The 121,896-nt window shown below is 40.8% G+C and overlaps 1 protein-coding gene across 2 annotated transcripts; it reads left to right on the forward strand.

Moving 5' to 3' along the window:
- The first annotated feature begins 36,244 nt into the window (after positions 1-36,244).
- LOC124711129 (spermine synthase-like) lies at positions 36,245-105,077 on the forward strand. Of its 2 annotated transcripts, none has more exons than XM_047241024.1 (8): positions 36,245-36,432; positions 36,524-36,744; positions 37,446-37,557; positions 49,521-49,643; positions 49,797-49,951; positions 73,548-73,637; positions 85,996-86,187; positions 99,847-105,077. In XM_047241024.1, exons 1-8 carry the CDS (start codon positions 36,372-36,374, stop codon positions 99,997-99,999), a joined length of 1,107 nt encoding a protein of 368 aa, XP_047096980.1. In that variant the 5' UTR covers positions 36,245-36,371; the 3' UTR covers positions 100,000-105,077. The 2 variants fall into 2 exon arrangements, with proteins under 2 accessions (XP_047096980.1, XP_047096979.1); XM_047241023.1 differs by lacking the exon at positions 37,446-37,557 and adding an exon at positions 47,477-47,588 and having other exon boundaries at positions 36,246-36,432.
- The last annotated feature ends 16,819 nt before the right edge of the window (positions 105,078-121,896 follow it).

Raw genomic sequence — 121,896 nt, forward strand, 5'->3', positions numbered from 1 at the left:
GCGTAACTCAGTGAAAGTTATGTTTTCAGTATATATTCTGATAAGTGCACTTTGTAGACTTTTGCAATCTCACACAAAAAGAAAGGACGTAATAAAATGCAGACTATGGAGAAACAAAAGCACAGAATCCACAGTTAGAAAAAGGGGTGATCACAGAGAAAATACGTTAACTTCCGATGTTGGCAGATGATACCACTATCTCCCCACCAATGTCGATGTCAAAACTTTCTTACCGAGAGTAATTGACATTGACGTGCCTCTCCATTCCATTCTGTTCCCAGCCTGTGTGAAATAAACTGTGAAGCGTTTTGACATTCTATTCTGTCAAGTGTGAATCGGCCTTTAAATGGCCTTTAATTTTCTTGACTGGATGCCAGGTTACATGTCACTGAGTTAGTATGGTGTTTCCTGAGGCCAGTTGGCTGGTGTGTGGTGAGAAGTTTTATTGAGAAAAAAAGCGGCTTTTCAAAACTTTTTCGAATTTTCCAGTTTAACAGTCTTTCATGTGCGATGCGGTACTGCTTCTTTGGTAAGATAGTGGCTGAGCCTGGGCTGGCGTAGTACAGGGTATTTTGCATAATATCCACGCTTAGTCCAAGTGAACATCATTTGACTGTCGTCCCGCTGACTAGGGGCAAATGTTGAGTACTGCTGACAAAGGGATGCCCACTGAAGCATCCTCTACCCACCAATGGGACGACTGGAGGATGGGGATTGGTAACAAGAAAGGAGGAGCTAAAGCAGTGGATATTCTATATGTGCATCAACTAAGCACAAAATACCTACTCTCTTAGTAAAATAGCTGAAAAAGGCCATTAGATTTTATTTGATAGGTCGTATATACGACTTACGGTAAAATGTGGTTTCCAGCGCGTCATTACAGAGCGGAATGTACCGACTATACCACCAAAATGATCTAAATTCTGATGGAAAATCAGCATAGACTTGTGGTATAAAAGTCTATCTCATATGCATTTTGAAGCTATGCATGCACTTCACAGAGGGTCCCATTAATGCTACGTATACAATTTGCTTAGAGTGCAGCACAACAATACTTTTCTTTTTCATGGTGTAGATCAAGAGCCACGGTAATTCTCGAGCTAGTTCACTTAGATTTGTGAGGGCCGATGCACACTAGGTCAGCTGGAGGAGTCAAATATTTCCTCACTTTAATTGGCGAGTATTGCAGGAAAGTATATGTATGTACTCTCAGAAACAAAATTCAAATAGCCTAGTTGATTTTAGACTTTAGAAACGTAGTTGAAAGGCAAACTGAATCTCCACTCTATGCACAAATAATGGCACAGGATATGTGAAAGATACTCTGGTAATTTTTTAAGACACTAAGGGATCTGACATCAGACTACAGCCCATATACCAGAACACAAAGAAGTGGCTAAGAATTATAACCATTCAATAGTAGGAAATGCAAGATACCAGCTTTTCCAAGGAAATTTGGCAAATAAGTTCTAGGCAGAAGCAGTCTCTGCTGTAGTCTACTTAATTTACAGATCTCTGACTAATGCACTAAAAAGTAAGAAACCAGAAGAAGCTTTGACAAACAAGAGGCCAGATCTTTGACATTTCAAAATATCTGAAATAAAAGCCTATGTTCACATTCAGAGAGCCAACTGATGAAAATGGAACAAAAACTATTGGGTGTATCTTGGTGGAACTTAACTGCCAGAGAATCATAAAAACGAGGGATGTTATTTCTTATGAAAATATAGCAAAAGAAGATACTGGGTCACAGGAAACAAGTCAATTGTTTCTCTCACTGACAGGAGAGAAGCAACATGAAATAACAACTTAACTAGAATAAATTGAATCCGAACCTGAGAATGTAGTAGTTTGATGAACACTAGCGGCAGTGAGGAATAAATTCCAGACAATACAAACAATGATCATGAGCAACTGCAGCAGCTTGAGCCAATACGAAAGTCATACAGAATTCCAAACCCAAAGAAACTGCATGACTTCGAAATTCACCAGTCTAAACAGTTAACTGTCTCTCATATTTTGTCAGTGGAAGAAGTAACGATGTCAGACAATGTTGAAGACTGGGAGAAGGCTGCTAAACATGATTCGACATTGATCACCTTGATGAATGGAAAAACTGAAAAACTGGTAGAAGCCAACATCAGGAAGATCAGTTTGAATACTGAAGAAATGTAGAACACAAGGCAATACTAACCCTACAACTTATCTTAGAAGATAAGTTAAGGAAAGGCAAACATACGTTTACAGCATTTCTAGACATAGAGAGAGCGTTTGACAATGTTGACTGGAATACTCTCTTTCAAATTCTGAAGGTGGCAGGAGTAAAATACAGGGAGTGAAAGGCTATTTACAATTTGTACAGAAACCAGATGGCAGTTATAAGAGTCGAGGGGCATGAAAGGGAAGCAGTGGTTGGGAAGGGAGTGAGACAGGGCTGTAGCCTATCCTCAATGCTATTGAATCTGTAACTTTAGCAAGCAATAAAGAAAACCAAAGAAAAATTTAGGGTAGGAATTAAAATTCAAGAAGAAGAAATGAAAACTCTGAGGTTCGCTGATGACACTGTAATTCTGTCAGAGACAGATAGGACTTCGAAGAGCAGCTGCACAGAGTGGACAATGTCTTGAAATGAACATCAACAAAATCAAAACAAGAATAATGGAAGGTAGCCGAATTAAACCAGGTTATGCTGAGGGAATTAGATCAGAAAACGAGATACTAAAAGTAGTAAATGAGTTTTGTTAATTGGTAATCAAAGTAACTGATGGTGGCTGAAGTAGAGAGGGTATGAAGTATAGCAATGGCAAGAAAAGCGTTCCTGAAAAAGAGAAATCTGTTAACATTGAATGTAGATGTAAGTGTCAGGAAGTCTAAAAAAAAAGGCTCTGAGCACTATGGGACTTAACATCTATGGTAATCAGTCCCCTAGAACTTAGAACTACTTAAACCTAACTAACCTAAGGACAGGAAGTCTAAAAAAAGGCTCTGAGCACTATGGGACTTAACATCTATGGTAATCAGTCCCCTAGAACTTAGAACTACTTAAACCTATCTAACCTAAGGACAGCACTCAATACCCAGTCATCACGAGGCAGAGAAAATCCCTGACCCCGCCGGGAATCGAACCCTGGAACTGTCAGGAAGTATTTTGTGAAAGTATTTGTTTGGAGTGTAGTCATGTGTTGAAGTGAAACATGGATGACAAACAGTTTAGGCAAAAAGAGATGATCAGTATTTGAAATATGGTGCTACAGAGAATGCTGAAGATTAGATGGACAGATCATGTTACTAATGAGGAGGTACTGAATAGAACTGAGGAGAAAAGAAATTTGTGGTAGATGAAGGCATCAGTTGGTAGAACATATTCTGAGACATCATGGGCTTAGTACTGGAGGGAAGTGTGGGGGAGGACAAGAGGTGAATACAATAGGCAGATTCAGAAATCCGTAGTTTGTAGTAGATATTCGTAGATGAAGAGATTTTCACAAGATAAAGTAGCATAGAGAGCTGCATCAAATCAGTCTTCAGAATGAAGACCACAACAACAAGATCTTAATGTTTTTCCTGCTTTCTTACAAGTTGATTTAGAAGAAAAAACTTATGTCAAAGTTCGACAAGTAGATCTAGTTACAAAGACAGTGGAAGCTGAGAGACTAAAAAAGGTTGTAGATGGATTGTAGCAATGTGGACACTACTGGGTTGAAATTAAGACAGTACATTGTGGAATCTAAACTTCAAGAGGTCAACAGCTGAACCTTCCATCTGTTACAGAACTCAAGGTTTTAATAGTTGCTGTTTGTGTGGATTGTAAGCTAACTTTCAGTACCAGTTGACAAGAGAAAGATATTTTCAAAAGCAGACTATGAGAAAAATTTAAAATAAAGCTACAGAATATTTAGGAACACAAATTTCTAGGAACAATAAAGAAGGTTATTTGTGGATAGACCATACATACTTCGTTTAGCAAATTCTCAACAGATTTATTTTTAAAAAAAGTGTAACCTGATATATATATGCCACAGAGCAATAACCAAGTTCTCACTCATCACATTAGGCCAAAGATAGAACAAGAGCAATAAGCTATGAAGAATATTCCCTATCGTGAAGCAATAGGAAGTTTAATGTATGGTCAGTTAGGAACAAGGCCAAACCTAGCTCATTCAGTAAAAACTGTCAGCCTGTTTCGTAATAATTGAAGTATATCACAATGGCAAGCAATAAAAATGATCTTTTGATGTCTAAAAGGCACCAAGCTATTGAAGGTATTGTTTTCTCGAGCAGAGAACTGTCACGCAATAAGTTACTGTGATGCAGACTGGGCCAGAGATTTTGGAGTCGGGAAGTCAACAACTGGATATCTGTTCAAAACTCAAGGAGCAGCGATATCCTTGCAGAGTAAGCAACAGCCCACAGTAGCCTTACCAGCAACTGAGACATAATATATGGCCTTGATCTCAGCATGTCAGGAGGCTCTATAGCTTCAATGGTTAAAGACTAAAATATCTGCAAACTCCAAGAAGGATCCTATCAAACTGCTATGTTACAACAAAGCAACAATTGAATTTTCTAAGACTAGTGGCTACAAGAGTCAAACCAAACATATAGACACAAGACACAACTGTATAAGCGAAAAAATAGAGTCAATCCAAGTCACTCATATCTTTAGACCAAATGCTGCAGACATTATAACAAAACCTTTGGCAAAGGCACACCATCATCTGCTGCTACAAGATCTTGGACTGAAAATCAAGTTTTTCTCTTTTTTTTGTAGGTATGGTTCTAGTGAGGAGTGTGAGAATTTATTTTCACGTAAAGCAGCCGCTTGTGCAATACTATTGAAATTCCCTGGGATTGCACAAAAATGTTGCACAGTAATATTGTGCAAAATTACGACTTGCAGAGTTCAGAACGTTAGGCGATAAAGATGCTGCTGCTGTGATAATTGTTCTACTTTGCTGCAATCGGAAAATAAAAAGAAAAGATAGAGGAAAAATTGGTACAAGTCATGTAAATACAACTCTGTGTAAATACAAACAACACCCCTCATACCAGTTAACTTGTTCACCAAAACAATCATTAACCTTAGCAACGTTGCTCTATCCACTGATGAACAGAATTTACTAAGTAAAGTCTTAGGATTTTGTCTACCTGCTAAAATTGACAACACTATTATTAAAAGGAATTTAGCAATGTCAGATGTGCTTGCGAGCAAACAAGAATTTCCATGCTTTTGTAATCAGACATTACTGTAAAAACTTTTAAAGTTATAAGAAAGAGCACAATGTTCCATATTCTAAGAGTTCCCTTGAAATAACTGCCAAAAATATTATCATAAATTTTTATGAAAATAACATTCTTGTAACAAAAGCAGATAAAGGAAATTCAGTTGTAACTGTTCCTCATCAGCATTACATTTTTTTAGGCAAATGAGATTATTGAGACAGAAAGGACACTCAACAATTTCACTTAGACCTGGAATATTGGTTCAATACATCCACCTTTCCTTTTCAATCCACATTTAGTAAAAAATGGCTCCTAGTTACAAACCCACAGTTATCTAAGCACTGCCCCCAAATCAAATTTCGTAAGAGTAATTTTCCTGTCAGACTAATTGTTAGTAGTCACCAAGCTCCAGATGTTGAGACAAGTCATCATCATCATCTTTGACAGTTTCCAGCCTCTGGCCAGGACCGTATGGAACATAGGCCTCTCCATTACGTTATGCCTAGCCACCATCTCTCCGTCTTCACCTTAGTCCAGTCTTCTCTTTTCTTCTGGATGCATTCCTCTACTCCTTGTAAAAAAAAATCTTAAAAAAGCTTTCACGTTTGTTCAAACCCATACTTTAAAAAGAACAGTTATGACCACTAGGGACAATGTTTGTCTGAAATATGCACTTCCTTCTTCTCTTGACATCACTAATTTATACAAGAACATCTCCATTAATGAGACGTTTGAAATTATAGGACAAAACTCTGTCAGGCATAATAAAGCTAATATTGGCGAAGCTATTAAGAATATCTTTATCCGTTAAATATTTTACTTTCATTGGAAAGATTTTCCACCAAAAGGACATGCTGCTGTGAGTAGCTTCCTTTCAGGTATCGTAGCAAATATTCTTACTAATGATTTGGAAAACAAATTTTTTAGCCTTCACCCTGACGTCAGGAATGTAATATTTTATAATAGACACAAATAATGAGATTTTCGTGCTCTACTAAGGTAGTGAAGGTGACATTAGGAAATTTGCACTTGGCTTCAGTCAGATGCATGCCAAAATCAAGTTTTCTGTTGAGCTGGAAGACCAATATTTTTGGATTTGGGAAGAGAGAACCCTAAACCGCAAACCGCTATTTATCATAAGCCAACTATCACTGGTTTAATTATGAACATGGACTCCAAACGTCCTTTCATCCATAAACAGGCATATTTTCTTTCTGTGTTCAATAGGCTTGGCAACTTAAGGACGATGCTGTTAGGAAAGAGATGCATTTCGTGCTGCCCATGCTATCTCGCACCCAACAGGCTTGCTGTCACAAAGGCTGTGTCTGAGGCAGTGTTGCAGTGAGGCATCATCTGACCATCAAGCAGCCCATGGTCTTCCGCCTTACAGAAGGACAACTTGTGGCGCCCATATGGGTGACTATCACATGCTAAATTCAATGACAATGCCACATCTGCTGGACTTTAGCCATGCCTTGGCAGGAGCGACTGCGTTTAGTAAAATCAACTGCCCAAAGACATACATGCAGATCCCCATGGCACCTGAGGACATACAAAAAACCACAATTACTGCTCCCTTCGAGCTCATTGAGAGCACGCTCAGGACATTTTAGCTTAGGAATGCTGCTCAGACTTGGCAGCGTTTCCTGGATAGCGTCTTGTCAGGGTTACCATGCTGCTTCGCCTACCTGGACGACGTCCTTGTCTTCTCAAAGTTGTCTGAACTCCATCGCAGCCACCTGACAACCATTTTCCGGCGCCTCAGCGAGGCTGGCATAGTGATCATTACATTGAAATGTGTATCTGGGGTCAGTGAAATTGAGTTTCTCACTCACCTAACCACCTCAACCAGATCTACACCACTGCCGGACAAAGTGCAGGCAATCCTGAACATGCCATGCACAAAAATTCATGAAGACCTACATCGTTCTCTCAGGATGGTCAACTTCTACCAGAATCATCTACTGTGGTGCTCAAACCCCTGACTACAGCGCAATGTGGCCCCGTGGCAAAAGGATGGGCTCCTGTTACCTGAACTCATGAAGTGGGATAAAGTTTTATTGAGTCTAAATGATGCCTCACCAAAGAGGCGCTGCTTCCTCGTCGACTACACAATGTGGAGTAAGCCATTGTTGTGGACACCAGCTAGACCGCTATCAGCACAGTGCTACAACAACGTGTCGAAGGCAGCTGGCAGTCACTCGGATTCTTCTCGCAAAAGTTGTCGACAGTGCAGCGTTCTTGGAGTATGTGCAACCATGAACTGCCTGCTGTGTATCAGGTAGTGAAACACTTCTGTTCACTGGCAGAAGCGCACCCCTTCATTATCTTCAGTGACTATAAACCTATAACACATAATTTCTGGACCAACAACACCAATTGTTCACCATGACAACTACAGCAATTCGAGTATGTGTCCCAGTTCACAATGGACATCCAACACATTTGTAGGATGAACAATGCCTTCACCTGCTGCTTGTCTCACGATGGTACAGTCATCTCCCCTCTCCCCCCCCCCCCATGTGAACTTCGAAGATGTTGCACAAGAATGGGAGGCGATAGAGAGCTGGACAGCTTCCAACACGATTTCTCCAGCGGCCTATATCTAAAACTGGTGCCCATTGCTGGCTCCTCTGGAATATTTGGTGCTATGTTACAACAGGCATGCATTACCTGTTTCTCCCAAAAATTTATGGCACAGTGCTTTCTACTCCATCCTTGGGTTATCATATCCTGGTGCAAACACCAAGGTGTCACTCATGGTAGTTATCATACCCTAGTACAAACACCAAGGTGTCACTCATTGTAGCATGTTTCCTATGGCCCAGATTCCAGAAGGACTGTCATGAGTCGGCACGCACCTGTGCAGCATGTCAGTGCGCCAAAGTCAGGAGACACACCCACATGCCCTTTGGTGCCTTTCCTGAAGCAACACAGTGCTTCACACAAGTTCACACAGATACTGTAGTACCACTTCCTCCATTCCAAGGCAAGCGCTACCTCCTTACAATGACAGACCGCTTCAGCTGCTAGTTGAAGACAACACCTGTAGTGGACATCACCGCCGAGGCAGTCGCTACTACCTTTTTTGACACCTGGGTGGCGCACTTCAGCTGCCCCAGTCATGTAACTACAGACGGCAGCCACCAGTTTGACTGTACACTGTTCAAACACGTCACCCAACAATGTGGCTCGCAGCTAGACCAAATGACAAACTACTATCAGGCATCTAACGGCATGATCAAGCAGCTTCTTCGGACACTGAAGGCATACCTGATGTATCAAGACACTGTCAGGATGGAAGGTGACAGAGAACTGCAAGAGGAACCTAAGGAAGAGATTGGTGTCTCACATATAGACTTCGTATATGGAGAGTCTCTTGCCATCCCTGGAGAATTCATGGAGGAAGTACTGCAGCCACATGATGCCTCAGCCCTGCCATTAGCAGAATGCCTGTGCAGACACATGGCCAGTCTCTGACCACACCTAAAGACACAGCACAGCGCCAACAAAGCCTATGTCCATGCAGACCTACAGCACTACATTCATGTGATGCTGCACACAGACGTGGTACACCCACCACCTCAGTTGCCCTACTTGGGACCACACCACATGATAACCAATGGTGGGAAGACCTTAGAGATCGAATATAATGGTAGGCAGGCTAAAGTCTCAATTGACAGGGGCAAACTGCCATATCTCTTCACAAATCCCTTTTCCGCGCATCGACCCAGTGGACTACGTCATGCATGCAGGCCGCCCTGTTCACTTCAAATGCCCTTGCTGTGCCAAAATGATGTCATATCGCATGCAGCCACTGCTGACTAAAAATACTGGCCTGGGCACTGGAACCCATCTTGTTTGTGTCGTAGACAGAGTAGATCTGTTGTTCGTGAGCCGTGCACCTCATGATGTGTTGCTTAGCAAGTTGAACTTTGTACTGACCTGTGATAAAGTACTAGCTGCTACAATCTTCTGTTACCAAAGTAAAGTTTACAATTGCTGTTCTTTAAACAGTAAGAACTTCATGAATGCTAATATAATTACCTTATGTGACTACTTAACAAGCAGAGAACACTTGTATTTGATTGAGAGGTTATGCTAAAAGCTGCATTGCAAACTAATTAAATGTGTACAAGTACACTTTGAAATATGTGTATCTACATTGCAAAAGCTACACTGAATTTCTGTTTTCAGATACCAGTACCAGAAATACCAAGGTGCTGTAAAAGTAATTATAGATTTCAAAACGAAGATGTCAGCACATTTTCTGTACTAACCGATGAGGAACTAAAGAAAAAGTGACAAAGGGAAGTTCCCACCGATTTCTCACACCTAAAGGCACCAGTAATATGCATATAAACATTTTACTAGAAAGTGCATAATCAAGACAAGAAAGTTTTTAGTTACTGGATAAATAAAGAAATTTGAAAGAAGATATCCCAAGCTGAAACCAAATGCAGTGCCTTCATTATTTCCAAACTTACTAGAATACTTGACAACAGCTGGACCCTCATGTAGAAGATTATGTGATATAGAATGTGAAAATCTTGAGAAAGCAGTGGCAATAAGTTGGAAGATTACAGGCAATAAGAAGAACAAATCGCTATTAAAAATTTGGGGGAAATATACAATTGCTTTTCAGGTACCACCCCTATCAACAGGAAACAGTGGTTCTGTCTCAAGTGTGGACAGAAGATAGTGCTGTGTTTTATTGATGCCGGTAATGAATTACCAGCTACTTTAGGTTCTGCAACTATTAATACTGATTTAAGTGTCGTACTTTCTGTCAACAGATATGAAATTCCCCAGAAAAAAGTGCCCATTGAATATAAGTCAGTATAAACCACACACATATTAGATAGAATAGTGAAACACATTGAGTCAATTGTGTCTAAAGGATATAATTTAAAGAAGTGTTTGGTGGCTGAAAATATAGTGAAAGTGCTAGAAGATAAATTTTCAGGCGATAAATGTTCACAGTTTCAGGTGCTAATTGAGCAAATTCAATTCCTGACAAGAAACGACAACAGTCATGGAAATTTTGGGAGAACATTAATTACTGGCAACTTCTCTGCATGTTCATTTACTGTCAGCATACACAGCTGTGCACAATAGTGGTTACCTGTATTTGCCACATCCATGCACTATCAGAAAGCTGATAGGTAAGTTCAGTTTAAATAGTATATATATAAATGACAATGTAAAGTATTTAAAAGTTACAAAAACATTTTTGAAAGATCACGAACTTGCGGTAAATAAGCTCCGTTATGAAATTTACATCAAGTCTCATTTGATCTTTAAAGGAGGTACAATTTATGGTGCCAGTAATACTGATAGCAATGACCCTGGCAAAAAAGCTCAGGTTTTTATGATATCCATTGTATTTTCAAAATTTAAAGATGTTGTAACTACCATACCAGTTAATAATTTAACTTCTTAACATCTAAGAAATATGTTATTACATATAATAAAAAAGTTGGGTTTACTGTGTTAGCTTCAGTTTCAGATAATAATGCAGTAAATCGAGAAACTTATGAGTTACTTACCCCTAGTGGTATTTTGCAGCCTTGTATTCAACATCCTAATGACAGTACTAGAAAATTATTTATAATTTTTGACAGAGTACAAATACTGAAATGTATCTGTAATAACTGGATTACTAAATCTGACAGTTTTGAAGTTTCCAGATTTTGATTGTTTTGAAGTTGTAGTTATTGCAGAATTTCATATTTGGAATTAATGTAGAAGACGGTAAAAAGTTCGTTTGTAAAATACATTTGTTGTCATTTAAGAACTTATTTCCTTCCAATATTCAGAAGCAAAATGTTAACCTTGCACTCAAGATTTTTCATGATAGAAATGCTGCTGTCTTAAAGGTCTTAAACTTCAAGAGAGATAGATTTTGTAGGCTCTGAACATACTTCAAATTTCATAAAAATAATTTGTAGCTGGTGGCATATTGTTAATGTGAAAGGTGCACACGAAGGTTAAAGGTTTAATGACCAATATAGGCAGCTTGTTAGGGTAAACAGTTCATTACAGTTAGGTTTTTTTAAAGAAAAACGTCTTTGTGGTTAAAAAATTGGAGGCAGAGCGATCATAACTTCCCTACTTCAAGCTCTCAAACTTTTCAGGCACTAATCACTACTCTTGATGGATTTTTAGTTCTGATTTCATATGTTCTTGAACATTATAAGCCAGATTATATATGTTTTTAAGTTTCATACTGACAATCAGGAAGATAGAGTTAGTAGTTACCATCAAATGAGTGGGAAAACTTATTATGTAAGTTACATTCAGAGTGAAAAGAAATTAAAATTCAAAGATATGGCACTACTAAATTTTTTGAATAGAAATATTACTCTGCCTACATTGCTTCCTTGCTCTGGAATATTTGACAAATTTGTGAATGTTAAAAAATATTCTGCAGTATTACGGGAGAATTTTGAAGTGTCACAGATACCAGGAAATTTCCTGCCAGTGCGGATGTACATTTCTGGTTCTGCTGTAAAGAAGGAGCTTTTCCTAAAAACTTGTGAGATTTGCACCTCTTGGATGCTATCTGATAAAGAACTTGAAATATCCATCTCAAGTAATATGACCATGGAAAGTTGACAATTCCCACTCAAACTGCTGTTACAGTGCTTGGCCTTGTTTGGTTCATGCTGAAAGCAATATTAGATTTGTAGTCAAGTAATTTCATTGCTGATTCACATCAACTTTCTTCCTTGCATAAAATATGTTACTTAAAGCTGGAGAACAGTGATCTTACTGAGGCTGACGTAACTGATATTTGGAAATGTCAGAGAACTTTGAAAGACATCCTGCAAAATATTAATCTCTGATTCGATAAAGTAATGATAAACAATCTCAGTGATTCTATAAGCAGTAATAAATGAGGCAGACAGTTAAACAAACTGAGGACAACATACAATATTTTTGTTACAAATTTTTTAATTTGTTAACTCACCAAAATAAATGTAATTTTCTAACACACTCACTACACTTTCCACTACAAATTGAATTTTATAGCTAGCAAGGTAATGCTGAAAACACAAAGTGGAAAAATGTCGATGACAAGTGTAAATAAAGTATTATACTACTTTAAAAATCATGGAATGTGTAGTTTTTCAATAAATTACTATGTAAATGCGAAATACATTTATTTAAAAACATAATTTAGTCCCCCTTGTGCTTTACAATAAGTTCTTGTTCAAATTTTGTTGACGCGTCCGTTAAGGAAAGACAGAAGGTTTCGCTTTAAGGGTTGTATGTTTGACTTGTACAGTTTTTTGGGATAGTTCATTTAATATTTGGAGCTCAGCACTGTCGCTTCTCAGTGTATGAGTGAAATTCAATTGTGAAACAGAATGTGAAGTACAATGTTTCACATTATATATGCTACTTTAAGTCTATGTGTAGGTTTGACTTGTACACTTTTGGGAGTTGTGCAGTTAATGTTTTTGAGACGAATACTCTGTGTATGTTGTGTTATTTAATGGTGATGCACAACCTGAAGTACAATACATCACATAAATTTTGAAGTAGTGAGGTATAAAACAAATATTTATGAACACAGGTGTATGTGTGTTTGGGGGGAGGGAGGGCAGTTAGGTGGGCGGGTCGGTGGGTGGGTGAGTATGTGTGTGTGTGTGTCTCCTGAATTTCGGTGGCTAAACAGAATTCAAGGTAAAAGCGCAGTTTACGTGATGGCAGTATTTACAAGATATGTTGATGTTGGTGAGACCACGATAAATGATGGGCAATGAAGACAGCCAGTCAGAAACAAGATGTATATAGGGAATGAGATTCTACTCTCTTAATAAATATGATTGTTCTTCATTTCCCTCACAGTAGTTTAAGCTGTGCTGTTAGGTTCCTTCCAAACTGCAACCTCAAAAACCGTCATACATCCTCAGAAAACAGTAAATCATTTGTGACAAGGAAGACAGCAAATATGATTGTCTTTGTTTGCCATCATTTTGCTGCTACATATCGACATGTAATGTCTTGTAAAAACTTCCAACACGTAAACTGCACTTTAACTGAATTTGAAGTGCATTATACACTACAGTTCTCTTGTACTGAATTCTCTGTACTTTTGTGTGTGTGTGTGTGTGTGTGTGTGTGTGTGTGTGTGTGTGTGCGTGTGAGAGAGAGAGAAAGAAAGAGAGAGAGAGAGAGAGAGAGAGGAGAGGAGACTTACTGAAAACGAATAGGGCCTATCGTATGTAAATAATTATGTATGAACATATATTCAAAGTCTCTCTCTCTCTCTCACTGTGTGTGTGTGTGTGTGTGTGTGTGTGTGTGTGTGTGTGTGTGTCTGTGTCTGTGTGAGCACCCGTGTGTGTGTGTGTGTGTGTGTGTGTGTGTGTGTGTGTGTGTGAGAGAGAGAGAGAGAGAGAGAGAGAGAGAGAGAGAGAGAGAGGAGAGGAGACTTACCGAAAACGAATAAGGCCTACCGTATGTAAATCCTAGATACATTTTTTCCCAATTTTTAACCTCTCACCCCCTCCCATTTTCTACAACTATTTTACTGTAGATTTTGATTCTCTGCTAAGAAAAGAATAGAGGTTTCACTTTAAGGTTTGTGCATGTATGTGTCTTTGATCTGCAGAGTTTTTGTGTGTTCTTCATTTAATATTTGAGGACGACTCTTCAATATCTCTGTGAATGTGATTTAGTGATGAAACAGAAAAGAGTATTCTGTAGTGAACGCGTGAATTTGAAATACAACGATTGACATAAAACATGCTTCAGTGCAGTAAAAAACGTTGTTTGCGAATATCTACTTGAGTTAAGAAATTTAATGACAATACTGAACGACACTATTTGATAAACAAAATGTAGTAGTGAAGTATAAAAAATTATTTATGAGTATCATTGTGATTGAGTGTCACGCCTTTTCTTTTGATAAGAAGTCGAAACTGTACAGTGTTTTGTTAAACTGTGTTAATCACACTCTTTTGAGGCCAAAGATTTGAAGTAATTTAGAGATGATAGTATTACTGAAAGTAGTATTCTTTTAGTATCAAGAGTAATCAACGAATAGTAACATCATTTGTAATTTTGCGAAGCAGAAACGGCAAATATGCGAGAGTCGGTGATGCGGAGCTGACTCACTAGACGGCTGTGTTTCGACCGTAGCACTACAAAGCTGAGATCATCAAAGCATGTAACTCCCGCCGCCTGCCATTAAGACCCTACCCCTCCAGCTGACAACTGACTCACCACCGGGTATGTAAGCCACAGCTCCAGAAGCCGCGTTAGAGCCCCGACAACACCCCATTCGCACACGTTAACTCTCCGTAATCTTCGCTGCTGTGAGCGACAGGACAGCATAGAGCGCCACGTCGTGATTCTGCGCCAGTTTTGCCAAACAAAAACAAAAAAGAATTGTCTTTTATGAGCAATGCATCGCCGAGAATGTTTTGTTTAGTTTTTTCCCACAGTTAAATAGACCTTGTTTATTTTCATGTGAATTCAATGTTACGAACAGTGCGTCTTGACCAACGTTTCATTTCGCATTCTTCATAGCAGTTAACCAAAGTTTTTTTGCAAGCCAGTGTTCTCTGAGCCGACATTTGCACACTAGATCTGCAGCCACTCATCGCTACAGACTGTTCCCGCACAGCGTCGCCGGGCACTGCTGTTCTAGCGGGCACACACTCCCGCGCGCCGTACCAGCCGCGAGGCTAACGAGGTATAGGCCAACGAGATATTTCTCGTTGGCCTCGTACCAGCCGCTCGTGACGTCACACACAGCCGCCTTCGCGCTCGCGCTGACGTCACGTACCGCCGCCACCACGGTCTCGCTGACCTCACCACAAGCGCGCGAAGCACAAACATATGCTGGCCGCAGACGGAACATTTTCACCTCTCACGCCTACCGCGCTCTGCTCCTCAAGGAGGGCAGCACAGAAATTGCAGACGACATAATGAACGGGCCGACATTCATCCGCGGGCGCCCCATGCGCAAAAGTACCATTAGACCACAGCATGCCAACGATGCGCCGCCGACGGGCGCGCAGGACACACAAAGGGACGCCAGTGCGAGCTAGCCGGACATCTGCATCGTTCTGCAATCTCTCCGGGGACGGTACACGGGGGTCGAGCACAATGCGCGCTCCCCATCGTCGCATACGCAAAACGAATAGCCGCCCCTCATTCGCTACGTTTCTCGCGCCTGCTAATTAAACGGCATCCGCAAGACGAGACAATATTCGCACGCTCAGCCAAACACGCGACCATTGTCTTCCACGTCCCGAGTCTGTACTATGCTCTCCATGACTGAGGAGTCTATACCCTCTGGGATCAGCGGTCGAGCCGTTCACCGCGGTCTTGCGATCGACCACGCGGGCATTTTTAAACTCCCATCTCAAGTGCAGTTCGTCATGATCACCAACGACCGGGAAACATCAGACTAGACTTAAACTAGTGGATGTAATTTTCACCGTAGCTCAAAAGTGACAATGTATTAATGTAATTAACAACAGTGCCACCATACACAACCAGCAGCATCAGTCTCGTCAGCCGCTGCTTCCTGTGACAGCTGAATCAGCCTGACCACACCAAACCACTGCAGACTGTGAGGCTGCAGCCTTTGCCTCAGACAATGACATTCATGCAGAGCAGTCAACAAAAGAACTACTGGCAAGCGCGCCCCACCCCCTCCCCCCCTCCCACCCCCTGCTGCAACCTTGTGCCTCTGCTGATACCACACACAGTTCAGCAAAGCCAAGCACAACTGCTGTTTGCCCTGCGACCACCCAAGAGAGCGATAGGTGCAGTGGGTCACGATTATCATTCAAGCGACCTGCTCTCATGTAGCGAAGGGTCACTGCATGTTTCACCGACGTGGGACAATGGCAGGCTCTATATTGTGAATCATCTTAGAAGGCAATACCATTTAGTCAATTCTGGCACTGACATAGTGCAGCACCTCTGACCTCCTGCCACAGCACATGACAACGCTGTTACACAACTCCGATCAGTGAACAATTCAGCAGTCACTGTTTATAACTCCAAACTTGGCACATTGGACCTGGAGTTTGGAATCACAGTCACATGAAACTTTCAAACCATGGACGTCAGAGAACCAGTACTTGATGCTAATTTTCTCTGCCATTTCCAGCCCATATTGGATTTGTGCAACGGCACATTAAGTAAACACAACACCAATCCTGAAGTTACAAGTGTCACTGGCAAGGCCTCCCGGAGTTGCAACACATACTTACATCTTCTCCAACCAACAAGCAGCAGCACACCACAATCCCAACAGATAGCCATTATCATGCATCAACTCAACAAAACCAGTTTCTTTACTCTGAGACTCACCTAGAGTCTCTATGCCTCCCAAAAGAAAATGACACAACTGGCAATCCAAAAAACGTCTGATGAGCTCGCTGCAGCACATCACCTACGAATCCTTCAACTGACGTCACCTGTTAACAACAATTCTGTCGTGCAGGACAACATAATTCCGATGCAAGTACAACAGACTCAGAGGAAGAGCTGTCACCTGCACGGCCTTCACATTCTAACAAGGTTAGTAATGCATTGCCACTCAAGTGCTGCCTGCTCTTACCCCACGCCCCCAACCACCTACAAATTTCCCTTGAATGTTATTCACCCACTGCACCACCCGAATGGAACAATACACAACACCCAGTATGCCAGGTCCCTCAGTCAACCACCAACCATGCCAGCTGCTACCAGACAAGCTTGGTATGACAACAGTGGCAGTTGACGAACTTTTATAAGTTGTAACAGTTAGACATTTGGACAGTTCATAGACTTCACCATAAAATTAGTTCCAATGAACGATGCTTCTTTATGTTTATATGGTGACTATAGAAATCTTAACTCATATATCACAACTAAGAGTTACCCAGTACCAGATATCCAGAACTTTACTCACTGTCTAGGAGGTGTTGCTGTCTTCAGTGACCTGGAGTGTAAACAAGCATTACACCAGATAATGAGGAGTACAGATGATGTGCAGGAGACTGCAGTCATCACACCTTTAAGCCTATTTGAATACCTTTTTATGCCGTATGGCCACAAAAGTGAGCCTAAACTTGACAACGATTTTTGGGCAGTATCCTGTTTAAGCTATCCTATGCTATACTTGTATGGTGACATCCTTATTTTATCCCATGATGGTGAAACGACTTTCAAACCAGTTTTCAATGTACTTTCTGCAAATGGCGTCATAATTAAAGATGAGAAAAGCCAACTCTGACAACCCGATGTTACTTTTCTTGGTCATGTTGTCAACGGAATGGGCAGCCATGGACCACAACAAATGGAACTCACCTTCTAACTACCATCCCCACAAGACTGCCACGAATTACGTCAATTTGTAGGGATTATCAACTTCTAGTGGCAATCTCCCACAGGTAGCCACCATTCTGGCCCCACTCACAGAGGCTGTCAAAGGAAAAAAGCACTAGTGTTAAACAGAAACTGGCATGGACCATCAACATGCAGATAGCCTTCAGTCAGCCCAAATACTGTATCAGTCATGCAAATATCCTAGCGTACCCTCTTCCTCATGTGCAGTTAACCATACCATTATATGTGTGTGATTTTGCGATTGGTGTCGTTCTTAAATAGGTAGTGGCAGACATACAGCAACTACTCAGTATTATTTGCAAAAATTAACTCCTTCTCCAAGCAAATGGTCCACTTACAACTGTGAATTCCTCACAGTCTAAAAGGCAGTCCATCAGTTGACAGACAAAGTAGAAGGTAGGGCGTTAGTTATCTACACAGAGCAACAAGCACCAGTGGACTCAATCTGTAACTCTTTGAAAGACTTGTACTCCAAACATTTCCACCACCACGATTACATCACACAATTTACAATGAACGTACATCACCAGAAAGACACGGACAATGTCGTCGTTGATTATGTCACACAATTTACAATGAACATACATCACCAGAAAGATATGGACAATGTCGTCGTTGATTATGTCCTACAAATCAATATCATCTCTGCACAAATCGAATAGGATAAATATGCAGAGGCTCAACAACAGGGCAAACAGCTCCAAAGATCTCCTCAGTAATACTGCCCCTAATCTTAAACTGCAACATAGTCTGATGCCAGGTATAAGACTGATCTTGTGTGACATGTCACAGAACTGAACCTGTCCCTTCATACCTCACTATTTTGGAAGATCATCTTCGACCATCTACAAAATTTGTTCAATCCCTGTGTTTTACTAATGATACACCTCGTTACAAATCGTTTCGTATGGCCCAATGTCACGAAAATAGAAGGAAGTGGACAAACATGTGCATACTTTCTCAAAAAAGCAAAGTGGAATGCCCTGCACAAGTATTTCTCAGACACTTTACAACACCGGAAGGGTGGTTGCAACATGTGCAGCTTCACCTGGTGGGATTCCTCCCTCAATCTAAGGGTTACCAATACATTCTTTCAATAATCAACTGCGTAATGTAGTGGGTAGAAGCCCCTTTTTCATACATGTCAGCAAGATCCTTCAATGACGCTTGGATTTCCTGGTACCATTGACCTGTGTCAATAACCACCGACCAAGCCTGATAATTTGGTTCTGCCCTTTTCAATGAACTATGTAACTTCTGTGGTATTCGTCGTTACTGAACTACTGCTAATCACCCTCAAAGCAATGATCTTGTGTAAAGATGGCACTGCAGACTAAAGGCCACACTTACATACCAAGGCGTTTGCTGGACAGAAATTTTAGCGTGGCTGCTAATAACAGCCACAGTAAAATTACATTGGCTGTAAATTGTGTGATGTAATCATGGTGGTGGAAATGTCTGGGGCACAAGTGTTTCAAAGGGTTACAGATTGAGTCCACAGGTGCTCAGTGGTCTGTGTAGATGATTAATGACCTGTCTTCTACTTTGTCTGTCAGTTGATAGACTTCCTTGTAGACTTTGAAGAGTTCGCAGTCATAAGTGTACCATTTGCTTCGAGGAGTCAGTTTTCACGAAAAATACTGAGTAGTTGGTGTATGCCTGCCACTTCCTATTGCAGAACGGCACCAATCGCAAAATCACACTCATCTAATGGAATGGTTAACTACGCATGTGGAAGAAGATGTGCCAGGATCATTGCATGAGTTAGGCAAATGCACCATCCATAAAAACGACTTATGTGACTCCCTCCCTGAAGCTGGGTAAGGCAAACCACTACAGTTGCCACCAACAGAAACCAACGAACTTGCCCCCCCCCCCCATCACTAGCGTAAAAGGACACTGCATGACTCAAAATATCACTTCCACAACCTCAAAGCACCCTAAAGTCTTTATCCATTAGGCACTCATGGACTGCATCCATGTCATTTTTTGTTATAACAGGACCCATCCTTCCCTTTATAGGGCTGCACCAGGTTTCAAAACATGGCACACACAACTGTGAAATACTACGGAATGGAAAACCCAGCACAGCATCTATCAGCTGACATAAATCCGTGTGGAAGCTTCAGGACAATCCATCGATTGACAACACATCAGCCTCCACCACCCAACACAGTGACCCAACCAGACACACCATGGCTATCAACAACTTCATAGTACAAATCAGTATCAAAGACTTTCAGCCTGATAACCTTAGTGTCAAACTCCTCGATAAGTTCTTGATCATCGAAGGACAACATCCCAAAACCAACGCTGGAAATTATCTCGTTAGTCAGCATTTTACATGTTTCTGCAAACTGCCCAGCAACATGAACACGACAGCAATCACATTGCAGCTCTGCCCTGACTGTTTCCTAACAGTCAGCGCCCCCAGAACATCACACCTATCTATCACTATAATCGAGGACCATGAGACAACTCCCCACAACCTGACCTCATCGTAACATCCCCAACAACTGACATTCGACGACAGTCTCACTACAGCCAGATGTGGCAACCACTGTCATACCTGCAACCAACTTGATCTGCAACAAAGCCAGATAGCCGCTCCTCCAACACATCTAGCTCGGACAGCAGCCCACCACTGCACCATCACATGGATGCCACATTGTTGCACCATCCTCAGATCACAGTGATCACCTCTCACCAATGCTCGCACTGTGGGGAGGATGGTCGCTGTAGGGACACAATGTCGTGTCACCATGTTAACAATTAATCTTGCTCCACAATAGACTATCTTTAGTGTTGAATGTGTGTGGTCTTGTGGTCTTGAATCATGCAGATGCACTTTGCTATTGTGTACCTTTTGAGCAATGAAGTGATATTATTTCTATTGTATAATGTTGTATGTTAACTGCACCACACCCCACAATATGAACCTATAAACCAAAACATCCCATCAGATGAAGGCCTACCAATGACATCTCTGCTCCTTTTGTATTCATCTATGACAATGCATTTTCAATGACTTTGTTGAAAATGTGCAGTCACACAGGACAGACTAGGGAACAAAGAACTTTAAACTACCATATCAGTCATGTGCACAGGATTGTGGGAAGTGTTTACAGGATTTTAAATTCCAAATTTGTTGTGTTTCAAAGGAAACTCTATGGAAACCAATAGTAATAGTCCTGGCATGTTGCTATTTATACAGTTACTTGAGAACATGGAAATATCTATCTTACTGGCATATAGGTCAAATAGAGAGTGAAAATGGGGAGGAATATAAGACACCAGGCTCATGGAGAGAATGAGATGATTTAGTTTGTTTTCAATCTACATACACTAGAAATCCAGCTGAAACTAACAAAATAATCAGAGACTTTTCCGTGATTGCTTGAATAATGAGAGTATAGTATCCTTGCAAGATAAAGTTCGTTATTTGCGTTTGAAAGAATTATGGCAACCTGGCATGAATTATCAAGGTATCACGTGCACCTTAATATTCTCCTTTTAAATGTTTCTTCATTAGCTGATGATAATAAATCAAGTACAAAAAAATTTATACAACTCTTATTGTTATACTCTGCACTCACATCCCACAATTGTGGCAATGATCTAATTTGTAATGAAAAGGTGTCTCTCTTTGTTTACTGCTTATACCAAATTTTGCACACACTGTATATAATAACAACTAAAACAGAGTATTGCAGAGTATGGACACAAGCAGTATATGTGTCAGGAACACAAAGCAGTTAACAAATATGCTGCTTAAACAAAGGTTTATTCAGTGAATAAAATGAACAACACATTAATCTTAGCAACATGCTTACAACATCAACAAGAGAGAACATCAAAGAAAGAGAAACTACACACCAACAGATTCTGTTACATATACATAATAAAGTGCTAAACTGCTAATTTACATCATCTTCAACACTCTCCCACAATGTTCACATTTCATTATTGCATCAAAGATTTAATTTAAAGTAATTCCAACCAATATTTTCATTTATAATAACATCTTCACTGGTAAAAGCTTAGTAAAAATGTCTGCTGCTTGATCTTTTGCTGATACTTATTCTGTATTTATCTTCTTCTCACTTAGTAACTTTCATATATACTTATAATATGTATCAATATGTTTAGAGTGTTTATAGAATCCAGTACCTTTCATAAATTTAATAGTTCTTTGATTATCAATACATAATATTAGGACTGAACTTTCTTCAATAATTTTAATTTCCTTCAAGAAATGATCCAGCCACACTAACAATTTGCTTGCTTCAATTGCAGCAACAATTTCAGCTTCCATTGATGACTGTGCAACACAGTTTTGAAGTATACTTTTCCATATTACTGGTCGACCACAATACTTCATTAAACTCCCCCATTTCCTGAATGTCTGGTCAATTTTTCACCTACATGATCAGCATCACTGTAAGTTTCTACAGCAGAACTCATCGTTTTACTAAACTTAGTTCCATCATCTATTGCACCTCTCAGTAGCGAAGAATTCGGTTAAACAATTTAAGGGGGAGGGAGACTTCAGCAGGTGAATCTTGTGCTCTTGAAGCAACACTGACAACATAATTTAGATCTGTAAGTGTTCCCAATGTTAAATACATGAGGCCACCAATAATCTCTCAGTAAGTGTCAGTGTCAGCAGCTGGCATTGAATCGCCAGGTATCCATCCACGTTCAGTTGGTAAAGATATTGAATTTGCATCAGCCATACCATGTCTTGCCAACATTCTCTTTGCATATGCAGTTTGATTAATCTTCATATAATTTTCAACTGTCTGGATTTGAAGGTCAAAATAGCAAACCACTTCACTTATCACAATATCAAATGCTTCTTGTAATTTTTTGTCCAACTATGAACTGTCCTGCGAGGCCTTATTACGAATCTATTGTCCATATGAAATAAAAGGATTAGATTTTCATTAAAATACTCGAATACTCGTACTTACAGAGATCAGCAATGCTCTCCTGTAAAATGGACTACTTAAAATATTCTTTTAAACACTCATATCAACATTTTGCCACTTCCATACAAGATTCGAAGCAATCTGCACACATTACCTGTACCATCATCATAACACTGTGGTTGTTGCATGTAAATTTCTTCCCCCAACGTACCATGCAAGAGTACTGTTTTAACATCAAATTATTTAATGTTCCAATTTCGTTGAACAGCAACACAAGAAAGAGCTCCCATTGTTTCGATCAAACCACAGGGCTAAATTTTTCAGAAAAATAAGCTCCATACCTCTGACTAAACACTTTTGCAACTAAAAAGATGGTATCATTGTTGCTATTCAATTTTGTTGCAAATACACATCGATTACCAACAGATTTCTTATGGGTGGTATTTCAACTAACTTCTAGGAACAAAACTGTTGATGTGAATGCATTTCTTCATCCATTGAAGCTTTCCATATTTCTGCAACTGAAGACTTCACTTTTGATCATAGTCTTTTGGAGGTTCCCTCAGCATTATCACCTTTGATTGCTCAGGTTCATCTTGATAACGCACTGACCTCCTAATCATTTCTCTATTTCTGAAAACTCGATGTCCATCTGTACTTCCAACTCCAACTAAAGAGATGTCCTTTGCAACTTCGTTTACTTCAGCATGATCATGATGATCTGATCCTGTAATTTTTTGTTCTGTAGTTTCCCTATCATTTATTGGTGTTACATGTGTAAAAGTTTCCATAATAGATACGTCAACTAACTTAGTTACATTACTCTTCAGTGGTTGTTGTAATGTTTCATTCTTGAATTTTGCACCTCAGCTGACAATGAATGTCTGTCTGGAAGGTATACATGATAGTGACAGTCATAACAGCCAAACATTTGGCATCAAACTTCTTCCGTTTCTGTGCTGCAATCCAGACAAAACATTCTGTCTGAAATACTTTCAGATGATCAAACTGACTCTTCTTTCTGAACAATAATTCAATTGGTGTTTTACCTTTAACCCTTGCTAGCACAGTTTGGTTAAGAGTACGAGTTGCAGCAGGTACAGCTTCACCCCACAATGCTTTTGGAATACACATTGGTGATTGAAATCACAAACGTACCTCACAGATACTCTTGTTCTCAGGTTCAGTAGCTCCGTTTTGCTGTTGTGTATATGGCACAGACAGAGAATGTTTCAACCCAGTTGAATTAGTATGTCTTTTTACATCTCAGTTATCAAAGTCTTTGCCACCATCAGTTTGCAGTCAACTATTAAGTTGAGCTTGTGTTTTCACCATCTCAATAAATCTTGGTATCTTCTGTCTGACTTCATCTTTTCGTCACCCTGAAATGAGAGAAATCATCGTTATAAACAAGAAAATATTGATAGCCAGCTAAATTCATTTCTTCCATTGGACTAAAGACATCTGCGAGGAGGATGCTAAGTTCACCGGACTTGGATACGATGTGACGTCATTATGACGTATACACGCTACATCGAAAACGATAGAAACCGTATATCGACTATTCGACTTTTGTGAACTTTCGAGAGGTTGTGACAGGGTAGCGCTGTGCTCTGCGCCATTCGTTTAGATGTGTTTTGCGTTCCTTGCGTTTAAATCGTGTATTGTACTGTGTTTGTGTCCTGTGCGTTGTTTTTCGTTTGCTTGTCGCTAATTATGTGTTCAGCAATCGAGAGACTAATGAGAGAAAAGCTTACCACCATGGAATGTTTTGACACTGCATTCAATCATTTCATACGTCAATCAGTACTAGACACTAACCTTTGGTTAAGATTACATTGAGAAATCCACTTCCCCTCGTATTTCATCCCCGGTCGACGATTTTTCTTCAACAATGCCTCATATTTTTCTTTTTAAGTTCGAAATTCAATCATTCTACACATCAGTCATTACTGGACACTAAGGTACCTGTCTCTGCGGTCCGAGTGTAAAATTACGTGGAATTATGGTTGATAAAATACTATCTTGGGATGGACATATAAATTACTTAGCCAACAAACTTGCACGAGTTCTCTTTCAGCTATATAAATTAAGAAAAAAATGTCAGCAAGAGTATGCTGCTACAATCTAGTATGTACTGACAAGACCAATTGTATGAAACCAGACTAAAATGTTGATAATAAACAAATATTATTTTCGGCGTAAGCATTCAATACAACAATCACACAATCTAATCTGGTCGGGACATAAGAAGACATCACTTTTTTACGTGGTGTTTTCAAGGCCACGGTCAGGAATATTTCTATTAATATCCAGCTCTTTTATTTTGGCGAAATACATATACGCTGCCACACTGAGCTGTTTTCAGACTCGCGCGTGTCAAAACAAACCACTAGCTGACGACAGTTCAGAATCTCGAACGTTCGTAAGAGTCGATAGGTGCGTTAATCGGCTAAAGCGTGTATACGTCATAATGACGTCACATCATATCCAGGTTGGGTGAACTTAGCATCCTCCCATCTGCGAAGACTAATTCTCCAGGGATAGTCGATTTATCGACTCAGTTACCAAAAACTATCCAATATATCCTAGCATACAACCTTTCTAAAATTTGCCATCGACCTTTACTTCAGTACCGTGTGCTGTCAAGAATGATTGTACACAGCATTTACTCTGATGCCCAAATCTTTCATGCCACATTTGCAACGTATCAGCAGCTCTTTTTACAACAAAAGGCTTTTCTTGCTGAAGCACTTTCATTGGTAAGCGATAAAGTTCATTCTTCCTTCCAGAGAGAGTATGTTGTATCTGTAAAATAACAATATTTTACCATTGTTTTTGTTACTTTGATCAATACGTTTTTCACCAACCTTTCAAACAGAGAATAAATTACAAGCACCATCTGGACAGTATCACAAATCTTCGAAATATCGTCTAGCCCACTTTTTTCCATCAAAAGTTTCAACCTCAGTACGACCACTCCATAGTGCTTTGATGTGCACATTGTTCTTGGCGCTGTCCATGCATCAAACAGATTGTATGAAACAAACCAGTCTCAGCGGTTAGTTATATGATGTGTAGCACCACTGCCAATGCAAAATTCGTCACAGACTGATTTATCTACATCTGGAAATAAATCATATCTCAGACTTTTGTCTTGGATTTACTTCTGATATTTTCACAGCTGATTACATCGCAGAATCACCACAGTTAGGACAGTTCCTGGATAGATAACCTTCACCTTTGCATTTAAAATGCACTAATCCTGTTCTGCAGTCTTTCGAAATTTGTCCACTTTTAGCACAGGAAAAACACTTCTTCATGTCTGGTTTGCTTCAATTTTGTCCTTCTTGTGCACTAACCATTTTATTTTTGCCTCTTAGCTGTCATGACTTATTTGCTTTTGATTTTGAAATCATTGCAGTTGCTACATTTGTTTCATCTCTTTCTTGCATCTGCAACACATAATTCAGATGTCTTTTCTGCAATTTATACCAGGTTTTATCTTCTTGTGGAAGATGATGCCAAGTCACATAAATGTGAGCAAATTCTTTTGACAGTGTCTGAAGTAAACATGTCACAAAACAGCTTCATCAGCTGGTTTATTTAGTATAGACATCTGTGCTTCAATTACATCAAGTTTTTCTAAATGGCATTGCATACCACCTGACCATTCCCATTCAGTGTTATGAAATTTATGTCATAAGAAGTCGATATTTTTTGCAGACTGACTTTCATAGATCTGGTGCAACTTTTCCCATACATCATTAGCAGTTTCACATGTGGCAACTCTAAGTAATGGCTTTGTGTCTAATGATAACATGAGACTTTTTTGCTTTGGATTATTTTGTTCAAGTGGCTAATTTTGCAAGGTAGCCTTCAACATTTGCTTCTGGTTTAATTAAAATACCACTTATTTCGTCATAAACTGCATCATATTCCAAAATAACCTTCATGAGAGTAAGTCACGTTGTCCAGCTCTCTTCATCAATTAATTTTTCAAATTGTTGTTTTTCTCCCATCATAATTTTCTTCTTATCCACACACACACAACTGCAGTCGTTCTCCTCTTCTCTGTCTCCTTTTAAACTAACACAGATGCTCTAGGACTTCATAAGCTGTCCATAATAATTTAGTATAACATCACAAGCTCTCTACTTCAATTCCTGCTTTCTTAGAATGCCGTCGACTAGGGTTACTTTGGGCCAGTTTTTCATGTTTTCACTTGCATATTAATTACTAAAAAATACAGTATATGGATTTTCAACATCATATGTGAGTTTTAACCAATTAACAAAGTATAAAAAGTAATCTGTATCAACTATTTTTAAAGAAATTATCTTTTTTTATTTTTTCACTATTTTTAAATGTTGGAACAAAGTAATCCCTGCTCGGAGCTACTTTGGACCACTCACCCATGAACCATGGACCTTGCCGTTGGTGTGGAGCCTTGCGAGCGTTAACGATACAGATAGCCATACCGTAGGTGCAACCACAACTGAGGGGTATCTGTTGAGAGGCCAGACAAATGTGTGGTTTCTGAAGAGGGGCAGCAGCCTTTTCAGTAGTTGCAGGGGCAACAGTCTGGATGATTGGCTCATCTGGCATTGTAACACTAACCAAAATGGCCTTGCTGTTCTGGTACTGTGAACGGCTGAAAGCAAGGGGAAACTACAGCTGTAATGTTTCCCGAGGGCATGCACCTTTACTGTATAATTAAATAATGATGGCGTCCTCTTGGATAAAATATTCTGGAGGTAAAATAGTCCCCCATTCGCATCTCCAGGTGGGGACTACTCAAGAGGACGTTGTTATCAAGAGAAAGACAACTGGCGTTCTACAGATCGGAATGTCAGATCCCTTAATCGGGCAGGTAGGTTAGGAAACTTAAAAAGGGAAATGGATAGGGTAAAGTTAGATATAGTGGGAATTAGTGAAGTTCGGTGGCAGGAGGTACAAGGTTTTTGGTCAGGTGAACACAGGGTTATAAATACAAAATCAAATAGCGGTAATGCAGGAGTAGGTTTAATGATGAATTAAAAAAAAATAGGAGTACAGGTAAGCTACTACAAACAGCATAGTGAACACATTATTGTGACCAAGATAGACACGAAGCCCATGCCTACTACAGTAGTACAAGTTTATATGCTAACTAGCTCTGCAGATGATGAAGAGATTGATGAAATGCATGATGAGATAAAAGAAATTATTCAGATTGTGAAGGGAGACGAAAATTTAATAGTCATGGGTGACTGGAATTCGAGAGTAGGAAAAGGGAGAGAAGGAAACATAGTAGGTGAATATGGATTGGGGCTAAGAAATGAAAGAGGAAGCTGCCTGGTAGAATTTTGCGCAGAGCATAACTTAATCGTAGCTAACACTTGGTTCAAGAATCATGAAAGAAGGTTGTATACATGGAAGAACCCTGGAGATACTAGATGATATCAGATAGATTATATAATGGTAAGACAGAGATTTAGGAACCAGGTTTTAAATTGTAAGACATTTCCAGGGACAGATATGGACTCTGACCACAATCCATTGGTTATGAACTGTAGATTAAAACTGAAGAAACTGCAAAAAGGTGGGAATTTAAGGAGATGGGACCTGGATAAACTGAAAGAACCAGAGGGTGAACAGGGTTTCAGGGAGAGCATAAGGGAACAATTGACAACAATGGGGGAAAGAAATACAGTAGAAGAAGAATGGGTAGCTTTAAGGGATCAAATAGCGAAGACAGCAGAGGATCACACGGGTAAAAAGGCGAGGGCTAGCAGAAACCCTTGGGTAACAGAAGAAATATTATATTTAATTGATGAAAGGAGAAAATATAAAAATTCAGTAAGTGAAGCAGGCAAAAAGGAATACAAACGTCTCAAAAATGAGATCGACAGGAAGTGCAAACTGGCTAAGCAGGGATGGCTCGAGGACAAATGTAAGGATGTAGAGGCTTATCTCACTAGGGGTAAGATAGATACAGCCTACAGGAAAATTAAATAGACCTTTGGAGCAAGGAGAACCACTTGCATGAATTTCAAGAGCTTTGATGGAAAACCAGTTCTAAGCAAAGAAGGGAAAGCAGAAATGTGGAAGGAGTATATAGAGGGTCTATCCAAGGGCGATGTACTTGAGGACAATATTATGGAAATGGAAGAGGATGTAGATGAAGATGAAACGGGAGATACGATACTGCGTGAAGAGTTTGACAGAGCACTGAAAGACCTGAGTCGAAACAAGGCCCCCGGAGTAGACAACATTCCATTAGAACTACTGATGGCCTTGGGAGAGCCAGTCATGACAAAACTCTACCATCTGGTGAGCAAGATGTATGAGACAGGCGAAATACCCACAGACTTCAAGAAAAATATTTTAATTTCAATCCCAAAGAAAGCAGGTGCTGACAGATATGAAAATTACCGAACTATCAGTTTAATAAGTCACGGATGCAAAACACTAATGCGAATTCTTTACAGACGAATGGAAAAACTGATAGAAACCGACCTCAGGGAAGATCAGTTTGGATTCCATAGAAATGTTGGAACACGTGAGGCAATACTGACCTTACGACTTATCTTAGAAGAAAGATTAAGGAAAGGCAAACCTACATTTCTAGCATCTGTAGACATAGAGAAAGCCTTTGACTGGAATACTCTCTTTCAAATTCTGAAGGTGGCAGGGGTAAGATACAGGGAGTGAAAGGCTATTTACAATTTGTACAGAAAGCATATGGCAGTTATAAGAGTCGAGGGGTATGAAAGGGAAGCAGTGGTTGAAAAGGGAGTGAGACAGGGTTGTAGCCTATTCCCGATGTTATTCAATCTGTATATTGAACAAGCAGTATAGGAAACAAAAGAAAAGTTCGGAGTAGGTATTAAAATACATGGAGAAAAAAAAAACTTTGAGGTTCGCCGATGACATTGTAATTCTGTCAGAGACAGCAAAGGACTTGGAAGAGCAGTTGAACGGAATGGACAGTGTCTTGAAAGGAGAGTATAAGATGAACATCAACAAAAGCAAAACGAGGATAATGGAATGCAGTCGAATTAAGTCGGGTGATGCTGACGGAATTAGATTAGAAAACGAAACACTTAAAGTATTAAAGGAATTTTGCTATTTAGGGAGCAAAATAACTGATAATGGTCGAAGTAGAGAGGATATAAAATGTAGACTGGCAATGACAAGGAAAGCGTTTCTGAAGAAGAAAAATTTGTTAACATCGAGTATAGATTTAAGTATCAGGAAGTCGTTTCTGAAAGTATTTGTATGGAGTGTAGCCATGTATGGAAGTGAAACATGGGCGATAAATAGTTTGGACAAGAAGAGAATAGAAGCTTTCGAAATGTGGTGCTACAGAAGAATGCTGAAGATTAGATGGGTAGATCACATAACTAATGAGGAGGTATTGAATAGAATTGGGGAGAAGAGGAGCTTGAGGGACAACTTCACTAGAAGAAGGGATCGGTTGGTAGGACATGTTCTGAGACATCTTGGGATCACCGATTTAGTATTGGAGGGCAGTGTGAAGTGTAAAAATCAAAGAGGGAGACCAAGAGATGAATACACTTAGCTGATTCAGAAGGATGTAGTCTGCAGTAGGTACTGAGAGATGAAGAAGCTTGCCCAGGATAGAGTAGCATGGAGAGCTACATCAAACCAGTCTCAGGACTGAAGACCACAGCAACAACAACAACCCCTGCTTGGAGCTACTTTATACCACTCACTTACTTTAACACAAATTGAATACAAATCACATGTTAGTCTATTGTAACTTGTTGCACAACAATCAGGTAATGAAATGATCGTATGGCATTGTTGGCCGGGAGGCCCCATGTGGGGAAGTTCGGCCGCCGTATTGCAAGTCCTTTTTAGTTGACGCCACTTCGGCGACTTGCGAGTCAATGACGATGAAATGATGGTGAAAGACACACAACACCCAGTCATCACGAGGCAGAGAAATCCCTGACCCCGCCGGGAATCGAACCCGGGACCCCGTGCGCGGGAAGCGAGAACGCTACCGCAAGACCACGAGCTGCGGACAATCGGGTCCATTTCATGAGCTTGGGAGAGTTGATTTTTTTCTTCATCTCAGTCCACTCATAAACAAGAATATCCTTTTTGTCAGATCACTTTTTGGTCTTGCTCATACAGTATACTGAATTGCTTAACTCTCCCCCATTAGGCAGTTTTGTTATCAGACATGGATAATGCTTTCCTTCTTACATGACAACAATGAAGTCACCTTCTTTCAACTTATATTTCAATGATTCTAGGTCTGGTGCCGGTGGTGTTTCCTCAATAAGCTCAACGGTACCAACTTCTTCATTGGAATCTCCAGATTCACTTTCAGTTAAAGAAAGCTGTGAGCCACCATCGGAAGCGCTACCATCACCAAGAGTGTAAGAACTAGAGTTATCTGATTCGCTTGCCAGTTCCAGCTTTCTACGCTGGGCCCCTTTCTTCGGATTAGGTGTAGAAGTTGATATGCCTCCAAAGTTTATTTCATTTTCACTCGACTCGTCAAACAACTTTGAACAAAAACTTTTTCCAGCTGGAGCATCCAACTTCTGAGTTGACCTAGTACTTTTTGTTACATCCTTCCTTTTTTTTGCAAGGTGTTGCATGACTTTCTCCAATTAGACTTTTCATGGGGCTGTTGAGGTTACCATGTTGAAGCGAGCACTCCAGTACTTTGGTACTGTCAAAAGGTATGATGCCTCTTTTTTTATTTCAGATATCATATTTTCCTTCCTCTCCACACACAAACAATCAACTAGCTGTTTTAGCAGTTTAGGAAACTGATCATTGGGCAAGCCTTCCACAAAGTCAATATCTTATGCCACTCCCTTTTCGTAGGGCTACAGTAGGCGACGTCCAACAGTCGGGTGATATGTGTCGAGTTTGGTGGCAGACACCAAACTTTAAATCGTTAGCATCATGAGCTTTTACAGTTTCTGAGTTGATATAACTAAAGTTGTCCCCAATCACAACCTTGACACCAGGCAGCTTTTTCAGCCGAGGATGTAAAGTGGTCATAAACTGATCTTCGAATGTCCGCAAATCAAACCACCCACTTTTCGTTCTGTTGTACCTGCATCCAGCAGGACCATCTTCAGTCTGTGTAGACCGTAAATGCTCAGACCTATATACCACATAGAGCGGTAACATCTCTACAAAGCCACTTCCGCAAAACATTAAAGAAATACAAGACTTTGTTAACTCCATTATGTGTTCAACGTACTTCTGCTCTCTTTTACAAATGATCTCGCTCTCTCTGGGGTCATCTCGCAGGTTCATCTCGTCGGAATTCCGTATGTTCTCATCTGAACGTTACTGAGAAAAGTTTGTATGTTGTCAAAATAATCACTGACTACCGTTTCATTGATAGCAGCCCTTACTCATTTAATGTTGCTCGCTGTATGCAGCGTTAGCTTAGGGTGACGTTTTCTAAATGATGCTGCCCGATCAGGACCTGAAAATTCGTTTTTAAAACTCTTCACTGTACGCCCCTGTTTGTCAAGACGGCATTTTGTGGACTATCGTAAATCGAGATCAGTGATACTAAATCCAAATGTAGCTAAGTTGTCAATATGAGCCTCAAAGGCTTGTTCTTCTTCTCGACTGAAGACTGTAGGATGGCCACGTGTTTTTGAAAGTAGCCCTTCCGGTACCAGTAACCCATAGGTATTAAGCTTATTTATTACTGTGCTTCTATGTGCATTGTAATACTGACTCCATGTCGTATGTCCTTCAAACAAGCTTCCAAGGTTTCAGCATTATAACCAGTGTACTTTCTTGGACCTGGCTTTATCTTGCAGGTTTTCGTCATTCTGCAACCAGCAAATGGAACAAAAACAACCAAAATAATTTTGCACAACAGTAACGTATACAACAATGTATATTTTTGTTTTCATTTGGAAGTAAAAAAGTATATGTAAACTGATAGGGCTACTTCAGTCTAAATAGGCCTGGTACACAGTAGCCCTGAAAAACTAGTTTTTAGGTGAAGTTTACAAAAAGTTAAACATGTACTGTTTAAAAAAAATAATAAGAAACAAACAATTATCACAGACTTATAACAGATTATGGAAGATGATATTTTGACACCTTATTTTTATCTTGTTACTGAATTCGTCCACAATGAAAAGTTTTGAGCACACATTAGAACAAAGGTTTACAAAAACTCCAGTGTTGTCAATGGCAAAAATTTTAAATTACTCAAAGCTATTAAAATACCCTCAAGTAGGGTATAAGATTATTTTAAACCCAAAAATATCAATATATCTTGTTTTGTTTGTTCAGCACAAAAATTTAAAACTTTTTTTGGTGTTGCACCAAAGTAACCCTGCAAGCACCAAAGTAACCCCAGTCAGCGTCACTTTATTTAATTATAAAAAATGGTTCAAATGGCTCTAAGCACTATGGGACTTAACATCTGAGGTCATCAGTCTCGTAGACTTAGAACTACTTAAACCTGACTGAGCTAAGGACTCACACACATCCACGTCTGAGGCAGGATTCGAACCAGCGACCATAGCAGCAGTGCGGTTCCGAACTGAAGTTTCTAAAATGGCTCGGCCACAGTGACTGGCTATTTAATTATACATCTCAGTTGTTCATGAGATCAACGTTTAGCAGAACCACACGCATCTACTAACAAGTCAGGAATATAAAAGACCTAACAAATATGCTGCTTAAACAAAGATTTATTCAGTGTTCTAAAATAAACAACACATTACTCTTAGCAACGCACACATCAACACCTGAAAACTTCAAAGAAAGAGAATCTACACAGCAACATGGATACTGACACAAATATATAATAAAATATTGAATTGTAATATCTACAATCTTTGACATAATTATTTGCATATTTTTGTATGCAAAAAAATATTACTATAAGATTTTGTTAACAAAATACAGAGAACAGTATCACACAGCCACAAAGGTAATGTGTTAAAAACTCTTACTACAAAGTGGATTCTAATATTTCATCTGAGCCAGCACAACTTTCCCTGGAATCCTTTATTCTTTTCACCTCTTTCCTTAAAGAATCAATTTTTTACCAAATCTTTCATCTGGCTGTGTGATAATAATAATAATAATAACAATAATAACAGCTTTATTCAACATCGAATGGTACACTGAACATGTACAAAGAAACAGTAGTGATTAAAGTTATTTGTACAATGCACAAGACACATTCTTCTGAATACGTCATTAATTTACAACAAAATTACAATAAGATGTTTACTGACTTCTATTCACATAATTTCACACAGCATTTGTTGCTCTTCATATAAGTATGGTACTCTTCTAATGTGTAGAAAGGGTTTTTACTAAAAGTTTCTTAAGCTGATGTTTCAGTTTAATTGTAGGAAGAGCCATGACTGCACTAGGCAGTGCATTAGCTAATTTTATACCTGCGTACTGAGGCCCCTTTTCGTAAAGTGCTGTTCTGTGGCTGCCAATGTAAAAATGTTTCTTTATTTCTAGTATTGTACTGGTGGAAATCTGAATAAGTGTTTGGGTGCAGTCTTTTCACAAGCAATATGGCTTTTAGAATGTATGTGTTTGTAACAGTTAACACCTCTATTTTTGGAAACAAGTTGCGACAAGATTCCCTATATTTTGCTCCACAGATTATTCTCACACTCCTTTTTTGAAGAATGAGTAGCTTATCAAGATTAGCTTTGGTTGTTGCCCCCCAAATTTCAATACTGTAGTTCAAGTGAAAGGAGAAAAGAGCGTAGTATACAGTCTTTAGGACTACAGTGTCTCTACAGAACTTGCTAATAGTACTGATTGCAAATCTATTTTTTGACAACTTAGTTGCTAGGGAATCAATATGTATGTCCCATTTCAGGTTGCTTTGGATTGTTACGCCAAGGAATTTTTCACTAGACACTTTCTTTACCAGTTCGTTGCCAATGTATAATTTAATTTCATTATTCAAACTACTTTTGTTAAACTCCATCAAACATGATTTACTGGTGCTTACATTTAAGTGGCTTTCATTAAAAAACTGAACAATTTCTTTTGTCACATTATTACACTCGGCCTCTAGTTCATTACATGATTCCTTTTTTAAACACAATGAATGCGTCATCAGCATACAGAACAATACTGGAATTTATAGTACAGTATTTAATATCATTTACATAGATCAAGAAGAGAAGGGGGCCCAACACCGAGCCCTGGGGCACACCATATTTTATGCAAGTGATCTTTGATTTGTAGACACCACTTTCCGTTTTAAGTAGAACAAACTGTTTTCTATTGCTCATATAACACTTTATTAGGTCATAAGCAGCTCCTCTAATGCCCATGTTCCCTAGCTTGTCTAATAGGATGTCAACATTCACACAATCAAAGGCTTTTTCCAGGTCTAGGTATACACCTGCCACATGTTCCTTGCTTTCGATACACCCTAACACCTCTTCAATTAGTTGAGCAGCTGCGGTGCTAGTTGATTTTCCTTTTAGGAATCCATTTTGATTTTCGAACATCAGTTTGTGTTTGTTAAGAAAGTTTATAATCTTGTTGTGTATAACTTTCTCAACTATTTTGGAAAAGACAGGAAGGATTCAGACTGGTCTGTAGTTTTCTATTTTGTTGTTGTCACCTTTCTTAAAAATGGGTGTAACCAGTGCTGTTTTTAGTCTGTTTGGAAAGGTGCCTGATTCTATTATATTCTCTGCATTTTGTTAGTAAAAATTCATGGCACTCATTGGTTATGTTTCTGTTCTTGTAACTTTCTGCTTTTACAGCCTGTAGTGCAGGCATCGATTTATAGAACTCTATGTACATTAATAAAAATGTTCTTGTTTTGCTAATGTGCATATAATAAATCTGATCTTCCCAATTAGATACCGACAGCAAGTTACTCTGCTAACATAAGTTAGCCTATTGTCACTGTGCTCATTCATGTTACAGAAATGGATCTTCTGCTTTTATGCATTTTTAGTCTTTATTATATGATATGCTTTTGGCTTCGTAACAGATTGCATATCTTTCATGTGATGGTTTTCTTCCACAAAAGAGGTCTAATATGTAAAACCGAAAATGATTAAAGTACCATAGCATTTGGATAAAGAAGAATCCTACACTTTGCATAAGTAAGAACATAAATTGATGCTATAGTTTCCGTTAAACAACCTCCCCAACGTGAAAAAGTTTGCTCTGTTGAGAAACGGTTATTTGACACTTGCAAAGAATTATGGGCCAGGTAAAACAGCTCTAATATTCGCGCAAACTATGTAGACACTCCCATCAGGTAACGCGCCGATTGCAAACTTAGTTTCCGTATTGCCTTATAAACGTTTTGAAGCGTTTGTATGCATATATTTTCTATGAGAAGTATCTTTCTATGTTTTGTAACATATGGACGACACTTTCCGTACTGCATCATATCTCAACAGTGTTGTATACAAACAGGCGATTTCAGATATATTTTGTGTATAAACGTCTTCTTCTTTAGTAAATGCTACCTGTCCTAACCTCATAAAATGTGTTAAGTACGCTGTGTGCTGTATATTTTGGCCTATTGATTTGCAGTGTATTACCTTGACAAGTGTGAGATGATTCTTGGATGAATAAAGAGAAGTAAATAAAACAAAAGTCAAAATCTGTTCAAGTTCCCGCCAGTGCTATACGCAGGCATGGGAAAACAGTCCCAAATTCAGTTCAAGATAGAATCTTTGACGTCAGAATTACATAACAATTTTTTTTTTGGTTGGCCAAACATCGTAGGTTATCGGCGGGCTAACCTTGAATCGGCGGAATAAGAACTACCTTGCGCATAGCAGTTTAGAGGGACGCAAGATTTGATTCCGTACACCAACCACTCTTTCAAATATGGCTATTAACACGATTCTTTTAGACTTCTCTGTCAACCCTTCAGCTATCACAAATAAAGGTAATCCGAGGGACGAAAATTCGTTCGAGCTATGAAGTTTTTCATGTGGTATAAGCAGGCTATTCATTATAATTGTTTTACTTTTGTACAGACGAAAGAAAGCTACTACAAGAAAATGTGGAAAGCGTCTTATTGGATTACCTACCTTCTTTAAAATTCAAACATTCTCTTGAAATTGGTGATACGTTTGTGTCCCTGTACGAAGCAGACAGAAACAGTTTAATTACGGTGAGAACCTTTGATAAAGGTCTTGTTGCGTGCAACATAGAATACTACAAGGACGACAACGAAAAACCGTTGTTGACATTCGAGGTAAGCCAATGACGTGAACTTGTTTTAGTATTTCAGGACCTCAGGCTGACACATCTTAAATAAATGAAATTATTATTTTACGATAAATTCTCGCAGCATGTGTTCAAAGTTGCAGTAGTATGTGGTACCCAGTATTGACGAAACTTCAGACTGTCTTTTACGGATAACTACTTACCGGTGTAACGTCATGAGGGGGGGGGGGGGGAAATACATAGATATGGAAGGGTCCATCTCAAGCCTCAAACATTGTTAACCTTAACCCCCCTTTTTCCTAATGCCATTACAGGTCCTTCAGTCATTGAGTGCAGCACCAAGAGCTGTGAAGACAATGAAGTATTTTGTTCATTATCCTGCCCAGTCTGGCAGCAGCAATTCTTATGTGCCATTTAACCTCTTTGTTTAGTCCTTTGTAGTTTAAAGAAATCATCAAAGAAGCTGCCTATACCTTTTATTTCTGCATCATGTAAAAGAAAAATAAGGTGTTACTGTAATGTATTTGTTTCTCACATGAAATTTTCTACCTGTTTTTAATACTTTTGAAAGAATAATCTTTAACAGTGGGCATTTTGTCAAAGTTACTTGATTCTTGAATGTAATACAACTAGCCATTTGTCATAAATCTAATGACAGTATTGTCCACTCACCAGGGTGTATTGGATCTGCACGTAGGGTTATGTTGTTAATGCCCCTGCACTTTGCAGCACGTGCGGGGCTTGGAGACGAGATTGCGGGCCAAGCTAGGTAGCTCCCGTAGCAAGGCATTTCCGGCCGTGAAGCGTGGAGCTGCCCTCGACGTTTACCTAACTACCTCAGGTAAGAGGCACTTGGGTGCCTCACCGATCTTGCATCTGGATGCTTGTTTATGCCCACTTTTCAGTAGAAATTACGCACTTCTGGGATCATGATTTACGTAAGTGGGGAAATTTGTGACTTCCTCACCATAAATGGGCAACACCAATTGTAATACAGCATACATATTAATTTCCCAATGCATATGCAATGAAATATGGTAATCAGCTAAAGGATTACTGAAACAGATTATTTCAGCAGATGCTAATTCATAGTTACTATCAGACTGCTTGGAATCAAATACTTAAATTTTCTTTCAGTGCCTTGGTATATGTCTCATATAACCTCTTAATATGGTGCCAAATAAATGCTCTTACACATACAGAATTGCAGACAATCTCGCAGATGTCTCAGCAGACTTGAAGGGATTGTGAAGTTGTCTATCTGCACCTTTAATGCAAAGTGTGTGAAATGTGCACTGTTATCAACTGGGTAACAACTTATGCAGGATGAATTATTTGCATGCGGAATAAACACAGATTTGAACATATAACCTAAGAGTGTGTGATTGGGAAGTTTTGCTACATTTTTCATATGGCCAAATCGGATTCTTAAATCTTCAGTGATTTTTATGCAAGGCATTTTTTATTTTAATTTTTTTCGCCCTTCTGCTCTCCCCCCACCCTCCTTAACCTTGATGCACTCTTGATTGCTGTGCAATTCTTATCTACTGTCACTGTAAATGTTTCACTATTTTTTAACTCATCAAATCATTTAAGTTAAAGAAATGATGGTTGTACTACTGAAAAAGATGTTGTCTATGAGATAGTGAGAGATCTAGGTTAGTCTGGAAGGTGATAATTAGAGGCAGAAGTTTTGTTGTGGACCCTGCTAGGTATTTTTCATAGATTATGTACAGTGTACGTACATAATAGGCATCACAATACTCATCAGAGACTTGTTCATTAGTTGTACCTAGTTTGTTTTCGGAATTTGCCTTCCAGTTTGTTTTGTGACAGAGTATGTTAAATATAGTATGAACATAAACATTAGGCTATTATACAGGTCATTCTATTACCACAACCTTGGGGCACTGACATTCATTGACTTTGTCAACTCTTACACATACTACCTTTCAACCTAACCTACACCTTGGGCTACACTACAGATCTGTCTGACACACCATTAAGATTCACTCTCTAGCTCATTTATCCTGTTGTTCAGTTTCTTATAAAGATATGTTTTGCTATCCAAATACTCCTCATTAAAAAAGGTTGCAGATTTCTCCTGGAATGCACTAATGAACAGCTATGTTAAACTAAGGTGTATAGTGAACACTGTGACAACATTTTTAATTTGCATTATCAATGCTGAATAGAAGTGGACCTGTTGACTACCTCTAAGCAGAAATTCAGCAGCTTTTGAAACTGGCATAGATTTACATGGACTGACAAACTGTTAAGTCTCAAATAGACATAACACTTTCTGGAAATTCTCAGTTAACACTTTTGTGTGCCATGGAAGATAAGTTTCGCACTGCATGTATTTCTTTACAGCATTAAGAGGATACCTGTGTTACCACTTCTGTACGCTACTGGCATTTGGAGGCAGTCCACTGCACCAACTGTAGTTTGTTTGTTGTGAAATATAGCCTTCTGGATTGTGGGAACTGTATATCTCACAAAACAATAGTGGGTTTATGGTTATTGGGAAGTAACCACCAAAATAGTTTCTAGAAGGTGCTTGGGAGGTTTACTTATCAAAATTAATCTGTCATTCGTGGTCCTTGGAAAGCATTCTTACCACCAACTTAAGTGTGTCCCAAACTTTTGGGAATATGCCTTACCAGCTCTGTCTATGCCTGACATCTTGTAGTATTACGCCGCACCAAGTGTATGAAAACTGCTACAACAATCTGTGTGTCATCGGATCACTATTATTGTTGGAACACGTTGATTGGCTTCTGCTATATACATTATTGTGACCTGTATCACCTTTATTATTGCATGCTAAAGTTTCAAGGATTGTGTTCACATTGTGGTAAGTAAACTTTAATATGAGTAACAAATATTTTTTTAAATAAAGTAAAAGAAAACATAAAATAAAAACTGTTCATTATAACAGAATACCTGTCAAAGGTCCAATGGTAATATATGTACCACCATAGTTTTTGGTCTTAAATGATAAAAACAATTATCAAAAAATATAGTCGGTTGATAACAATTATAATAAGAGCAAAAGCATCATCTTCGCTGAGTTGCTACAAAAAATAAGTTGAAGCTACCAACACTGGACTTTGACCCACTATTATGTTGTGGCATAACAAAAGGTAAAACCCAACACTGACATTTATTTTGCTTCTCTACATTTTTTTGGAAATGTGGGTTATGGTGACAGACTAATCAGTAGCAATCCCACATGTAGGTTAGGTTGAAAGGCGGCTGCTTTTGAGTTGGTGAAGCCAATGAATTTTATATGAGAAAAAGTATAATTCTTGTTATGATGTGCATATTGAATTTTGATGGGTGTTTTAAGTTTGCCACTTTGTCATGTGAAACAGCAGTTGGAATTGGTAGGTATTTCTTTGTTTTTATAATTCGTCTGTACTGCACTATCAGTTTCTAACCCACCCCTCGCTCCCCCTCCCCCCACCCACACACACAATAGAATGTGTTTGAAAGTGTTGTATCTTCAAAAAATCTGTAACTGTTGTGTTGACTATCGTGTCAGACCGCACTGACTTCAAATGAGGGAATATTATTGTGGTGTAACTGTGAAAAGCCATTAATCTAATAGCAGCCTTTAGTTTTTTTATTTGGTGTCATGATAGTAAACATAATTTTTGAAGGGACTTCAACTGTTACACAAAACTGAGGTGAAAATTAGAGGATTGATACTCTAATCGGGCTACTGCCATAAAAGTGGTTACTGGGTTTTACACACTGCTGAGCAAAACATTATGACCACCTGCTCAATAGCTTGTGTCTGCCTTCAGACCGAAATACATCACTGATTCTGTGTATCAGGGATCCGACAGTTTGTTGGTAGATTAGTGGAGGTAAGTGGCACTAAGCGTCTACACACAGGTCATGTAATTCACACAAATAATGTGTCCACAGTGGTGCCTCCCAGTAGAGAGCCAGTGGGTTCCATGGGATTTACATCAGGCGAATTTGGTCATCAAGCCATCAACATGAGTTCACTATAATGCTCCTTGAATCATTGTAGTTCATTCTGGCTCTGAGGCACAGACAGTTATACTGCTGAAAGAGGATGCCTTCAGGGAAGACATCAAGCATGAAGCGAGGCAGGTGGTTCGCAGCTGTCAGCTTGTCTTCGATTACTACCACAGGTCCCATGCAAGTGCAGGAGAACGTTTCCCATAGTGTAATATTGCTCGCCCCCCCCCCCCCGCCCCCCCCCCGCCCCAAACTTGCATCCATGACACACTGCACGTTCATCTCAATGACAATGCTTGTGGAGACAACCACTGACATAGTGTAGCAAAAATGTGATTTACCCGAATAGCGGACATGTTTCCTGATGATCCTGTGCCCACAGCAATCATAAATGTCCATTGGGTCGCCATGTGAACATGTAAGGGTGGTCTGCTGTGAAGCTCCATGTTCAACAGTGTATGATGAATGGTGTGCTCAGAAACACTTGGTGCAGGCACCATCATTGTGCTCTTCTGGCAGAGATGCCACAGATCACCGTCTGTCCACCTTTACAGAGCAGACTAGCTTTCGAAACCCACTTTTGTTTAGAAATGTGGACATTCAATCATTTAGCACCTGGTGGTAGTTTCACTGTCCTCCAACCTCTTTCTATCAATTCTATAACAGTGGCACGTGACTATTCGACTAGCTTCACCGTTTTTTAGATACTTGTTCACAGGCTCTGCATAATAGCAACCTACCCATTCTCAGAGTTGCTTATCTCAATGGATTTCACCATTTGCTGCCCATTTCTTCACATCACCATCTGTGTCTGCTCCAGTTACATACTTCTGTTACGCAGTAACATGCCACACTGCACCACCAGGTGTCATCCAAAGTTGTGGTCATACTGTTTTGGCTTATCAGTGTGTGTGTGTGTGTGTGTGTGTATGTGTGAGAGAGAGAGAGAGAGAGAGAGAGAGAGAGAGAGAGAGAGAGAGAGAGAGAGAGAGATATATATATATATATCTTGCAGTATTGCCAATGACTGGAACACCACAAACAAAACCTTCACAGTTGAACTACTGACAAATTAGTTGCAAAATAGAGGCATCAGTGGTACAAGGAGCGGTGTAGACTACAAAGTTTACTGTCACTATTTTCCCTTTTGCATGACATGGAGGACAGCAGGTGGTAAAATCCAATACACACTTTTATTGGCCTTCTAAGAGTGCTGTAGGTACAACTTTGGCCTAGATGCTTCCATTATCAGTGGTTCCTTGGGTCACATTCACAGAAAAGGTACCTGATGATTGGTGAAATTATTTTAGGTGACCATGTTCCTCAAGTGAAACAGGATTGCATGTTCCAAGATTATGAGGGCCTCATGTTCACAACTGAAACTGTCAGATTTTCTTGATTGACACGAGCATGAAATGTCTACAGTGGCTACTTGAATCACCAGATATAAATCTTGTTTGTGGTGTGTATTGGGAAAAGCATTAAGGGCACATTATTGTCCATCCCCTTGCCATTGATAGAGCTCGTTTGTAATGAGCGGTAAAAAGTTTCATTGAGAACAACTAAGTCATTTATCTGTGTGCACATTAGAATGATTCACACAGTTGTGAATGCAGTTGTGGCTCCAAATCGTTGGACACAGTTGTGCTAGACTTCAAGCTCTTAATGGGCAGAGAATTAGCCAAAAGTAGGCTTTTCAATATGAGAGTTGGGAGGGATAGACATAGTGTTGAGAGTGGCTTGACACCAGAATGCACTAGCTAATCGAAGGGGTGCAGCGGTAGTTATTTATGGAGACAGTGTTACCATAGAGGGGTGAATGTTACTCACAGGTGTTGACAACTGTTTCACTCATCTCGGCATCCTTGGTTTGGCAACCATAAACTACTTCAGAAATGTTGCGCAGCTACCCATCACTATGTTTATCGCCAAACATCTGATTATTCTTTTTCCTGGTGGCCTCTCGTGTATGGGCAGGCAGCAACGGAGCATAGGTTGGAAATCTGATGATACAGGAACATTCAATGCTGCAGTGTAGTCAGTATGGAAGAAACCACTGGGAATAGCTAAATGTGAGTCAAGTGGAATTTGTGGTACTGGTCGTTAGCTTTGACCAGTGCTTTAATTGTAATGGCATCTGTGAAATCACTTCTTGAGCTTCGATAATGGAGCTATAAAACTTTGAAACTGGTCTGCCAATAAATTTCATGAAATTGTAGGTGCTTCATAGATCTATTTCCCTTAAGAATGGACTCTATAGTCAGTCATTATATGGTAAACACATATTTTTGTATGCTATTAACTGACTGTTCTCTGCTAAATCCTGGTGTGGACTAAGGCAGTATAATATTTTTTCCAACTCATTTCATACTGTACCTCTGCAACTCTTAGCTTTAAGTAGGAGTAAATTCTTTCCAAATACTGTGTTGGTCTTGTTTTAGCGTTTCTTACAACATAGAGCCAGTGTTGCAGTGCGATACTGGTATTAGTCTTGTTATATGGCAGTCCGAACTGCATGCAGTGTGCTGTGGTGATAGAGGTGCAGATTTGTCAAATGATTTTGTGCACCAATCCAGAAAGTCCAAAAAAGAGGCAACTAGTGAAGTGGGGTAAGTTAGGAACACTCTAAAGGTAGTGGAGTTCTACAAAAGCTGTTCAAACATGATGTGCAGTGGATAAATGCATTTCATTTTGAAAGATTACAGGGTTGCTCAAAGATTCCAGGAGAAGTTATTTTCCTGTAGACCCATGATGAAAAATTTTTGATACATAATTGTCATTTTTACTGTTACTACACACACAACTCTTCAGGCTTAAGTAGTTGACGCTAGACAAACATAATGTGCACCCAGGGAATTAAGACATGAATTGTCAGAGCGAAGCCTTTTTACATCAGGTACACAGTGATACACTTGGAACATGCTGGAGTTGAGATGTGGGTAGTTGTACTGAATGTTCAACGTGTTGTCACCTTGATCACTTTTGTGCTCAGTACAGCAAACTTCAACCAAAGCAACACCTATCATTACCCTTCTACATACTGTTGTGACCATCAGAAAACAGGCAGCTTGCTTTGCTTACCCCAGATTATCAAGATAAAGTAAAAGCACGGTAACTGTAACACAGATTTCTGTAACAAGTGTGCAAAATGGCTCTAGATACATTACCTCAGCTCTCTGTTAAATCCGCATCAAAATTTACTGAATACTTTCCATGGAATCCAATTATACCTACGTGTTTTAATTTCATAACCATAAGTAACTCTGTAGCTTCTTGTAATAAGCCTCGAATTAATATGAAAGTAGTACTGGTAGTTAACATTCATGTTAACAGTTGCTGTAATTGATGTCCTTTCATGGAAGACATATTGGCGGAGTTCATGTGGTGCTGAGACTATGCCTGATTTTCCATTTTTTCAGAACTTCTCCAAAACATTCTCTGTGAAATAAAGTTAGTAGATATCCCATTACAGTCAAAATTCTAATTTATCACCACCAGCCCAATTAAGCAAAAACATAATTTCATAATTCACAGCTTATATTTCACCCTCTGCAAGACATTGGTTGAAAGGATCATGCAAAAGTAATTTAAGAACTGTCTTGAGGATCATGCTGTGACATAATTTATAATTTCTGCAAGCAATATGCAGCCCTTAAATTTCAAAAGGCCTCATCTATTTCACATTTAGCAGCTTTCTGTTGTGGCTAACATCTTTCAGATCCACTGTTGGGCTACATCAGACATAACAGTTTTCCGCTACAGCTCCAATGTCGGGCAATGCCTGACACATTTCCATTAGTGTAAAATAAATAAGAGTTGGGGAAAATGCAGCAGGTATAATAATTGGATTGAGAAGAGTTAATAGAAGCTTTGCACCAAAGTGCTGTATAGTTTCAGCTGCATGGATGACAAATGTCTTGTAGTTGCTGACTTCGACACTAATGGGGCTTGTGTGTTTCATCTATGCAGAGCACAGTGGAAGTAACTCAACCAGTTATAAAGATTATTCATTTGTTGAAAATTGTAATAACAGATTAAACCGTACAAGTACAAAACTAAATGCTCCGTATACTTAGGATTCTTGGCATTTCTGTTTGTACTCTGTAGTCAGTGAAAAAACTAACACAGCCTAATTATTGGCAGACACACAGTCTCTCTCTCTCTCTCTCTCTCTCTCTCTCTCTCTCTCTCTCTCTCTCTCTCTCTCGTTACCTGCTCTCATTATATAAAACATACGCATCTATGAAAGTGATAAAATACCATTCATTCTTTTTTAGTAAAATCTTCCCCGAGTCTTTCATGTGATTCAGTCTTCATGGGCTTTTAAGCAACCGTGCACCTGTTAGTCATGAAAGCGTATGCTGACAACTGAATGTGATGAATGTAATGCAGCTGGAAGCCTAAAAAGATTTAATTAATTATATTGTTGCAGAATAGATCATCATGTAGTTTTCTTCTGCCTCAGACTTTGGCTTACTGTGCACAAATGATTGATTTACAAGTGTTGTTTTCAGTCGATGAGGATTTATTTTATTTTATTTATTTATTTTTCCCTTCAGTATGATAGTATCTGCCCTAATACTGTGACTTGTTGAATTTCCTGAGGCCTCTTGAGTTCCATTGTTAAAAATACCAATACTGTTGTACATCTTCTCTACCCAAACATGTTTCAGTTTTGTCTTTTTTAATCTTTCGGTAGCTTTGTTTTATCTGTGACTTTTTTGTCTTTGTAAAATTTCAATTAATCCTTTTGAGCTCAAAGTGCCTCTGTGGGGCCCCCCTCCCCCAGAGAAGGGGGTATACGTAAGTATGGCTTGCTTGACCATAGTCTTGCAGTCTTTGTGCAGTGTCTGAATTTCTTTCAGTTTTCTTGGATATATCCAGTGGCCAGACCCTTTCTTTTAATGTTTTGTAAGACAGTGTCAAAAGAATTAAGGAAAATACCATTTTTCCACGAAAATTACATCCACAGACCTGTTCCATTTTTATTTGACTTGTAATATTCGTTATCACGTCAGTTCAAAACTTTAGAACACTTGTTTTATCACAAATTATTTACTTGACCATAACTTGATAAGCATTTGTAATGTTACCCATAGTTATGTCTCTCTTCTGCTGTAACTGCTGTAGGATAATTCTTAAGTATGTGACAGGGGCAGCTCATATATAGCTCTTGTCAATTAACTTGTCACTTGAAACTTGAAAATTCTGGAACTCCGGAAACATCCCCCAGGCTGTGGCTAAGCCGTGTCTCCACAATATCCTTTCTTCCAGGAGTGCTGATCTTTTAAGTATCGCAGGAGAGCTTCTGTGAAGTATGGACAGTAAGAGAAAAGGTACTGGCAGAAGTAGAGCTGTGAGGATGGGTTGTGAGTTGTTCTTGGGTGGCTCAGAGTAGGTCACTTGATTGCAAAAGGCAGAGGTCCCAAGTTGGAGTCTCAGTCTGCCACACAGTTTTAATCTGACAGGATCATCGTATGTACTTTGTTCTGACTCACTCAGTGCTCTTCAGAGCCTTGGAGCTCCCTATCCGGTCCATCCCTTGATTCAACGGATACAGCAGTCCCTCCATTCTTTCGCTGTTAATGGTGGTTCTGTCAGCTTTCTGTGGGTTCCCGGACATGTAGGAGTGCCTGGGAATGAGGCTGCGGATGCTGCAGCCAAGGCTGCAGTCCTCCTGCCTCGGCCAGCCTCCCATTGTGTCCCGTCATCTGACGTTCGTGGGGATGTATGTAAGAGGCTTGTGTCGTTGTGGTGGGATGCTTGGTCGTCCCTCCACGGAAACAAGCTCCGGGCAGTAAAACCGCTCCCAACTGCTTGGACAACCTCCTCCCGACCATCTCGGCGAGAGGAGGTCCTTCTGACCAGGTTGCGGATTGGGCATTGCCGGTTTAGCCACCGCTACCTGCTCTCCGGTGACCCAGCCCCGCAGTGCCCTTGTGGTCAGGGATTAACAGTGCGCCATGTTTTATTGTCGTGTCCCCGTTTTAGTCGATTTCGTGTTGTCCTGTCCCTGCCATCTACTTTACCAGATGTTTTAGCTGATGACGCTCGAGCAGCTGCTCGTATTCTGCGTTTTATAACTTTAACTGGTTTGTCCAAAGACATCTAACCTTTTTACTTATTTTATCTGCATCTTTGTCAGGTCCTTCTGGTGTCCCCCCCATCCCCTTGAGTTTTACTAGATTCCGTGTGCTCTAACAACAGTGACTGGGCGCTAATGACCTCAGCAGTTGAGCGCCCTTAAACCCCATCAAAAAAAAAAAAAAAAATCTGACAGGATGTTTCATATCACCACACGCTCCGCTGCAGAATGAAAATTTAATTCTGAGAACTTGTCATTCTTTCAACTTCATGTCCACAAGTTGTCATAAAGTGAGCAGCATGCATGCATAAGTGATTTGAATGATTTACTTTGTGGAAATGTAATTATAGTTTCATATGTAAAATTATCATGAAATGAGGAATGTGATTTAGTTTGACAAGTTGTTTTTGTTTGAAATGAAAAATCCAGTGTTAAGTACTATTTGCATGTCAGCACTTAGTTCACTACACAATGTAGTAGTGCTTCGGGAAGTTGCTCTTGTACTTTATACTGAAGTGAGAAGAAAGCTGCTCACAATTTAAAAGAACATAGAGCATCCTTATCCAGAACAAATGCCAATTTTATGCATGTTGTATTTGCATGTTGCATTGTTAACTTTATTGAATGTAAAATAGTTGAATGTTTTGGTTTGTTTTCCCTACGCTTGCTTTTGTTACAGCTGACTCACAAGCTCGAGAAATCTTTAAGAGAAAAATGCCAAGGCAAGAGAAGTCATGCTTTTCCAGCTATAAAACGTGGAGGTATCGTTGATAGATATTTCCCAACAGCAGGTAAGATAGTGGGTGCTTGCAGATAAGGAAGCCAGTTGTAGGATAGAATGACTATTTTATTCAGAGGTATCAGAATTGCCATACTTGAAAAACCTGTCATGTCGCTTGTAAACTACTTGTATTAAGAACTGAGTGTAACTGTCAATTAGAGTAATGAGGATCAGTGAACCAGGTACGTTCTTACATTAAACTGCTGCCACAGCTCTCTCTCTCTCTCTCTCTCTCTCTCTCTCTCTCTCTCTCTCTTTCTCTCTCTTTCTCTTTCTTCCCCCCCCCCCCCTTCCTCCCCACTCCCTCTCTCTCCCTCCCCTCTCCCTTGTTCCCTGTCTTCCCCACATCTCACCCTTTCTCCCCTTCCCCCAAATCTTCCTGCTCCATCTTTTCTCCATTGTTCATATTTATTTTGTACAAATTAACCAGCAACAACAATTTTAATCCCTTTTTCAGCATGTTCTCAGTCATTTAATTAAAGCATGCTGCATAACACACTGGTATATTATAAATATATATATTTGTAACTATGAATTATGCCCATAGCACACACTTTTAAGTAGTTTAAAAGCTCTTTGTTATAGAGTTGAATTGTTCCTTGTAAATAAAATTAAATCTGTGCACTAAAGGAACTGCTTTTGTTTGTTAATTTATAGTAAACTCTTTTGGTAAGTTTTAGTTCATTTTGTTTGTTCTAAATCTTATTGCAGCCTGCATGAATAGCTGATATGTTTAATTTTTTGATGAGTAGCTGATATGTTTAATTTTTTGATGAGTAGCTGATATGTTTAATTTTTTGATGAGTAGCTGATAATTTTTTGCTCTGCAGTGCTTATTATTTGCACAACAATATGAAAAAATGGTTTTATAATAATTGGAGTTGCATGAGGCTGTTATCTTTCATCAGTGCCTGAATAATTGCTCTTAAAGACATCTTAATGGGAATGTTCAACACTGGAGGTTGAACATCAAGCTTTGGTGATTAAAATGTGAGGTGACGAAAGAGCAGAAGGGAAGGAGATAATTTGGTAAATGGAAGGGAAATATTGGCAAGTGCCATATGATGTTGCTATACTCTGTGGTATTTTGATGAAACATCTTCTAGCTGTCTAAGATGACTCTTGGTGGAAGAAAACCAGAGCCATTCAGTGTAATGCTCGAGTGTCAGTGAACTGTCATTGTTATATCTCCAACGTGACAAAAATCGGGAAATCCAGTGTATGTTGTCGAGATTGTTAGCTGAACTGAAACATTAGCATTCTGCAATTTTTATGCTTAAAAATCGAATGCTTGCTTCAGCGTAGTTGACATGTCTTAAAATTATATACTAGATCCCCCCCCCCCCCCCTCTATGAGTGACAGATGACAATGAAACTTTGCTGACACTTAAGCAATGCAATGAATGACATTGCACCAACAAATTATATATGAATATAATAGGGAAACATTCCACGCGGGAAAAATATATTTAAAAACAGAGATGATGCGACTTACCATACGAAAGTGCTGGCAGGTCGATAGAAACACAGACAGACACTTACATACACACAAAATTCTAGCTTTCGAAACCAATGGTTGCTTCGTCAGGAAAGAGGGAAGGAGAGGGAAAGACGAAAGGATGTGGGTTTGTCTGTGTATGTGCGGATGGATATGTGTGTGTGTGTGCGAGTGTATACCTGTCCTTTTTTCCCCTTAAGATAAGTCTTTCTGCTCCCGGGATTGGAACGACTCCTTACCCTCTCCCTTAAAACCCACATCCTTTCGTCTTTACCTCTCCTTCCCTCTTTCCTGACGAAGCAACCATTGGTTGCGAAAACTAGAATTTTGTGTGTATGTATGTGTCTGTTTGTGTTTCTATCGACCTGTCAACAAATTATATACTTATTTAGAAAGACAGAAGTGGTCCACTTTTTATTTCTGATCACTAATTTCATTTTGCAGATGAACGTATTTTGGAGTATGACATAGATGAGGTTCTGTATGAAGAGAGATCACCATACCAGAAAATACAGATCGTTCATTCTCGTAGCCTGGGAAATCTCTTGGTTCTGGATGATCTTCAGAGTATGTAAAAAACAATTAATACAAGTTGGTGTCAGAAATAATTTACTTTTAGATGTGTAAATTAAATTAATGCTTTACTATTTTATTTTGTTGTAGTGGTAATTTTATTTTACACTGAACATAAACTAATAACATTGTTTCTGTCATATCAAGATATGTCAGAGAGTGACCTGGTGTACACTGAGACATTAATGCAGAGAGGCAAGGAGAGCTATGCAGGAAAAGAAATAATTATTTTAGGTGGTGGAGATGGAGCTCTTTTATGGGAACTTCTTAAAGAGAATCCAAAATTTGTTACAATGGTGGAGGTAAGTTATGAGATTTTACTATTATTGTACAGTTTTGCTTTCATTGAAAATAATAGCATCCTGCACTTGTAGAACATCTTATTTTTATACTAAGAGTTTGATCACTAAATTTAATAACTTGATCTTAGTTATTTAATTAGCACATAAGTGTATGGTTATCCCTAATCTATAGAATTAAAATAAGTGGTAGTTGATCCTGTGTTAAGTATTTTGAGATAAACAACCAGGGGTCAGAAATGAATATTTCAAGAAGGAAAATATTTTCATTGCACAGTGTGACTGATGAAACTGATAGTTTCATAACAGAGTGCATACAGTGTCAGCATTAGTGACGCTACCTTCAGAAAAATTTCCCCCATTCTCTGTGATGATGTTTCAGTGGTTGATTGTTACCTGTGCAGTTACATGATTTTATTGGTATTGGTGAATGGAACTCAAATTGAAATTGACAATTAACAAGTTGATTAGTGCCTAGGTGCATATCTTGCAGTATGACAGACAAGGATATTTGTCAAGGGAATGGTCCAGTTTGACATTTCAAAATCTACCCTGAAATTTCTTACACAGGAAGAACACACTGAAAGAAACACAGTGTCAAAATTTTAGTTGCTAAGAAGCTACGCAAGGTGTTTTTTTTTAGGTTACAGTTAATTTTTGTCACACAAAGGACTACTTGTAACAGCAGTTTGTATAGCTCTTCTTTCCTAATGCACAAATTGGTGAATGAGAATAAGGAGAAGAAAAAGAAGCTGTGACAAGTGTAGAGAAAAAAATCCAGAGTGCACATACACAAATTTTAAGGACCTAAATCATGTTGTTGTGTGGTCTTCAGTCCTGAGACTGGTTTGATGCAGCTCTCCATGCTACTCTATCCTGTGCAAGCTTCATCTCCCAGTACCTACTGCAACCTACATCCTTCTGAATCTGCTTAGTGTATTCATCTCTTGGTCTCCCTTTACAATTTTTACCCTCCACGCTGCCCTCCAATACTAAATTGGTGATCCCTTGATGCCTCAGAACATGTCCTACCAACCGATCCCTTCTTCTGGTCAAGTTGTGCCACAAACTCCTCTTCTCCCCAATCCTATTCAATGCCTCCTCATTAGTTACGTGATCTACCCATCTAATCTTCAGCATTCTTCTGTAGCACCACATTTCGAAAGCTTCTATTCTCTTCTTGTCCAAACTGGTTATCGTCCATGTTTCACTTCCATACATGGCTACACTCCATACAAATACTTTCAGAAACGACTTCCTGACACTTAAATCTATACTCGATGTTAACAAATTTCTCTTCTTCAGAAAAGATTTTCTTGCCATTGCCAGTCTACATTTTATATCCTCTCTACTTCGACCATCATCAGTTATTTTACTCCCTAAATAGCAAAACTCCTTTACCACTTTAAGTGTCTCATTTCCTAATCTAATCCCCTCAGCATCACCCGATTTAATTTGATTACATTCCATTATCCTCGTTTTGCTTTTGTTGATGTTCATCTTATATCCTCCTTTCAAGACACTGTCCATTCCGTTCAACTGCTCTTCCAAGTCCTTTGCTGTCTCTGACAGAATTACAATGTCATCGGCGAACCTCAAAGTTTTTACTTCTTCTCCATGAATTTTAATACCTACTCTGAACTTTTCTTTTGTTTCCTTTACTGCTTGCTCAATATACAGATTGAATAACATCGGGGAGAGGTTACAACCCTGTCTCACTCCTTTCCCAACCACTGCTTCCCTTTCATGCCCCTCGACTCTTATAACTGCCATCTGGTTTCTGTACAAATTGTAAATAGCCTTCCGCTCCCTGTATTTTACCCCTGCCACCTTCAGAATTTGGAAGAGAGTATTCCAGTCAACATTGTCAAAAGCTTTCTCTAAGTCTACAAATGCTAGAAACGTAGGTTTGCCTTTTCTTAATCTTTCTTCTAAGATAAGTCATAAGGTTAGTATTGCCTCACGTGTTCCAACATTTCTACGGAATCCAAACTGATCTTCCCCAAGGTCCACTTCTACCAGTTTTTCCATTCGTCTGTAAAGAATTCGCGTTAGTATTTTGCAGCTGTGACTTATTAAACTGATAGTTCGGTAATTTTCACATCTGTCAACACCTGCTTTCTTTGGGATTGGAATTATTATATTCTTCTTTAAGTCTGTGGGTATTTCGCCTGTCTCATACATCTTGCTCACCAAATGGTAGATTTTTGTCATGACTGGCTCTCCCAAGGCCATCAGTAGTTCTAATGGAATGTTGTCTACTCCCGGGGCCTTGTTTCGACTCAGGTCTTTCAGTGCTCTGTCAAACTCTTCATGCAGTATCTTATCTCCCATTTCATCTTCATCTACATCCTCTTCCACTTCCATAATATTGTCCTCAAGTACATCGCCCTTGTATAAACCTTCTATATACTCCTTCCACCTTTCTGCCTTCGCTTCTTTGCTTAGAACTGGGTTGCCATCTGAGCTCTTGATATTCATACAAGTGGTTCTCTTCTCTCCAAAGGTCCAAAATCATACCAGAAATAATATTGCACTCTTAATTTTTTAAATAACTTCCAATTCATTGCAGATGTAATTCTTACAATGGTGACTAGCAGAGTAAATAAAACCAAGGTAATGACTGTACACAACTTGTCTTAGTTGGGATTTCAATTTGTGGAAATGAAATATTTCTTGCATATGTGTCATTTATAATTCCTTTAGCACAGTTCTTATGACAATTTTTGAATATTGTACATTTTACTAATGAAATTCCTTGTTTATTCCCTATGGTTGTTACAAAAATGCAAAGTGTCTTTTGAATGACAAAAACTTTTGCTTGCACCAGACACACTTGACAAAATAAAAACTAATGCATTCAAACAGTTGACATAAATTTTAAGTTTCATTTAGACAGAATTGGGACAGAGTAAGAAATGATCCCAGCCATTGCTTGCACTGTGTACCATGCGTACTCAATCAGATTTGTAAAACATAGCAAAGCAAACTGACAATGGACAAATTATTGTAGTTTAAGAACACTGTTCCGTTAATAAACCTGAAATGATTAAGTTATCAGAAATTATATTGTGCAACAATTTTGTAAAAAATGCTTTCCATTCTTGAAAAACTTCTTTATCAAGTAGTTGAATAACATTCATTGTTTCAAGTGGAATCTATGCTATATCAACAACCTTTTCTTTGTCGCCCTCGAAAATAGTGGTGCCATTATATCTTGGCCAAGGGTCCAATAAAAACAATTATTTTCTGCAGCTGTTAAGGGGTTTTGAATGAAATGTTGACAGTTAATCTTTCCCTTTTTCCTTGATTTTGATACATGGATTAAAAGTCCTTTTTTACTTTTGGGCCAAATTTGCTGTGAGGTTCCTGAAGACAGATACAAAGCCATGGAAACAGTAATCTACTCATACTTGTCAATGGCATTATTGCATATGCATTCAGATATCTCACAACCAACTGCCTTCTTTCTTCTTCTTCTTCTTCTCCCCCCCCCCCCCCTCCCCCCACTCCATGAAACAAGACCAGCTCTGCACATTGCTTAAATATTTTCTTCCCCCTTCCTTAAACCAAAAATTCGACAGTCTTTTCTTTATCACTGAAAGCTACTATAGTACACATTTTCTGTGGGCTTGTTCCAGACTCTTAGTGGCACAACTATTGCATTTGAACCACAATTCACAGGATTGTCAGGTTTTTTCTATTTATTCTAATGTTTCCATTTGTTTCTGACAGAATGTCGCCATCATTTGAATGAAAGTCCAAGAAATTAGCTGGCAAATAACATGCACACGTCTTCAGCAGAAGTAGGCAATTTCAGTTGCTGTATACTAAATTCATTTTTCATCTTTCCAAGATTGAGAATGTAAACTGGATTCCACATTAATGTGAAACACAGGAACCTGCACAAAAATAGCACCTGTCAGTTAGGCAGTCAGTTAGGGGGATGCTTCTATTTCTGCAACAGCACAGGCGAGTACAGCATTCGTTGGTGAATTATTTTTACAAGTTCCGAACAGGAGTGACTCATTTTTGGCTACCTGTGTGGTTACTATTTTAATTTTTAAGTTTCTTGCATGTTTGTGTGCTTACTGGGCAGTGTCTCGCATTTTAATAACTGTTTAGTGTAAATTTCCACTGTCTTCAGTACGAATAGGAACTGTTCACTGTGTTCGGATGCCCCTTCACAGCTCTACGTGGTGGTGGCTTGGGTTATGTAGCTTGAGGCTGTTGCCCGGTGGACATCATTGTGGGCATCCTATGGATGTACAGCAAGTCCCACATGCCTTCTGATTGGTCCACTACTGTCAATGCCTGCTTGCACTGAGGTTGACCCCTCACCCATTGTCCAGTGGGAGGTCCCAAGATGTAGCAGACAATGAAAGACTTTCCAAAGAACCAATCTAAAGACCTCAGCAATGCACTGACAGACATGTGCCCTGACAGACATGTTTAAGGCGCTATCTGTGGCCAACAAAGATCCTGAGCCAGATGCACTCATTTGCTCCGTTTTAGAGGAAGCCTCTCAGCCCACAAGATCCAGGTAGTCACAAAGGAGGGATTATTGGTAATTGGGAGCTCCAATGTTAGACATGTAATGGGGCCCTTCGGAACATGGCTACCAAGGAACGGAAGTAGTACAGTGTTCACTCTGTGTATAAAAGGGGGAGTTATCCTATATGCAGAGCAGGTCCTTCTGGATGCCATGAAGAGCACAGGGTGGGTGGCTCATGTTGGTACTAATGATATATACCCTTTGAATTGGAAGAGATTCTAATTTCAGGCAGCTATATGAATTGGTAAAGACCACCAGTCTTTCTTGCAAAATAAGGGCAGAGCTCACCATGTAACATCATAGACAGGACTGATTGCAGATCTTTGGTACAGAGCCCAGTGGAGGTTCCAAATCAGAAGATTAGACAGTTCTGTGGCTGTGTAGGCTGCAGATTCGACTTGTGCCATAGGGTGGTGGGGTACTAGTTCTTTCTTAGTAGGTCAGTGTTTTGCTATACACAGGCGGTGGCAGGTAGCAGTGGCTGTGTGGAGTATACTGGACAGTTTTCTTTGGATAGGAGGATCAAATACAGTTTTAAAGTGTGCAGGATGAACAAGGGAGGATAGCAGCAGTAAGTATTATAGTTGTAGCTGTGTTGAGAAAGAACCAGAACTCCAAGTATTGATAGAAGGCACTGAGTCTCAAATCGTTGCGGGTACAGAAAGCTGGCTAAAGCTGAAAATAAGTTCAGCCAAAATTGTTGCAGAGGACCTCACTGTGTTCTGAAAGGTTGGATCAAATACAGTTAGTGGTGGAGTGTTTATTGCTATCAGAAGTTTACCTTTTAGTGAAATTGAGATAAGAAGTTCCTGTGTGCTAGTACACAGTTATATGTGGCAACTGGAAAACATTAATCCCTATTCAGATAGTACTGTTCCTGAATAGTTCAAAGAAGACTTCAGTCTCATTTCAAATAGGTACCCGCCGTACTCATACAGTTGTGACATCAATCTACCCTCAATGCATTGGCAAAAATAGTTGTTGTAAGTTGAAGTTAGCTTTTAGAACAGATGCTGTTTCATGCCTTTCTCCAAAAATTATTTTGAATGATTAGTTCAGGAACCCACTTGAAGTGTAAATGGTTGCATAAACAAATAATCCCAAGGAGAAAGAGAGCAACATGGTAGATGCCTCAAGGTCATTGTAGCAAGACTGAATACTGTAACATTCAAACCCACCAAAAATAAATGCAAAATACATCTATTTAAAATCCAGATAAAAATTCGGTTTATGTCTTCTTAATAGACACCCTAAAGTCCTTTCCAAACTAAATATAAAAGTGCAGACAAGATGTGGCTCAAGTTCAAAGAAATAGTATCAACAGCAAAGAAGGATTTATACCAAGTAAATCAGAGACAGAACTGACCCCCCAAGCTACACGGAACAGGCAGAACACTGTTGCAGAAGCAACAAAAAAGCATGCCAAATTTAAAAGAACATAAAATTTCCAAGATTGGTGAAGTTTTACAGAAGCTCGAAATTTAGCTTGAACTTCATTGTGAGATGCTTGTAATAGTTCCCACAATGAAGCCAAAATCTGGCAGAAAATCCAGAGCAATTCTGTCTCATATGTAAAGTACATTAGCAGCAAGGCACAGTCAATTGCTTCACAGCAAGATAGTTATGGTAGTGTTGCTAATGGCAGTGCCACTAAAGTGGTGTTACTAAATACAGTTTTCTAAATTTTTCACCATAGAATATGAAGTAAATATTCCAGAATTTGAATAAGTAACTTAGAAGTAAATATCCTCATTCTAGCAAAGCAGCTTAAATTGCTTGATAAATGCACGTTTCTCCGGTCAGTGTTGATTTCTTTCAGAGTATGCTGATATAATAGCTCTGTACTGAATAATCATATACAACTGCTCGCTTGACAAAATTTACATGCCTAAAGACGGGGAAGTTGCACAGGTGGCACCAATACCCAAGAGAGGAAGTAACAATATCCCATGAACTAAAGACCCATATCACTGACACTGATTTGCAGTAGGATTTTGGAACATAAACTGTGTCCAAACATTATGAATTACGTCAAGAGGAGGAGGAGGAATAGAAGAAGAAAGAAAGAAATCTATTGACAGACAGTATGAATTCAGGAAATATTGTTCTTCTGAAACACAACTAGCTCTTTATGCTCACAAAGTAATGAGTGTTGTGGACAGAGGATCTCAGATTGATTCCTTATTTGTAGATTTCCACACAAGTGGCTTCTAATCAGGTTGCTTGCCTATGGAGTACTGTCTCAGTTGTGCAACTAGATTCATGATTTCCTGTCAGAAAAGATAATTAATAGTAATTGACAGAAAGAGTAAAATAGAAGTTATATCTGGCATTCCCCAAGGAAATGTTATAGCCGCCCCCCCACTGCTATTTCTAATCTATATAAACAATTTAGGAGACAATATGAGCAGCCCTCTTGGAATATTTGTGGAAGATGCTGTCATTTACTGTCTAGTAAAGCCATCAGATCAAAACCAATTGGAAAATGATTTAGGCAAGATACCTAATGCAAAGGGTGGCAGTTGACTCTAAGTAATGAAAAGTGTGCAGTCATCTGCATGAATACTAAAAGGAATCCATTAAAGTACAGTTACACAATAAATCGGGCAAATCTAAAGGTTGTCAGTTCAACTAAATACCTAGGCACTACAGTTACAAACAACTTAAATCGGTTGATCATATAGATAATGTTGTGGGGGAAGGCAAACCAAAGGCTGCATTTCATTGGCAGCCTAAAGAGGCTGACTACACTATGCTTGTCTGTCCTCTGTGAGAGTACTGCTGTGTTGTATAGTTTTCCTACCACATAGGTTGAAAGAGAACATTGGAAAAGTTCAAATCAGAACAGTTCATTTGTTGTTGTTGTTGTTGTTGTTGTGGTCTTCAGTCCTGAGACTGGTTTGATGCAGCTCTCCATGCTACTCTATCCTGTGCAAGCTTTTTCATCTCCCAGTACCTACTGCAACCTACATCCTTCTGAATCTGCTTAGTGTATTCATCTCTTGGTCTCCCTCTACGATTTTTACCCACCACGCTGCCCTCCAATACTAAATTGGTGATCCCTTGATGCCTCAGAACATGTCCTACCAACCGATCCCTTCTTCTGGTCAAGTTGTGCCACAAACTTCTCTTCTCCCCAATCCTATTCAATACTTCCTCATTAGTTATGTGATCTACCCATCTAATCTTCAGCATTCTTCTGTAGCACCACATTTCGAAAGCTTCTATTCTCTTCTTGTCCAAACTATTTATCGTCCATGTTTCACTTCCATACATGACTACACTCCATACAAATACTTTCAGAAATGACTTCCTGACACTTAAATCTATACACGATGTTAACAAATTTCTCTTCTTCAGAAACGCTTTCCTTGCCATTGCCAGCCTACATTTTATATCCTCTCTACTTCGACCATCATCAGTTATTTTGCTCCCCAAATAGCAAAACTCCTTTACTACTTTAAGTGCCTCATTTCCTAATCTAATTCCCTCAGCATCACCCGACTTAATTCGACTACATTCCATTATCCTCGTTTCAGTTTTGTTGATGTTCATTTTATATCCTCCTTTCAAGACACTGTCCATTCCATTCAACTGCTCTTCCAAGTCCTTTGCTGTCTCTGACAGAATTACAATGTCATCGGCGAACCTCAAAGTTTTTATTTCTTCTCCATGAATTTTAATACCTACTCCGAATTTTTCTTTTGTTTCCTTTACTGCTCGCTCAATATACAGATTGAACAACATCGGGGAGAGGCTACAACCCTGTCTTACTCCCTTCCCAACCACTGCTTCCCTTTCATGTCCCTCGACTCTTATAACTGCCATCTGGTTTCTGTACAAATTGTAAATAGCCTTTCGCTCCCTGTATTTTACCCCTGCCACCTTTAGAATTTGAAAGAGAGTATTCCAGTCAACATTGTCAAAAGCTTTCTCTAAGTCTACAAATGCTAGAAACGTAGGTTTGCCTTTCCTTAATCTTTCTTCAGTTTTCTTTCTCCTGATAACGACATCCTCTTGAGTAGTCCCCGCCCGGAGATCCGAATGGGGGACTATTTTACCTCCGGAATATTTTACCCAAGAGGACGCCATCATCATGTAATCATACAGTAAAGCTGCATGCCCTCGGGAAAAATTACGGCTGTAGTTTCCCCTTGCTTTCAGCCGTTCGCAGTACCAGCACAGCAAGGCCGTTTTGGTTATTGTTACAAGGCCAGATCAGTCAATCATCCAGACTGTTGCCCTTGCAACTACTGAAAAGGCTGCTGCCCCTCTTCAGGAACCACACGTTTGTCTGGCCTCTCAACAGATACCCCTCCGTTGTGGTTGCACCTACGGTACGGCTATCTGTATCGCTGAGGCACGCAAGCCTCCCCACCAACGCCAAGGTCCATGGTTCATGGGGGGGAGGAGTTCATTTGTATTATTGCAAAATTGTGTGTGTGTGTGTGTGTGTGTGTGTGTGTGTGTGTGTGTGTGTGTGTGTGTGTGTGTGTGTATGATTAATGAGTTGGGGTGGCAATCATTAAAACAAAGGAATTATTTGTTGTTGGGGCAAGCATTTTTCATAAAATTTCAATCTCCAATGTTCTGCTGCAAAAATATTTTGACACCCATCTGCACAGAGAGAAATGATCATTGTTATAAAATAAGAAAATTCAGAGCACACACGGAAAGATTCAAGTGTTCGTTTTTCTCGGTGTGCTGTTAGTGTGGAACTGCTGTTAGTGTGGAACAGTAAAGAAATAGTGCTGTGCCATTAGTGAAGTCTATACGCTTGCACAGTCTGCTCCAGTTCCAGTAGCCCCCAGGGGGCTCACGGTTCTTTCATGAGTGACGCACATGGGGCCCTGAGCTATTGCATCTCATTCTTCATTCCCATGCTGCATTTCCTTCTCCCTGCCCCCTCCCTCCCTCCCTCCCTCCCTCCCTCCTTACCCTCGCTCCTTCCTTGTCGCCACTTTCTTCCCCTCTTTGTGTGCTGATTTATGTCAACCTGGCTATTCCTCTGGATTCCTGTATTGGTTGCAATTTTGTTCCTTTTGCCTGTTTTTTCACTCTTTTGGTGTTTCTGTCCCCACTTGAGGTTTGACCTCCACTTCAAAATTTCCTGCTTTTAGTGCGACCCATATGGGGAAGAACTCTCTCCCTAGCATCTACAGTGTGGATTCCTCTCCCCCTTCCCTTCCCTTCTCCCTTCCCACTGTAGCCTCCTTCCACCTTGCTAGGTCACCAGCACATGTAGCCAGTTCATGTGGTGGGGCTGTTACGTACCAATATGGCTGAGCCCCCTGACAATACAACGATCACTCTACTGATACCTGAACTGTTCCCTCCCTGTGTATGCCAAGGAGTGGTTGCTTGTCTTCTTGTAGCATCAGAACTCCTGGCAACAGCTGCTGTGCCAACAGACCTTGCTGTGGCTGGGTGGTGCCCATGGGGAGATTCCCTAGTTGGAGTGGGTGGTATCAGAGTGAGTGCTTGGTGCATGAAGCATATCAAGCTGCAAAAATCTGGCCATTCTCACACGACCATCTCTTTGAATGGTGAAGGATCCTTAATGCTGCCCTGTATGACCTGGCAGCCTTTCCTTCCCTGGCTACCCCATAGGAGGAGGGCCAGGCTCGCAGTCTTGGGCTGAAATCCCGTTACCTTGTCTGTACTAGGATGGATGGGGCACTTTCACTGCCACAAAGCCATTGTTTTTTGTGGAAAACATCGAAAACAAGTTTGGGGTGAAGTGGAGGCTATTAGTAAGATTTGTTCGGGCTCTCTGTTGATCAAAGCTTCTTTTGCCACCCAGTCCACAGCTCTTCGTGTCTGTAGTTGTCTTGGCAACATCCCAGTGTCTATCACTCCTCACCAATCTCTGAATATGGCCCAGTGCGTAATTTTTCATAGGGACCTCATCCTGCAAACTGATGAGGAACTGCGGGCTAATCTGGAGCGGTGTGACGTTCATTTTGTTCAACGTGTGCAGAAGGGTCGCAAAGACAACTGCACCGATACTAGCGCCTTCATTCTGGCTTTCGAGGGGGCTACCCTCCCAGAGGTGGTCAAGGTTATGTGCTACAGATGTGACTTGAAGCCATACATCCCTCCACCTATGCAGTGCTTTTTGTGCTTGCGTTTTGGGCATATGACTTCCCACTGTACGGCAGACCCTTTGTGTGGTGACTGTGGCCACCCAGTCCATGAGGGAAGCCCTTGTGTTCTGCCGCTTGTGTGTGTCAACTGTGCTGTGACCATGACTCCCCTCGCTCACCGGATTGCCCGGCTTACAGGAGAGAAAAGAAGATACAAGTCCCTGGATCGTCTTTCTTATGTGGAGGCTCGCCAAAAGTATGAGAGACTCCATCCGGTGTCACAATCTTCCACTTTTGCCTCTGTTACTTCCTTTCCTCCTCCCCCCGCCTCGTCCTTACCCCAGTCCTGCCCACTCTCCCCTCCACCTCCCTCGCAGTTCCCACGACCCTCCGTCATGGAAATGCTCCCCCTCCCGGGCCGAAGAAGTGCCCCTCTTCTTTGGCATCTGCCGGTGATTGGGCTTCCTCCCAGGAACCCTCTCCCCTGCATCTCTCAGGCCAGAAGACTCTCACCACCACGAGGCACACCATCTGTGCACCCCAGGGTCGCCCGCTCTCCATGTACTCCCCCTCTGTCCTGCCCTCCTCCACCTCAGAAAGAGGAGGAGAAGAAACACATATCCCACGATAAGGTACCCCCTGGTGCACCCGGAGGTACCAACTCCCCTCTAGCAACCTGAGTCTGCCATCTTATTTATGGGTGTCACCCCATCCTTGTCAGTGACAACTACTGACAAAGTGACCTGACCATCTCCTCAGTTACTTCATGCCTGCCTTGGATTCATGCCACATTAACATCCAGTGGAACTGCAACGGATACTATCATCACCTACCGGAACTGCAACATCTTGTCTCCTCTTATTCTGCATTCTGTCTTGTTCTACAAGAATGCATTTCTGTGATGACCACTCGCCAACTTTCCGTGGTTATCGGAACTGTGGGATACTAAAATGTAGACTTTCATGGCCGCTAGCGAGCCAGTGTGTTGGACCTTCCATTGAGCTACAGACACCTGTGAAGATGTCCTCCGCAGACGGGAACGAAACATTGGGACTTGACACAGAATTCATCAACCGACCACAGCATTAACAGCCTGGATAATTATAATGAACATAACCCTGGGATAGAATCTGGTGGGATCTGCACTTTGGTTTGCTCTGATGTCCTTAGTGACTGGATCCCCTTACATACCACCTTGGAAGTGATAGCGGTTAGAGTGCAAATGACTCCGGCAATCACCCTTTGCAATGTCTATCTCCCTCCAGGTCAGCCACTTGCCTACGTTCCACTATCTGCCTTAAAGCAGCAACTCCCACCCCCCTTTCTCCTCCTTGGGGATTTCAACGCCCACCTTCCACTGTGGGGGAGTGTCACTTCAACGGGTCAGGGTCTCCTTATCGATCAACTTACCGCGGACTTAGATTTGTCTCTCCTCAATGATGGTTCCCCCAACCACAACAGTGCCACTCATGGCACCTTCTCTGCTATTGATTTCACAATCTGCTCCCCCTGTCCTCGTGGCTTCCCTACATTGGTCATCCCACGATGACCCTTGTGACAGTGACCACTTTCCAGTGACTCTCTCGTTCCCCTGCTGCCGCCAGGAAGACAGGCCCCCACCTTGGGCATTCTGCAAGGCCAATTGGCCTTTATACAGGTTTGCTATTTGCTTTGACACCTCCCTCTCGAATTCCATTGATGTAGTCGTGCAAGGCATCTCTGCTGCTCTTCTTCGTGCTGCTGGCACTGCTGTCCCCCTATCCACAGGGCCTCCTCGTCATCGGCCAGTACCGTGCTGGACCAAGGACGTCACAGTCGCTGTCCAGGACTGCCGACGAGCGCCGCAGTGATTTAAGCAAAACCCCTCCCAGACCAACATCCTCACTTTTAAGCATCTCCGAGCTAAGGCTCATTACCTTATTAAGCGAAGTAAAAAGGAATGCTGGGAGTGCTGTTTCTCCTCCCTGGGGACGTATGCCTCTTTCTCGCAGGTTTGGTCAAAGCTCCGTAGCGTTCTGGGCCGCCAGCAATGGCCAGCTGGCCAGGGTCTGACCCTCCAAGGAGCTCTGTGCACTGATCCATTGGTCCTCGCGGAACAACTTGTGACACACTTTGTGATTGCATCGTCGTCCGCTTCCTATCCTCCTACCTTTCTCCAGCAGAAATGCAGAGTTGAACAGACCCCCCTCCATTTCATCCTGCACCACATTGAGCCATATAATGCACTGTTTGCTGAATGGGAACTGGTGCAGGCTCTTAACTCTTCACAAGTGCCAGATTCCATGCATAATCATGATTCAACACTTGGACATTCCCCAGAGGCAACAGCTTCTCAGGGTCTTCAATCAGATGTGGCTCACGGGTGCTTTTCCAGCACAATGGCGCGACAATATAGTTATCCCCGTCCTTAAGCCCTGGAAAAACCCAACGTCTCTAGGCAGCTACCGACCCATTAGCCTTACGAATGTGCTTTGTAAACTGCTCAAAAGGATGGTCAACTCTAGATTATGTTGGGTACTCGAATCTCAGGGCCTTTTGTCACCATATCAGTGTGGCTTCCGGGCAGGGCAATCTCAAAGTGATCATTTACTCCAACTGGATTCCGCCATCCGACCGGCTTTTACGCACTGCCGGCACCTTGTTGCAGTTTTCTTGGACCTACATAAGGTGTATGACATGGCTTGGTGCCATCACATATTGGTTACCCTCCATGACTGGGGTTTCCATGGTCCCCTCCAGATTTTTATTGGCGAGTTTTTATCTTACCGGCTCTTCCGGGTTCGAGTTAGCACTTCTCTCAGCAACCCTCAGATTCAGGAGAATGGTATCCCTCGGGGTTCTGTGCTAAGTTTCACATTCCTCCTCATTGCCATAAATGTGCTTGTGACTTCTTTTGGGCCTCTGGTTATCCCGGCATTGTACGTTGACAATTTTTGCATCTGGTGCAGCTCCCACTCTGTGGCATCTGCCGAGCACCAGCTACAAGGTACCGTCCGATGGGCCTCTGCTTGGGCCACCGCCCATGGCTTCCAGTTTTCCCCTTCCAAAACGCGGGCTATGTATTTTTGTCATCGACCCACAGTACACCCTGATCCTGAACTTTATTTAGGCAACCAGCTCCTCGATGTAGCAGTCCCGTTTCTTGGGCCTTATTTTTTATAACAAGCTGACATGGCTGCCCCACATTTGCCATCTAAAGACTACATGCATGTGGTAGCTTAATGCTCTCTGCCTCTTGGCCCACACATCTTGGGGTGCAGACTGTTCCACTCTTCTCCATCTTTACCGTGCTCTGGTCTTGTCCAGACAATTATGGTAGTCAGCTTTATGGCTCAGCAGCTCCTTCCACTTTGAAACTCCTTGACCCTGTCCATCATTGTAGGTTGTGTCTGGCTATTGGCGCCTTTCACACTAGCCCTGTTGATGATCTCCTCACAGAAGCAGGAATTCCCCCTCCACACATCCGATGGAGCCAACTCCTTGTTTCTTACGCAGTCGCCATTCGCTGATTCCCTGACCATCCTGTGTACCCTACGCTCTTCGCCAGTGAGGGATGTCTCCCTCCTAACACCCGCTCAAGGGTGATATTGCCGGTTGGCATGCATCTCACTAGCCTCTGCCAGGATCTGCACTCACTGGACTGCACCCCATGTCTTTCGTCCCCCCCCTGCGGGCGGTGCCTAGACCACGAATTAGGACTGATCTCTTCCAGGGTCCTAAGGTCTGTGTTGCTCTTGTGATTCACCAGCATCTTCTATGTGCCGTCCTTGCAGAGTTCCAGGGTGCCATCTTTTACACTGATGGTTGTAAGACTACTGATAAGGTGCGATACACTTTCACAACTCCTACTGGCTTTGAGCACCATTTGTTGCCAGGATCATGTAGTGTATTTTCACCAAACTTATAGCCATTCACAGTGCCCTCCTTTTTGTTTCTCAGGCCTCCCTCCATAGTGTTTAATTATTCCAACTCCATGAGCAGAGGAAGAATGAACATTAAACACACACAGTAAAAGCGTAAAAGGTGAGACCAAATCTAAAAACTGGAAGAAAAGGGGGGGGGGGGGGGGGGGGGGGGGTCATGGGGTCACAGACCGTAAAGACTGCAAAAGGAGTCCCAACCACAACCAACTCGTCCCTGCTCCTAGACTAAAGGACAACCTTATATCTGGAAATAAAAACCACTTTCATGGAGGAAACAGAGGACCAGGTCAACCATCCATGGATCGTCTGCTAATATTAAATTTAAGAAAGCAGGAAGACTATACTTAGCATGAAGGGTTGAAAGAAGGGGACATGCCACCAGTATGTGAGATACCATCAGTCTGGCTCCACAACCAGATGGTGGGGGTGGGTTGTTACGTAGGAGGAAACAACGGGTGAGCCGGGTATAGCCAGTGTATAAACAGCATAAAACAGTGTACTCCATCAGACACTCTTATTAAATCATTACTTATAAGAATAACTCACTTATATGTGAAGTTACTTTATGGAAATAATAAAGCCATAACAAAATGTTAACTTCGAAAAGTAACTGTTAGTAGTAATGGTGTTACTCCCCAGCTCTGCCAAAGATCGATGTGATGCAGCTCCCATTGTACATCTACACCTATACTCTGCAAACCAGTGTTAGGTGCATGGTAGAGGGTACGTCTCGTTGTACCAGTTATTAGGGTTTCTTCCTTTTCCATTCACATAAGGAGTGCAGGAAGAATGACTGTTTACATGCCTATGTGTGTGTAATAATTATTCTAATGTTATGCTCACAATCCCTATGTGAGCAATATGTATGGGGTTGTAGTATATTCCTAGAGTAATCATTTAAAGCCAATTCTCGAAACTTTGTTAATAGACTTTCTCATGGTAGTTTAAGTCTGTCTTCAAGAATCATCCAGTTCAGTTCCGTCAGTATCCTGTGACACTCTCCCACGGATTCAAACCATTCATACTGCCCTTCTCTGGATACATTAAATATCCCCTGTTAGTCCTATTTGATACAGGTCCCACACATTTAAGTGGTATTCTAGAACCGGTTGCACAAGTGATTTGTAAGCGATCTCCTTTGTACACTGATTGCACCTCCCCAGTGCTCTACCACTAGACCAAAGTCTACCACCTCCTTTATGCACAACTGAACCTATGTAATCATTCCATTCTTTATCCCTACAAAGTGTTACACCCAGGTATTTGTGAGTTGACCAATTCCAACAGTGACTCACTGATATTATAGCCATAGGATACTATGCTTTTTCATTGTGTGAAGTGCAAAATTTTACATTTCTGAACATTTAGAGCAAGTTGCCAGTCTGCACCACGTTGAAATCTTATTAAGGTCGGACTGAATATTTATGCAGCTTCTATCAGAGAGTACTTCATTATAGATAATGCATCATCTGCAAAAAGCCTGATTTTACTATTATTATTGTCTGCAAGATCATTAATATACAATATGAACAGCAAGGATCCCAACACATTTCCCTGTTACTTCATCTGGCAATGACTCTCCATCTTAGGTAACATTGTGTCCCCTTCCTACCAAAAAGTCCTAAATCAAGTCACAAATTTCACATGATACCCCATATGATTGTACTTAATGAGCGTAGGTGCGGTACGGAGTCAAATGTCTTTTAGAAATCAAGAAACACAGCATCTACATAGTTTTCTCGATCCAAAGCCTTCAGTATGTCATATGCGGAATATGTGAGTTGTGTTTCACATGATCAATGTTATTGAAATCCATGGTGGTTGGCATTAAAGGTCATTCTGTTCAAAATATCACATTATGTTTGAGTCCAAAATGTGCTCTAAGATTCTAAAACAAATAGATATCAAGGATATCGGACGGTAGATCTATGGAGCTCTTCTACAACCCTTCTTGTACATGGTGCGACCTGTGCTTTTTTCCAAGAACTGGACATGGTTTTTTGTTCAAGAGATCTACTATACGTTATAGTTAAGAAGGGGCTGATTCAGCTGCAAATTTGGTATAGATTATGACAGGAACTCCATCGAGGCATGGAGATTCATTCAGTTTTAATGATTTCAGCTTTTTCTCGACACTACAGACACTAATACTTATTTCACTCATCTTTCCAGTGGTACGAGGATCAAATTGGGGCAGTTCTCATGGGCTTTCATTTGAAAACAGAGTTAAGCATTTCAGCTTCTTTTCTACACTCCATTTCAGTTCCTTTCTCATTCACTATTGACTGGACTAACTTCTGTGCCACTAACAACCTTTATATACAACCAGGATTTCATTGGGTTCTGTGAAAGATCACTTGACAATATTCTGCTGCAGTAGTCATTAAAGGCTTCACACATTTCCCTCTTGACAGCCAAAAACATTTCATTCAGCATCTGTTTATAGCCCTTCGCTTAGACTCTTGCCAGCTTATCTATTATTCTTCTGTTAATTTGTATCAGTGTTTTGTAGCCATGATTCACTAAACTGGTTGTTTTGTAATTATATCTGTCAGTGCCTGCCTTCTTTGGAACTGGAATTAGTACGTTATTATTCTAAGTTGTATTATATCTCCCATCTCATCTTCATCTCTCTTTCTGTAATATTCTCATGGAAGTTTATTTCCATTGTATATCCTTTACGTATATTCCTTTTACGTGTCAACTTTGCATTCTTTGTTCAGTACTGGGTTGCATCTGAACATATCAAATTCATAAAATGCCTTGTCTGTCTACCAAAGGCCTTTCTAATTTTCCTATATGAAGCATCTTCCTTTCCACTAGGCATGTATGCTTCTACAGACTCGAATTAGTCCTCTATAACCATTCCTGCTTAGCAGTTTGGCACTCTGAGCCAATCTCTGCATATTTATGACAATATATTACAAATAACTGACATTATGGTTATTCTCAAAATTCATGTATACCCACATCTACATGATTACTCTGCATTTCACTATTAAGTGCCTGGCAGAGGGGTCAACGGATCATCTTCAAGCTATTTCCCTACTGTTCCACTCTCAAACACCGTGTGGGAAAAACAAACACTTAAATCTTTTCATGGAAGCTCTGATTTCTCTGTTTTATCATCATTCTTCCCTATATAGATGGGCACCAAAAAAATATTTTCACATTCTGAGGACAGAGTTGGTGATTCAAGCTTCATGGCAAGAGCCTGCCACAATGAAAATTGCCTTTGCCTTAATGATTGCCGTCCCAATGTACGTATCGCATCCATGACACACTCTCCTCTATTTCACGATACTACAGAACACACTGTCCTCCTGTGGACTTTTTTGATGTCCTATCTGATGCCGATCCCACACTGCACAGCGATACTCTAGAAGAGGGTGGACGAACGTAGTGCAAGCTGTCTCTTTAGTAGACATGTTGCATTTTGTAAGTGGTGGTGTTGTTGTTGTTGTTGTTGTTGTGGTCTTCAGTCCTGAGACTGGTTTGATGCAGCTCTCCATGCTAATCTACCCTGTGCAAGCTCCTTCATCTCCCAGTACCTACTGCAGTCTACAGCCTTCTGAATCTGCTTAGTGTATTCATCTCTTTGTCTCCCACTACGATTTTTACCCTCCACGCTGCCCTCCAATGCTAAATTTGTGATCCCTTGAGGCCTCAGAACATGTCCTACCAACCGATCCCTTCTTCTAGTCAAGTTGTGCCACGTGATCTACAAACCTGATCTTCAACATTCTTCTGTAGCACCACATTTCGAAAGCTTCTATTCTCTTCTTGTCCAAACTATTTATTGTCCATGTTTCACTTCCATATATGGCTAAACTCCATACAAATACTTTCAGAAACGACTTCCTGACACTTAAATCTATACTCAATGTTAACAAATTTCTCTTCTTCAGAAACGATTCCCTTGCCATTGCCAGTCTACATTTTATATCCTCTGTACTTCGACCATCGTCAGTTATTTTGCTCCCCAAACAGCAAAACTCCTTTACTACTTTAAGTGCCTCATTTCCTAATCTAATTCCCTCAGCATCACCCGACTTAATTCGACTACATTCCATTATCCTCGTTTCAGTTTTGTTGATGTTCATCTTATATCCTCCTTTCAAGACACTGTCCATTCCGCTCAACTGCTCTTCCAAGTCCTTTGCTGTCTCTGACAGAATTACAATGTCATCGGCGAACCTCAAAGTTTTTATTTCTTCTCCCTGGATTTTAATACCTACTCCAAATTTTTCTTTTGTTTCCTTTACTGCTTGCTCAATATACAGATTGAATAACATCGGGGAGAGGCTACAACCCTGTCTTACTCCCTTCCCAACCACTGCTTCCCTTTCATGCCGCTCGACTCATAACTGCCATCTGGTTTCTGTTCAAATTGTAAATAGCCTTTCGCTCCCTATATTTTACCCCTGCCACCTTTAGAATTTGAAAGAGAGTATTCCAGTCAACATTGTCAAAAGCTTTCTCTAGGTCTACAAATGCTAGAAACGTAGGTTTGCCTTTCCTTAATCTTTCTTCTAAGATAAGTCGTAAGGTCAGTATTGCCTCACGTGTTCCAACATTTCTACGGAATCCAAACTGATCTTCCCCGAGGTCGGTTTCTACCAGTTTTTCCATTCATCTGTAAATAATTCGCGTTAGTATTTTGCAGCTGTGGCTTATTAAACTGATAGTTCGGTAATTTTCACATCTGTCAACACCTGCTTTCTTTGGGATTGGAATTATTATATTCTTCTTGAAGTCTGAGGGTATTTCGCCTGTCTCGTACATCTTGCTCACCAGGTGGTAGAGTTTTGTCATGACTGGCTCTCCCAAGGCCGTCAGTAGTTCTAATGGAATGTTGTCTACTCCCGGGGCCTTGTTTCGACTGAGGTCTTTCAGTGCTCTGTCAAACTCTTCACGCAATATCATATCTCCCATTTCATCTTCATCTACATCCTCTTCCATTTCCATAATATTGCCCTCAAGTACATCGCCGTTGTATAGGCCCTCTATATACTCTTCCACCTTTCTGCTTTCCCCTCTTTGTTTAGAACTGGGTTTCCATCTGAGCTCTTGGTATTCATACAAGCGGATCTCTTTTCTGCAAAGGTCTCTCTAATTTTCCTGTAGGCAGTATCTATCTTATCCCTAGTGATATATGCCTCTACATCCTTAAGTTTGTCCTCTAGCCATGCCTGCTTAGCCATTTTGTACTTCGTGTCGATCTCATTTTTGAGACGTTTGTATTCCTTTTTGCCTGCTTCATTTACTGCATTTTTATATTTTCTCCTTTCATCAATTAAATTCAATATTTCTTCTGTTACCCAAGGATTTCTACTAGCCCTCGTATTTTTACCTACTTGATCCTCTGCTGCCTTCACGACTTCATCCCTCAGAGCTACCCATTCTTCTTCTACTGTATTTCTTTCCCCCATTTCTGTCAATTGTTCCCTTATGCTCTCCCTGAAACTCTGTACAACCTCTGGTTTAGTCAGTTTATCCAGGTCCCAACTCCTTAAATTCCCACATTTTTGCAGTTTCTTCAGTTTTAATCTACAGTTCATAACTAATAGATTGTGGTCAGAGTCCACATCTGCCCCTGGAAATGTCCTACAATTTAAAACCTGGTTCCTAAATCTCTGTCTTACCATTATATAATCTATCTGATACCTTTTAGTGTCTCCAGGATTCTTCCATGTATACAACCTTCTTTTATGATTCTTGAACCAAGTGTTAGCTATGATTAAGTTATGCTCTGTGCAAAATTCTACCAGACGGCTTCCTCTTTCATTTCTTAGCCCCAATCCATATTCGCCTATTATGTTTCCTGCTCTCCCTTTTCCTACTGTCAAATTCCAGTCACCCATGACTATTAAATTTTCGTCTCCCTTCACTACCTGGATAATTTCTTCTATCTCATCATACATTTCTTCAATTTCTTCGTCATCTGCAGAGCTAGTTGGCATATAAACTTGTACTACTGTAGTGGGCATGGGCTTCGTGTCTATCTTGGCCACTATAATACGGTCACTATGCTGTTTGTAGTAGCTTACCCGCACTCCTATTTTTTATTCATTATTAAACCTACTCCTGCATTACCCCTCTTTGATTTTGTATTTATAACCCTGTATTCACCTGACCATAAGTCTTGTTCCTCCTGCCACCGAACTTCACTAATTTCCACTATATCTAACTTTAACCTATCCATTTCCCTTTTTAAATTTTCTAACCTACCTGCCCGATTAAGGGATCTGACATTCCACGCTCTGATCTGTAGTATGCCAGTTTTCTTTCTCCTGATAACAACGCCCTCTTGAGTAGTCCCTGCCCGGAGATCCGAATGGGGGACTATTTTACCTCCGGAATATTTTACCCAAGAGGACGCCATCATCATTTAACCATACAGTAAAGCTGCATGCCCTCGTGAAAAATTACGGATGTAGTTTCCCCTTGCTTTCAGCCGTTCCCAGTACAACAACAGCAAGGCCGTTTTGGTTAGTGTTACAAGGCCAGATCAGTCAATCATCCTGACTGTTGCCCCTGCAACTACTGAAAACGCTGCTGCCCCTCTTCAGGAACCACACGTTTGTCTGGCCTCTCAACAGATGCCCCTCCGTTGTGGTTGCAACTGCGGTACGGCTATCTGTATCGTTGAGGCACGCAAGCCTCCCCACCAACGGCAAGGTCCATGGTTCATGGGGGGAGGTTTGTAAGTGTTCTGGCAATAAATTGTAGCTTTTGGTTTGCTTTACTCACAACATTATTTATGTGATTGTTGCAACTTTAGTTATTCGTAACCATAATCCCTAAGTATTTAATTCAGTTTACAGCCTTTAGATTTGTGTGGTTTGTTGTGTAACTGAAATGTAGTGGATTCCTTTTAGTACTTAAGAGGGTGACTTCTTCTCACTTTTCATTATTTAGAGTCAGTTGCCACTTTTCACATAGTGTAAATTGTTTTGAAACTTGTTATGCTCACGTGATCACTTTATAAGATGATAAATGATAGCATAATGTACACCTAAATCATTTAGGGAGATCAGGTAGACCAGTGAGCCTATGACACTTTCTTGGGGGACACCAGTTATTACTTCTGTTTTACTCAATGTCTTACTGCAAACACTGACATTACTGACAGGAAATCTTGAAACCAGTCGCACAACTGAGATGATAGTCCATAAGCATGCAATTTGATTAGAAGTCGCGTGTGAGGTACAGTGTCAAAAGCCTTCGGAAAATCTAAAAATATGGAATCAATTTGATATCCCCAAATGATAGCACTCATTATATTGTGAGAATAATTAGTGTTGGGTTTTTGTCAATCAAGTTTTCATCAAGGTGTTTCATAATATTGGCGCACAGTATATGTTCCACTGCAAATCCAAGTTAGTGATATAGGACTGTAATACAAATGATTACTCGTATTTCCTTTCTTGGATATTGGTCCGACTCTCCCGTCCTCAGATACAGGTCTTTTGATGAGTAGTTGGTTACGTATCACTGCTAAATATGGAGCTATTGTATCAGCATGCTCTGAGAAGAACCTGACTGGTATACAATCAGAAATAAAATTTGTATAACTGGTTTTCACACACAGTTTTTCTCAATATTATAGGTTTTGAGGCACTCAGGCAGAGAGAGAACAGTTTCCTAATTTGATCACCACACCCTTAGCTTTCTGGCTCTTACTTACATTGGCACACATTTTGCAGACGTATGGTGGGTGCAAAATAATTTTTGTAGGTGTGATCCATTTCAGCAAACTAAGTTTGTAACTTAGAGAGGATACATTTTTTCTTTCATCAGTATTTTAGTTCGCTTATGAAGGGGGAATTCGCAGTTGATGTCCATTACAAACAAATGAAAGAACACTTTTTCTGTCATTTGAATTGCTTCCTTGTGACTGAATGGAAACAAATAATTTTGTTTGGTTTTTCCATTCATTTTTGTGAGTATTGTAATCCAAAATGTCTGATTTTGTTAGTTGTCACAGGCCCATCTCACAAATGCACAATTGTTGTTGTCAGTGAATCACTGTGTCATGTTGAGAGCATCAGATCCCTTTTGTCCTTCAATTTCAGATAACAGATGTTCCCGTCTGTCAAGTCGTCATTTTTTCATTTTTGGATTCCCAACTTATTAACCATACATTGTGGAAGATCATTTTTGTTAGTCATGCGAGTACCCATTGCCTTTGTCTTGTGATCCAGTAAATAATCAAATATACCAGGTGAGATACAATAATTATCCCTGTATATGATATAATCTCTGTCAGAGTTAGTTTTCCAGTTGTCTGTTTGAAACACACAGCTTGCTTTTCATATAGCCATGACAGTGAATTTGTCCTTGAAAGCCGCACACAATTCATCAGCACACAAAATGAGCAAATTTTGAAAAGTGGATCATGGTAAATGTCATTTTTATTAACGTAAAAGTTTGATAAAATTGCTTTCAGACCATATTTGGTCATAATGGTTGAAGGAAATGGGTTACGAAATATTGATGCTTTTACCAAAATCCACTGATTCTGGGCATCTTCATAAGACACATGTGAATTATTATTAGTGTAATAATGGTGAAATACCACCCATTAGCTGTTATTGACCTTGACCTAGCATAACAGTCTTTGGTTTTTGCAACTGAAAAGTGTAAAGGCTCTGCATTATCACTTTATTTGCATACATTCAGATTATGACATATTTTACTAGCAGAACATTTTTGCAAACATTATTTCATAACGTTCCTGCAAAATTTCTTTTTTGTTGTTGCTTACCTGAGACTTCTCACTTTTACGTCTTAACCAACATCAAGTACTACTTCCAGGATATTTAAAATATCACTATTATTGAATTTGTCATGTCAGAGCTACAGTATCACAGACATTTGGCCAGCAAAAAATTTCTGCACGCTTTGAAGGTGGTCTGATGCCTTTACCATCAATGCTAAAGTATGAGAATGCTTCCAGTGGCTCAAACATAATTTACTTCATTTATTGTTAACACTTTTTCAGTTGGAGCATGAATTTGTATTGATTACAGATTGATGAACTGGTAATGAAGGCTTGTCGCAAATACCTTCGCACGTGCTGTGGAACTTGTCTTGATGAGTACAAAACAGATAATTATGAGGTATGTACTAGTCATTTCTTCATAACCAACACTAATTAAGCACACATTTTCCTCACATTTATTATAGGTTAACTGCATACAAATTCAGTTTCCAATATTTATGAACAAAAGCTTAGTAGCAAAAAGGTGGGTATTAACAGGAACAGTGAACTTCATGGGAATTATGCCGGGCATATATGAATAATAACAATAATTGATGCCGTCTTCAGGCCATGAGTGGCCTACCGGGACCATCCGACTGCCTTGTCATCCTCCGAGGAGGATGTGGATAGGAGGGGCGTGGGGTCAGCACACCGCTCTCCTGGTCGTTATGATGGTATTCTTGACCGAAGCCACTACTATTCGGTCGAATAGCTCCTCAGTTGGCATCACGAGGCTGAGTGCACCCCGAAAAATGGCAACAGCGCATGGCGGCTGGATGGTCACCCATCCAAGTGCCCCCCCCTGCGGGTTCGGGGATCAGAATAGGCCCGCGGTATTCCTGCCTGTCGTAAGAGGCGACTAAAAGGAGTCTCAAATGTTTTGGCCTTCTGTGATGGTCCCCTCTCGGGTTTGACCTCCATCTTTCTAAATCATTCCGAAGAGCGAGCCAATTGGGGAAGGGCGCCTTACATGGTGCACTGTATCCATCGTGCGATTAGACTTTTAGCCGGCTTTCTCGTCGTTGCAATGGCGTCCCGCTCGTTTTCGATCTCTTGGGCGAGGATACGTCCCTGGGTGCGATTACCACATTGCACTCTGCAGTGTTTCTTTTAACTGCAACGACGACCTTGGACATTTTTGCACCTAAGATCCAGCACGGTAGCCAGTCCGTTGTGGTGGGGCCGCCATGTACCCTCTTGGTTGTAGCCCCCTGACAACACAGGGATCGCTCTACTGATGCCTGCGCCGTTAACTCCCCACGTATGCCAAGGAGTAGATGCCTATCCTACTGGGGTATCGGGACTCCCGGCAACGGCCATCCTGCCAGGTGGCCTTTGCTGTGGCTGGGTGGCGCCTGTGGGGAGGGCCCTTGGTCGGAGTAGGTGGCATCAGGGCAGATGACCCGCAATGAAGCGTGGTACATCATCTCTCGCTGGTGGCCATCCGCCAGCAGTCTCTTAAGCGTTCTCGGGCTCAATTTAATGCTCAGAAGTACGATCTGAAAACGTTCCCCTCCCTGGCCACGCCGTGGGAAGAGCGTAAGTCTCAGGATGGAGGTAACAGTTATTCGCCCCGATTCTTAGTTTGCACGAGAGCTGATGGGGAGTCTTTTCTCTCCACAAAGCCTCAGTTCTTTGTCGAGCATTTAGAGGACAAGTTTGGGGAGGTGGAGGGCTTGTCTAAAATGCGCTCTGGGTCAGTACTGATACAAACGGCATCCTCCGCCCAGTCACGCAGGTTACTTGCTTGTGACAAGTTGGGGGATGTTAACGTTACCATTACACCACATAAGAGTTTAAGTATGGTCCAGGGTGTTATTTTCCATAGGGACCTCCTTTTGCAGTCTGATGACGAGCTGCGCGCTAACTTAGAACGTAGAGGTGTTCATTTCGTCCGGCGCGTCCATCGGGGTCCGAGGGACAATCAGGTTGCTACCGGTGCCTTCATCTTGGCCTTCGAAGGTGATACGTTACCGGAAAAGGTCAAGGTGATGGTCTACCGATGTGACGTCAAGCCCTATATCCCTCCCCCCATGCGGTGCTTCAAGTGCTGGAAGTTCGGCCATATGTCTTCCCGCTGCACTTCCAGCCTCACATGTCGAGATTGCGGACGCCCATCTCATCCCAATACTCCATGTGCCCCACCTCCCATCTGCGTCAACTGCAGGGAGCACCATTCATCTTGCTCGCCAGACTGCAGGGTGTTCCAGAAAGAGCGCAAAATCATGGAATATAAGATCCTGGATCGGCTGACCTATACTGAGGCCAAAAGGAAATATGACAGACTCCATCCCGTGAGAATGACATCTTCTTATGCAGCTGCTACAACAACTGTGCTAGCCCCATCAGTTTCGCGACTTCCAGCCAGCTCGATCAGCAGTAAGACTCCTCCTGCCCCCTTGCCCGTGGGGGGCTCTACCCAACCGGTTGTTCCTGCACCACCTACCTCAGGAGCAACCTCCTCCCACCCGTCGGGGACGTCCGTCCCCGCTTCTCAGCCGGAGAAGCATCTAACTTCTTCGGCTACTCTCGCCCGTAAGAGTTCCCTTGGGACCCTCCCTTCCCATGGTTCCACCAGCGGGAAGGATGACGGCCGCCAGTGGCATAAGTCCTCACCAGCGGCCGGGCGTAGGGCTTCACGATCCTCCTCTGTCCCGGAGACTGAATCAGTGAAGCCTTCCCAGCCGGTGAAACCCAAGGTTCAGCGAGAGAAGTCCAAGAGAAAGACCTCTAAGGCCAAAGAACTTGCGGTGGCACCAACCCCACCGCACCTTTCACGCTCTGCGTCTGCGGACGAAGTCGAGATTCTGGCGTCCGCTGAGGACCTTGATCTCGCTGGTCCCTCAGACGCCATGGATGCCTCTCGTGCGGGTACTGAATCGGTGGCAGTGGGTGAACAAGCGGCGTAAATTGCCTTCCCAGTCCTTTCACGCCTTTCTCAGCCATGGACAATATCATCCTCCAGTGGAACTGCGGCGGTTTTTTCCACCATATAGCTGAGCTCCAACAACTTATCAGCCTTCGCCCTTTCTTCTGCATTGCTCTTCAGGAAACTTGGTTTCCAGCAATGCGAACCCCCGCCCTCCGTGGCTATCAGGGTTATTATAAGACCCGGGCAGCATATGAAGGGTGTCGGGTGGCGTCTGCCTCTATGTCCTTCACACTCTGCACAGCGAGTCTGTCCCTCTCCAAACACCTTTAGAGGCTGTCGCTGTTCGGGTGTGGACGCCACAGGCTGTTACCGTCTGCAGTTTTTACCTTCCGCCGGATGGTGATGTCTCGCAGCATGTCCTGGCTGCGCTGATAGCCCAATTGCCGCCACCTTTCTTGCTATTGGGCGACTTCAACGCCCATAACCCTCTGTGGGTTGGGTCAGTGGCAACAGGTCGAGGCGCCATCGTTGAGCATTTATTGTCGCAGCTCGATCTCTCGATTTTAAATGATGATGCCTTCACACACTTCAGTGTGGCGCATGGCACATACTCCGCCATTGACCTTTCAATCTGTAGCCCTAGCCTCTTACCGTCTGTCCAATGGAGTGTGCATGATGATCTGTGTGGTAGTGACCACTTTCCGATCTTTCTGTCACTACCACAGCGTCACTCTCCTGGGCGCCCTAGCAGATGGGCTTTGAATAAAGCTGACTGGGACTTGTTCTCCTCCACTGCCGCTCTTGAGCCTCTCTCTAATGACGACATTGATGCGGTGGTTCAATCGGTCACCACCGGCATCGTTACTGCCGCCGAATCTGCCATTCCCCGCTCCTCTGGGTCCCCTCGGCGGCGGACTGTGCCTTGGTGGTCGCCTGAGATCGCTGCAGCGATTACAGATCGCCGGCGGGCGCTACAGCGTCACAAGCGACATCCCTGCATTGAACACCTGATCACCTTCAAACGGCTGCGTGCGCGGGCCCGCCGCCTTATCTGCCAAAGCAAGCAGGAGTGCTGGGAGCGGTACGTGTCCACCATTGGCCTCCATGTCACTCCATCGCAGGTCTGGGCCAAGATTCGACGCGTCTACGGCTATCGGCCACCTGTCAGCGTCTCTGCGCTCTCACTGAATGGAGCAGTTTGTACTGACTCCGACATCATTGCAAACCACTTAGCAGAGCATTTTGCTATGAGTTTCGCTTCTGCGAATTACCCTAAGGCCTTCCGCTCCATTAAAGAGCGGATGGAACGTCGGAGCCTTTCGTTTCGCACCAACCAACCAGAATCGTACAATGTTCCATTCAGTGAGTGGGAATTCCGCAGTGCCCTTGCCGCTTGTCCTGATACCGCTCCTGGACCAGATAGCATCCACTGCCAGATGCTGAAACACCTCTCAGTGGACTGCCAGCGGCGGCTCCTCGACCTTTACAACCGTATTTGGGTCGAGGGTGAGTTTCCGTCGCAGTGGCGGGCAAGTATCGTTATCCCCATTCTGAAACCAGGCAAGAACCCTTTGGCGGTGGACAGCTACCGCCCCATTAGCCTCACCACCGTTCTTTGCAAGCTTCTTGAACGGATGGTGAGCCGGCGCTTGACACTTGGGTACTGGAGTCTCGGGGCCTTCTGGCTCCATCTCAGGGTGGGTTCCGTAAAGGCCGCTCCACCGCCGACAATCTGGTGAGCCTGGAGTCGGCCATCCGTACTGCCTTTGCCCGCCGTCAGCACCTGGTCGCTGTCTTTTTCGACGTGCGGAAGGCGTACGATACGACATGGCGTGATCACATCCTTTCTACGCTTCATGGATGGGGTCTTCGGGGCCCTCTGCCGATCTTTATCAGAAATTTTCTGTCCTATCGTACCTTCTGCGTGCAAGTCGCAGCCTCATATAGTTCCACCCACGTCCAGGAGAACGGTGTGCCACAGGGTTCTGTTTTAAGTGTCTGCCTGTTTTTAATAGCCATTAACGGGCTCGCTGCGGCCGTTGGAAATTCTGTCTCTGCTTCCCTGTATGCTGACGACTTCTGCCTTTATTACAGCTCTACTGGCATTGCAGCTGTTGAACGTCAGCTACAGGGTGCTATCCGCAAGGCGCAGTCTTGGGCTGTAGCTCATGGGTTCCAGTTTTTGGCAGCCAAGACCTGCGTAATGCATTTCTGCCAGCGACGCACTGTCCACCCGGAGCCGTGGCTTTATCTTGCCGGCGAACTTCTTTCAGTGGTGGAATCACACAGGTTTTTGGTGGTGGTTTTCGATGCCCGGTTGACTTGGCTGCCTCATATCCGGCAGCTTAAACAGGCGTGTTGGCGGCATCTAAACGCTCTGAGATGCTTGAGCCACACCCGCTGGGGCGCCGACCGATTTACACTGTTGCGGCTCTACCAGGTGTTAATCCAATCCCGTCTGGATTATGGGAGCCTGGCTTATGGCTCAGCATCCCCCTCTGCGTTGCGGGTGCTGGACCCAATACTACACAGCGGGATCCGACTTGCCACTGGTGCCTTTCGCACCAGCCCTGTGGACAGCATCCTCGTTGAGGCAGGTGTCCCTCCACTGCGGGTACGACACCAACAAGTACTGGCTGCTTATGCTGCCCATGTTTTTAGTTTGCCCGGGCATCCAAATTACCGTGTCCTGTTCCCGCAGTCGGTCGTCCATCTGCCGGACCGTCGGCCCCGGTCGGGTTGTCCGATCGCCGTACGCGTCAAGGAGCTACTCTGCGGGCTTGGGTTTTTCCCTGTTCCACCTCCTTTCCAGGCGTCTCTGCGTACACCCCCGTGGTGTGTTCCTCGCCCTTGCCTTCGGCTCGACTTGGCACAGGGCTCGAAGGACTCGGTCCCTCCAGAGGCCTTCCGCCGCCGCTTTTATTCCATCCTTGCCACGTATCAGGGCTCTGGAATTGTTTACACCGACGGTTCGATGGTTGCTGGTCGTGTCGGGTATGCGCTAACTCTAGGGGACCATTCCGAACAACGGTCCTTGGCGGCTGGCTACAGCGTTTACACTGCTGAGCTAGTCGCCATCTTTCAAGCCCTAGCGTATATCCGCTCCTGCTCAGGTGAGTCCTTCGTGATCTGTAGCGATTCCCTGTGCGGTTTACGAGCTCTCGACCAGTGTTTTCCTCGTTCTCGTCTGGTGATGGCTATCCATGAGTCCCTGCATACTCTTGCGCGTTGCGGCCGCTCTGTGGTCTTTGTGTGGACCCCCGGTCATGTCGGTATCCCGGGCAATGAACATGTTGACCGCCTGGCGAAAGAGGCCACGTGTAAACCATCTCTGGATGTTGGCCTCCCAGAGACTGATTTGCAGGCAGTCCTCCGCCGAAAAGTTTTTGCGCTTTGGGACGCTGAATGGCGTGATCGGATCATACCCAATAAACTCCGTGCCATTAAGGAGACGATGACTGTGTGGCGGTCATCCATGCGAGCCAACCGCAGGGACTCAAGTCGTCCTTTGTCGGCTCCGCATTGGCCACTCCCGGCTAACACACAGTTATTTACTGCGCCGGGAGGACCCTCCTGTCTGTCGCTGCGGGGCGGCTTTGACAGTGGCCCACATTCTGTTGGCCTGCCCCCTTTTAGCTGTGGTCAGGCAGACATTTGCGCTGCCTGATACGCTCCCTGCCGTTTTATCTGATGACACTGTTATGGCTGCCCTAGTTTTAGGTTTTATTAGGGCAGGGAGTTTTTATTCTTTAATCTGAGTGTTTCTGTTTTATTTTATTGTTTTGTGTTGATTCTGGCCTTTGGCCTACGGTTTTAAACTAAGTTTTTAATGTGTTTTCGGTGGTTAGCTTTTCCATTTTTTTTGTTCCTATGGTCAGCCAACCGCCGTCACACTCCGTGTGATTTTATTTCGTTTTGTCTGGTCCTTGTCTATGTTCCTTTTGTTCTGTGTCGTCTGTCTCCTATTCCGTTGAACATTTTTTATTCTCTGTGGGTATTTTTAGTATTTTGGAAAAAGGGACCAATGACCTCTGCAGTTTGGTCCCTTTGATTCTTAAACCGACCAACCAACCATCCAAGTGCCGGCCACGCCCAACAGCGCTTAACTTCGGTGATATCACGGGAACCGGTGTATCCACTGCGGCAAGGCCGTTGCCTATATATGAGTAATACCTTTCATAATTCCAGACTTAAGAGTGGAGGTGTAATGGAAAGTGGAATAAAGGAATATATTATAACTTAACAAAACGGAAGTAGGGAATGAAAAATGGCAAAATATTCATTACAATAAAAATTGCTGCTTGATAACACAATTGCTTTAACTTCTTGTTTTAGGGCAGCAGATTGCAGAATGTAAGAGTTCGAATATAGGCTAGTAGAGTCATAAGAGTAATTCATCATCAAATAAAATTAATATTAGGGTTATCAGAAATGAAGTGAAAAGAAAACACCCGACCAAGTACAATTAAAAACACTTTATTTACTGTAGAACAATGAAGCAAGAAGGGCATTTTACGAGTAGGCGTTATTGAAAACAAAAAATTAAGAGCAATTTGTCAGAAAGTGAAGAAATTTTGGACTTAACTGTTGCACTTAAAAAAATGTGGGATTAACTCTATAGATTAATGCACTTGCTATCTCGTGTAGAGTCAGAAGACCTCTAAGAATCAGTTTTGCGGGTGACTTTAATATTGGGTTGGTGCATAAGTTGGCAGCATTTTCTATAAGTTTAATAAACACAATGGACACACATAAAAGACTTCAGTCATCAATAGTATATTCACCTTCACTATTTATGACAGTTGAATAATGGTGGGATAACTTTTCGCTTCCACAACTGTAGAAATCAAGAGGTTTTGATGCGAAGAACTCATCGGGCCATGTTTGGACCACATTTTCATCCAGAAAGGAAGTTCCTTGAAGGTTGTATGATAGAAGAGAAGGTGAAAATCTGAGAGCATAAGATCACGTGAATAAAGTGGGTGTGGAATGTGTTCCCAACCCAATTTATGTAAATTTATGTATAGTGTTTTTTGTCAGTCTTGCAGAATGCGGGCGGACGTTATTGTTGAGTAGCACCACTTCATGCAGTCTTCCTGGTTGTTGTTTTCGGATTTCGTCTGGAAGATGTCCCGGTTGTTAACAGTAAATGTCAGCAGTGATGGTTACATGTTGGGGAAGCAACTCGTAGTACACGACACTCTCGCTGTTCCATCAGATGCATAACATTATCTTTCATGGATACACATGGGTCTGTGTACGGAAAGTTGCTGCTTTGTTAGTCAGCCGTTCCTTTCTTTTCCTTATGTTAGCTTAAAGACACCATTTCTTGTCACCAGTAACTATACAGGATAGGAATAGTAGTTGTTGTTCACAAGCCAACTGATAAGGAGCAAGCAGGGATGCTGTGATTTTGGCTTAGGGCATGCGGTAGCCACACACCAGATTTTTTTAACCTTCCCCCATTGCATGCAAATGTCGCACAATGGTGAAATGATCACAGTACATCACATATGCTATTTGTCGAGTACGCTGATGTGGAGATCAGCATGATTAATATGTTTAAATGACAGACTCCAAAGGTCTTTCTGAAAGTGTACAGTAACTAATGTCAAAATGATGCACCTTAAAACAAGAAAATCATTCGCTGTAACCCCTCTATTGAACTCGAACACAAGAATATCTCAGAAGTGTTCAGTTTTCTCTGCTTGGAACTCTATTTTCTAGCGTCCACGGCTCCAATCACTATCTCCAAATGACAGTATGCAAATTCAAATAATAACGGTGAACTGCAAATAAAAAATTACACTCAATAAATAAAACGATAGCAATTGTAATACCAACGTGCCAAAAAAAAAAACACTATGAACTTATGCACTGACCTAATACTAATTTATACGCGGTTGTGCAAGGAAAAGAATGTTGGAAGTAATCATAAATTCATATCTATTGATGCTGACTGTTTTCTTTCCAGAGTGCATCGGAATAGTAGCACAAGTAGTGACAAAATTTTATTCATTCTTTGTTACTAGAGGGACATTCAGTTGGTCTTTCAGACCGTAATGCACAAATTTTAACATGAAAAGGAATTTGTACACACACAGGCAGATGTTAAACACACTGCCCACCGCGATGTTTGATGCTGCCTGGTGGCGTTGCATGCACGTGACACGATAACAAAATTATGTAAATGGAGCAGACACAGAGGGGGGATAACCCTAGCGAACAGGGGAAATCCATTGAGATAATTGACTCTGACAAAGAATAGATTATTATTATTATTATTATTATTATTATTATTATTATTATTATTACACAGTACCTATGAAGAAGTACCTCAAAAACAGCAAAGCTGGTCAAATGTTCACATGCTACTGTTTTGAGCATCTATGGAAAGAGGTAGAGGGACGTGAAACTACCATTAGGCACTAAATGGTTGCACATCTGTGACTCTCCACAGAATTACGGGTTCGGAGATATGCCTGATCTGTAAAATAAGATAGATGGTTACCTGTGGCATCTCTGTTGAAAGAGCACAAAGCTGGTGCACACACAAGTGTTCCAGCGCACACCGTTCATCGTACTTCGTTGAACATGGAGCTCCTCAGCAGATCACCCCTACGTGTTCACATGTTGACTCAGTGAAATTGTCAGTTACAATTGCAGTGGGCACAGGACCACCACGATTTGACCATTGATCAATGGAAATATGTCAGCTCTTCAGCTGAGTCACATTTTTGCTACAGTAGGTCAATGGTGATCTCCACAAATGCTGTCGTCCAAAGGGGAGCCACCTGCGAAACGACATGTCATCTACCTGCTGTTATGTAAACACTGTTTTGGCCTATCAGTTGGGCTGAATGGGCATAGGCAGAGAGTGTATGCTGGCAATACATAATATCCTGTTGTATAGCATGCTTTACAACATGACAATCGTAACCTTGGTCTGGATTCTTCCTCCAGGCAACAGTTCCTCAGGACTCCAAAGGTGGGAACTAATGCTACAACAGGTTCTTGGTTCTCGTGACCCATCTGGCCCTAATTTATGTTAATTTCTTCCATTTCAGCATTTCTTCACAGTAACTACTCCTTTCTTCACTCTGTTTTAGTTTTCTACATCTCTCATTTTCTTACCTGTCTATTTTTCACCGTTCCCATCACACATCTGTTACATACAATACACTTAGCTTTCCACTCTTATTAACTAGTACATAATCAAACAATGTAATGAAAAGTAAAGTTGCTACTCACAATATAGCGGAGGTGCTGAGTCGCAGATGGGTGCAACAAAAAGACCGTCACAAATAAATAAAGCTTACAGCTGTTAAGGTATTTGCCAACAATAGATGTGAGAGGCATTGCAACGGTACGTTAACACAAGTGAACATTGCAAGCCAACACCCAGTGAATTGTCCAGCCAAGTCAATCTCTATTGCTTTCGAAGACTTGTATACAGGAACACTGTGCCGCCAACGGCGATGATAGCCACATCGCAGAAGCATCGCAGCGGTACGTACCGCTGCAATGCCTCTGCGACGTAATGCAAACATCTTGGCTTGGAAGACATTGAGTATAGTGGAGAGTATAGGTCTACCAGCTAAGATTCCCTATGGTACTTTGGCACGCAACTCACACATACAACCACAGTCTGAGACAACTGAAACCACATGAGTGTGGTTTCAGTTGCCTGTGACTGTGGTTGTGTGTGCATGTGCGTATTGTTGACAAAAGGCCGAAAGCTTTATTTCTGTGTGACAGTTTTTCTGTTGTGCCTATCTCCTACTCAGGATATATGGTGAAGAGCAACTTTCTTTTTCATAATATTGTATTCAAATGCAGTCCCCAACAATCAGTCTTTCCTTCTCGTCCCATCTGGTAAGTCTCCCCTGACAGGCAGTTCGGGATCACTTTTCCAAAATCTACTCCTTTTCCTAGACATCTCAAGTTTTTTTTACTTCAACCCTCTTCCTTCCCCGTCAGCCCTTCTGTCTGGAGGAGGAGGAGCCACTGGCTCCAAAAGCTTGCCTAATTGTAACCTTCTTTTATGTGTCTGTTCTGCCGCCACTTGGTGAGTAGATTTTTTATCAATCCAATTCCATTATGAACAATTTTATATAACTGAAATAACATTAGTAAGCTAGAAAGCCGTATTCTGCTCATTGTTACATCTGTAACCAATGGTGAAAGATAACATATTTTCTTATGTTTTGATACCAGTTTTGTGTTGCATTTTGTAGCCTTTGAAAATGATGGCATGTCAAAATGCATAAGGCAATTTTGAAACCAATAAAAAGTGTGGTTAAGACATCTGAAAGTTATTAAAGTGCATCCAAATGGCTGCTTCATCTCCTACCATTTTCATGCAGATTGCAGCTGTTCTATGTTCCACTGTCACTGTCTCTTTTGCTCTTTCTGTAACACAACCGCTGTCTAGTATCTTCCAGTATTTATTACTTTCCACTGGCACTGTCTCCTTTTCTCTCTGTATAAAAAAGCGCAAATATTTTCACAAACCAAAATTTTTGGGAAATTTTGTAAAGGTGCTGAGGAAGGTAGAATGAGGCAGCTGGTACCCCACTTTTCAGTCAGTCTCTTAAACAGAAGCATATGTGCCTTTTTTATGCTCTGATAAAAGCATTTTACTGCTGGTTCCCATCTTTACCCAGCTACAGCAGGGCATGTCACTTATACAAAAATAACTTTTATTAGTTTAATTATGTGAAACTGAAATAATGAAAACTACTTTTAGACCTCAGATCAGTTTATTTTTTGTCACAAAATTTTTGCATGTGGTTTAGTGCTATTTGGGGTTCCCAGAACTGTGATAACGGAGACACTTCACAGCATATTTCTCTGTGCTGTGTCACTTCATAAACTAAGTTCTCACATCGTGCTAGATTTTGTATGTACAAGTAGGGTAATTTTGCTCAAAAATGGATAAAGATATCAAGAAAATTTTCAAGGTTGTTAGAGGTCAGAATCTTAGGAATATATTGTAAAACTTTGCTGTGGGTAGATCCGTGGCTTAAGGCACACCATAGACCATGTTTAATGGAAAAAAGAACCAACCAGTGTGTTCCATTTGCTTAAGCTGGAAAAGGTTTGTAATATTCAAACTTTGATGTTGTACTGTAGAAGAGTTTCAGTAAGATAATCCTTCTGTTGGGTATACAAATGGTCCCTAGCCTCAGGGCTATCCAACACACTTGACCCTGCCTTTCTATAAGCAATAGAGCCCAAGGCATGAGCCCTGGAAAAATTGCTGTATTTATGCGCAGCATTTTGGAATATATTGGTAGCGCATGTTATCACATATGCACCAAATAAAATTTTGTGAATAGTCAGCATTCACCCATTTTTACTTATTATATATGACTGTAAAATGACATGTCCTGCATCATTACTATTAATTATACAAATGATCCAGGGAACATAAAACTCATATGTACATGTCAGAAAAGATATTTTAGTGGCCTTTGTTTCTCCCAAATTTTGCAATGAAAATATTGTTTACTTGGTTAATGATTATAATTACACAAATCTAATTTCAAAAGCTGCCTGTAACATTTACAGACCCGTTAGAAAGGAGTGGTTACCGTACCAAAACTGTACATAAAGTTTTCTTTATAAAGTCAGTGGTTCTGGGAGAAATTGGAGGATTGAAATCCTAACCCATATTATTAGCCTCTTGTGTAAGTTTGTCATGTGTCACCTGACTTCGTAGCATATTTCACAATAAATGTATTAAATTAAGGCCTTGTCAAAGACATTCACATTTGCTGTAAGAGGTCGCATAAAAATGTCAGATATTATGTTTTAAAATTTCTGGTTCAATTTGTTATAGATTATTGTGGAGGACTGCTTGAAAATACTGGATAAGTTCATTAAGGAAGGAAAGAAATTTGATTATGTGTTCGGTGATCTTACCGACATTCCTTTATCGCCAGTTCCTCAAGGAGAAGTGTGGGACTTCATCAGACTTATCTTAAATACATCAATGCGTGTCTTGAAACCGAATGGAAAGTATATGACTCATGTAAGTATGATTACACACTAAGGTTTTCCTTCCATAAAAATGGAACTTACCATACTTAATTGGTTTATTCTGACTATGTATCCTCTGTACATAACAATCATATAATAAATGTGCAGCCATGTTATCTGAAGGGCAGTAGATAAATTTAGGAGAGCAATACTTGCTATAAGCCACTGAAAAGTGGCAATGAAAATATTCAAAAATTCATGTACTGATGATGATTTTTGCATTTACATTTCAATAATAAGTTATCACATAATAGCCCATATTCCAATTTTTCCAGTATTCAGACTTGTTATTCACAACAGTTCTTACGTTCGTTCATATGGATGTTTAGATATCAAGGTCAGATGCAGTCTTTAAAGAGTAGTTAGAAGAGCAATTCATTCTTAACTGAGGTTACAGAAAGTGTCTTGTATAGTTGGTTTTATAGATGTACAGCTGCAGACGTTTGAATCATTCAGAATCAAACATTTTCAATTATTCTGGAAAATTGACATTTTTGCAGTCCATCAAGGAAATTATTTAGTTATAAATGAAAATGGGGTGACATGAAGCACTTCAGCAGTTCCTCAAAATAAAAATCCAAAACTATTCTCTGATAGCACTTTTTGAAGTAGTATTTTTCTATTTTTGCTTTTAAAATGTAAATACCAGATTTTAATGACAATCTAGTAAAATTGTAGGCAATGAAAGGTGAAGTTGCATATCAGTTCATGCTCCTGTACATAGTCTGCTGAATGCATAGTAGGTTGCAAATTCATTTGTGTTCTTGTTGTAAGATACACATTTTTCTCTTAGGTCCTTAAATTTGGCGATTATTAATTGGTAATTTTGTGCAATCTGTAATGTCCTCATCAGATCAAAAGCAAGTTTCCTGAATACTGGAAAATGTTCAGTTTTCACTGACTGAAAGTTCACACTTAAACACACTTGTTGATATGAGTGTGTGCTGAAAAGTAATATCTCTGGATTTTTGTGTGAAAACTCTTTCAAAGATTTTTAAATATAATAAACAGTACTGACATTCTAAATCCTTATTCTTTGTGTCTACTTACATATTTCTCAACATAGTCTCCCAACAAGAGACCAGTTTGTTGATACTGTCACTGTAGAATGAGTGACTTTGTTGATGGAGCCACAACCTCACCTCTACTTGCACCATATCATCAATGTCAAATTGAAATCCTTGAAGGCATTCTTTAAGTTTTGGAAACAGATGCAAATTGGGTGAGGCCAAGTTGCAGCTGTATGGAGGATGATCAATGACAGTGAACCTAAAGTACTGGATAGATGCAGATGTTGTGGTGCTCTTATGTGGTCTGGTGTTGCTAGCATGCTGAAAGAGAGTGTGCTCCATGCATGCACAAACTCTTCAAATTCAAAACTAGATTACACTACTATTTCTCATGCACCAATAGTCCATTACACACCACCATGTTACATGCTACAATTCGCATCCCTCTACCGGTAGAGGGCTACAAATATATAGACATGAAGAATAAAGATGTAGAATGTTAGTAACACTAGCTTTATTAAAAAGCTTAGAGTTATCAAATAAAAAATTCGGAAGACACACTTTTTAGCACGCACTTATATTTGAGACTAGATCACTACCCATCAAAAATAAGAGGTGCCGATCAGCAGAAAGGCATGTAGAAAAAGACTTGCCATTGACCTTGGACAGTCTTAAACACCTGACACTCAGCCTTAGCCCTTCTCCATTGTTAAAACTGGCTTGTCTTCAGTGTTTTTAAAGTACACTTTTACCTCTTCATTTATGTACTATTTGCTTGTGCCTTAGACTTAAGGCAATCTTTTTACTTCTTTCCCCCTGATCTTACGTCTGCTCCATGTCCATAACAGCATGAAATAGAATAGTAAGAGTTTCCAGTACAAGTTCTCTAACCACTGCTTCCTGTTCCCTTATTAGCCTTACTATATCTGCCAAGTGCAATATATCTAGTTGCTGTCAGTATGCCAGCTGAGGGCTCTATCTCAGCAGGACGTTCCTTAAGCAGACCAGATACCACTGTGGCCTACTGTCCTTATTAACTGACTAGGCCAATTACTAGAATACTGTCAGCCTTTATTTGCAATGTATCGAAAACATACCTTGGAATTATAGTGTCATATATGATGCCCATCTTACTAAATTCCCCTAAACATTGGAAAGTAAAGGTTCAGAAGACTGTGACAAGCAGTGAACATTCTGTGATATCAATATAATATGCTTCGGCATGGTGCGAATGCATCAGTGTTCAAAATTTTCTAGTTCTGTTGGAAAATATTGTCGACTGTGAATTACTATTTAAAAGCTGATTGTGAAATACTATTTAAAAGCTGATTCGTTACAAAAATACTGCAGACTTTGGTGTGATAACAGAGAGATCAAGTGATAACTGATACATACTACTGATTGTAAAACCTAGATAGACTTCGTAAGAACAGCACAAGTACGCCTCCAAATGTTCTCGTAATCGCAGTGGTGACGTAACTTTGGTAGGGGGACTGCTTCAGAACCAGTATGTCTTGATTCTAGTCACTGTTATGCCAAAGAGATTAATGGATTAGATGAAAACTCCCAATAATGTGAAGCATCAGTTGCTCCTTTCTGGCACAGAAACATGAATCTCTTGTTTCTTAAAATAAATAGTGCCTGTCATGATCCTAAAATCCCCATTTAAAAGTGAATTCTTCTCTAAAGATAGTCAGTCATATGCCACCTCTGTAAAATGAAAAGAAATAAAAACAAAGATCCAACAAAGATTCCTATCTAAATACAGCAATTCCTGTGGCAAATGTGTGGAAAAACACTGGAGCAAATAATTAACTGCTGGTTATCATTGGAATTTGAGTCCAATACTGCCCGTGATGATTATGGAACAGGGTGTATACGCTCCAGGAAATCTGGGGAAAAAACCGGGAATTTTTTCATCTGGGAGAAAGCTGGGAATTCTTAAGAAATCCGGGAATTTTTCGTTCATTTAGCTTTCAGTTAAATTTTTGTAGTTTTGACTGGTAATAACTGATACTCTAACAAAGAATTTTACTTTAATCCATTACTGCAATGTAATATTGCAGCAATAAAACATAAACGAGGAAAAGAATAAATAAAAAGTAAATTGCAAAGGAAATGTGCCATTTACAGCAACAAAACATTGTGCACACACAACCGTCTGCCAACAGCAAAATGTATCGAAGGCGGTAGGGCGAAGACTATGCAATACTTCATAGCAACAAACTGCTTCCAATGGGTGTGACATCACAACGGTTAACATTAGGTTCATTTGAGCAGTTGCCTGCGGGCTTAAGTGCATGCCCAGTTGAGTTGCGTATGAACAATACCTTCTCCCACTTCTGGCTACTTGAAGTACGGCTGTTAGCTGTATCCAAGGTAACTAGACAAGAGTTGTATCAGCAGTAGCAACAAGCAACCAGATGCTACACAGAAACATTTTTCTGGTGCATGTGCAGAGTAGTGTGAGTTGTGAACCATGTTTATAAAATACATAATTAGTCTCAGTTTTTGGATTTTATTTTATTTTGCAGGTTTTTGGCAGTCTGGTATTAATTGCCTTGCCGAACAATGAGGTTATTTTTGTTGACTTGCTAAAAAAATGGCTTTAATTTATCTTTTCCTCAGAGGTAGTCAATTTATTTGAAACACTATTGGCTAGTGTCAACTGTTCACAGAATTTCAAGTGCACATTGTTATCGTTTGCACTGTATGACATTATGCCATAGAACTAAACATGAGGTAATACAATATTGGTACTTCAAGAAAATTTGAAAATTTGCGTTCCGAAAACCACACTGAAAAGATTGATATCAGCTTGGGGCCTGGACATACGACTGTGCTCTTCAAGTTGTATTATGGATTTAAAATGGTGTACAGGATCCTGATGCTCTTGGAGTATCCTCTGATGTCCTGTTTCATTTATGACATAATGTAACATCTCTTAATGCTATATACGTATTAACATACATGCTACCTACTTCATCGTGGCTGCGCAGGCACAGTAACACCGTTTTCTGGTGCTCTCTGACAACTGCTGAAACGAATTGTAATAGGTCGCCGGAAAGTATTGCAATATATTGCAATTGGTCGTTTGAAAAGCATTACTTTCAAAGTACGTTTCATTTTAAACAGTGAGTTATCGCTCTGAATTTCTTAAATCACAGTGTGTTTGATTTTTACTTAAAGCTTAACACTTTGAAGGACAGCCACTTAGAAGTCATTACTTAAAATTTTGCCAGCACATTTATGTGATGTATCAAAATGTAAAAAATATTATATGTGAAACCTTAGATCTTCTTGTAGATACACTATGTACATAAATTTTCCTAATTGTGTGGTTGTGCTACCTAAGTGATGTTGCTATAGGCTGACTACATCACGTGTCCTATGCTCCGAAAATCACCACTTTTACATGAGACACATCTTCCGAAAGACGAAAACTGAATTTCGGAGGCGGTTTTTCGCTGTCATGTTTGCATGTTAAGGTCTGAAGCAGATTTGCTAGCCCAGTTGTTAACTATGTCACTTCCTCTCACCAAAGCAAGTGTCATCCATGAATTCCCTGGAACAACTTCATTTGTGGTACAAGAAAACGTAAATTTATGATTTAGTGAGCACAATCACTATTTCTCTTCAGTTAAGACTAGGTGAAAACAGCTTCAGTCTAATATTTCTACTTATCCTTCACTGTACAAAAAGCCACTCTGCCAATATTAGCCAAAATTTGGCAGATTAATATTTTTATTACACCAACATCAACAAGGTAAATAATTAAAGTTCTAGTAACATTTATATGATACATCACTAAGGCAAAGACACAGATCATTAGTGAACTTCATGAAGGAACTTGTGGAGGCTGTAGAAGCAGTGATGAGTCAAATACTGTATGCCTTAGCAGTTGACTTGAAATTTGCCAGGTCATTTATTGATTTAATTTCTGGGGGAAGTTTATTATAAATAACTTTCCCATAATACAGGGTTCCTTTTTTTTTGTTTGGGATTGTGTTGGTGGGCTTTGAATGAAAGTTTCCTTTTCGCCTAGTGTTAGAGGAGTGGATATTTTCATTTTTCTGAAAGAGAGTGGGATTTTCCATTGAATATTTTCTCTCTCTCTCTCTCTCTCTCTCTCTCTCTCTCTCTCTCTCTCTCTCTCTCACACACACACACACACACACACACACATATATATATATATATATATATATATATATATATATATATATGATTCAATATAATGGAAGGAAACATTCCACGTGGGAAAAATTATATATAAAAACAAAGATGAGGTGACTTACCGAACAAAAGCGCTGGCAGGTCGATACACACACAAACATACACACAAAATTCAAGCTTTCGCAACAAACTGTTGCCTCATCAGGAAAGAGGGAAGGAGAGGGGAAGACGAAAGGAAGTGGGTTTTAAGGGAGAGGGTAAGGAGTCATTCCAATCCCGGGAGCGGAAAGACTTACCTTAGGGGGGAAAAAGGACAGGTATACACTCGCACACACGCACATATCCATCCACACATAAAGACACAAGCAGACATATTTAAAGACGTCTTTAAATATGTCTGCTTGTGTCTTTATGTGTGGATGGATATGTGCGTGTGTGCGAGTGTATACCTGTCCTTTTTTCCCCCTAAGGTAAGTCTTTCCGCTCCCGGGATTGGAATGACTCCTTACCCTCTCCCTTAAAACCCACTTCCTTTTGTCTTCCCCTCTCCTTCCCTCTTTCCTGATGAGGCAACAGTTTGTTGCGAAAGCTTGAATTTTGTGTGTATGTTTGTGTTTGTTTGTGTGTCTATCGACCTGCCAGAGGGAAACCTTCCACGTGGTATATGTCTGCTTGTGTCTGTATATGTGTGGATGGATATGTGTGTGTGTGTGTGTGTGTGTGTGTGTGTGTGTGTGTGTGTGTATATACCCGTCCTTTTTTCCCCCTAAGGTAAGTCTTTCCGCTCCCGGGATTGGAATGACTCCTTACCCTCTCCCTCAAAATCCAAATCCTTTCGTCTTTCCCTCTCCTTCCCTCTTTCCTGACGAAGCAACTGTTGGTTGCGAAAGCTAGAATTTTGTGTGTATGTTTGTGTGTGTATCGACGTGCCAGCACTTTCGTTTGGTAAGTCACATCATCTTTGTATATATATGGTTATAATAGAGGGAATCATTCCACGTAGGAAAAATATATCTAAAAACAAAGATGATGTGACTTCCGAATGAAAGTGCTGGCAGGTCGACAGACACACAAACAAACACAAAATATTTGTGTATAAGGAAGTGGCATCAATGGTTACAAGGATGGTTTCTGGTGGTAACGTCCAGGGCCTCGCTGCGATGGAGCACTTCCTTTCACGCCGATCACCTGCCACCCTACCTAAAACCTCTTTCCTCATTACCTTAGCCAGCTTTATCCTGACCCACAACTTCTTCACTTTTGAAGGCCAGACATACCAACAATTAAAAGGAACAGCTATGGGTACCAGGATGGCCCCTTCGTATGCCAACCTATTCATGGGTCGCTTAGAGGAAGCTTTCTTGGTTACCCAGGCCTGCCAACCCAAAGTTTGGTACAGATTTATTGATGACATCTTCATGATCTGGACTCACAGTGAAGAAGAACTCCAGAATTTCCTCTCCAACCTCAACTCCTTTGGTTCCATCAGATTCACCTGGTCCTACTCCAAATCCCATGCCACTTTCCTTGATGTTGACCTCCACCTGTCCAATGGCCAGCTTCACACGTCCGTCCACTTCAAACCCACCAACAAGCAACAGTACCTCCATTACGACAGCTGCCACCCATTCCACATCAAACGGTCCCTTCCCTACAGCCTAGGTCTTCGTGGCAAACGAATCCGCTCCAGTCCGGAATCCCTGAAGCATTACACCAACCACCTGACAACAGCTTTCGCATCCCGCAACTACCCTCCCGACCTGGTACAGAAGCAAATAACCAGAGCCACTTCCTCATCCTCTCAAACCCAGAACCTCCCACAGAAGAACCACAAAAGTGCCCCACTTGTGACAGGATACTTTCCGGGACTGGATCAGATTCTGAAGGTGGCTCTCCAGCAGGGACACGACTTCCTCAAATCCTGCCCTGAAATGAAATCCATCCTTCATGAAATCCTCCCCACTCCACCAAGAGTGTCTTTCCGCCGTCCACCTAACCTTCGTAACCTCTTAGTTCATCCCTATGAAATCCCCAAACCACCTTCCCTACCCTCTGGCTCCTACCCTTGTAACCGCCCCCGGTGTAAATCCTGTCCCATGCACCCTCCCACCACCACCTACTCCAGTCCTGTAACCCGGAAGGTGTACACGATCAAAGGCAGAGCCACGTGTGAAAGCACCCACGTGATCTACCAACTGACCTGCCTACACTGTGACGCATTCTATGTGGGAATGACCAGCAACAAACTGTCCATTCGCATGAATGGACACAGGCAGACAGTGTTTGTTGGTAATGAGGATCACCCTGTGGCTAAACATGCCTTGGTGCACGGCCAGCACATCTTGGCACAGTGTTACACCGTCCGGGTTATCTGGATACTTCCCACTAACACCAACCTATCCGAACTTCGGAGATGGGAACTTGCTCTTCAATATATCCTCTCTTCCCGTTATCCACCAGGCCTCAATCTCTGCTAATTTCAAGTTGCCGCCACTCATACCTCACCTGTCATTCAACAGCATCTTTGCCTCTGCACTTCTGCCTCGACTGACATCTCTGCCCAAACTCTTTGTCTTTAAATATGTCTGCTTGTGTCTGTATATGTGTGGATGGATATGTGTGTGTGTGTGTGTGTGTGTGTGTGTGTGTGTGTGTGCGCGCGCCCGTGTATACCCGTCCTTTTTTCCCCCTAAGGTAAGTCTTTCCGCTCCCGGGATTGGAATGACTCCTTACCCTCTCCCTTAAAACCCACATCCTTTCGTCTTTCTCTCTCTCCTTCCCTCTTACCTGACGAAGCAACCGTTTGTTGCGAAAGCTAGAATTTTGTGTGTATGTTTGTGTAGGGGGAAAAAAGAACGGGTATACACTCGCGCACACACACACACACATATCCATCCACACATATACAGACACAAGCAGACATATATATATATACGAGGGCCGTTCAGAAAGTAACCTCCGGTTGATTTAAAAAAATACACAAAGTTAAATAAAAATATTTTAATATATACATCTTACAACTACATCTTTGCACTATTTTTCTACATAGTCTCCATAGCGATTGAGGCACTTATCGTATCTCTTCACAAGCTTTGAAATTCCTTCTGCATAAAAATCACCCGCTTGTGCCTGGAGCCAGCCTGTGACCGCATCTTTGAGCTCGTCGTCGTCATCAAACCGCTGTCACCCGAGCCATTTCTTCAAATGCATGAAGAGGTGATAATCACTTGGCGCCAGGTCTGGGCTGTAAGGTGGATGGTTGATAACGTCCCACTTGAAGGACTCAAGAAGGGCCGTTGTTCTGCGAGCAGAGTGAGGACGGGCGTTATCGTGCAAAAAAACGATACCGGAAGTCAGCATACCACGGCGTTTGTTCTGTATAGCCCGTCGTAACTTTTTTATTGTTTCACAGTACATGTCTTGATTAATGGTCGTACCACATTCCATGAATTCAACCAACAACACCCCTTTGGCATCCCAAAACACCGTTGCCATCAGTTTTCTGGCAGAAAAATCTTGCGAGGCTTTTCTTGGTTTGGTAGGCGAATTTGAATGTGCCCACATCTTTGATTGTTCTTTTGTCTCAGGGTTCACGTACTTAATCCAGGTTTCGTCACCGGTCACGATTCTGTTTAACAATGGTTCTCCTTCGTCCTCATAACGTGACAGAAAGTCTAATGCAGAGGCCATTCTTTGAGTTTTGTGGTGGTCGGTAAGAATTTTGGGCACCCATCGTGCACAGAACTTACGGTAACCCAATCTTGCTGTCACTATCTCGTACAAGTGAGTCTTAGAAATCTGTGGAAAACCAGTAGACAACTCCGACATTGAGAAACGTCGATTTTCACGAACTTTTGCATCAACTGTCTGAACGAGTTCGTCAGTCACCAATGATGGTCTACCACTCCTCTCTTCATCATGAACGTTTTCTCGTCCACTTTTAAATAAACGTACCCATTCACGGACAACTCCTTCACTCACAACTCCTTCACTCACAGCTCTTGGTCCGTACACGGCACAAAGCTCACGATGAATAGCTGCTGCAGAATATCCTTTGGCTGTAAAAAACCTTATGACAGCACGCACTTCACATTTGGCGGGGTTTTCTATTGCAGCACACATTTCAAACTGCCACAAAAACTAAACTAGCGCAGTTACGACGTTCACTCGACCACGGCTTGATGCCGACTGACCTGTTGAGTGCGTGAACGCACAGATGGCGTCGCTACTCCCCCCACAACCCGCACTGTGACCAATCGGAGGTTACTTTCTGAACCGCCCTCGTATATATATTAGAAAAATATATTTAAAAACCCTAAGGTAAGTCTTTCCGCTCCCGGGATTGGAATGACTCCTTACCCTCTCCCTTAAAACCCATATCCTTTCGTCTTTCCCTCTCCTTCCCTCTTTCCTGATGAGGCAACAGTTTGTTGCGAAAGCTTGAATTTTGTGTGTATGTTTGTGTTTGTTTGTGTGTCTATCGACGTGCCAGCACTTTCGTTTGGTAAGTCACATCATACATTCCACGTGGGAAAAATACAGGGTGATTCAAAAAGAATACCACAACTTTAAAAATGTGTATTTAATGAAAGAAACATAATATAACCTTCTGTTATACGTCATTACAAAGAGTATTTAAAAAGGTGTTTTTTTTTTCACTCAAAAACAAGTTCAGAGATGTTCAATATGGCCCCCTCCAGACACTCGAGCAATATCAACCCGATACTCCAACTCGTTCCACACTCTCTGTAGCACATCAGGCGTAACAGTTTGGATAGCTGCTGTTATTTCTCGTTTCAAATCATCAATGGTGGCTGGGAGAGGTGGCCGAAACACCTTATCCTTAACATACCCCCATAAGAAAAAATCGCAGGGGGTAAGATCAGGGCTTCTTGGAGGCCAGTGATGAAGTGCTCTGTCACGGGCTGCCTGGCGGCCGATCTTTTAATCTTATCAGCCGCAGACAGTGCTTGAACCAATTTCAGACGATAAGGTTTCATAACTAACCTTTTTCGTTGGACTCTCCATACAGTTGATTGTGGAATTTGCAGCTCTCTGCTAGCTCTGCGAGTCGATTTTCCTGGGCTGCGAACAAATGCTTGCTGGATGCGTGCTACATTTTCATCACTCGTTCTCGGCCGTCCAGAACTTTTCCCTTTGCACAAACACCCATTCTCTGTAAACTGTTTATACCAACGTTTAATACACCACCTATCAGGAGGTTTAACACCATACTTTGTTTGAAATGCACGCTGAACAACTGTCGTCGATTCACTTCTGCCGTACTCAATAACACAAAAAGCTTTCTGTTGAGCGGTCGCCATCTTAGCATCAACTGACGCTGACGCCTAGTCAACAGCGCCTCAAGCGAACAAATGTACAACTAAATGAAACTTTATAGCTCCCTTAATTCGCCGACAGATAGTGCTTAGCTCTGCCTTTTGTCGTTGCAGAGTTTTAAATTCCTAAAGTTGTGGTATTCTTTTTGAATCACCCTGTATATCTAAAAACAAAGATTCTGTAACTTACCAAACGACAGCGTTGGTACGTTGATAAACAATAACAAACACACACACAAATTTCAAGCTTTCGCAACCCACGGTTGTTTCATCAGAAAAGAGGGAAAGACAAAAGGATATGGGTTTTAAGGGAGAGGGTAAGGAGTCATTCCAATCCCGGGAGCGGAAAGACTTACCTTGGGGGGCAGGGACAGGAACACACACACACACACACACACACACACACACACACACACACACACATTATTAATGAAGCCTATTTCAAGGATCAATTCTGAAGTGTTTACGTGGCCACCCAGGGGTGGTATTGGGAGATACGTTTATGGAATCCGGTTTTGGGAGCCCCATGTAAACGTGATGAATATCTGCTATCATCGGCTTACAATATCACGTGACATGAGTTATGACTGGCTTACAAAAGCACATCACAATCTCAATTTCAATGCTTCAGAAACTAACATTCCGTGTTTGGTGGAATTCGACTATATGCTTTTGTAATCCAAAAATATGTAGCGTATGTGTTGCTGCAAATCAAAGATCTTTCCAAAACACTTTTTTTTGTGGGATTCGTTTCCTAAAGTGGCAGGAGGTTCTACGACAGTGTACAAAACCTTAACCATTCAAAGGATTGATAAGTTTTATGATCCCGAGGGAAAGTATACTGTCACTTAACATGAAAAAAGCATATTTTCACCCAGGAGAAAGTGTACTTTTTAACTGGGAAATCTGGGAATTTTTTCCTTGGCTACGTATACACCGTTGGGAAATATCACGCAACCACTAACTAGATTTTCTTGGAGGGTATTATAGTGTCTCATTATATAGTCTTCGTGTGGTGTGGTGAGATGCAAGTAGCAAGCCCACTGAATGTTTTAAGTGAAGCAACAACCATCAATTATTAAGATAGTAGGCATAAAAAGTAAAACATACTTGTCTATGTACTCGTAATGGTTACTTATATGGCCCCACTGGAGCACTAATTATGTATCCATTACATAATTTGAGGAGTAAAGGTAGAACCTCGCCATATAGCAGAGTTGCTGTATTGCTGAAAGGCACATAAACTAGACAGGACGTTATTCATCTGAAAAAGGGTTTGTCCACAAGTTAGCACAGTGCATGTGTGCCCTTTTCTACCTAGTTACACTAGGTTTGTTTGGGTCTTTCGACAACTTGGTACCTCTATTGTTCAGTGCCTTGTTACATTAACGCTGAATTTATTTACATTCCTCCAGGACTTTCCGTTACCATATTCATACAGACATTTACATTGACAAACAGGAGGAAGAAACGACCGTAAGAGTGCCTTGATTACAATTTGGTTTTCAAAAGCTTAGCTTAGCAAATGAATTTCCCATACTTTGAGAGGCAGATATTGACTTTGGTAGAGCATTCAGTTACCGGAATGTCTTGCAGGGAATTATGCTATATTACATGGCCCACCTGCCCACCCACCCAAACAAAAAGTGTAACATTGTTGCAGTTGCTTGAAACAGTTGACATAACCAACATGTCAAATAGTGTTTTTCCCTCTTCTCTACGGTGGCTTTTACAGCCAATTTAATTTGCCCAATCTAGGTATTTTCTGTCACTAAATTAGCATTTAAATTTTGGAGCAGAATATATAAGGGGCATAAAAATGGAATGAGCCAGAGACGTAATTACAGAAACCAGTACCTGTATGTTAGGAGTATTGACCCTGGCTGTTGGGCTGGACATCGTCGTCAGAGGTGAATCTTCTTTGACCAAGATGGCCCTCTTATTCACTTCCCACAGCACGGGACAACAATGAATGCCCAGTGTCACTCGCAAACCTTGACCACCCTTTGCCAAGTTATCAAATCGAAATGACAAGGTAGTCTCACCCATGGGGCCATTGTGCTCCACGACAATGCAAAGCCTCATATGGCCAACACAGTCGCGAGACTCCTGCAGAAATTCAAATGGGAGGTTCTCGGCCACCCTCCATACAGTCCAGACCTCTCTCCCCGTGGTTATGTCATTTTTGGTCCCCTTAAAAAAGGCTCTGTGGGGCAGTGATTCACCTCGGACGATGGCGTCCAGCTGTATCTGCAGAACTACTTAACACTGTAGCCCCTGGAATTTTATGAGGCAGTCCCTCACCACCTTGTGTCACATTGGGACAAGTGTCTCCAACAGCCATGGTCAATAGTTCTAACATACAGGAACTGGCATATGTAATGATGCCTCCGGCTCGTTTCTCTTTGAACAACCCGTATTATTAGTGTTCTTTGTATTTTCCCCCTCTCCTTCCCCCCCCCCCCCCCCCCCCACTTCCAATCCCCAAACAGCTGCCCTTAACTTAGCAATAGAGCTATGCAGTATTCAAGATGATGAAGAAGTCTGGTCCTAAAGAATTTTTGTAAAACTGTTCGGGTTCCTTTCAGAATTATTACGTACTTCACTTTCAGTTTAAGAAGATTAGATGTTAAAATGTAGAGTAGCAGTTCTTCCCCTTAGTCTCCAGAAACTGGTCCGTAGAGGGAAAAAAATTGTTAGCTTGAAAAGTGCTGCATGAAACAGTTTTCAGTGACCATCTTCATAGTCAGTGTTGGTGGCTATTGACATGTTGCTTCTCCCTCGAAAGGTCTGGAACATGGCTTACTCAGCCTCAGGTTTACTCAGGTCAGATGAAGCTGCTTGAGTAAGTAAACAGTAAAATTTACAGACATACTGCTGCAGTGGTGTCAAATTGAAAGCTGTTGTTATGCTTGAATCCAGTCAATCTTCACTTAAAATACCTGATTTTTGTTCAGACTGAACAGTTTGGCATTTTTCTTTAAGTGAGAACCTGAAAGAACCAATTTTTTTAGTATTCAGTGATGATGTGGTCTCTAGATGATATGTCAGTGTATTGTTTTATTAATACTAATTGCCATGTTTTTTACCTAGACAGTTTAATTTTATGGTTGTTGTTTTCTTTAGGGAAATGGAGCATCTTGTCCAGAGTCTCTCAGCATGTTTGAGTCTCAGCTAAAGCAGCTTTCCATACCAGTACAGTTCACACGTGATCATGCATTTGTACCCTCATTTATGGAAGACTGGATCTTCTATCAAGTACAGCCAGTACCCAACTAGCATTTCAAATTTCACATTAAGGAAAATATGCTGCACACAGCATTCACAGCCCTTGTGATCTCAAGATGACAGCAACAGTAAACTGCCAGATCATCTACAAGATGAAAGCTGTGCAGTCAAGAAACGTGTGCACACAATTAAGTCACAAGGATATTTTCTCAGTACTGCTTTAAATTTAGTAGATACAGAAATAGTGTCGTCTGCAAGTTATATGTAACTTATGTTAACATGAAATGTGACTGAAATGCAAAGTGTTAAGTCCCTTAATTTGGTCCAAATGCCATATTGTCATGGTTGTTCCTCATAAACATTTAAGACATGTGAAGTCATTATTAGGTTTTGTTATTCTAATCCATTTAGTTTTCTACTGTGCTCTTTAAGTATTATTTCTGCAAGTGACTGTGTGTAGTACATAAAATATAGCATATCTATATCTGAGTGACAATATTGTAAAAAGGGTAAATCACTACTCACCGTATAGTGGAGAAGTTGAGTTAGAGTCGCAGACAGGCCCAACGGAAAGACTACTAAGAAAGTTAGCTCAGTCTTTCTGTGCTTGTCTATGACTCTGCTATATGTGAGCAGTAATCTATCCTTTTCATAAATTATCATTATCCCATCTTTTGATATATGCATCTTAATATATTGCCCACCACTGTCAGTAGTTATAAAAGATTTATTTTCTCAGTTTTTATTTATGTATGAACTGCACTGCTAAAATTATGTATGCTTTACAAATGAGAGGAAAAGTGGGCCTTCTGGACTTCATTAATATTATAATCTGGGATAAAAAGTTAAGAAGCTGCCACATATATTTATCCACACTGACATTCAGCTGGTCATTTAACAAAGGTAACTCATCTAACATGACCAGAAGCCCTGAAATGTAAAAAGTGAAAAATTGGTATTTGATTGGAAGACAAATGTTACTTGAAACAAAACAGAAAACTAGCACTGTATTCATAATCAATAAGAATGTCGGTGCAGTGTTTTTGGAGTGTAGTACCATTCAACAGGTTCAGAAGCTTCTGTAGTGTGTATTTTAAAACATCTTTGTCGGAAATAGTGCAGTAGTTAAGTATTTGAAATCGTCAAGTGTTACTTGTGGAATTGGTTTTCACTGTTTTTATTAATGTTAATTTTGTTTTTCTTACTCTCTTAAGAAATTTACCTAGTACCTGCACCAATTTAAGTTGCAAAACATTAACTATTTAACTAGTGTGCCCACTTTCAACATATTCCGTGGACATTGATAATGTTTGTGTACATTATTTAGACTGAATTATTTTGTGGCCAGTAAGTAAATTAATTGTGATGCTGTGCAGCACGATTGGTTGCATTTAGACTGGAGAATTCTAGTCTCAAATTATGAGTCATGTCAATGTATCGTTTTTGTGTTTTAATGCAATATTGGCAGTAATAAGGAAGTAGTATTTGTTTGATTAGTGATGTAATTTGCTCGTAAGCACTCTGTTTCCATAAATATTTTTACACTGTATCCTACAGTCTTGTATCTATATTTTATAAGCCAATGCAGTTGTCACAAGGTAAAAGCTTAATTGTGCTCATAAATTGATAGCCAAGTTTTGTAGGTTTATACAGGGTGCACCAGAAACAGCTGTCTGTTTTGAAAATTCAGCAGTAATTCAGGGGAGAAAAGTGAAAATCTTTATCTTTTTAGTAAAGATAAATTATTTTTTATCGAGAATTAGTGTCTACATACTTCTTGACAATAACATTTGGTACATGTCCTTGCTGAATGACACATTCATGTAGTCTGTCTGGAAGAGAAGACACAACACATTTCTTGGAATCTCCCAAAAGCATTCATGAATTTCGTCTTTCAGCTCACTAATAATGCTTGGGAGTTGCTCATGAACTTCAAGATAGCCTCACAAGAAAATAATTAGATGATGTGATGTCAGGGGAACAAACATGCCAATTGATGTTCCCAAAGTGAGAAATAACTCTGCCTGGAATCATTTAATTCAGGATTCCCACGGGAAGATGCGCAGAATGGACTGTTGCTTTGTCTTGCTGGAGCTATAGATGGTGATACAGCATGACAAATCTAGCACTCAGAATTTACTGTTACAGAAAGGTCCTCGTTTAAAAAAAAGGGGCTCTGAAGAAATACTGGCACTTTAGTGTAGCACACTCTAGCAGTTCACATGAGGTGTGTGCAGCCCAGAACTGACTTCCATTTGTTTACATATCCAGACAAACTGGAATGGGTGTAATTTGACATCATTAATCTGTCCTCTATGCCCTCTTCAACTTTCGGAAGCTCCAAGAACGTGTTTCAAAATTGAAGTCTCATCATTGTGTCCTTGTGGTAGTGAAGATCTTTGTTGGATACAGTGAATGCTGGTATCCACCAACCCAAAAGCAATAGCTCAGCAACAAGCTAACCATTCAGGACAACACAAGAAGCTGTAATGCAATGTCTTTATAAATTCCTCTAATGCTGCAATGCGGTACTCTACAGACTGTCACTCCGTGTCAACTGACCTGCTGAGAACAGTACCCAACAATGCATGTAGCATTACAGCATTGTCCTGTGAATGAACATTTAAAAGCAGTCTGGTGCAGCCAGTATTTGTTGTAGCATCTAATGATACACCAGCTTTTTGATCATCTGACTGTATTACTATTGCAATGAATTGTGACTTAGACTCAAAAACTAATTTGTAATGACTGTGTCACACACACACACACACACACACACACACACACACACACAGTGAGCTAAAAATTCAATGTTTGTCCCCACCTTTCATGTACTGAAATAGAGTTCAGTAGCAGCAATTATATCTTTTACCATTCCTATAGTTACTTACATGTATTAATCGTAATACATCTAATTCATAAAGTTTAAGTAAGAGCAACCAACAAACTTGCCATGCCAGATGGATACATACATGTTCACAAAAAACAGAATGCCTTAAATAAGTAGAGATAGCATGTTCACATTTCACAGGACATGTAAATTAGTATGTTCTGCAGAAATGATTAGCATGTCAGTCGCCTCGGTTAGTATGTGTCCCTGTTGCCTACTAGGCACAGGGTCACTATGGAGCCTGATAACTTGTTCCATCCATTATGGCATCGAAGCGTATAAGGCACGAATGGCTTTTCAGGTGCAGCCACCCATGCTGCATTCAGCTGTGATGGTTGGCATTGGATCACAGCAGTGCACCAGGTGTTACCATACCCCACACATTTTCAATTGGCAACAAGTACGGTGACCTGGGCAGGCCAGAGCAAAAAACTGATATCTTGTGACAACCAACAAGGCATATGTTTGTGCAGCAACCAGGTTCTGCATTGTCTTACTGAAAAATGTCCTCTGGGGTGTTGGGCAGAAAGGGTATGGTTATGGATCACATGAGTCATTCATGTAGATCACAGTGCCCTGGACATGCACCAACTGTGATTTGTAGTTGTAGTTAATAGCACTCCACTCCTTAAGGCCTTGCGTTGGTATTGTATGTCTTGTGCCAATGCAGTCACTGTGATACTGCCTCCACTGTCTGCAGGGAACCAAAATGCAGTCATCAGTTTCAAACAAAACCTGGATTCGTCTGTAAACACTATCTGGTGCCATTCCTGTCCCCAGTGACGACATTCCACACACAAGTGCCATCTAGCACGTTTATGCACATTCGTCGCAGGTAGGCAGAGAAGTGGATGACTTGCAGGTAGCCATGGACTGTTACCCGTGATAGTGTATGATGTGTTACTGTTGCCAGAGCTGAGGAGGATGCAGATCTATTGTGCAATGCCATTCACATGAGATGTCGATCATCTCAATGGGTGGTTTGGGTGGTGTGACCTGACCCCTCTCGTCGTGTTTTACAGCCTTCTGTGAACCATTCTGCACAAACTCATTGCACAGCTGAAACACTTTGTTCCACATGAGCAGCAATTTTCATTCTGGAATTTCCATGATGGCTGCATCTCATTCGCTCATGCCAATAATGCGCCCTCTTTCAAAGTCACTGATTTGATAGTACAGTTGGCGCATATATCTGCAAGGCATACTGCATGTCTGCTCAAGTCACAATGATCCATTATCTTTGGTTTATAGCAACAACAGCCATAGGCACCTTTTACCAATAGTTGGTGTTGCACTGCGATACCAAACCCACAGGCTGACATGGTTCAAATGCTAATCATTTCTGCAGAACATACTAATATAGGTGTCCTGTAATAAGAACGTCCATCTCTAGTTGTTAAAGGTGTTATGTTTATCTCTGAACATGTATTATAATGTTAACATAAGACCAGTTTAAAGGAAGCCGTCGTGCACATGGCCAATAAGTAACAAATCACATAAAAATAAGTGAAGTATTTTGTTAGCCTTAAGAGATGTTACCTTCTTAATATTTACACTTTAAAATTTTTTACATGGCAGTAGAAAACTCAGAAAAGGGTTTTATAAAAAGTGATATTCCCTAACTAACAGCATGAAGTATGTTGGTCAATTCAAGCAAGGTGACATGAAAAGAAAGTAGACATTGAGGTAACGCGTCACTAGGAAGATTTGAAAGTTTTATTTCAAAACTTTTATTTGTACTAGTAATTTGGACTCTTTGGGATTAGAGAAAACTGTTTCATGCTGAGCAATGTGGCAACACTGTGAGGAATACACATTCGGTGCCCCCCTCTCACGAATAACATGCATGAAAGTTACAACGCCATACAATATTAAGAGGTAAAAAAGTTATTTATTTTGACTGAAGTATCTAGGGAAAAAACTGGGTTAATTACAACACACACTTCCACAGTGGAAGGGTTATTGGTCACTCATTGATGGTCCTGCCTTTAATCCCCAATAACCACATCTGCTATTTTTGCTGTAACGAACTGTGACGGAATTCTCTACTTTCTTGATGTCAAACTGAAGTGGTTTCACTAGGCTAACAACCATACATTTAGTTTTATTAAACACAATACTTGCGTTTTCCTAAATTTGATAGGTTTTGTTTGTATTAAATGGAATGTAAAACAGATGACTTAAATGTGCTTCTGTAGCAGATCAAAGGCAAATTAAAATTAACTCAGGTTAGTTCTAACAGTGTGTTGTGATTCAATCAAGATAGCATGGCACAAATCACCAATAAAATGACCTGGTCTCCTTTTAAAATATGAAACTGTACTGTGAAAAGGATCTTGCAATGTATTAATGGTTTGGGATGTATCTTGGGTCTGAATAGAGGCATCAGGTCCAGATTTTAGCTGAGGGCTTTGGAGAAGCTTTGTAAAACTATAGATTTGCATGTTGCATCCAATTGTTTCCTTCCTCATACTTTCCCTGTCTAATTTAATGTTGATAACCAGAACGTATGAAGGAATTAGAAGAGTTGAGCAGAATGGATAGTATCTTGAAAAGTTTCAGTTGAGTATGAAGGAAAAAAAAATATGGTAATGGAACTGAGTCAAAGTAAAAAAAAAAATGATGCTGGTTGAATTAAATTAGGGGAATGAAAAACAATAGGAGTTGATGAGTTTCATTATTTGGGCAGCAAAATAACCAATGATAATCAAAGTAGAGAGCATGTAAAATGTAGACTGGCAAAAGCAAGAAAGGCATTTGGGGGAGAGGAGAATGGAACAACGTAGAATACAACTGATAGTTTTTGTATGGGGTGTAGCCTTCTACTCAAACGAAACATGGACAATAAGCAGTTGAGATGAAAAGAGAATAGAAGCTTTTTAAATGTGGTGCGGCAGAAGAATGCTGAGAAATTATATGGGTATGTTGATAACTAATGATACACTGAATCGAACTGAAGAGGATTGGTAATGGAAGGTAGTGTGTGTGTGTGTGTGTGTGTGTGTGTGTGTGTGTGTGTGTGTGTGTGTTTGGAAGGGGAAGGGAGATAAAGATCACATAGGGAGACCAATGCTGGAATACCGTAATCAGGTTCAAATGGATGCAGATTGCAATAGGTGTGAAGAGGCTTGCCCAGGATAGTCTAGTGTGTAGAGATCATCAAACTAGTTTTCGGATTGAAGGGCACAATGAACAGTATATTTAATGTTTGTGTGTGGGGGAGGGGGGCGCATACGTACAGACGCATAAGTTCCCCAAGTGTGTCCAACAGACCAAATTGGTGCTGTTAAGTCATCCTGATTTAAAATGTTTATGGTTTCCACAAATAATGCATATCAATTTTTGGGTGGTTCCAGTGAAAAGGCCAAAACTGATTTCGTTCCATGTTCGTGTACAGTTTGAGCATAAGTTCAATTTCTAATGGCCTAGTTTTTGATGAGACTCTGAACTGGAATCTACCTCCCTCCCTTCACATACATCAAACGTGTTAGTCTCACTGTGAGGACAGTTACTGTTGAAAAAGCACAGGGTTCATTTCACGTGAATCCAGATTGAGATGTAACTCACTAAATTGTGACGGGTGGGATAAAAAGGAAGCTATGGGTTGTTTGATATCCAAACTGACTCATCAGTTGATTAAATCAGACAATGGAAACTCCAGGATGGAAAAAACAACAATTTTAGGGAAAAAATAGACTGCCACTCACCATACAAAGACACTGAGTTGCAGACAGGCACAATAAGAAAACCTGTTACACATTTAGCTCGCAGGCAAATCCTTTTTCAGAAAAGAAAACACACACAAATTTACACAACAGCCATCTCAGAAAGCTCAGACCAGAATGAACTGCCATGTTGAATAGAACCAGAAATCTGAAGTGGGAAAGGGGGAGGGATAGAAGGGTGTGGGTGAAGAGAGTGTGTGCAGGGACTGATAAAGGCATCAGTTTGAAGGCTGTGTGGAGGGGAAAGGGGGGTTGGTGTGCTAGCAGAGGGTAGCACACAATGGGGGGGGTGCGGGGCCGTGAATAGGCAGGAGGTAATATAGCCGAAACTGTTGGGTGTGGGGACAATAGATTGAGGAAGAGACAGTTTTGGGAGTGGAGAATTTGTTTTAGGATAACTCCCTTCTTGACAGTTCAGAAAAGCTGGTGGTGGAGGGAAGGATCCAGATGGTCAGGGTGGTGAAGCAGTCATTGGAATTGAGCATTTTATGTTCAGCTCCATCTTGTGCCACAAGATGATCTACCATGCTCGTGGCCACAATTTGGCAGTGGCAGTTCATCTCAGTGGACAGCTGGTTGGTAGTCATACCGACATAAAAAGCTGTGCAATGATTGCAGCAGAGCTGGTATACAACATGGCCACTTTCACAGGTGGCCCAGCCTCTGATGGCATAGGATAAGAATGTGACAACTGAAATAGGAAGTGCTGGGGGGGGGGGGGGATGAATTGAGCAAGGGTCTGGGATTGGGAGTGGCATAGGGATGAACTAGGATGATGTGGAGGTTGGGTGGGCAATGGAACACCACTTTAGAATGGATGGGAAGGATCTTTGGTAGTATTCAGGGCATGATGATAGGTGATCACAGACCTGATGAAGGACATAGTTCAGTTATTCCAATACAGGATGGTACTGGGTGATGAAGGGGACACTCTTATGTAGCTGGTTCTTGGGGTGCTGTAGGGGGATTGGGGGGATGTGAGGAAATGGCACAGGAGACATGCTTGTGGACTAGGCCTGTCTGTGAAGGCCTTCAGGATACTGGGCGAAGGAGTTCCCCAGGTGGCAAGGCTGTATGGGAGGGATTTTTCAGTGTGGAAGGGATGGCAGCTGTCAAAATGCAAGTAGTGTTGGTGGTTGGTGGGTTTAATGCGGACAGAGGTGTGGATGGAGACATCAGAGAGAAGGTGGTCACCGCCCAGGAAGATATCAAGCTGGGTTGAGGATGACTAGGTGAAGAGGATGGAAGAAAGGTGTTGAGGTTGTCAAAGAATTGGGGTAAGGTGTCTTGGCCCTGAATCTGTTATCAGGAAGATGCTATCAGTGAACTTGAAACGGACCAAAGGTGTGGGATTTTGGGTGGTTAAGAAGGTTTCCTCTAGATGACCTATAAACAGGTTGGCATAGGAGGGTGCCCATGGCTGCACCACAGATTTGGTTGTATATCTTCCCTTCAAAGGAGAAGTAATTCTTTTTTTATGACAAAATTAGTACAGTGTATGAGGAGCAATGTAGTGGTTTTGGAGTATGAAGCACATTGGGAAAGGCAGTATTCAACAGCGGCAAGACCTCGGGCATTAGGGATGTTGGTGTATTGGAAAGTGGAATTGACAGCAATGAGTAGAGATCCAGGATGTAAAGGTTTGAGGCTAGTGGAGAGTTGGTGAAGGAAGTAGTTGGTATCTTTTACGTGGGAGGCAAGATTCTGGGTACTTGGTTGGAGGTGTTGGTCAGTGTGGGCTGAAATTCTTTCAATGGCAGCATAATAACCCATAACAGGGTGTCTGAGATTGTTGGATTTGTGGATTCTGGGAAGCATGTAGAAGGCAGGCGTGTGGGTGCCATGGGGAAAAAGTTCTAGGCAGGCCTAATGCTTTAATCAAGATTGCACTGCACTGTAGCAGTATCTTGCAGAGGGAGGTGGTTCTGGGATGTAGTGATGGGACAACTGACTGTTTTTAACAATTTTTTTTTTTCCCCCAGTCGAATGAAACTAGTCTCAGCAGCAATGTCAGCTATATAAATGTTTACACTCACTCACCGAGTTTGAGTTGTTTCATTCAGTGTGAGACAACTGACTGAAACAAGTCCCCGTCGGTTTCAGTGGTTATATGAAGGTTTCACTCACTCACCGAGTTTGAGTGATTTTATTTACATACTTTTTCAGCCTTTTTGTTATCATGAAACATGACAAGGGTTGACAACTTTTTTTAGTGACAAAGAGTACCTTATTTCAAGGAGATATGAACAAAACGTGTATTTCTAAAAACAAGTCCATTCAAAATGTATGTATTTACTTACTGAAATACGATGTTTCATACTTGTGGCATTAAATGTCAGTTTTTGGTTGGTTTTAAAAGTTTAATATCTGGTGCTGCATTGTGAAATTGTGTGTATGTAAAGGAACAACCGCTTTTTAGTACCTTTTAGGTCGTTTTCTTGTCTGTTTTTTCGGCACAAATTTTGCAGTTGATTTTAAACTAGCTTCCTGATTAGCTAGACACTTTCAACTAACTCAGAACTGGATGAGACTGCAATATTAGCTTGCTTTCAAGTCTGGTGTGTGACAGAGTAGTTACTGGTGTACCACTGCTGCTTCCCTGTTTCCTTGTCCCAGTCACGAATGTTCTGCACTTAAAAACTGTTACTGCTAAGCTTCCCTGTCAGCTCGATTCTATCTAGTTTTTACATTGGTTAATTTCTCGTGAGATATGCCTATGAGGGAGCAATGTATTGGTTGACTCATTTGAAGAGAAACTGAAATACACCTGAAGTTTGCCTCATGTCCTGCTGTAATCTCATCAAAATGTTTGAAATCAACCGAAAAATTTAGCACACACAAGACTAAAAAGCAAAAAATAAATATTTAAATGGAAAAGCTTTTTAATATAATTTGGTTTTAAAACAGACTAATAAATATTAAATAATCTCTCCTAGCCTTTCCATATTCCTAACGTCATACAGATAGTCCTGAAAATGTGCGCTTGTGAATTTTTATAGCAATGACACAACCCATAAAACTGAAAACATGGGCCGTACATATGTAGCTGGTGACTTAGTTTTCTGTACAAAATGCACTACCATTTGTGGAAACCGCAGCACCAAGAAGAAAATGAATGAATCCAATTAATTTAATACCACATGTTAGGTACACGACAAGTAACCAATGATTACCTTTTTCAAATTGGTACACGTCCTTTGAGCCCTACTATTCACTATGCCGTGTGGGCACCGTGTGCTGCAATTAGAGCTGCTACACACCATGGCATTAAATCACTAAGGTTCTGAATACGTTCCTGAGGAATTTCCCTCCACGCAGTTTGTATCAGAGTCCACAAATCTGAGACACCAGTTACTGGAGGTCCATGACGCACCAGTTGCCGACCAACCATATCCCAGACATGTTCGATGGGCGACATTTCTGGCAAATGTGCAGGCCATGGAAGCAAAGGTTCCGTTGCTCTTCGAAGAAGGCCTCTACATTTCTTGCAATATGTGGCCAGGGATTCTCCTATTGAAATGTGGCCTGTGGAGATTCCTGAAGCAGGAGGAGTACCTCAGGCTCCACAACTTCCATTAGGTATCGGTTGTTGAAAGCAATGGTGCCCCAACCCATCGCACCTGGTGTTTGACCGCTATGCCACTCCACAATGCAACCCTCTAGATTTCGCTCACCACAGTACTGCTGGACACGTTGAAGTGGGACTCATCCGAAAAGATTACAAGTTGCCACTCATCACACAAGTGATGGTGTTCACCTGCCCATTGCAGTTGGAGGAGCTTGTGGTTTCTGGACAATGGATGCCGGCGTAATGGCATGCTTGCAACCAGTCCAACCTGCAGCAGACAGCAGCGACAAACTGTCGACACAGACAAGTTCACACCTGTTGCAGTACTCCAGCGACAAGCCAACACTGTAGATGATGCTGCACAGTCCACAGTGGCCATGCAGACGAGATGAAAGTCATCCCGTGCTGTGGTCATGTTCCATGGTCCAGTTCCTGCTTGTTACTGCGTACGACCTTCCTCTATCCACTGCTTCCACACAGGCATTATTGTCATAGTATCATGTCCTGTGTGAGTCGAAATGTCACGGTATGACAACCCCGTTTCCCAGAGACCGATCACTTTGCCCCGTTCGAACTAGCTCACATGCGGATATGGCATACTGGCATACTGACACTCACTGTATTCAGAATGAGATTTTCACTCTGCAGCGGAGTGTGTGCTGATGTGAAACTTCCTGGCAGATTAAAACTGTGTGCCAGACCAAGACTAGAACTCGGGACCTTTGCCTTAACATCCCCCAGGCTGTGGCTAAGCCATGTCTCCGCAATATCCTTTCTTTCACGAGTGCTAGTTCTGCAAGGTTCGTAGGAGAGCTTCTGTAAAGTTTGGAAGGTAGGAGACAAGGTACTGGCAGAAGTAAAGCTGTGAGGACGGGGCGTGAGTCGTGCTTGGGTAGCTCAGTTGGTAGAGCACTTGCCCGCGAAAGGCAAAGGTCCCGAGTTCGAGTCTCGGTCCGGCACACAGTTTTAATCTGCCAGTAAGTTTCACTCATTGTATTGTTTCCACTTTGTGTGATAGCTCTGCACTGACTACACTAGGTGCAACACCGACCCTGTCGGGCTGACATGAGAGGGCTCTGCTCAGCCTGTGTGTACCCCATCTCGCTCCAAAACGTATCACGTATTTCTTGCACACCTGTCACCACTTCCACAATGTGTGGCACTATGTGGGTAATTCCTTCTCGGTGTTGCACTTTCCACAAATGGCAGTGTATTTACCTTCCACACAAATAAATGGCTGAATTTTCTAATGATTTTTCATTTGTGGACATCACACATTCCTACTAAGCAGAATGCAAACTATTGTTAAAACGAGGCAAGGTTCCTTTCCTCTTTGTATATCCTTAAGGGAACCACTGCACTCACCTTTGCACCCCAAACTAGGGCTGCAGTAAGTCCAGGTTTCCCCAGATTGGTCCTAGTTTTAATAGTGTACAGAGGCGTGCTGGAGGGATACAACTGGGGTAAACCTGGATCTGCTTTCATGCCTTTGGAAATTCGATTGGTTGGAAATAGATTGTAATAAATATCAGGATCTAACTATAAATAGTTTCCTCATTTTAGTCTATTAAAAATGCATGAGTAAGCACGCTTAGCTGCTCTCCTTCACACATACAGCATGTTCCAAGATTGCCTCTACTACTTTGATCACGTATGTCTTAGAAATGGGAATAGATAGAAAGGTGTACTTTGTGGCACAATGATGATGCACACCTTTTTTTCCCTTCTTTTTCCATGTTAGTTATTGACTGACCATCCTACAGCAGTTGGCATAGTGCGCGAAATGGTTTGTACAGACCAGATCTGACACCCAAGTCTGGCAGAACTGCATATATTTTTTTCTTCGGGCGGGACTTGCATGAACTGTGTGCTCGCATCAGAGCAGCAATAGCACACTTTAATGAGGACATCCTAAGCCGGACATGGGACTCAAATATCACTTAGATAACATGTGTGCTACAAACCACACACACATTTAAGGTGATCACCCTTTCTCTCGTCACCTCTTTTCTCGTGACAGACATGATTTTTCTAGCTCTGGCTCAATTTGTTTCAAAAGTAATTCAGAACACCTATTTGTCCTGGACTTAACAATTATGAAATGATTTATCCCAAACTGTATATTAATTTCACCTGTATCGGTATACTGTCACTGAAAGGGTAATTTCCCAAATGAGTAATGTATAGAGCAGTGACAAAACAGTTTGTTTTGGAAACTACGAAAGCAGTGTTAGTGACTAGAGTGAATTATTACGAAACTTGAGTAGGATGTTTTCATAAGGTTGTTGAATATATATTGAAGAAAATTTACAGTACTGATAAATACTGTATGCCTGCTCGCACTCCATATTAGAAGGTACTAATAAAATGTAAATTAATGTACTTTTTGTAGCAAATTATAGTGATAATTTGCATGTATTATGTGCAATTCAGACAGTATTGTAATCTCAATATTTTTTAATGTGTTCCAAATTTGGCTGTAGAAAATTGATCGCCTTAACATGCTGAACTGTGTGATGCAGCTACTAGAACCTTAGGTATACATTAACATCGTGCCGCAAACTGCGCTTTTCTGCCCATTCTCATTTCTTAAATATATGTGATCAAAGTTGTAAAGACAATTTTGAAACACCCTATATTTTCCATCCTCCTTTGTAGAGACAATGAAAGCCGCCGACAGTTGGCGATCGCATATACCACAACGCCGTTCCGCCCGCCAGACAACTGCATGTAATACATACATACATACATACATACATACATACATGTTCCATAGATCATGAATACGACATTTCGTAATGATGTGGAACGTGTAACTTTAACATAAGTTTTCTTTACACAAAATAATTAATTTTTTAAATATGTACTACATATATTAAAATTCATCTATGGAGTAGGAGGAGATGTCATTCGGAAATTCTTTAAATTTGCTTTTAAATACTGGTTGGCTATCTGTCAGATTTTAATGCTATTTGGCAAATGACCAAAGATTTTTGGGGCAGCATAATTCACCCCTTTCTGTGACAGAGTGAGATTTGATCCAGAATAGTGAATATCATCCTTTCTTCTAGTGTTGTAGCTATGCACTTCACTGTTATTTTTGAATTGGGATGGGTTATTAATAATAAATTACATAAGGGAATACATGTATTGCGAAGGTACTTTGAATATCACAAGTTCCTTAAATAAATGTCTGCAAGGTGAACTTGGGTGGTCTTCAGCTATTATTCTGATTACACGCTTTTGTGCAATGATTACTTTCCCTCTTAAATATTAATTGCCCCTAAATATGATGACATATGAAAGCAGAGAATTATAGTACGCTAATTTATTGATCTGTTTATCACCAAAATTTGCAATAACCCTATAGTATAAATTGCTGAACCTAACTGTTTCAGCAGATCATCAATGTATTTCTTCCAATTCAGTTTCTCATCAGTGCACACATATCTAGACATTTTGAATATTCTGCCCTAGCAACAGACTTCTGTTCATAGTCTGTATTTATCAATGGTGTTATGCCATATACTACAGAAATGTATAAATGGTGTTTTCTCAAAATTTAATGAGTTCATTTGCAGAGAACCACGTAACAATTTTCTGAAAGACATTATTTACAGTTTCCTCTGCTGATTCTTGTTTTTTGGGTGTGATTACTATACTTGTATCATCAGCAAAAAGAACTAGCTCTGCATCTTCATGAATATAGCGCCAAGTCATTTATATGTATTAAGAACAATAAGGGACCTAAGACTGAGCCCTGTGGGGACACCATTCTTGACACCTCCCCACTGCTGTTTTTTGCAGACTATCTGTAATGTTAATTTCAATCTTCTTCCAGTTAAATATGAATTAAACCATCTGTGCACTGTACCACTCATACCACAATAGTTAAACTTATCTAGATTAATTTTATGATTCACACAATCAAAAGCCTTTAAGAGATCACAAAATATTTCAATGGGTGATGTTCGGTTATTCAATGCATTTAATATTTGATCAGAGACAGCATATATAGCATTTTCTGTTGAAAAGCCTTTCTGAAAACCAAACTGACATTTTGTTAGTACTTCATTTTTACAAATATGTGATGGTAGTAGTAATAATAATAATAATGTTTATTTGCCCATGTTAACTTTACAGTCTTGGACATCGTCATTATTTGTACAATTATATCAATATCATGTCATTCCAAGAATGAATGTATACATCAAGTAGCACATTGTATATCATTCCACGCAATAATGTTATAAACACATTAGCACATTATATATCACTCCGTACATATAATGATTATATACATCAATTGGCCAATTATAACAATGCCACCACTAATATACTGCAGTATGTAAAAGAATAAACTAACAGTATTGCTGCTCAGAATTCTTTTAATGAGTATAAACATCTTTCTATTAACAAATTTTTCAACTTGCCATTGAAAAGATTGCCTTGGAGTTGCTTTATATTTTTTGGCAACTTATTATAGAATTGTCTCCCAGTTACATATGGACTGTGATTTGTAGCTTTCTTTTTAGTCCGTATCCTATGACAGTCACTTTCGGCTCGAGTACTGTAATTGTGGGTGTCACTGTTCTTTACACTAGTTTCCTCGTTCTCTTTTACAAACATTATGGTCTTAAATACATACAATAAGTACACATTCATAATTTATAATTTTTGAAATAGTCCCTACTGGACTTATATTAGCAATTATCCTAACTGCTCTCTTTTGAAGGCTGAAAATGCAATCCATATAGACAGTGGGTGCCCCACCCCAGTTGCTAATGCTGTTATTGTAGATCGTCCTTTTCGAAACCCATGTTGTGTTTTGTTTAATAGTTTGTATTTACAGAAGAAGGATTCCATTTGATCTAGAATTATTCTTTCAAGCAGCTTGCCAAGTGTTGAAGTCAAAGAGATTGGCTGGCAGTTATTTATGTCTGTGATAGCCCCCTTTTTATACACTGGTTGTATCTCAGTGATTTTTAAAAGCTCTGGAGAGTTCCCCTGGCCAATTGAACTGTTAATTAGATGTGTTATTGGTTTTATTAACTTATTTTTGCATTCTTTAAGTAGTGTGGACGATATGTCATCCCAGCCACTAGATGATTTTACTTTGAGTTTTGAGATTATATTCATGACCTCAAACTCTGTTACACTCCTTAGGAAAAATGAATTACTCATTTTAACTGTGTTAATTTTCAGGGCTGATTCATCTTTTTCTTCTCTGCGTGCCTTATTAAAATGTTTAATGAAGGCCTCACATACAGACTTTGGTTCATTCAACAGTACTCCATTTTCTTCTAATGCAATGTTTCTGCAGCCTGGTTTTTCTCTATGTTCACATTCTTTGTTTACAATATGCCAGGCTGTTTTGCTAATGTTACTAGTTTTTCTTATCTGTTCAGCATAATGAAGTGCTTTTAGTTTCTTCAGGGATTCCCTGTGTGTCTTTCTGGTGCTTTTGTACTTTGTTAGGAAGTACTGCAATTTTGTTTCTCGGAACAGCACATAAAGGTCCTTCATATTTTCCTTTAGTTTATGTATTTCTGGAGGAATTTTATGTTTCTTTGTGGGATCTGATTTCGTTAGTTCTTTTTTTACTATTGGACATGCCTGATTAAAGCTATGGTTAAATATTTCCTATAAAAGGCCCCACTTTTCATTAATACCTTGTGATCTATATACCTTATCCCACTCTCTCTCAGCAAGCTCCTTCTTAAGTAAGTTATAATTAAACTTCCTTTTATAAGTGTGTAGGTCACTATGCAGAACTATTTTGTGGTCTGTATTAATTTCTATGGATAGAGCTGTATGGTCTGAGAGATATGTTTCAAACAGCTCTTACCACTATATGTTTCCTTTCTAGATTTGAAAGAACATGATCAATACAAGATTGAGAGTTAGGTGTTATTCTGGTTGGTTCATCATTTATTTTGTCATAGTTATAGCAATGCAATAAGTCAGAATATCTAAGATAATTTACACTACCAGTATAGTTTAAAGAGTCTATGTTTACATCTCCTGTTATTATTACCTGTTTTTTGTTTGTTGATAGTTTATTCAGAAACTGTTCTAGCTGGCAAAAGAACTCTTCTACATGACTATTTGGTTATCTATACAGGTCTACAATTATTAGGCTGATTTTGCCTACCTTCAAAGGCCAGATTGCAAGATTGTCAACCCAGTCAATTTTTTCACAATGTATGTAATTTCTAACAAAAAATGCCAACACCTCCACCCTTGTGTATCTTTCTGAGTATGCACTCACAATTTTGTAATTGTTTAACTTAAAACTACGAGCCTCTTCAGACTTGCATCCAAGTTCATTCACAATATATATGTGTGGTTTACATTCTCCTAGAATTTCATCAATTTGCTCTATTTTGTTAGTAATGTACTGAACATTCTGAAACATTATTTTACATTTTTCGTCTTTCTTGATGCAGTCAGTAAAGATTTCACCTTCGTGTGTGCACACTGAAGGCCAATTTACACTAAAAAAGGAACGTTAGTTTCACTCGAAAGCAAACTATTTTTATATATGCGGCTACTGAGTTCGATCTTTTCAGTGATCAATATGCTTACTTTTTCGCAAAGAAAACGCTTACCCTCATAGTTCAGATGCAGTCTGTGTTTAGTATGCATGCCCTTATCTAGTGTGCTCATGTGTAGAATTAAACATTTTTCGTAACTTGAACACAATAATTTAATCCTGGCATTTGTTTTTCTAATCTCTTTGTTTACACAAGAGTTGTACATTAAGTCATGTCGGTGCGGGATGGTAGCAACAATAGTTTTTTTTTTTATTTGTTTCGTTCCAGAAATTTAGACAAACCTCCAATACACGAATTGGCTTCATTACAAGCCACATCATTTGAACCTGCAATACAGGCAACGAAGTCATTGTCATGCGACATTTTGCCATCTAAAGATGTGTTTATTACAATGTTATTTGTTTTCGCACCTGGCTTCACCACACTACTTACTTGCATATTTTGATTATCACTTTGTAGAATCTCAGTCTGCTTTCTTCCATGACTGTCAGCAAGCAAGCGTACATTGCACCTCGTGGCAGAATTCAGAGTGGGGTTGCCGCTACCTTCAAGATGTTTATTAAGTTTGTTAACAGACTTTTTTCCATCTGATTCTACCCTTCCGCTGCTTTCACTATTTTTGAAGCATATGTCACTACTTTTAGTCGCTGGCGCAGTCATTTTCTGTTGCATTCGTCTTTCGCCCACTGGTTTGTTTTCTTGGTCACACACTCTTTACGTAGTTAGTCATCCTTATTGCAGTCATCAATACTAGTCGACAGAACACTATACCTGTTATCTGTAATTATAATTTCATTTGCTGCGTTTGATGCCTGTCTATCGCTTCCTTTCCGCTTCTCATCACTCACCAGGTTCCCGTTTTGTGGCTTAATTGTTTTATCATTTAGAATATGTTTTATCATTTAGACTATGGCTCAACTTCTTCAGCTCGCAGTTTTCATTAGTTATACTCACGTCCTAGAAGATCTACAATTTTTTGTAAACTTGAAATGCGTTCTTTTAGTTTTTTGATTTCACTTTTGCAGTTTTCACAGGATTCCTTTTTTACAACAGAACAGTAACTTTTATTCACTCGTTCACTATGCATCACTACACACAATCTTGAATACATTACTTTTTCAAGGATTTTGGATAAAGCTGTCAGGAGTGAGATGGGGCGGTAGTTGTTAGCAACAGACCTACCCCCGTTTCTATGCAATGGTTTAATAGTAGCGTATTTCAATCTATCTGGAAAAATGCGGTTTCAGTGAGCTGCTACGTATGTGGCTGAGGCTCCTACTTACTTGTTGGGAACAAGCTTTTAGTACTCCGCTGGAAATGCCATCAATTCCACGCGAGCTTTTACTTTAGAGTGAATTTATTATTTTTTCTAATTTCAGTAGGAGAGGTGGGTTCAATTTCTTCAAATTGCATAGATATTACCTTTTCCATATACTACCTTGCATTTTCTAATGAATAGTTGGATCCTATTTTCTCTACAACATTTAAAAATGATTATTAGAAATGCTTTTTACTTCAGACTTTCTATTAACAAACATTTCATTGAGTTTGACAGAAATACAATCTTCCTGTGCTCTCGGTTGCCATGTTTCCCTTTTAACAATATTCCAAATTGTTTTAATTTTATTATCAGATGTGCTAATCTCAGACATAATGCACATACTTCTGGAGTTTTTAATAACTTTTGTTAATACAGCGCAGTAGTTTTTATAATGTTTCAGTTTCGGGTTCATTGCTGCTCCTAGCTATAAGATACATTTCCCTTTCCTGTTTACAAGATATTTTTATCCCTTTAGCGAGCCATGGCTTTTTTATGGTTACCTACAATTATATTTCACTTATGTTTTAGGGAAACAGTTTTCAAATATACTCTCACAGGTATCATGAAATAAGTTAAATTTTAAATTAGCATCAGGTTCCCTGTACACCTCATCCCAGACTAACTGTTGCAAGCTTTCCCTAAAATTCTCAATTGTTAAATCATAATTGAACACACCATTTTGGAGGACTGTTTTGCATTACTGTATGGAGCTGTCATGTACTGAAAATAGCTGTGCATCATGATAAGACAGACCATTCTTAATAGAAAAGTTTTTCTTTGATTAAATTTATCTTGGTCTATAAAAACATTATCTGTCAATGTGCTGCTTTACTGTACCACCCGAGTAGGAAAATCAATAACTGACATCAAATTGAAAGAACCAAATAATACTTCAAGGTCAAGCTTTCTATCGGACTCTTTCAGAAAATCTACACTGAAATCCCCACAAACAATAATTTGCTTCCATCTGTCTGACAGACAGCACAACAAAGACCCCAAGGTTTCAAAATTAATTGAAAATTTCCCAATGGCGACCTATAGATGGCTAAAATTATAAAAGTGCCATTATTTAGTTGGCACACACTTCTATATATTGCTCTACACAAAAATTTTTAATTTCCAGAGTTTTCACACTATGGCAGATTTTAAAATAAATGGCAACTCCTCCTCTCTCCATAGTGTCTCTACTTACATGTGCTGAAAGTTTATATCCACTTACATTTACCATTTCCATACCTGTGACTATATGATGATCAGACAGGCATAGTACATCTATTCCGCCCTCAGTTTCTAAATTTTCGAAACAAACAAGAAGTTCATCTACTTTGTTTTTTAATCCTCTGATATTCTTATGCAATATACTAACATTATTTTTCACTCTACTGTTATGAAATCTTGTGATATTTTAACATCTCTAGTACCTACCTGCCTGTCTGAGCTTCTCATTAAGCTTAATTTTAATCAGCACTGGACGACTGGACACTGATCTTAGCCTAAAAAAAGAGGTACTCCCATGAGTTTCAGTGTCCCCCTTAAAGATTTTGCTATCATCCCAGCCAGTTTCCCCTACCCCTTTCCATTAAGATGCAGGCTATGCCTTGTGAAGTCCTACTTACCAATACTATCAACAGGAACCAAACCTATACCTGACAAAGCAGCTGATCTCGCTCCATATTGACCATCCCTAGAGCTGTTCAATTGGGGCTGATCGCGTGCGTGCATGTGTTTACGGGCACTCAACGGTGGAGTTATCACGCCCTTACTGATATTAAAAGTAATGAATGTACATAAAAGTAGTAAAATATGACCATACATGTTAAGACAACATGAAAGAATAAAAGATGCTATACAGAAGACTAAAACAGAAGTAAAATGACAAAGGAGCTAAAAGGAAGGCACACAAAAATGTCACTGGCAAGCCACTTACATAAAATATGGGTAGCCAATCGCTCCGTGAACATATTACAACCACCTCCCTAAAATGTTGGTAAAAAGGTTTGGACAATTCACAAAACTTTAAAACTCGAACCACATTCGTTTCAGCATTACCTAAAGCAGACTGCAGATCCATTGGCATATCAGCTGCGAACCGCTGGTCAGAAAATAAAATGCGGCATACAGTGATCTGTATGCCACAAGTGCTACACATTGGAGGGTCCTCTCACTGGATCATGAAGCCAACATCATAAGGCTGTGGCTAACATGAAGAGTGAGGAGGACCTCATCCCGTCAATGTGGCTGGAAGGAGGTAGCCACTGCCTAGTTGTGAGCTTTACGACGCAGAGCTTATTGTCTGTTGCTTCCAGCCACTCATTCTTCCAGTGACACAAGACTCTTGAGCTCAACAGTGAGGTCATAGCACACAGGGAGATGGCACACTGAAATACCTGAGGATCAAGGCATGCCTCCTTAGCTGCTAGATCTGCCCTTTCGTTTCCAATTCCCAGGTGCCCTGGTACCCAGCAGAAAGACACCTCATTCCCCACCTGTTGTAGGTGGAGGAGACTATCCTGGATAGTCTGGACTACTTTATCTACAGGGTACAAAAGTTTCAGGGAGTGAAGGGCACTCAGAAAGTCTCATCTGCTCCGGTGCCCGCAAGATTCCATACAGTTGTGCATCAAAGACAGCAAAGGCTTTTGAGGCTTTCAGGCCTTGAGTACACAATCTGGGAAAGCAACGGAGCAATCAGCAATAATCAGAATCCCTTATTTCAACCCATCTGAAAAAAAAAAATATAGTAGTTGTGCTCAGATAAAATGTCAGAAAATATTGCATTAAAATCTACAATCACTCTGGGCCTCTCCAGTAACCAGGGCGACAGATGCGTAAAACCATGGTCTCGGAGTCATACGGCTCCAAACTGAGTGACTCCAGCACACGCTGCACGTGGATCCCGAATGGCATTGTGACCCATCAATGGTTGGGAAAAAGGCTCTCCAGAGGCGGACGAGCAACAGTATGATATGCGGGTGAAGTCGGAGCTGTGAGGAACTTGCACGCCAAATGCACCATTAGGAGCTGGTGTCAGATGATAAGTGGCAGTTCCCCCACCTCAGAACAGAGGCTGGGTATGGGACTGGTCTGCTAAGCACTTATAGCCAGCCGAATACCCTCATGGTGGACAGTGTCAATCACCCACAAGTAAGAGGGCCTCATTGACCCATACACTATGCACCCATAGCCCAGTGCTGAATGCACGAAAACCCTATAAAACTAGAGATGATGTGCTCTGTCTGCTCACCGAGACCTGTGGCTAAGGCACTTTAAGATATTCAGTGCTTTCAGGATCCTGGATTTCAGGTGTCTCAGGTGTGGCAACCACGACAATTTTGAGTCAAAAATGAGACCCAGAAACCTCACTGAGTCTCTAAAATGTAGGATGGTATCCCCATATGCAAGGCAGATAAAATAAAAATATGAGAACAATTAAAATGAAAACAAACACACACATCACATCACACCACACCATAACTTTCTCCTGTTCAAATCAATCTGACTGTGAGTCTCCAACTCGTGTGCTAAAAAACTGGCGAGACAGGAAAGACAGTATGAAGATGGGGAGGTGACCACGAAAGCCGCATTGATGCGGTTATGCGAGAATACAGTGTCTCCAAGTAGTATCATTTGCCTTACTGATATCAAAGAACATTCTGATACAGTGATGGTTACATAAGAAAGACTGCTGAATAGCTTCCTCTAGCAGGGTCAGGTTGTCGACAATTCATCGAAATGTCCAGAATCCACACTGAGAGTGACTAAGGAGTTGTCTGGTCTCTAAAAAAAGATCAGACAATGGATAACCATTTGCTCCAGTGTACTTCCTACACAGCTCATTAGTAACTACTGGGATATGTGCAGTCCTTTCCCGGTTTGAGGAGAGGTAT

Source organism: Schistocerca piceifrons, chromosome 8 (assembly GCF_021461385.2).
Source record: "Schistocerca piceifrons isolate TAMUIC-IGC-003096 chromosome 8, iqSchPice1.1, whole genome shotgun sequence".
NCBI classification, from domain to species: domain Eukaryota; kingdom Metazoa; phylum Arthropoda; class Insecta; order Orthoptera; family Acrididae; genus Schistocerca; species Schistocerca piceifrons.

Coding starts and splice junctions, on each gene's coding strand:
- LOC124711129 (XM_047241024.1), top strand. CDS start 36,372: ATGGCTATTAACACGATTCTTTTAGACTTCTCTGTCAACCCTTCAGCT. Junction 36,745..37,445: donor AACCGTTGTTGACATTCGAG/GTAAGCCAATGA, acceptor TGCACTTTGCAG/CACGTGCGGGGCTTGGAGAC. Junction 86,188..99,846: donor ATGGAAAGTATATGACTCAT/GTAAGTATGATT, acceptor TGTTTTCTTTAG/GGAAATGGAGCATCTTGTCC.